The sequence below is a fragment of the Poeciliopsis prolifica genome, unplaced genomic scaffold (assembly GCF_027474105.1).
Source record: "Poeciliopsis prolifica strain line A6 unplaced genomic scaffold, Auburn_PproV2 SCAFFOLD039, whole genome shotgun sequence".
In the NCBI taxonomy this organism is placed as follows: Eukaryota; Metazoa; Chordata; class Actinopteri; order Cyprinodontiformes; family Poeciliidae; genus Poeciliopsis; species Poeciliopsis prolifica.
Window position 1 is genome coordinate 1,611,823 of NW_026562414.1, and position 144,179 is coordinate 1,756,001.

A 144,179-nucleotide genomic window follows, 5' to 3' on the forward strand; every position below is an offset into this window, starting at 1 on the left:
AGGCTAAAAAATAAGCACTTCTCTCAATATGGGATAAAAAAAAAGGCTTGGTAATGATTGAAACTCATGTTAAGAGCCACATCTTCTCATTGTAGACGATTTACTACATTTCCGACAGTAATCGGGTAACTCACGGTGAGTGTGACCCGGAATTCTTTTTGCCCTTGGACTATTTCTGGAAGCAGGAGATGCAAAAAGTGAAAATTTGCATATTAGTGGACTTTAATTCTGGTTTAGGAATGGCTACACAATAGTTTGTTTACAGCCAGGGAATAAAAGCAAGAACAGATGACATCAAAACCAGCAATTTAAAGAAATTGATCACAACTATGCTCATGTGTAAGCCAAAGCTCAAATCAAGAAATATTAGTTTAAAGGGGGAAGACATATTGAAGTTCCACCTGCCAAACCGAAAGTGCAGCTTTAACTCATATTCCCAGGTGGTTTCAAAATCATTTGCACTTTCGAAAAAAATGTGACTAAGACGCTTCATGAGCTCGTTAGGAAGCATCTTGTGACAACAGCCCAAACTTTTCACAGGATGGGTAACTTGCAAAAGCAAAGCATGTGTTGATTACTAGAATGATAAAAACCAGGAAAACCATCATTAGAACTGAGGAAGCCTTTTGAATGAGAAATGAAACTTAAAGACTCAAACTGCCTTGTTTTAAAGACACGCATAGCACTGAATAAAATTAATGGCAGCATTTGGCATATAAACATCACTTGTGCATATTTCAAATTAGAGTAAAATTGCATAAAATTGAATTGTCAAAAATGCTATGAATCAACCTGAAATACACTATACATGACAAAGCATCTCAAATATCTGTTTTGAACTATTGGTGTGAACTTGTGGTGTAACCTAAGCACATTTCAGCTTAAGATCACCCACTGATGGCCTAATGTACATGGAAACACACCCTCCAAATATGGTTTAAAATGTGAGACAGACCTTTGTGTTGTGTTAGATAACATTCCCCCCCAAATTCTTATCATTGAATTGTTAACACTGACCTTAAGTGATGGAAGTGAGGGCTGTAATCCTTCAGATGTTGTCCTGTTTCTCCTATGACCTCCAGGATGAGGCATTGCCACTCTTGGCTTGGATTGATTATGGTAGACCCTCCCCTCCTGTGAAAGTTCACCACTATTCTGTTTCCCCAATTTGTGGATAATGACTCTTAAAGTGATATGCTGGCTTTCAAGACTGAGAGACGTAATAGATTTTGCTTCCCCATCTGTTTTTGCATTTCCTTAGATTGGGGCTTGAGGTAACACTTTCTGAAAATCATTTAACCTACTTTGAGCTTTTCTATTTGAGGGATTCTTCATTGACAGAACTAGTAGTAATCACAAAACTGAACTCAGCTGTGGTTAATTGGTTAAGTTTATGTATTCAAGTTCAGACAAACTCTTAAAGAGTAAATTCCTCTACACTACTGTATAGTGTAAAAAAAAAATAAAATAAAAAAATTGAAGACCAAAAACTGAAGGAAACCTTCAGCCAGGCAGTTAAATGTGACTTTACTACTTTTGCTCTAAAATATTCTTAACTTGCAATTTTATTCTTTAACTTAACTGTAAGTGGAAGGAAAAAAAATCATAGTAAGAAGTGACTTTAGAAGAGGAACTACAGCATAAGTTGCACTGACTTCAAACATGACATTACAACAACTTTTAATGGCACAAACTGAAACCAGTTCTTGCCACTATAGCGTATTCTCCATAGAAATCTATTAGAATTGAGTAAACAATACTCTAGAGGAAATAAACTACATTTAAAGCACAGTCAGTGCTTCATGGTGAGCAAATTCTAAAAGATAGTAGACTGTCATTTCTGGGCATCTGTGACAATTATTGATTTTAAACAATTGAAAAACAGGTGGAAAAGAGGAACATTATGGCACATGTATGTAAGGAGCCACGACTCGGTGTGGGAGGCTCACAAATGGCCCCTGTGCTCTTAATAAGCAAGACTTTAATTAGACCAGAAACACAAAGAAAGAAATCTGCCTGTTGAAAACCTCAGTGTTATCTATCAGAAGCGCTGGCCAATTAACAGAATAATTAACTGAACTAACGTCTCTCTTAAATGACTGTAACAGGCCGCTGTGACAGCAACGAGTGTATTTTAATTAAAGTGCCCTCCAGTTACTGGATGCATTTATAAAGCCCGCGAGGGATGCTTTACCAGTGAAAAGATATGTTCGTTGCAGCGTGAGCATTGTGAACACTTTGTCAACGTGGGCTAAATTGGCCACATATTGTTCGTCAAAGCTAAGTGGGAACAAAAGAAAAAAAAGAGAGAAACACACACAAAAAACCCAACTATTATTCTTCCTTGCTTACACCAAAAAGCTAATCTTCTCTGCCAGCTCTGTGACTTTCCTTATGGGCATCCAATGAAGCATGCAGATCAGTTAAAATTAAAGAGGGATCTGTAATGAAACTCCCCACAAAGCCCTCAAGAGTAACAAAATAACAAGACAGCCCATAAATAAGACACACTGAACAAGATCACAAACGATCAAGACGTGCTGGAAGTAGGAAATGGGATAATAAACGAGAGCAAGAAGTCATCCTGGTACTTTATTGATGGGTCTACGTTCAGTCTCCATGGAGAGAAATGTTTCAGAGTGTAACACAGAAATGTCGTGTAGCTGTCACATGCTATATTTAAATTAAGGAATGAAAAGTCTCTATTAAAGCCACTCAGTTTGAAATGCAAATCAATGACATCTTTAAGAACCCTGGCTTTGAGATGATGGAAGACTGAGTTCACTTTCTTAACTGCATGATTTATAAGACAAACTAGAGGTAGGTTTTGAAGTTAGCAGGTAAAGCCTAATTCTTTGATGCTTAAATGACAGATGTTTTCGACGCCAGTGTCCCCTTTTCTTGGATGAAAATATCAAACGATTACCTTCAGAAAACATCTTTTTGCTCTTCAAAAATTTATGGACACCTATGAGAGAGTCTCCAAATATAAATAGCCAATTCTGGGTAAAAGCCAGTTACTCCTCAATCCAGTAGAAATGTCTTCTGTGAAATAGCCTGAGTACGAAGAAAGGTAAGTACATCGCAATGGCCGAGGTCACTGACGTAGCTTAAAAGCTCCACAATTTCATGTTCCTCCTGTGTATTAGACCCAGAGACGCTGAACGGTCCGGACATTGCTGGGCTGTGGTCAACATGCCTCTTCTGTGTTGTAAGGAGAACTCACATGACATCAGTGGAGTTGCAGACTGGGGGTTGTGGTCCTAGTATTTAACAAAGGAAGAATGTATTCCAATAATTGGTTGACCAGACTATTCTTCACTGACAAAGTTTATTCAGGGGTGTTGAAGAAGAGACTCCAACAGATCACTGAATTTCTAATTGAGGAGACTTGGTTTCCCTCTTGTCTATTCAAGTCATGGCTTTCAGTGCACACTAGACCAATTTATAGATTAGAATTTGTAGCATCCTTGCAACAAAGTGGCGAGGATTTCTTTGCCTCAAGCAAAAGAGTTCAAGTATCACCATTCAAGTATCGCCAGTAGCGATATTAGGCTAGAGAATCAGAGCCTTATTTGCAGTAATGCTTCTCTCTTTTGTCGTAGTGGAATAAGAGCTCTGCCAAAGAGGTGCAGCTCTTAATTTGCTTCACTCACTCACTCTGGCAGCTCTGCTTGGCTTGACCAATGCCTGTCTGCTGTTGAAAGAGTTATAATTTATGGCAGTTATAGGAAAACTTTTCCACCACCATCAGTGTGCTTCTCTTCCTCACTTAAATACTTATTACTCACTTGCATGCCCGAGGTAATCCTAAGAAGTATAGGAATAGAGGTTGGTATCAGGATACACCTGAGACGAGCTTCCAGGTTGCAGACTTCCTGACTGGAGTGGGTCTGTCCCTCGTTTTTGCCACAGATTTCTCTTCAAGGCTTGAGGATTCTGTTTATTACAGGCTTTTTTGTTCTTGCCGGTTGCACCACTAAACCAAAAATGTGTCACAGTCTTTGACCCTATTGTTATTTAAAACTAAAGTTTTTTGGAATCATTAAAAAACCCCATATGGATCCAACATTACATCTAAAAAAACAGGCCAATTTACAAACTTTGTTTTATATAAAAGCTTTTTGAGAAGGCATATGCTACTAATCTTACAGTGTAACAGCAAAAAAACAAACAAAAAAAAAACAAACAAAAAAAATACAATGTCCATCATGTTTCCAATCCAGACCAAGGTGTTCACCCTGGACTGGATTTCATTCAAGCGGCATCGACCAACAGATATGATATCGATAGATTGTGGAGACTACACATTTCTGGGTTTTTCTAGATATTTCATGTTCGCAGTTTTAAACAGCCAGTCATAATCTGATAGAGCAGGGGTGGGCACTCCTGGTCCTCGAGGGCCGGTGTCCTGCAACTCTTAGTTGTCTCCCTGATCCAACACACCTGAATCCAATAGCTGAATCACCTCCTAAATGCAATCAAGTTCTCCAGAGTCCTGCTAATGACCTCATTATTTGACTCAGGTGTGTTGAAGTAGAGATGCATCTAAAAGTTGCAGGAGACCGGCCCTCGAGGACCTGGAGTGCCCACCCCTGTGATAGAGGCTAATTGGGATACCTGGTTCTGTTCTAAAGGGGTTTTCATTTTACATTTCAAGTAGAAGTTGATGTAGAATATATCAGAAATCCAAATTCAGACAAATCAGAAGTTTATCTGAATCTTTGTAGTTATGTGGAGTTCTTCCAGGCTCCTTGCTGGGGCCTATGTCATTCTTAGTATGTATAATTCCTTCAGGCCATATAATTATTGATGATGCTTATCCTATCTTTGCCAGTGATATTCAGCTGTGCTGCTCATTTAAGCTACATGAGGTTCACAAATTGTCCTCTTTGTTTAACCACTTAAACATTAAGTAGTGGTTGAATAATCTACTTATAAAGCCAGATTTTGACACCAGCCACTGGCCTGTATGACAATAAACAGCAACTGAGTGACTCAGGGCTATTGCTAAAACATAACCTCAAAATTTTCAAATGAAAATGTATACTTGATTATACTCTTTCTTCAGAGACAAGATCCTTCCTGTTTACCCAATTTAGATGAATGGAATGTCTATAGAACAAGTCATGCTTACATTTATAGCAGTAGCCCAAACACAAGTGGGAAAGAATTGATAAATGTGTAGTTCTATCCAAGCCATCAATCTATTTCTGCACCTAGTTAATCTTTTCAGTGGTCAACATGCACAGGATGGGCTAAACTCTGGACAGGTCACCAGTCCATCACTGGGCAAGATGGATTGCACAGGGAAAAACATATCAGTCCAGAGGGAAAAATGTGTTTGTTTCTCAAGTTTATTTGATTTGTGGTTATCAAAGACAATGCCCAAGAACATAAGTTATGAAAAAAGCCTTCATGGTGGGGAGGTTTGATATGACATAGCTCTTAAAAAAACAACAACATATCTTTATTTTAAATCTTAAAACAGCAAAGTAAAAAAAAAAAAAAGGAAAACAAACGACAATGGTGGAGGCAGAAAAAATGCCTAAAGAGGACAAAATCGTCATTGGAGTGCTTCTTTTTGGTGAGCCTCGGGACGGCTCGTGTATCGGTGCACCATACACTCTTCATACAACCTAATCATTGTTTGTTATCACTAGCGGTGGAGTGACAGGTGTTCGTGGTTTGATCTAAGTGCTAAGGGCCGATCAGAGTCCCCACTATCGCCACCCGAACACTGTCCACTCAAATATACAAAAACCAATAACTAGGCACATGGTCATGACATGGCCCCTTAGACTTACACCTCATACACAAGCACACATGATCACACACATCCTTCTCTGCTTTTCACTCTCTCTCTCACACACACACACATACTGTACAGTATACAATGCACAAGCCCCAGACGCACAAAATTAAGACCGTTCAAAACACTCGATAAAAGCACAACATGGTTTCAGTAAAATTAATTGCACATGATGACATGAAATGGAGGAAGCACGGTGAGATGACGAGAAGCATGGCAAGAAGAGGATACAGTACATTCAGTAAACAAAAGAAAGAAAAATACATGAGGAAAAACAAGGCAAGATTAGAATCAAAACCACTGGAAAGAATTAAATAAAAATCAAAACACATAATTTGATTTTTTTTTGTTTTTGTTTCTTCAGTCATTGATTCGAAGCTCGTACTGGGGCGTGCCAGGCTTACATTAGTCCCAGTGTCATTTCAGGACGGACAGCTCGGCCCGCTTGCGTGGAGATCTTAATTGTTTATTTTTTTCTTCTTTTTTTCTTGATTTGTTTTAAAAATCAATGTTCACGTCTACGTATCTCTACAAACCCGACGTCGAAACGTCAGGTGGGGGCACCGGGGACAGGGAGCAGTGGTAGGGTGTAAGTCTTCCGTGACCTGACGTATGCACAGGCATTTACAAAAGTGCACACACTCACACACGCATTCGCAGATACACACACTCGCACGCATACATACAGAGTGCATTTTGTTCCTATCACCCCTGGGTGCAGGCTTTTTCTTTTCTTCTCAGCTTAGCGCAGCGTGTACGCCTCTTTCTTCTGTACAAAAAAGGCAGTCTCCTTCCCTGGAACCGGAGACTACATGTTTCTCCATAATCTTTTTTTTCCTACTATCTTCTTTTTTTACTGGTTTTGAGAGTTGAGCAGTTTGTCTGCCTCGGGGTACAGTGGGTATTTCACCGTCTCAATTTTTTCCTTGACCTTGTAGGAGGGGTAGAGGCCTGTGCGTCCCAGCTTGCGGTTGATGCCTTTGGAGTATCCGTCCCAGTGGTTGCCAGCCACGCCGATCACGTCGCCAGGCTCCAGGGGAATGTCCTCGCTGTTGCGTGGCTGGTGCGGGTAGATGGCGATCTGATTGTGGGCGTTCTGACCCCCGAAATAGTAGATGTCGTCGAGGGAGTAGAAATAAGAGGAGGCGTCCGGATGGAGCGTCTGCATGATCTCATAGGCTACACGGCAAACCTGACAGAAAAACACAAGCAAGGATTATTTTTACAGTCCAAAAAGGTGCTTTAAAAAACTGAGTGAAAGAGTGCCCTGCAAAATAATTCATACTTTTTAAACTTTTCCACATTTTGTCACAATGCAACAAAAAGCTTTTATAAATTAATTCTGAACACAGCACCACAATACATTAAGTTCTGCTGTTGTTGTATCAATCTTCCAGACCCCTCAGGTCTTCTGGTTCTGGTCATCCCCAGAACCAGAACCAAACGTGGAGAAGCAGCATTCAGCTTCTATGCACCACAAATCTGGAACAAACTTCCAGAAAACTTTAAAACAGCTGAAACACTGACTTCCTTTCAATCTCAACTAAAAACCCACCTGTTTAGAGTTGTACTTGAAACATAATCAATTACGAATTTAACAATGGCACTTGACTTAATGTCATGTTTTGATTGTTGATTCTATGTTGCGTGACTCTGTTTATGTGTTTGTTATAATGTAAAGTACTTTGAAATGCCTTTTGCTGAAATATACTATACAAATAAAATTTGATTGATAAGTTTTGTTGATTTATGACAAAAATATCTTACATTTTTTAACAAGATGGAAAATCTTGTCAAACACCCAGGGTGTTTGAAAATGCCCTATGGGTTTTTACTCAACCCCCTTCTCTTTGTTATCCTTCAATATAACCGAGAATAAATTGAGTCAAGTTTGTTTGAATAGCACATTTCAGCAACAATGCAACAATTTATTATTGTTATAAAACATAACAATAATAAATTATGAAACAAGCAACATGTGAAGACATAGTTGCAGTAATCATTTCGTCTGAAGATAAACACATGGTGGAAGTGCTCCAGAAATGTTCTTCAGGTGAAAAAAGGCCCGTTTATATGTTTCTGAAGGTTCAGATCTGTGTCCATCACTACACACAGATTTTGGGCCTAAACATTAGTAGTAGATGTGTCCAGCTGTAATAACTGAAGCTGTGTGCTAACTCTAGAGAATAACTTCAGTTTTGTTTCTTTTCAGCTGATGAAAATGTTATGACACAAATACATTAATTTGCTGCACACCGCTGTTTGTTGCTTGAATGGGTTCTTAGTCATCTGGTGACATCGTAATGCAGAGCTGATGCACAGTTAGTTCCATCACCTTTCAATCAAGGTGATGGAACTAACTTTTCTTTGTTACCATGACTAAGACAAGTTATGGTAACTTATCTCATTTGTCATAAAGGAGCATGCGAATATTAAATAGAAATGCCCCCAGGACTGAACCCCACGCTTCTACATTTTAGTTAATCGCAATAATTTCTGTGAACTGCTGTTGTGGTTGCAACATGACAAAGGGTGAAAAAGGTGAAGTGGTATGAATACTTTAGCAAAGGACTGCATAGTGCAGCCATGATGACGTGGAGTCTCCATTTATTTCAATAGAATAGAGGGATAACATAAAATGAGCTAAGCACCTTATTCTGTGAGATATTTGATGTAGGTTTATAAACCAGGATTATACGCTGGCATCAAGGAGCTCTCACTTTATTTTTAGGTCTGGAATAAGGCCTTTGCACTTCACATGAAAATGTGCAATAAACACAACTTAGGAAGCCAAAATAATCAAAGGAGTGATGCGACATCAAAGCTGTAGTAAATGGGGTAATTGTTTCTGCGCTTTGAAACGTGAGAGAAAATAGGACAATGGGGTTGTTGACAATCGCGAGTGTCTTTAATGAAGTCGCCCCGGTTTTGGCTTGTGACAAAGTAAAAAACATCAACTATTGCTATTTTTCACAGCAGTAAAATATTTTCTGTCAGCAGACTTTGTCAGAAAATGAAATGCACATCAGATTATTTTGTTAGTGTAAAAATGAATGTATATGATTTTCAAAATCATACAGTTCTGGGCAATTTGTTCTCTAAAGTTGTAAAGAAATTGCTACCTATCAATCAAATTTATTGTTTTCCATATTACACAACCTTCAGTCAATTTTTTTATAAACTCCATTAAGAAATCCTATATAATAGCAGGCACGGTTATTTTTCAAGCCAAGAATCAACTGCAGTGAGCAAACCTGTGAGGAGAACGTGCAGACCAGGAAGTCCGTCTGAGACAGGAAGTGGATGTCCAGAATGACGCCTCTCAGCGAGTTCTCGGTGTAACGGTTATGAAGGCCTGCTGACCACGAGATGGAGTTATCGCTGATGAACTCATAGTCTGGATACCTGAGAAAAGAAAGAAAGAAATGAAGATGATGAGTGTATTTTAAGATGGTTTAGCTTACTTCATATCACCAGACAGGTTGTATTTAAGTGATTTCTTGATTCAACAGGAATGGGAGTTACTATTTGACTGAAAACACTTGAAACTTGGTCACTTAAGCCACCCATAATTAAACAAGTAGGGCAAACATATTTTCACACAGTGGTTTGGGTAGTTTTTTCTCTAATAAAAAGAGATCATCCTAACCACCCCCCCAAATTTTTATATTCAGACAACCCATCTTTGAAAATTTTGAGTGTGACAAAAAAGCAAAAAAGTAAACACAGATAAGTAAGAGAGAATACTTTTTCACAGCACTTCAGCAACACAAACACTCACTTTGTCTTAGCTTCTTGCAGAAGGGAGGGATCATCTGTGGCCAAATAAACTCGCTTCTTGTCAAGATTGACGCGTCTGGCTAGAAGCTGGAATTGTTCCTCCACGTGCTGCATGTACTCCTCTATTGGGTGGAAGGCTGCCTCAGTGCCCACTTTATCCGTCCTCCTAACATGGACCCTGCAAAATCAAAAACACACATGACTGTACAGACGAGCACTGCAGGACACAGATAATGTCAATGAAGTCATTGTTACTTTGATGCGTTTTCAAAAGAAAAACAAAATGTCGAACATGTGAATTAATGTTTATTATTAGTCAGTTAAATAAAGTTGTTCGTTGTATAATGTGTCCACTCTGAAAAGAGCAATTCTTTCCAAAAAAGTATTAAAAGAAAAAAGTTAATGACTGATCAAAACTGCACTTCCACCATGGATTCCAACATAAGCGCAAAAACAGCAGTCTGCTTTTCATGCCAAAATACAATCAAATAATTAATTTTTGTCATTGATTCCTTCTTTTGATTTAATATAAGCTGCTGATTCCTGAAGCAGAATTAAAACTACAAAAAACTGTATTGTTTCTTTTGTCCTAGTCCATCACAGTTAAGTTGTTCAACACAAATATTTATTGTGGCACAATACAAAGAAGTTCTCACGCTATAAAGAGCAATGTTTTGGTGCAATTATTTTTAGGCATGAATCTATTTTAATTTTTAATACAAAAAGTGAGACAAAGTAAAAGAGATTTTGCTTGTATGAAATTTTTTTTGAAAATATTAGTCAAGGTGATGGAAGCTTTGTGTGACAGCAGACACATTATTTGTTGAATTGAAAATATAATTGATGATTTCATTAACAACTAAAATAAACAAATACAAAAAAGGACTGAGACACCATAACATTAAAGCTTTAACTTTCCTTTCCTGGAATCTTTAAAAAAAAAAAAAAATTCCAGCTGTTCTCATAAAATAAAAACCCACTGAAATTACCCACTTTATAAATTATTTTAATGTTGCAGTAGGAGAGCTATAGGAGAAAAACAAAGCTATGAGGAAACTGTGGCAAAGCAGGGAATTATAGTAGAAATCACAGGGAGATTCAAAGACAAAGGAAAGAAAAGAAATAATGAGCCCAGTTGTCATTCTTTTTAGCATCCTGTTCATTGCTTCCAGGGAAGAAGGAGAAAAACAGAGAAATCGTGGTCACAGATTTACATGTGAGGATAAGAGCGCAGCTTGAAAACATAAAAAGACAAGAACCCCCTCTCTGGCACAGAAACATCCCTCAAACTGATGGAGGATGAAACACAATTTCTTTCTATCCTGAATTATTCAATGACGAAACCAGCCGCCACTAACTCTGCATTGTGACATTTAGTTTCGGGGAGCAAATGAAATTTCCAAATCTGAGAGATCTCCCATTTAAGTTGGAAAACCGAGCGAGCATTTTCCCTATACGAGCTGCCCAACGTTTCCATGAGTTAAGAAACTCAAAAAAAACTTTTACCATCCAGCAGAGTGAATATGAAACGCATTCTAGAAGCTAACTGGTGCTAATTGAGGCCTGTTCTCTTAATTTTGAAATGGGTTGTGATTTTCTTGGCATCATTTTGCAGTTTGACCACCCAATAATGTCCTGGATTAGTCTGGCTAGAAGATTATTTGAAAGTGGAGATGAAGATTTGGAGGTAGTTGTCCTTCCTGATTAAAAACCACTTTGTGAAATGCAGCAGGGAAACGGCTCCACTACGTGATGCAGTAAGAGCCATGCTGAATAGATGGCTCTTCGGTTTGAAAGGCTCCTCATATCTTGGGGTTCTGATACATTTTCCATTTCAATATTTTTTTTTTTACTTTTCCAGAGCAGATTTTAAAATGTTTCGGACATTTAAGACCTTGACATTGCTTAAACTTTAGTAGTTTAAAGTAGTAGTATTGAATACGGTTTATTTTACATTTAGTGATCATTGATACTTTTTCTGCAAAAAAAAAAAAAAGTGGACTTTTAATGTTTTGTTTGCAGGCACCTAAGCCAGACCTAGTTTTAAAATAAAAAATGAATAAATAAAGAGCACTAAAATTGTTCTTGCTTGATTCTTCAGTGTGCTTTTAGCTTTGGGTTTACAGTCAGTAACTCAAGAAACAAAATAGTGATGGTTTAAATATTAAACTATGATGTCAATACAATAGCTGATATAAAATCCACAATGTTTGTAGACAATTACATTTTCAATTGTGTCAAGAAAGTCTGGAATTTCTTTCTTGACACAAAAAAATATTCTTGTCATTGGGGCCAAATAGTTTAGTTTTTGTCTTCTCTGGCTGAAAACAGTTTCTCCAGAAGCCAGTCACCTTTTACATGCAACCAGCTGCAAAGTTTTTTCTCTTTAAAGCATGGTCTACATTTTTGGCCAGCAGCTTCTTGGTCTATGGCAAAGTGAAAAATTCTTTACTGAAGACAATGACAATGGTATTCAATAGGTTTCCAGCAAGCAAACACTTTCACATTCCCCTTGGGGAACTGCAAGACCCATCCACTGGGTCGAGGATCCATTGGAACATCTTAGGTGAGGAAATCCTCAGAGGGGCAAAGAATTGTTGTCTTTTATTTGTTCAGTATCTTTCAACCAATTTATGGATCACAAAAACTTCTTTTAACCGCTGTGTTGGATCCACTACCTGTTTAAAAAAAAAAAAACTCAGGCAAAAGCACAAAAAAATGTCTCCAAGGTTCAAAGAAAAAGAATAAACAAGCTGTTCCTAATTTCTGCTTCTGGCAGGAGATCAATCAGTGCCTGTTCAAGGATGCTCTGAGTTATTTACGTGGCAAACACAAGCCAGAGAACGGAGGTGAGAACAGAAGGTTGAGTGGGTGACACGGATTTTGGAGTATTTCATTTGGTCTCTCTGTCTGTGATCGGACAGAGGTCCTGACATCAGGCTTTGTGAGGAGCCCTCCCTCCTGCTCACCTCCTTCTTTCATGTCTGCATTTCTTTGTTGCTGTGAAACCTCTTTTTTTTCAGCCCCGTTCTCTGTCTGTCAGAGCAACAGAGGCCGTAGTGACGCACCGCGCAGCTTTTGGCTACTCCACTCCCCCTCCGGTTTTTCTTTCGAACCTAACGGCACTCTCCCACTGCGCCACTACAGTGATTCAATTCATTCCCGTCTATTCATACAGTATTGGCAAGGCAGGGCGATGCTCATGGTGGGCGTAAAAGCATACATTAATGGCATCAAACACGCCCACACAAGGCACAGCAAGTGCTGATTCTGGCAGACTGTGACAATGGCACATAGACTGAATAAATTATTTGTTAGAGACTGACCTTGGGACTCTGGCTGTCGATCAGAAAACCGATCGAAAACAGAAACTCAGGGATATTCGGCTTTCTGAACCGTAGCCTCTATTAGAGCTTCCGTCTTTAGAAAAACAGCTCATAATTACATACACATGAGCAATAAACTCAATGCTTATGCAACATGTGCTTTGACATCAAAACATGCCAGAGCTGTTATTAAGACGCTTCCTCATTGCGTAAAATTATAGATAATGGGGAATTAAAAGAGCAGCCAAAGTAAAGTGTTTTAATAAGCTGTCAAAGTTGCAAGGAGTCAAAAGAGGAGCAGCAACGATTGCACAATTGTAGCACTTCCAACGCATATTCTCAGTTTGAGATGGCTCATGTCAATTCAAATCCCCCACTGCTTTCAATTGAACTGGCATATGGTAACTTGAACGAAGGGAAAACATGACTCAGAATATGCCAGCACAGGGAGCCATCAAGCCTGCAGTGATGCACCTGATTTTGTCATGTTTGTTCCATTCATGTATTTGATAATTTTATTTAATCTGTTCCCCCAGGAAGTTGAGCTCACAGTTTTTGCAAAATTGTTGTTATTTGTGTGTGTTTTGGGGAAGCTGCAGTCATGATGGCACTTAAGTAATTTATTCATTAAGGAGGCTTGCCTCCAGTTGTGTTTGGCTCTAGCCATTGGCTGGGTCTGTATGAGCTTCAGTTTAGGAACAAACATAGGAAATAAAAAGTCTGCTTCACTACCAAATAAGCCAGGTACATCAGGCTAGGAGGCAGGTTTGTATGTTAACGTTTTATGTCACACCCCATAATAAAGGTGGGATGAATCATGAACATCGACACCTAATGGGTCGTCTGAAAAGACAAAGTCATTGTGAGTTTTTTTCTTAAGCAACTAAATGAACTTTATGAAGTGAGAAATGTTTGTCTCACATGTTCTCTTAAGCAAATATACTTCTAACTGGAAACTTTTGGACCCATGTTTGATAGACCTCCTCAGTCCCTGCAAGCTGAAGTACAAATTTTGTACTGCTGGCCAAATGAATCTTACTTACTTATCCTGTTTTAATCAGATTTAATTGTGCAGATGATAGTATTTAAACGAGTTGAATGCAGAGGCTCCACTTTATTACCACAGAAAGTAATTTAATTGATTAGTTTTTTTTAAAGGTTTGTGCATAGATTAATGAATGAAAAAAAAAATCTGAGTACATCATGATTAGACAATTAGGTGGTTATAAGTGGAGGATTATGCATGGCTCCAAAAAAACAAACAAGATTGAAACAATTACTAACTGGAACCAGAACCTCAAACAAATATAGGGGCCATTTTATTTCTGACTGCCTGTGTTCCCATCTAGAGGCAGACAACATGATGTTTTATGCAAGTTAAATATTCAGACATAGAAGCTTCTTTTGCTCTCTTTTTACCCCAGCATACAAAATTAAAATCTAAATAATGGATTCAAACAAGAAAACTCAGAATGCAAGTTATTTTTATTTAAATTTGCAGCTTCAATCACAGTGAGCACACCAAACTGATGAGCACACACAGAAATCTGACCTGCTGGTAACCACACTGGACACAGGGAGAATGCAAGCATGTTTTTGACTGAAACAGCACTTTCTCTCTGGGTATTCTGGCTAACATTACACTGCACTAAATTGTTGCGAGTTGGATCTGCTCCTATTTTATGGCTGCAGCTCGGGTCTTAAGGGAGCAGCTCGGAGAGAGTGATGGTGATGTTTGGGACTTGTTTGAGTCGGCCGAAAGACTTTGGGGCCAAAATGTCGTCCTACATCTCTTGTCACCCTCTCCATCGACCCAAGCCTGTCCTTCTGTTCCCTGATCTTCACACTACTTCTGTGGTTTACTTTCAGTTCAACATTTACATCCTCCACATTGTTTTTAGATGCACACAGGCTTTTTCTTGCAGCGTGACTTCAGTGCGAAGTGGCACTTCTGAAAGCCAAATAACGAGATAAAAGCTTTATTCTATACCCAAATGATTCATTTTAATAACCCCTCTCTGGGTGACATGGATAGAAAAAAGGGCGGGCAATGTGTCGTGTGTTGGGAGTTCTACAAAGGAAAACACAAAGTGCAGTGATAGAAACGTGAAAAACTGCGAGAGTTGGAGGAATATAGGTGCAGCTGGATGCCTGGGGAACATAAGAAGGCTGTGGAAAATGTTTGAACAACCCTGAAGCAGAGTGAATAACTGAAGACAGAGGAACGATCAAAAACGAGGAGATCTGTGGGCCAGGGTTTGGTCGGAGAGGATTGGAGACCAAACCCCCTTTATGTCTTCATCTGAGGGCACAGATGAAGACATAAAGCAGCAACATAAAAGTAAAACAAGACAGTTAAGATAAGACACCGGGAAACCTTTATAAAAACATTCTACACTAAGACTAAGCATTTGTTTTAAACATCTTCCTCAAACAAACACAGTTTTATGGGATTCTGCAGAAACTTAAAACTACCTGAAAGGACCTGAAAGTCATTTCAAAGACTTCCCAGAATCTGACAGTTAACCAGTCATCATGGTTAACTGTTATTGCCTTCTCAAGGTAAATCCCGTACCATCTGCAACATGCTTCAATGTGGGCTAGAAAAACTGCCAACAATTATTTGCCAAGTCTTTTTTATTTCAGATTTAAAATGCTGCTAAAGAAGAAAATCACGACTGGAGAAAACGTTTGCCGACAGAACATAAGAGTCGGTTGCCGTAGCGCCTGATGGGGATTTGCTGAAACGTAAACAAGTAAACAGTTAAAAAATGTATAAGCTTTCAAGAGCGTGCTGCTCTCAAAATTGGTCTGAAGTATTTTGATCGGGTGCTCTTCATGTTCACAGTCCATCATATAATCTTTCATGGACTGTGAACAGCAGGTGAGCTGGACCAGGTAAGTTTAAAACAGTGGTGAACACCTGTAGACAGCCCAGTCCAAACAGAGCAGTAATAAGGTATATAAAATAATCCCTATTACATTGTATCATCTGAACTTTTTATCTGAACTTTATACCATCTGATATCCAGGCTTAGATGGGTGACAAGACAATTAGTCAACATAATTTGCAATATGGAAATGCATGTAAACTGTGCAAATCCAATTCATAGGTAAAATAGATTTGTAAAACTCTGATTATTATATATTATATATTATACATAATACCACTATCAACCAAACATATGTGATAGATTTTTTTAAAGATTCAATTAAAATGAAAATATAACATATGTAGATTATAGGATTTCCTATGAAATATTATATGAATAAAAAACTTTCAAAAAAGAATAATCTTCTAACCTAATTTTAAATACAATAAAATAGATATTTTCACATAGTCTGATATTTTTGGACTATTTTTTTGTGTTTTACGCTTTTCGTAAGAAATCAGACTAATGTACAGCGTTTTAAACTCAGTATTAATTTGAATAAAGAAAGAAAATAAAAGCCTTATTATATGAACGGTACACTTTAGGGAATAATTCCACTCTTGTTTTCTCTTGCTATAAACAGACTTATCTGTGGGTTGAATTTAGTACAAAGGAGCACGTACTGCATGTATTTGAAACTATGAAAAAAAAGATTTGATCAAACATAGTTGCACATGTGGGATCATTTCAAAATAAACAACAAATAAAGAGCTATAGATCTTTTTGTGTTTAATATTTTCTGGATTATACAGGTCACTGAAACAAAGCGAGATGACTTTGATTAGATAAATAATGCTTAATAATAGCACAAATTGATAAATTCACTGTGATGCTCTGGCTTTTTGAAACACTGGTTGACAGCGAAGGAAATGAAGCAAACAGTTCGCCTTAATTAACAGCTGCCATTGAAGATAAAAGAACAGATGCCAGGCCATTGCATCTAATAAAAAGTGTAGTTTCCTTGTCTCGTCCAATTTCATTTAATATAAAACAGCCTCTAGCATTGAATTCTGCAAGTTCTTAGCTAAACTGAAGGAGCTGATTTGATATGAGGTCACTGAGTGCGACAGCAAAAACAAGAAATGATCAAACAAACTGCTTTTGAAAGATAAATAAATAAAAACCTCTGAGTGATGAGTACAGAGTGATGAAATTTCTTTAAACTAGTGGATTTGCATGAGCATAAGCCGAGAATACGCCAGCAGTGCAGCAATACAAAGCAAAACCCTATAATGAGTAATATTTCAGTTTCTTTTCTCTAATAGTAAAGGAATTCTACTGTAGAGGAACAGCACAGTAACTGAGTCTTTTGTAACCATTAAAATGAAGCAATGCTGCAAACATATAAAAGAGAGAGAGTTCTTACCCGATGATAGGATGTTTGAAGCCCAGCTTGGCGGTGGTCTGCTGGATCTCCTTTTCCAGCCACGCCTGAGGGCGAACAAGATACTTGACGAACTGTGACACCCACCAGACAGACGGGTCGCCATGCAGACGCTGCAGACGCGGGGCCAGGTCCTCCGGGATTGCCAGAGGTAAGTATGGGGGCCGAGGGTGTAGACTGTCCACAATGGGCAACTCTACAACTTGAACATCCTTATCATGAGCCTCCCCTAGATCAGAGAACATACAAAATAATTGATACAGATAAAGAAAATTCCTGTTTTTGGACCCATAAAGGTGACCTATGACATCTGACACTAAGATATTAGCAGTGCCAACGATGATCAATCTAATCCATCAATCAGCCATTGTCCAGTCACACATTTTAAAGTTCTCATTGAACTGCTGTTCAAAGAAGAGGCACATCATCAACTCTGTGAAACCTTATAACTCAGCGGTTTCATTTTCATTACTTGGACTTATAATTTTAACATCCTTCCAGAAGGAAAAGGCTATACAATGGACTGTGAACTTGAAAAAGGAATCTGGATTTTTTAATGCACATAGAAGTTGCGTTACATGATCTATGACCATTGCATTTTCAGATAATTTGGGTATGAAATTTTATGTTTACATTTTGTTAAAAGGCAGCTGTCATCAAATCTAAAGAGATGAGCAAGTTTACCATTAGGGAAACTCCATAGGAAAAAAAAAAAAAAAACATTACACAAAAAGCAGCTAGAACACTTTTTATCACATTTCATAATGTTAGCAGCAACATTTGATCCTAATTTTGTCTGCAAACAGTTAACTAGAACAGCACTGTGTTACATTACATCCCGATTTATGGAGTCGCATTGATGAATTCACAATACTATGGAATAGTGGTGCATTACCTTACTTCACTTTAAAGCCACAAATTCATCAATTTTATTACCTTTAAAAAACAGACTGGGACTTGGTGGCTGCAAATGTCTAATTTTGGAGAACTAATTTGTGTCATGGACAAAAAAAGTTATTTTAAGTTTGAAACATCTAAATCTTTGGTAATCTTTCAAGTAGTTTTTATGATGAGGTTTTAGAGTTATAATTGTTTTTAATTTGTCATAATTAGCAGGAATGGTAAAAATAATTAACCATGTAACCATAATCAGGCTTCATGACTTTCACCTGCCCTTTCTCAAAGGCTACAAATACTTTTCAGTCAATTTAAATAGGAAAAGGAAGTGGTGGTTTGTGGACTAACTATGGGTGATCCAAGGGTTGAGTCCCACTTGGAAGCAGCCTCAAGAAGAAGGGTTGACAAGAGCTGATTATGAAGGTCAGTCCTTTGGACTGCACAGCAGCCTGAACTGCCAGACATCCCTGACCATCAAGGCCAAACGTTCACCCAAATACATAAATGTAGAAGCTGTGCACCTGCGTGTCAGAACAAAGGTTACAAGCGTGTACAAGCCTGCAAACTGCATGTATCTACACACACTAATTTATAAAAATGTGCACATGTGAAAAAAAGTCCTGTGAACTACAATGCATGTGGTCAGACATTGATAAGTTATGTCGGTCCAAGTAAAAATGGCAACAAACAGAAATTGCATTCACACTCTCAAACTCACACAAAGAGCTCCAGCTAATCACATCTCGCCAGAAGGGATGTGGCTGGCAGACACAACCTTCACTCCATTTCAGTCTTAAACCCCAAGCTAGGTTTGCTTGCGTGCGCGCGTGCGTATGTGTGCGTATGGGTACAAAACCCTTGAATTATGTAAAAAGACAAGTTTTGAGGCCTGTGCTCTGTCAGACGAAAGTGACTTTCGCAACTGTCATACACAGGCTCTTGCACAGCTGCAAACACAGCCTCCATAAGAAGCTTCCAAATAAATGGCATAATGACTCGTTAAAAATGGCCTTTCACAGAAAAAGAGTAGCTAAAAAAATATGCTAAAAACAACTAGAGAAAAAAAGGCTTGGATTTATGTGTGTGCACCAGAGTATGAACTGAATATAAATTAGAACAAGCATTAAATATTGAACAGAAAAAAATATTCCCAGGCTCGTCTTTGCTTATATAACAACATTGGCATGATTCATAGAAGGGGGAACGGGCATATTTTGAAGCCTGCTTTTTTGGCACAGATGTGGAGATATGAAGTATGTCTGCTTCTCACTGCTACTTAATTAGATCACAAAGCCTCTCTCAAGTATGTCTTAACTGCACAACCTCGGCATATGTTTTCTGTAACTCTTCCATGTATATGGATCTGAACTAAAAGAAAAGTTCCTGTATTGTATTTGGAGTCTAAGATGTGTACTGGCCCTAATAAATGTTTCATAAGAGACTATGAAACTGGAGAACCGAGAGTGACACCATCAAGACACAAAGTGCTGAGCTTCTCCATTCATAATACATTTGAGACAGAATTTATGATCTTTGAGTTCTCTTGTTTCAGCCTTTGCTTGTCAGGGAACATTATGTTTCGCCTTCTGCTCTCAGCATCACGCACAATGCAGAAATATTTTCACAAAGCAGTGCACTTCCTTCGGCATATTGTCTTTTTGGTCAGCCAGTCACAGTTTTAAAGGTAAACTGGGTTTCTGTATGTGAATTTGAATTTAGTCAGACGATCAGTTTTTCTAATCTGTGCTTCAAAGATGCAACAATATGCAGAGAAAAGGCATCAGGACTAGATCTGGTCATTAACACTTATTATTAATTCACCAAAATCCCAGCATTATGCTATTCGAATTTTTATATTTTTGTCTTGGCTTCTGACAAAAGGTAATAGAAAAAAAGAATGGAAGACACTTCATCAGCATTGACATCTATCACCTAGAAGAGTAAAGTTGTTTTTTGTAATTGTTGTGGAATATTTTAACTAAAACAAACACTATATTGCAGAAAACCTTTAAGAAATCCGTATTTCCTCTAAAAAAGCTTAATTTGCGTGAGATTTGTTTCTGATTCTCAGAAATAATTAAACATTCTATTAAAACAATCGAACAATAAAGTTTTTATTACAATTCCTCAAAGCAATGGAATGTATTAAGGTTTATACCCTTTTGAAGATTTAAAGGAAAATCATGACTGACATTATAATAATAGAAGTTTTGTATTTGGCAATTATGGTCAATTTAAATTATTATCTTAAAAACATGTGTACCAGGTTAATTTTTTTTTTTGGGTCTTTTTAAGCAACTATGATATCTTACAGGTTTAGCTGTTATTTTGCACCTTCTCCAATAAATTTAAATTTTATAGTTTAATTCATCACCCTCCCAAAAAACCCTGACAAGAAATGGAATTGTTTATTGGAAGAATTAATATTGAGCATATCAATTCATCAAGGGGACGTTTCTTAGTTGACAATTCAAAGCAATTTTTCCTTACATCTTAAAGTAATTTCAGTAGAGATTCAGTAGCACAACTCCAAAAAGTGATATCCATCTACAAAAAAAGTTACATTTTCTGAGTCAACTGAGCTAATAGGGTGAACCACAAAGTTCACAAGGTCTGCAAACAAAAATATACACAATAATTTATGACTATTTTTCTACAGTACTGTACATGGTTTAAGCAAATGGGTATGAAATGGTTTGTTTATAGGGTAGACATTATTGTCAGAGGGGATGAAATGGTAATGCTCAGGTGTGAAACGGAGGAGTAAACTGGGGAAAGGGCAAACTGCCTTGCAGCTTCAACCTGTTTTTCTTTTAAAAAGATTAAAGAATATAAAAGTGTAGTTATCTAAATGAAAAGGCCTGGAGGAAGAACCTTTTCACAGCATGAATGCAAAGTAATACTCCAAAAGTTGTCAAATGGGGTTAGCTGTGCTTTCCCCCTTGGAAATGTCCCAATATTTCAAATAGTGTTGCAAGAATCAATGAGCTGGTGAAAGAAAATCACCAGCCTTCCCTTTCATTGGCTGTGACTGGTGATGTGTGGGTCAAATACTTCTTCCTTGTAGTCATTAATTGTATCAAAACTAAAAACCATTTTTTTTGGTTTCCATCAGTCTATAGTCGATTCAATTCAACTTTAAGTCAGTTGCATTCATTCCAAAGAGGTATTAGCTAGAAAAGTTTAGCTTTTTGATCCAATTAGTAAATGTTTTCCATCGAAGGAAATCCCTGGGTCATTGAGTCACTGACTTGCAGCAATCTGGTGATTCTTCCATTTTCTGCTAGAAAATGGAAGAATCCTTAAGGTCAGTATGTGTTTAATTTAAATCTCAAATTAAAACTCGTTAGCCAAAGTAGAAATCGGAAATTTTACTCTATCAAAGTAAGATCAAATAAATTTATGTTAAAGCAGGGCTCATGGTTTTAAATATTGCATAAATATGTTTTTTTATATATGTTCATATTATACACTGTTCAGGCTTTTATGAACCACAATCATGATCCAACTGTCCTTGGATCAGAACTTAGCAGTTTATATACATCTCAAGAACATTTCCAGAAATATCCATAAACAGGCCTTCAGATTTCATTTTTCAAAAGCTTTGACTCGTATCCCCAAGCCGTCTTACAGAAATTCAATGACACATGCAGCCTAAACAACTTGCTTTGTTCATTGTGAGATAATGATTGGATGGTCAAGTGACAACCCAAACACTGAAATGAATGCAGGGCATCTCCAGTGACTCATCTGGCCTCAACATCCCCATTAGTGACCCAAGGAGGTCAGTTCAAGTTTGACTATTGACAATTTTATAGTATGATACTTCCAAATCATTTTAAAAACTGAAAAAAAGTATTTTGGCCTTGAGATGAAGACATCAAATAATATATGCAGTTCTATTTATAACATGTAGCACTCCAATATCCTGGATGGCTGAGGATCTGCACCAACCTTTTTAAAGACAATAAAATGAAGCAAACTCATTTTTGTATTTGACCAGTCCATCACTAATCTATATTTCCTTGTCTAACTGTAAGGTTTTCATTTGGAATTATATTATTTTCCTTTTTTTTTTTTTGGCCACAAACTATTTATCTCTGCAGTGGAACAAATCTGAGTTGAGGGTTGTGTTTGTGTGAATGTGCATTTCTTGCAATGTTTTGTTTTTTTTCCCCCTCCTCCATGTCGCATTTGCAAGAAGAAAATCAGCGGGTCCAATAATAGCTCCATTGCGATCTTTGTCTTTATCTCCTCCTCCCCTAAAGCAATATGTTTTCTTGACAGAAATACCATGTCACAGATACACATAGAATGCATTTTCTTTTGGTCTGTAAGCGTCTCAGATCCCAAGAGAAGCACTTAAAAGAGAGCAGGCTATCCATGTTATGATTTGTGGGGAAATTGGAATTTTGCTGGTTTGAGGCATTAGGCTCCAGAGAAGTTCACTCCCTATGTGAGCAAAAACATCATGAAAAACAACATTGAGGGCACATTTTCTATAAATACAAAGAGTAGGTTGTGTTTTGGTTTCAGTAATACAGCATAAAATCAATTCTATAACTTACGAGTCACAGAAACAAACCAATGACAGTTTTTACATTAAAAAGCTTCAAAGAAGTCAAGAACTTGTCTTATCCTATATATGCAAACACTAATCAATCAGCCGTATGGCACATATGGGTTCTTAAAATGTAGCTTTTAATATGCACACCAATCACACACATAAATGGGAGGAAGGGAAATACATTAAAAAGCGAAAAAGGACAAATGAAAGGCGAGAAAATATGAGAGAAAAGGCAATGGGAGAGCAGGAGATAAGAAGAGGGAGCCCAGGAGAGCACAAGTCAAATGAAGTAATATGATAAAAATATAGAGCTGGAAGAATTCAAAGATGAACGCAGAGAAGCTAAGAGAGAGAAAATAATTGAGGTAAAAGGCTGCATTAAATGCTTAAGATCATAAGTAGACTATGTTGATTAGTGCTTTAAATTTTTTTGGCATATTAAAATACATATACATGCAAAAATGTATAACAAGTGAAACTTGTAAAACATTATGTTACAAAAACAAACTTGTATTTTATCAGGATTCTATGTGATAATTCAGCACAACATAGAGTAGAACTGTGAGGAGAATAAGAATGATGTATAGTTTTTAACCTTTTTCTTGCTTGTAAATCTGAAAAGTCTAGCAGGCATTTGAATTAAATTCCCTTTACCGTGACAGTGCTAAATAAACCAACTGCCACCAATTGAGATGTCACAGAAGTAAAAAAAAACACCGAAACCTAAAATTCTACCAGAACTTATTTGGAAAATAGCCTGAGTTTAGTCAGAAGCCTTGGATTTACTTTCATCTAAATTATTTAATTGTAACTAGCACTATCAACTTGAACCTGCTTCAAGTTGAACCTTTGACAATGTTCTGAGTCTTTTGCAGTCAAAGTATGAAACCACTGAGGCCCTTTCAGAATAGCTGTATTTATATTAATATTAAATTCCACAAAGCTGAGCTTCATTTACCAGCTGGATTACTTATATTTGGAAAACAATTTTGAAATGACGTAACCTTTTCCTTCCACATAACTATAATTATGTGGTACCTTGTGATTATTTGTCACAAAATCTCAATAAAATGATATAAATACTTTTGTGAAGGACTGTATTATAATGAGGATTGAAATTGAGTGCAGAACTACAGGTAATTTATTATGTTTTTATTTCCATGTCGTCATTTCTTTTGGCATGGCTTATAAAGTGGGAAAATCCCAAAACAGGCAGTGAAGCAGAACAGAGAAACAAAATCTTATAAACCCATTTCTATCCTGGGGAACTCTGTTGGCACGCCCACTCCTGCTTGTAAAGATTTAAAGCCTTTACTGCTGCTGAAGCATTTCTCTGGAACATACACAGAGAGATCTGAGCGATATACACTAAACACATGAAGGTGTTGTAAGTGCTGGACAAAGGGCTTTAGCAATCAGGACAGGTTATGGATCATCTGTGTTTCATAAAAAAAAAAAAAAAAACTACCTATGGCTAGTTTAAGGTAATATATATATTTTTTCTTTTCCAAAATGAGAAAGTGAAGGTCATTGGATGCATAAAACCTACAGATACGCTGAAAATATAAAAACGACAAGACACCAGTGTGCAATATGGGCTGGGAGATATTTGCACAAAGTTGATGCAAAGCTGTGCCTTCCCTTCAATGTTCAAATTTGCTACTTTCTAAAAATGGGAATGAATAATAATAAATAGGATTCAAGTAAACCACCAGCATCTGTCTGAGTCACTAACCGCAACAGACAACCAAACAACCATCACGACTGAAACAGTAATGATATCTCTGCTTTTTACTCAGCGGGATGCAACCTCGCTGTTCAGCATGCATGCAAGTCCATATACAGTTTGTGCAACAGAGGCATGTTTTTCTGTCGTCTCGCTTCCCTGCAGCCCCTCGGTTGGTGCATAAACTACTTTTTTGCGTCAGACACTCTCATGAGACCTAATATGAAATGAATAAAAAGCAATTAAATAGAAAAGATAAAAGCATAAAGCTCGCCTTCTTTGCATAAAATAAAATAAAATTACAAGCATGTCAGTGATAGAGGGATGCAAACTTCTGGGATTAGCAGCTAATTTAAAAGGTGAAAATAAATTCAGAAGCTTTTTAAGTAACGGTGCAAACAAAGTTGAGCGAGCATCCTGGTTACAGATGTACAATATGCAACACAATCATTGATTCATGTAAGAGTTAATGTTGAATGTAATTTATGCTTGTGCTTAACAGAAAGGTTGCTTCCTGTTAGAAATTAGAAGCAGTCTAATTACTACTGAAACTTGATGACCCCAAGATGTCTCTCTTTTCTGCAGCTCTCCAACTCTGAGCTTTAGAGTTTTTACATCTACTGTATCTTTTCATTGTGAGCGGTGACAAGACAAGACTTGAGTCCTTGTCCAGTTTTGTTTTGCTCATTATAAAAACTGTTTACAGTAACTATTTTCTTTTGGCTATTGCATGACTCTCAGATCAAAACAGATCTACCTTCCTTGAAAAGGATGCATGGTTGTCCTCTCCAATTTGAAGAGTGGAACAATGCCCCTCCAGTAAAACACCAATCTTTAGCTGTTAATAATAGTGGAGAACACTGTACATCAACCATGAAATTGCAGAACCCCCAACATAACAAAACCTAATTTAACGCATATGACTTTATGCTTCTTGTGCTGTTTATTAAATGGATTTTTGTTGTTTATAGTAAAGACTTATTCAAATAAAAGACAAGATGTTTTAATGGTAGAGAACAAGGAAATTAAAAACTTTGATAAATTTTTAACCTTCACCAATAAAAGTCCTGCCAACAACACAAAGCTGTCCTGATATGACTGGGCTGCTGCATATGTGAGCAAGAGTGAGAAATGTAACAAGGAACCTCAGTTTAAAAATATAATGTGCTCGGAAGCTGCGATAATGGACATTTAATTTGACCAATGCTAAAAAAATTTTTGATGGAAACATGACAAATTTAAAGGTGCAAACCAGATACATATCACTGACTGCATGTTCATAATTTATTTGAAAAGAGATATGTGAAAAAGTAGTTGCAACTTAAAAAAAAAACATCTCAATACTCAGGATGATATTAAATATTGATGTCAAAATGGATTTTTGGCAGAAATATGTTTACATTACCCAGCAGCAGCTTTTAATGTGAAAATGTAAGGGCCATCAGTGAATTTGTGCTCCAGTCCAGGGACAGAATTAAAACTTCATAAGCCTGTTATGATTGGTGAAATTTATTTCAGCTGAACCTGTGCTGCAATGGATATGAATGTAAGGGAACGATTAATCGACTCAGTTGAAAACTGCAAGCATAAACAAGACAGAAGGGCAGCGGTTGTGTTTACAGGAAATATATCCCAAATTATTTGTTTTTTGGGTTTTTCTGCAATAAAGCCATCAAAGTAACCTCATCCTACATTGCATCAACAATCATCAAACTTTACTTTTACATGAGAACAATGGGTCAGGAACATTTTTAAGATGGGGTTATTACAAAAAAGATAATTAGGTAACTTATCATAATTACTGCTGGTAGAGACAATGGTAGAGCAGATTATTATTTAGCAGAGGTGGGACCAAGTCACTCTTTTATACGTCTCAAGTAAAGATCAAGTCATTCTCAAGTCAGGAACTTGGAATTTCAAGTCCTTTTTTTTTTTTTAAACAATGTTCAATCACTAAATATATATATTTGGTGAAATCTTTAGCAAAACTTTGGAGATGTTTAATGGACCAACCTGGAATGGAATCAGTGACAATTATTTGCTGAGATGAATTTGAACCTCAATCACAAAGATTAAACTCACAACATCAGACTGTAGCTATGGTAACCCAGCAATCAACCTATGAATATTATTTTTTTGTGCTTTAGGAAGCAAACTTGCTAATCCATTAAATCTGAATTTTAAATGTTAAACAAATGTCTAATTTTTCCACACTGAAACCAATAAATCAAATTCATAAATACTCCCATTCTCAGTAAACATGTTCAAATGACAGATCTATGAAGAACTTAGCAGCTGCTTAGTTCACTTGGCCACTTACGCTGCGCTATAGTGCTAACTGCAGCTCATAATGCGACTGTGTCACTGGGATGTACCCACCTGACCAGTGTCCAGTGGAAGCCCCGGACCGGTCAGTGCATGTGTTGCTGACTGGCAGAAAGACGGTCTCCCAGCCGCCGGGGGCGTAGCGCCAGTTGTGTGACTCCAGGATGAGCGTGCGCTGAGTGCCGTACGCAATCATGAAGCAGTAGACGACGTGGTGGAGCTGGCAGCCGTAACCGCAGCCCTTGTTGATGTTACACACCAGCTTTCTCGCCTTGCTGCAATCTGGGGGATTCTGGGAGAAAAAGGAGAGACTGTTTCAACGTTTTTTTATTGCTCAACTTTCACCTTCAGTTTCTTAGAAAACTGATCTCTGACACGTAATAACACACGGCTCATATTGTTTTATTAGTTTTCATTGCCAGTCTTGTACTGAACTCTGAATTTTATGTTGCCTACTCATGATTTTCCCCTAGTTTGTCTTTTAAAATTGCCTCTTCCATTTATCGCCAGCTGTCTCTTTATTAAATCATTCTGCTTTACTGCAAAAGGAGAAAGAGGACAAACTTTTTATTTTGTTGTAATCAAAAAGACCCTTTTACTTAAGGACGTGCAAATTGGTCAATGTTGTCTTTCTTCAACAACAAAGCAATCCTGGGAATAATTTTCCATTAAAGGGTGTTGAAGATCCCATCTGATCAGGTTTCCTGCACCTTTTTACTTTAAAACTTTCACTTTAAAATGTTTACTTTTGTAATCACAGATATCGCTGACGATTTAAAAAACAAGCAAGTACAAAAGTTCACTATTAATTTGCAGCAGATATTTACACAGTGGTCAGATTTTTTTATTTTTACCTCCAACGGATGGACGGATTGGAGTACAAAAAAACCCAAAAACAAAACAAGACAGATTAAAGCAAAAAAGAAAGAATGCAGGGGAGGAAAAATGATCAAAGGATGTCATGAATAAAGCATAAAAATAATTACGAAAGGAACGAACGAAGGACTAAAACAAGAAGGATTAGGGGAACGTAAGGGAAAAATGAAAGAAGGAAGTGGTCTGTATTTTTCTTCACCAAAAATGGAAAACTGAGTGTCAGAGGAGATCCGCATATTTCTTCCCACTCTGTTGTATTTTTTTGTCTTTGTTGATCCCAGTCTGGAGAATCAAATTCCAGACTTCAAATATGTGTAGGAACCCAGATATTCACTACAGAGTTATTCATTCCTGAAGAATATAGAGCTATTCAATCTGTATTTGGCTTTTGTTTGGGTGAAACTCAATAAAAGATAGAGTGCTCTTTTGCAGCTGTTTGGGAAAATTACTGACTGCTTTCAAAATAGGCAAAATGCCACTGACAGACACTGACTAATTTCCAGGTCTAGTACTTTCCGGTGATTTGTTAAGAAAAAAAAAAAAAAAAAAAAGAATAGTGCCAGTTCTATCCTTTAACCTTTTTATTGTTGCTTTTGTTTTCTCTTATTCGTGTTTTCATTTCTGCTTTTGCTTCACTGTCGTTCTCTTAAGCTAATTCTTAAGCCGTCTCTCTGCTCTCTTGGCTTCCTATCTTTTAATATCCTTTGTTTCATCCTCCTTATTTTTCGATGCCCTCTCTCTTTCTCTCAATTCATCAACTCAAAAATTAGCTGCAACGTTATGCAGTTTGAAGGGAGGAATACCGAATAAGAGGGGCTGGGAGAAGGAACAATAAACTGTCTATTTTACGTACAGAACAAGTGGAATGCAACAGATTGCTGCACGCTATGTCACTGACGAGTTGCAGTGTGGGTTGTGATCGGCTCTGCAGCCGATCTGAGCGACTGGAGCGACTGGAAGCCAACCGGCTTCCTGAACAGCAATTATTCGCTGATGGGAGTGTTTTCCTCATTAGTCTGCTGCAGCTGTGGGTAGTTCAGAGTAATCAGGCCACCCAACACCCACCAGCTAACGCTGCCTATCACATGCTAGCAGGAGAAATAAAGGGGAAAACAGGAGCGTAAAAAGAAAAACAGAAAAAATAAGGAGAGATTAAAGTTTTAAAAAAGGTGGTATTTATAAAGAAACAAATGAGCAAAAGAGGACAGGAAGCTGGCCAAAACTGATTAACGCTTCTCTTTCTCAATTACTCAAAGTACAATGGCCGCAAAAAGGGACATGCCAACCCACACAGGTATTTCCTTCTATTTCCAGAATCCCAGTTCACCAGCAACCCCAAGGGTGTAAGCTAACCCACTAAAATCTACAGTCAGTGGCATCTGATTACAAAGGACCTTCTCAAAGCTTCCTTTCTCTATAGACAGGCTCAGAGGCATGTCACTGTATCTGCGTGAGGTCATTTTATGGCACGAGTCGTGCCGAGACAAAGTCGCCGTCACTGGAACCCGGTGTTGCTAATGGTGGAGCTGGAACGGATCAGACCCGTGGAGAGGAACGGCTCAAGGATAATGACGCCAGCTGTGCGCACGGGCAGCGTACTGTAGGTTAAGTACCTCTTTAAATAATATTCTTCTCACATATTAACACCCAGGGTCAGCAGCAGAGCGCTTCGGATTCGGGCAGACCACAAAGTTATTGTTGGTTTAGGAGCAATGGCTGAAACCAGCTGAATATGACAGAATAATAACCTCAGGTAATTGTCCACAGCGCTCCCCCTATCCACTCACTTCAAGATGCTTAAAGTGAATGTAGGACGTTTTCTGTGCTCCAACTGGCAAAAGACCTCGAGTAATAAAAGAACATTTCATCACTGCTGGTATATTCATATCAGGCTTTGTAGTTTTATTGGTGTTATAGTTTTATTGGTGTTATTTTAGAAATAAAAAATAAAACCAGTAGGGCAACACTGACAAATTTCACCAAAGTTTTAATATATAGAATTCAAATACTCTGAATAATGGTCTGAAAAAAACAACAACTTAGTGACATTGAACCTATTTTGTTGACAATTTACGGTCAATTAATTTTTTTTCAGAAACAGAAAGTTGAATTACTTTTCGTTTGACGCTCATTCGAAAGTTCCTCATTTTTAAAGTCATTTTCAAAATACAAAGTAAAATGTTAAATATGCATGTTTCTACAGTGGCCACTGTGTGGATTGAATAGATAAAAAGATTAACTTATACATAAATGAGAACAATAATTAACAAATAGATGAACTGATCGCAATCATAACCATCATGAGACATTTACATTTTAGAAGAAAAGCACCATATTGCCTACTTTCCAGCTAACAAAGTTATATCCATTGATATGAACTGAACCAGAAATACTATAATCAAAGGGCTGGACAGAAAAGAGTCCAGTTAAAACCAAAAACTTCACTTGTTCTGGTTTACTAAATTGTTCCTGTTTTTTCCCCTCCATAATCTCTAACAAGAGCACCTTAAGAATTCGATCTGGATAAAATACGTCCAACTTGATTCTACGGAGAAATATTTTTGTTTTAACTTTTAATTTAATTAGAAATAGTACAAAACCAACAGGTCAAGTGCAACACCGTTTCTGTTTGTATGAGCAATTTATACTTAATCACATTGTTTTAAATAAGTTTAGAGACTGGTGTGGTTGTTTAAGTTGAACGCTGAGACAAGTTTCAGTTTTTGTCTCTGGTTTATGCATATACTCTCTCCCGAACCCACCTGGTTTATTTTGGAAGCTGTGCAAATCTGCTAAAGTAGACAGGATGTCAAATACACGAGAAAGGCAGAAAGAATCAGGTCAGTTTTCAAAATAGAACGTGGCACTATGTGCCATGTGCAGAAATGTAACAAAAACTGGTTGGTCAAGGGCTTTTATGCTATTATGTGTGTTAGAAGTCTGGCATTGGAAGATCCCACGGCGCGGCATGACACCACCAAAAGCTGCTTTAATAAAAGCCGAGGAGACAAGGTGTTACAATTAACAAAAAGGTGTTTGTGGCGTGAAAAGCAAGTTATCAAGTTATTAGATACCACAGTCATTTTACCCAAATGCCCTCAATTTGACAGAAAACAGACAATACATTGTTTCCTGTTATTTTGATGGTATCTGGTCTTTGGTTTAACAACCTCTAGCTCCTTTTTTAAACATTTTTCTGATCACATTTTTTATACTGAGAAAAAAGAAAGGAAACATGTCCATTGCATTTCACTGTAATCCCTTACAGTGTATTTACCCTTCTCTCTTTTTTGAGTAACATATACTCAGCCACATTCATTTACATTTTAACAGCATTTACAATGGCCAAATCACATTTTTACTTCAAATGTCTGTACCAAGTACAAATTCCAGACTTTTCCAGACTGAAATGTACAGTTTCTGCAGTCCTCTGTTTCCAGCTCAAAATAAATCTTTTTTTGTAAAAGTTAAACATAAGCTTATGGCAATGACTTCTACAGCCGATGGTGGAATGAAGGAAAACCCCTAGAGAGACTGAGAGGAAGACACCAGGAAGAAGGGCAGGTAGAAAACAATGAAGACAAGGATGAAGAAACATTAAAGCAGCAAGGGAGAAGGACAAGGAATGAGAGAAGAACATATGAAAAAGCTGATAAGACACAGGGGAAATAAACAGGAGGACAGGCAAAAGAGAGGGAATTAAGAACCAAATAAGAAATGACACAAGAAAGATAAGAGGGATTGTCATAAAGAAGGGAAGGAAGAACACAAGAAAGATGTGAAGAAGTAAGAAAGAATATCCACTAGGAAGAACTGAAACAAAAGAAGGCAGGAATAAAAGACAAGGATGAAAGAAAAGCTATATGAGAAAGGAGGGAAGGAAAAAGTACACAATGAAGGACATCATGGCTAAATGAGGAATAAGTGAATAAATAAAAGTACAGAGGAAGGACAGAAGAAAGTGAAAAAGGAAGGACGGAGGTTAAAGTCTTGAAATCCTAATATTTTTCCATCCTATGATAAACTGGGAAAGAGCAAAATTGAGTCCCACGATTTCCAGACAGCATTGAAACCATATACATAACCTGTTTTTTTTCCTCTTTTTAAATCAAAATAAATAATTTTTTCAAACAGTTCTGGCAATACTTTACTGGTTGTCATCATGTAATCATGTATTCTTCGAACTAAGCAATGACAAACCTCCGACTATGGCATGATGCCATGAGAACTGTGTCGCTGATGAGAAAGCACAACAAAGCTGGGATTTGACTCATTGTTACCAGGCGCATTTTGTCTGTGATAAATTATAGCTGGAAAAAAAAAAAACACAAAGGCAATGAAGATACAAAAAATAAACAAGACAGTAATAAGTATCAGAGTAAGAAAAAGAAGGGAAAAAAACAAACAAAAAAACCAACTAAGCTCCATCTGAAGGAGCCGTGGCTGCTGGATGATGCGAGTGGACAGATGGAGTTAGTTATGGCAGGAAAGAAGAGGAAAGCTGATGCAGGTGGCAGCGACAGCAGTACAAGAAGGAGGAGCCTGTCTGTCTCTGCACATATAGATGTATGGAACTGCATGAGAGAGCCAAACACACACACACGTGTGTGTGTACACAGGCTATCGCTTTGCATTTAAGCACGAGCATCAATCTTATGGCTCAACTTCAATAACAGTTGCTTGTAGGTGCAGGTGAATCCGACTGTGCGCGACCGCGTGCGCATGAGGGTGTGTGTGATGAATTAGTGATGGCAGCTGGTAGAGCAGTGTGATCCCTCAGCAGTGGTGACAGCATCTGTTAGTGGTGCCGTCTCCGCCCAGCCAGACTGACTGGGTCCTCTTCATCAAACACACCGGCTCATTAATGCTGCAGGACCCGCTGCCGCAACGCACCGCCCCGTTCGAAAAGCCTGCGGCGGCAGAGTTGGCAAAGAGGAGCGGGGCGACTCGGGCCAGGGAACGAGTCCTGAATATCATATATGTATACTGTATGCGTGTGCTTTTTTTGAACATGCAGCAACGTGACTGACTGGGTATGGGAGTATTTGTCTTTAAACTGCATAGACATTTCAGTGTGTGCATGTCTGCAGAAATGTCATTCCAACTGTCTTTTGGCTTGTGAGCGTGTGCGTGCGTTTGACTCGAAAACGCTGACAAATAACAAGAATCCTGCTTGTCAGATCCCACAGCTGAAACCGGCTGCTTTCATTCCTTTTACCTGCTACTTGTGGAAACCGACGCTGGCAGATAAAGATGGTGCAAATGAGACAAAAAAAAAAAAAAAGTGGAAAAGTGCGTATGCGGGCCCATCCATGTGAGGTCGACATTCCGATGAATGCTAACAATGTAGCTTTGTCTAAATGTATCTGCGAGGAAGAGAATACGGGCCAGCTGGCCTGAGCAGCAGGTGCGTCTGTAGGTACCTGTAGGTAGGTGATTCTGTTCTGGACCAGATCTGACAGGTCTTTAGCCTCCTTTACTCTCCATTCGCCAACTCCATCTGCCTGGCTGAGGTAGTATAAATCTGTCATGACGGATCTGTAGAAACAAGCACACAGTTTCAAACAATGAGATAACTTTTTAAACCACCATCCCAATATAAACACAGTCTGAATAAAGATGATTTTTTTTTCTGTAAAACATGTTATGCTTATTCTGCTTTCTAGGATAAACACACAACCCAAAATAAAAACAGAGGAAGTAGTTTAAATAAAACCAAAGCGCTTTTTGGATTTTATATTTTGTTAACTCTTTAATTGCACTTCTAATAACAATACTAACTCAAGTTAGGTTTAATTATTATTGTCATTTGTATTATTGCTGTTGCTATGAAATGTTATTCCAGGCTATAATATTAACTTTGCAAATTTAAAGAGCGCAGAAAAATTAAAGACAACAATGAAGAAGACAAAGAAAAAGACAAGGAAAATATTTTAACATCATGGCAGTTTGGATATGATTTAAATTTTTGTTGTAACTGTAGATAATCCAACTCATATGCATTTAAATCAATGTCTTTTTTAAACATCTGCATTTTCATCACTAAATTTTCAGCAATTTTCAGTATGACGTTAGTAAGTAAGTTAGTACAATCTAAGAAGATTAAAAAGCATATGGCCTTTAAATTCTGGATATGCAAACAGTATAGGTATTTGTTTTTATTAAGTAAAGTGTATTCTCAATGAGGACTATTGAACAAAAAAATGCCCTCATCTTTCTCTAGTGGTTTAACTCCTGATCTATAGCTCTAGCTACAGAAAATGCTAAGAAAAAGACAAAATACATTTCATGTGGAATTAGAAACAAAAACAAATGAAGAGAAAAGGAGGTGCTGGCTGCTTGCTACCAGTTGCTAGATGGTAAGTGTCACCAGAATATTCCTCAAGGGTAATAGCTTAGGTAGCAGTGAGGTTAAAGCTGAAAAGCTAAATGCAACTGTGTTGTGGATACAATCAAAAGTTACAAACAAACATGATGAGTTATGTAACCGCCAGGGCAGGAGAATGCTGCATCCACGTACAGGTCTGTTTACCAAGCTTGCTTACTTGAGCATCTGTTTATTTTGAGAGTAGTGTTTGTGCTGGTGTAGATTACCAAATGCAAATATGAACTGTGAAATTGCAGTTCAGAAACAGATAAACAGATGGCAATACCTGCCTCAGTAACCGGTGTACGTATCGGTATGAAAACAGCCATAGGCTCGGCTTTCATTATGATAAGCTGCCATGTGGAGCTGCTTTGTTCCTGGATTTTATTTCAAATCTAACTTTTTGCCAACAAAGCATGTTTAGTATGAATGAAGGTGATAGCCGATTACAGCCACAAGCTCTCATTCGCTGGTGTTTAATCAGCCAGTGCCCAAACACTGCACCCTGGTGATGCTGTGGGAAGTTATACAGAAAAAATAAATAAATAAATAAATAGAATTACAAGCAGAGGGCTAGCTGTCTGCAGGAAAACATTGCTACATTTAATTGGGTGTTATTATTAACTAATAAAAATTAGCACGCTGTTTCTACACAAACTGTGTAGAAACTGCACAATACGGCTGTACAACTGTGAACTTTATGGGGCGAAACCACCTTTTCCCCGGCAGCCGTTTTACTTTTCACTGTAACAGAACAATTTTATTAAGTCCAGAGCACCACTTTGCAGGATAGTCATGACCTTTGAGAAATAACTAGCCCTAAAAATAATCACTCTGTTGTAAAGTTGCAATGACTTCGAACTGTTTTCTCACAATAACTACAGTACAGCCTCAGTATGAATAAACCACAGGAACAATAGTCTGCCTGTGCAAGCAGCTTACTCGCATGCTCTGCTGCTTGCTGTTCTCTGAACCTGACAACAGCAGAGGCAAAATAAAAAAAGACTTGTACCTACTGCATGGGGGGGAAATACCTCGCTTTAGTCTTGTAGCTTTATGTAGAGCTTACCCAATAGGTCACAGTGCTGATTTTCACAAGCAGAGTTTCACATAAGACACCAAAGGTGAAAAGTTCCACTATTTGCAAGACTATATGAACTGAATGGAGACATTCAGTGCATTTAGTCAGAGGAATGTGAGACATGGAAAATTAGTTATGAAGTTTTTTTGTTTTGTTTTGTTTCTTTTTTTTTGTTATGAGAAGCAACTAGTCTGGAAACTCAAATAAAATATTTTATTGTCTTTTACTTTCAGAACAAAGTCATTTAAAATCATTTACTCAAGTCAACTGTAAAGAATGTGACTTATGATTCCAATAACTAGGGATGCGCAACATATTGCAAATGTATCCCAGTATCAGTGTACACAATATTAACATTGCCAAGAACTTCTTAGATTGCAATAAATATGAAATTATTATATAAATGTCAAGATATCTGGGGTTGTGGTTGCCATAAACCCATAGGCTTCTGTGATTAGCATAATAAATATAAGTATTTCTTTGTTTGTCATAAACTATATTGTTTATGCACAAACGTTAAGCATTGCATGTCTCTCCATTATGCATAATATCAACAACTAACATGTAACAGCATGGCATGGCTGAGAATTATATTGGTTTAGTCAGCGGTCCGTTCATAACATCCAAACGGAGATCAGAACCAAATAAATCAAAACAAAGTGTAATGCAAAGATTTCAGGAAAAAAAAAAAAAAAAAAAAACAATTTGTGAGCAACCAGACCTTAATATACATGACACAAAAATACATATAATCTATTGTCTTTTTTAATCTTACATTAAGTCGGGTTAAAGCTTTACTGTTAGCAGAGATTACTACTTTTCCTATTTGTTAAAAGCCAAGATCATGAGCAGAAGACATTTTTAGCAAATATGTGTACTGCTTTCTTCAAATTGAAAACAAAAAAAGAAAAAAATGAAAAAAAAAAAATCCTGTAATGAAGATTACAATATACTTTAAAAAATAAGGTGAGCTTCAGATATGTTGATATTTTAAATCATTCCGGTTTTGAACATTTCAAGACTCAATTCCTATATGATATTTATAGATTCCGAGACAACCTATGCATCTGTGATGCTGATTGACAACAGGAGTTTCTCTCTGGCTCCTGAGCTGTATTTTGGATTAAGTCTGCCATCTACATCCCACTGACAGCAAATCCGAGTGCATGTCACACACTGCCTAATGTCGTGGCCATCCACTCTCAGACATGCCCGAGACTTCTGATATATGCAGCTAAGGGCAAACACATCACACACTCAGACACACTTATGCAAGCTTAATTTATTACTCACTTCTCGACCCAAATCAGTCACATCCTGTGCGACGGAGAACTCTTATACATGTATTCAGCAGCCCATGTAAACACACACACACACACCCACGCACACACAAAGCAGAAGAAACACACTGTCTCATTTCAGCAGTGTGCCATTGTGAAGAGTGTCTTTCTAAGCTAACTTAGACAGTATCATCACTCACTGTAACATTCTGAAGCAGCAGGCATGGTGTGTGTGTGTGTGCACATGTGTGGTGTGTAAATGGATCTAAAAAATTTTCACACAGGGGAACCATCACAAGCCCAGTGTGGTAAGGAGCACACCTGGCTGGCCGCAAAACGGAGCAAGAAAGAATCAGCCAATGGGCCTTGTGGGATGTGGCTGTTAGACAGAGGACCGATACGCAGGATTGAAGCCCTGCAGATGAGCTTGTGTGTGCCAACATAAATATTTGTGGTCATTCATACGTGCAGCTTAGAGGCCACTCAAACACTTCGGTTGTGCATTTCTCTGCAAGGTTAGGACCAAACACGCAAATACAGAGATTCATGTTGATATTACAAGCAAGGATATAAACAGATCATGTGAGAGAAAACAGACATGAAAGGTGGGGGACAAAAGGCATTGTCTAAAGTTAGACGTATGACTTTCATATAGGGAGTGGGTATTTCTCATACTGCTTATTGTTTCTTTTATGATAAAATTTAGATTTAGCATTGCTTCAATAAATTTAAAAATAAACAGCATCATTTTTAGAATGTTCTCCATTGTTTGTTTTGCAAGAGCTCCATAAGTTAATTTTAGTTAATTTTAGTTGTATATATTATTATTATTGTGTATTTGTTTATTTAATATTGTATTTTTTGACTTTTTGCACGGGAGTTGCAATAGAAATTTCGTTGAATCCTGTTCAATGACAATAAATGCTATTCTATTCTATTCTATTCTATAAACATCAGCAAATTCGAAAGTATGACTTTGATGCGGTTCAGTTTGGACACACCTTTTCATTCAATGAGTTTTCTTTATTTTTATGACGATTGACATTATAAATTCACACTGAAGGCATCAAACTATTAATTAACACATGTGGAAATATGTACTAAACAAAATGACAACTGAAAATACACCTTATATTGTAGTTTCTTCAAAAAAACAATGTTTTGCTGTAATTACTGCTTTGCACACACTTTGCATCCTCATCCTCTTGATGAGCTTCAAGAGGTCGTCACCTGAAACGGTTTTCACTTCACAGGTGTGCCCTGTCAGGTTAATAAGTGAGCTTCCTTGCCTTATAAATAGTCATGAAAATAAAGGAAACCCATTGAATGAGAAGGTTGTGTCCAAACTTTTGGTCTGCACTGTAAGTCACACTTCTTTATGTAATTAAGTTTCAAATGTTGATTCACCAAAATCGAAGAAGTAATATATATATAAATATATATATATATTTTTTTACCATAATTTTTACTGGTATCACAATAGAACCACAAAATGTCGCACACATCTACTTTCACAAAGAGAAGCAAGTTCTTTAGCTGCTTAGCAAGTTTGAAATTCTACCCTGTTATTTTTGGGCCTCACAGTAATAAGAAATGAACTATTTAACAATACAATTTAAGGCACACTTTTTCAATAACTAAGTCAAGTGAGATAACACATTCTGTCATGTTCCAACCACAAATTCAAATTTATTTTAATGGGTTTTTAAGTGACAGGCCAACAGAAGGAAGTGCCTGATTACGGAGTGGATTGAACTTTTGCATAAGCAGCTCCAACTCTGTTGGGTGTGTCTAAACCAGTGTTACACTTCTTCAAAAGTCTTGGCAAAAACTCTATCGCTGTCAGATTGGATAAAAACAGAGTCAGAGAGCAGCAGCTTTCAAGTCAGCAGTCTATGTAGGCGTCCCAGTCTGGGCTGCTGGGTTTGATTTTATTTAGGAGCATCAGAATAAAAAGGGTTAAATAGTAATGAATAATAATCTTCATTCACACAGGGGAACAAGTTATGTAAAAATAAAATATATAACAATTTTTGGGTGCAACAAAGTAAATGTGAAACTCTTCAAAGTGTGAAAAGTGTTCAGGTTTCAGTATAAAATTGGTTTCTTGTAGACAATTTGAACTGCACTGGTTCAGGTGCAAACGTAAGTCTTAGTCTTATAATGGTATTACAGCTCTTAGCTCCTGAGGCTTGTTTTAATCAACCCTCATAATACTAAGTGTTAGTTAGCATACAGCCATGGAATCTCTACGAACACAGACATTACTTCTATCAGATTTACATATGTGAACATCTGTAAACATCGACATTATTTCCATATCCGAAAGGAAGAATGAGCCCAAAAAGCAGCTCGTAATGCAACAACTGACTCCTCTGGAAAAGCAGAAAAATCCCTTTGTACTTCAATTTAAGGACTCCATTTCTGTTTTACTCGGGAAAACACTCAAGACCAAGGCTGTACTCGGCACATAGCATGCCCTATCCTGAGCAGAATGTAAAAGAAAAAGTTGCACATTTGTTCTTTTTACCACTTTTCATTCTCCTTTTCTTGCTTTTCTTTCTATTGGTCATTACTTTTTTTTATCACACATAAATTAATTAAAAAAAAGAGAGAGAGACACATGTGTAAATAAATTTAAAAAACATTTATTTTGTCACACCAATTAGTCTGTGTGTATGTGGTGGTTAATCTCGTTTATGGAAAGCTACTTAGGCAGCGATGCCTGAGACAATAGGTCCTGTAAACTGCCTCAGGAAGGATTACATCTAGGAATGTGACCCCTACTTTTGCTTCTGCAGCTAATTCCAGGTGACTCAGAGGGCGTGTTCAGGATTTTTATCTGTTGTTATTCTGAAAGGAACGCCTGCTGGTTAGAGCTGCCAGGATCCAAATCAAGTCCTAACAGAAGAAGCAATCTTTTTTATTATTATTTTTATTATTATTATAAATGTGGGAGGTATTTTTTTTTTGCCTTTAAATAAAACAGAAACACAAACTGGTGTCTTGGAGGGTAGTGTTAAGAAAGATAACACTGTTGAAGACATTCTGATTTGGAAAATTTGAGTATTTTGATGCATTTGCTTAAAAATTTGAGTAAAACTGCAACCATCTGGTAACAGGTGACTTTCATGCAGGAGAAAAAAAATAGCTTCAGATAAAAAATATATATATTATTTCAATGTATTATTAAATATAAATAATTCATGTCTTTTCCTTCAAAAAAACATGATTATCCCCCAATGCTTTTCTTTCCACAGAGTACTGTAACAATATATTTTGTTCCATAGAGCTTTGGGATTAATGAGTGTCTCTGCTGGCATGTTTAAGCTATTTAATTTTTTATTTAGCTAAAGATAATTTATTAGGAAAGTAAATGATTCAGTTTTATGTTTATGAAGTAAAACACTGCAAACTTTCTTTCTGCATCCATCAAACTGGCTTTATTCACCTGTAGATTTATTCTATGATATACTTTTTGTGTTTTTCTACTGCTTATTTTGAGTCATGAATAACTGAACTATAGAGGGGGCTCTCTTCACATCATGCAAAGGACATTGTCAGAGTAACTACAAGAAAGATAGATATTTTGCTTTAACTAAATGTTATATTCTGCTTTTAACCATTTTCTTGTGATGTTTATTTTCAGACATTTTTAAGCCTTTTATTATCTAATAACCTGTTAATACAGGGACACAAGTCCATAGCAGGCTTAGTCCCACAAAGTCCTTTTTTTCTTGATGGCTGTAACAAGAAAAAGCCATCTTTTTTACACCGGCAAAACTCATATCATACATTAGATTGAAGCAGACATGTTTCTATTTTCAAGGACAACAAAATGGCGATTGTATATTCCTATATACTACTTGATACATCAGGATGTTGTTTGAGACAAAACATAACAGGGCAACACTTTCAACATTTATTGTTAATAAATACCGAAAAAATATGCCATCTTTTGATGCACTTACAGCAATGAGGATTATAGAGGAGTGTTTCTAAACGCTGCTCTCAGGGCTCACTGCCCTGCTTGTTTTAGGTGTTTTCTTGCTGCCACACACCTGGTGGGTTGATGGCTTCAAAGTGGTGTGTAGTGTTAGATTTACCAACAGCAATATAAAATAAAAAAAAATTGTGGAATGCCCTGCTACATGGAGAGACCTCCAGTGTGTCTCATTAATGGTTTCAATCTTTCAAATTAGAAATAAATAAAACAAACCAAACAATTTGAGAAACACACACCTAGAGCTTTGTATATTGCTTGAGGGAACTATGTGCAAACTGACCTTAAGAGGTAAAGAAGTTCCGACTTCCCTAACTCAGAGGATGCTGCACATGCTCACCTCTCCTGATGTCCCAGGTCCTGCAGGAGTGTGTCAGCATATTTCTGCCTCTCGCTGTTTTCCACATTGGATAGCCTTTTCACCTCGCTCCGCACAAAGTACCAGAACTCCTTGATGCCGTTCTCCACCTTCCTGCGCAGCTCCTCCTGCGTGGGGCCGGGCCCTGCGGGGAGAATAGGGAGGAGAGAACGGCTGGGTTTTATAACACTTTGAAGCGGCCGGTGCGATCAAAGAGAATGAACCAATAACACAGACTCAAATGCAGACTGAAAAAACGAAATATGTTCTCAAAAGATTCTGATTATAGTGTATAAATAGCCTCTCGCCAGTAAATGTGACAACAGGAACTCTGACCCCAGGTGTTACTTTGACCTCGTAAGGAAACACTCGATCACTGCTTTTGTGCATAAACTCTCTCATGTTTTTCACACACACGAAATTTATACCCCTTTTGAACCCAGACAATGTGGAGCAGCCAACAAGGGTACTGCATGTGCCTGCCCTGGTTTCTGTTGAGAGAAACAGAATGGAAAAGAACACAGCAAAGAGAAGAACAGCCTCAAGCAGGAGAAGTTGGAGGTGGTGTTGGAGATGGTAAAGCTCTTTTTTTTTTCCAACCTTCTATCTCAGACACTCTCCTCACTTTACCTGCTCTGCTTGTGGAAAAAGCTGGAGGGTATTTTTAGCTTTTTCTTCCCCTGCAGCATGATGGAAAATCTGACCCTCCACTGCCCTCTACGCTCACATGTCCTTTTTTATTTTCTCCCCGTCTCTTTTCTCCTGTCTCAGTCTCTTATTTTGCCGGTGGGGGGATTTACACTGCTCCCACTTCATTCACACGTTTCCCCGATTCACCTGACAGCTTTCCTGCCCCTTTGACCACTGCTTAGAGTAGCAAGTACACACATATAACCCGGCCCCATTGACGCTGTGGGTCCACCGTCATCATCGCCATCGTCAGGCTGCAGCGGGTTGAACACTGGCCTGAACTGACATCGTCCCTGCAGGCAAAAGCTCACACAAGCAGCTGAGAGGTTTCACACCATATCTAGATTTATATCGTGAGCCCACACACACTTACAATATGCTCAATATGCTTCAGCTTTGTGAGAAATGCCGTCTTGCAGCCGTTTTGGGTGGGTCTATTTTAAGTTTCATTATTCTGCACATTTCTGGAGTTTCTCTTTATACTTATCAACCCTTATCGAAGGTGTAAATGAAGGACTTCAGAATGAATTTAAGGTAGATATTACTGGAAATGAAACCAGCAAACTCTACAGATAAATGGATTAGCAGGCAGACCAACAGACAAATTAGTGGGTTGATGATATAGAGCAAGATGGGATGAATGGTGGAATACAGAGTGGAGAAAGAGACTGACAGACAGATAGGAATTTGAGACGACAAGAAAAGAATTGAAGTCTGTCCAGATTCAATTTTTTTTTCTCATCATATTAATCCAAACCTGGAAAATGCTGACACTTTCCAAGGTTTTCCAGACTTCCTACTTACCATCTCCAGTGAGTTTCTGGAAGCTGTGAATCTTCTGCTTGGCTCTGGTCAGCTGGTCCTCCAGGGAGCGGAGCCTTCCTGCCGCCAGTGACCCAGCTTCTGCTTGACCCTCTGGTATCCTGGAAGGCCCAAAAAGACATCAGGTGGATTAGGAAACTAATAGCAGGAGGAGGAGCCAGGAACATGTCAAAACCTCTGAACGTAATAGTCCAATGCATTGACGGAATAACAAAATAATATTTTTAGGAATGCTCAGTTATTCTCTGAATAACTCAAGATGGATTCCGCAAGGCATCCACTTGCAGACTATTTTAGTCAAAAAACTTTCTTCTAATTGTCAGTTGTGACTCAGGAGGTAGGCGAAGCGGTAAGAATATCCTGTGGTTCATCTGATTCGAGACGTCTCTTGCTTGGGTGACTCTGGTCTCATCTTTCAATTTAAAAGTTGCTGAGAAAACTGAGCTGCGGAGGCTTGCATCTCACAATGTTCACTGCCGAAACTTCCACAAATGTAATTTGTTAAAATGCCAGTGTAGACCCCCTGAAGTTGTGGCCCTGTGTTTTAATTTTGAGCTCAAGATTGTGCTCAGAATACGTTTGCTGGGTTCGACTTCTCATCTGCTTCCAAACTCATCCATGAACTACGTCCTGAGAATCTGCTGAATATCCTGTGACCTGAATGGCAATTTACAGAAAAAAAGCTATGATTATGTGTAATAATAGGAAAATAAAAAAAGCAATTATAAACCAAGAACGCTATTCAGTTGTGACACGACAAAGCACCTGATGAGCTTGTGAGGTTGAAGTTACAAAAAACAACTTTTTCAACTTTGTTACTTCAGAGGCTTATGACAAAATGTAACAAATCTAATGTACTGAGGGGGAAAATAAGTATTTGATCTGCCAATTTTTTTCATGTCTGCTCATGTACAAATTGACAGGTTCAGTTTTTTTATGATAAGTTACATTTTGATAAGTCTGTTTTTTATGATGGTTCAATTTCAATGTTTAATTTCATCTAACATCTTTGCAACACAGAGAAAAGATGCCCTGGAATAATCGGAAAAACTAAAAGTGATGCATTAAAATGTTCACATTCTAAGACTCAGTCGTTAACAAGAGTGCAACAGCATTCCAGCTGGTCTTTTATCATCACCATAGTGCTAAAACAAATAGGAAAACTACTTTTAACACAGATGTCGTATAAAATCACTGCTCCAAGCCCAGGAGTGTGATGAGTGGGATCATCTCAGACTCTTCCACATCATAGACATTTGTGATAAAAAGAAAAAAAAAGGAAGCGAGAAAAAAAAAAAAACAAAAACATACCGCAGTCATCAAATTCACAAGTGCAGAAAGCTGTTTTTCATTACCGCTGAAAGCTTGTTTGGACAGACGTTCAGTTCAATTAACCTAATGTACAGTAATAAACTATATTCATTTGCATATATCTAAATTTATCTGTGGAACTGCTGCATATTTTAAATGTTTAGTGAATTATCTCTGGTTGATAAATGCAAATTAGAATTTGCATTTTTCCAGCTCCCTCAGTTAACTGTGAATAACTACCACACACACATGCACCAAAAACACAACTGAACACTTTGACATCCTTAGAGCACCAAGTTTATGTCAGTCAAGGGGGAAGAAAAATGGCATTAACATGGTAGAAAATCCGCAGTTTTTTTTTCAGCATTGTATTTGCAAATACCCCAGAGCAATAGACATAATAAATCATCAAGGCATGCAAACTCAATTTGCTCCTTCAGTAAAGAACATCAGTCGCCTGCAGGCATAGAGATGAGACTTTTAAAGTTGCAACGGCCCCTCGCCACAAAGCTCTCCCTTCAATGTGCGAGTCTGGTCCCTCAGAAGCCCTTGCCTCCCACTTCACTGACTACTAACTGAGCAATCTACTTCAAGGTCATCCAAAGCTGTAGGAAAAAGAGCAGAATATTCTACTCCGACATTATGTAAACCAATGATAGACAATGATCAACCTTTCATACTTTCCAAGAACAGAGTTTGCCCTTATTTGATTCAGATTTCCTGTCATTATTAGATCTACGGTGTGTCCGTTACAAGACCCTGAAACGGATCATTGAAATAAAACCCTGTGACATTTCCTCTCCTCTATTATCTTTTGTACCAGATTCAGCTGCGTTTCCCCATAGGCCACACCTTAACATGCTGGTTACACCTTAGTACAAAAAGGAAGACTTGCTTCATCACTTCCCAGGGGTTTTAAGTGCTGCTAAAATGGTGGCATAAAACAACTTGATATCTTCTTGAACAAGGCAGAAAAAATAGGCCATACGAGCACAGGCTAATTAGTGCGAACATCATATATGAGGATTATCTAGAATACAAATTGCCGGTGTACTTGTCATAGCCCCAGTCATGGAAAACGCACCCAGAACAAGATCTGTCAATATAAAACATATCCAAACACTGAGCTGAATCAAAACTAACAGATATGCCAGAAAAGGCAAACAGAGAATAACAACCACAACAACAAAAAAAAAGACTACTGAACCTGAAGGAGAAATTAGACAAGGCAGCTGGATTCAACAACATCTAAATAAAACAACACAGGAAAGGTAAGAGATGAAAAGAAAACTCAGAGTTTGGAGAAGCTGCATGCAAATATGTGGAGGGATACAGGGGAATAAAAGACGAGCTCTGGAAGCAGGGGGAGGATGAGGCCTGCTGCCTCTAAGCACTGCGTCGGGAAGCATGTAAGGTTCAAATATTTTACTTGAGCTCAGGTGGTGAAACCACTGGCTCCCACTTTCTCACCCAGTGTTCACAGAGTTCACAAGGTGATCAGAGTCAAGGGACCGAGTTTGAACAGTGGGGGCCCACGTGGCAAAACTGCACCTATATTCCTGTAGAAAGACTTAATATAGTCAGGCTGACTTCAAAAGGAAACTTATGTGCTGACCTGAAAAGTCATACATATGGATGGAGATGTGAAGCATTCTCTGAGGTCTAGATGAAAGAAGGCTACATGGACACCCTTTGGCTTTTTACAAAGAACCAACTAGCCTGTGTTTAAACGGATATACCCATGCATGATTACATTGTGATTTATTTTGCATTTTAACTCCAGCTTAGAATTCTCACAGGTTCTTCTGATTTACCCACAAACCAATCTTTAGGTATCATTTGGTAGTGTGTGCTTCTGCACATCCTGCATAACGGGATATTTCAGATTCTCTTGATCTCCCTATAACCTTCTAATGTGCAATTACAAGGTCTACACTTCTGTATTCAAAGATGCATTTTCTTAAATCATTAAATTTTGATGCACTTTGTATTTAAACAGGTTTTAAAACAAATATTTTCTTAGGCTCTTTGCAACTGGTTTGTGAACAATTTGGATGAGTTTTTCTGAGACTCTCTTTTCAAGGGAAAAACATTGCATATCCAGCTCTATGTGCAAGGCGTGGAAATAATGGTGAACAAAAATTATGGATTGTTCATTTTTAGCTGCATGGAAGTATATAGCCCCTTTTGCACTGCAACACTGGACCCGGTTCGGGCCATTTTTGCATTAACACTTCCAGCCCGGTACCACCCCGCTCCCTGGAACCCCGAGAGCTGTGGTTCCAATCGGACCGGCCAGACTGGGCCAGTTTGGCTGCAGGGCGGGACATAGATCAGATCTCGGGATCAGAGGAGCACAAGACTTTCTCGATGGCTGTCATTTCAATATGCTGCTTCAATAAATTCCCGTCATAATGTATTCTTACCCTACACTGGCATTACAATCAGTTCTTCAACCAAAGATTTTAATGTAAATGTAAATAACATTTCTCAGATCGAACCAATCAGGAGTCGGCAAGGCTGTGAACGAGGGGATTTCTACACCTGGCATCGCTCCAGCCGGGAAATGAGATTTATGCATTTTTTTTGTTAAATATAAAGCTGAGGTAAATGTTTCCCTCATGAGCACATACAGAAATAAATGGGACGGGAGACCCAAGAAGAAAACTGTTCCGCAGTCGCTGGGGAGATAAATTCTATTTACGTGACGTAGCCAGAACAATGCAAAACGACCAGGGCCATAGCACCAATAGGACCGGGTCTAACGGAGCCGGGCTGGGCTGGGCCAGGCCAGACCCTGCAGTGCAAAAAGGGCTTGTAGTTGCCAGTGCAGTGTTGAGACACACTATGAAAACATGTGCATAGTGGTAGAAAATCTTGTTTCACTATGAAAACTTAAATTGGTTTTGAAGCCTTAAAGAATAGTTCAGACAGTGGCTTAGTTTTACTTCACGATGCTATCATATGTCAGATCAATAAATTTTTTTCTTTGCTTTCATGTCTACGAATTCAAACATTAAGATTCCAAGTAAACTGATTCTGTATACTGCATTCCTGCCTCACATGTCCACAACATCTTTAGCTCGCCAGCTCCGCTCTGAGCTCTACTTGACAGAGACGTCCCGACCACAGACAGTCCTAACAATGAGGCTTATGTGTGCCTGAGCCCTGCGGACTGACAGGAGTTGAGGTCCTGAAGTGGCACCAGTTTCTGCACAAGGTCAATCCTCGCTCCAACCTTTACTTGAGAAGACCTCATCACACTAAGCTATACAAATGAGTTTTTCATGCTTAAAATTTACATTCTTATTTGAATTGAAGGATAGAGACCCAGATGAGGCAGATGTATTTGGAAATGGTAGGTTTCACGAGGAACTACCCAGACAAAATGAAACTGAGAAACACACGGGGACACATAAGAAGGAGAGTAATTGAGGTCTAATGGTCAATAACCTATACCACTAAAAGACAATTCCACTGAAGCATGTAGAAACAATTTGTTAGAGATGCACTTTTCTCTCTTTCAGTGTACATAAATCTGAGTCACATGGCCCCGTGTGTGCAAATAATTCCTTGCATCCATTTTAACTCGCAGAACACATTACACAGGGTTTAGAGATCTGCGTCAACTGTAACAGTGCTACGCCACGCATAAATCTCCTTTACTGGCTTGTTTCTGACATTATTGCACAACAGCAAACATTCTGCTGGCCTCGAGGTAAGCTGAAATAACAAATAAAACCGATTAGGGCAATGACTGTGGTCTCTGCAACTCCTCTCATCCCTTCAGATGTCATTTTTCATTTTCTCCTTGCTGCTCTTTACTTAGTGAGGTCCTAACGTCATCCATCATTCTCTCGATTCTGCTTTCCTCCTAAACATCACCCACACTCTCCTCCATTCCATCCTTGCATCCCCTCTGTTGGATTGCCAGAGGAGGGTGGAAAAGGTGGACATCGATCAGGTCCTCATCACTCACCCCAGCTGTCACTCTTACCCCCTTACTCCCTCTGGTGTCGCACCATCAGGCTGGCGCGTGTCATCGTCTCTGCGGGAGCAGTGGCTCTGTGCCCGGGGTGACTGACAGCTGCAGAGAGGGCGGAGCCAGACGGGCTGAGCAACTCGACCTCATGCTCACCTCTCATTAATGCTGCCGGGTGATTGGTGGGTTGGCAAACCGCCTGTCACTAACATCATTCAAAAGTGGCCTGATTCATTGGACTGCATCTGTAGGTCAGCCAGGTGAATTTAATTTGAATCCAAGCGTTGACAAAATCTGATTAACCAGACATGACTGTCCTAAGAATTGTACTTGAGGACTAAAGATAGGATAAAACAAAACAGATTTAATCCGTTTCTGCCTATCGGTCACACATGTTTCAGATCGTGAAATAAATTGTATAATCAGAACCACCCCATCCCCCAAAAAACGGCATAAACCCAAAAACTTTTCAAATTATTATCATATCATTAAGCTATCCAAAGCCAAGTTGGACTTATCTAAGAAACTATTTACCCTCATTGTTAAATCACAGGCTTCAATTACTGATACAGTTAACCTCATATTTTGGTAAGCTGAGTGCAATATCAGTAGCCTCACTCTTCTGCCAAATCTCTAAAATATCTCCTTAGGAAAACATATCTGACAGCATGAAGTAAGCTAAACATCTCCAAAAGCAAATCACCATGTTCTGGTATAAAGAAAGAGGAAAAGCTACCAGGACATCACTGTTGACCAATAAAGATAAAAAAAATCCATTCCCAGATTATTCAAAGCAGATGTTGATGAGTCTGAAAACCTTCAGAAGAATATCCAGAGAAAGTGTTTTAAAACTTTGGTGTACATTTAAAAAAATATCGACAGTAATAAATAATATTGGCAGTTTGATGATCTGAGGCTGATTTGCTGCTTGGAACCTGAACCATTTATCCTAACTGAGTGCGGGCTAAGAGCCATTAGTTTTTAACCTTAAGCTCAAGCCCACTTTGGTGATGTGAAAGAATAATGACATGAAGCACACCAGCAGGTGTTACCCTGAATGGATTCTAAAACAAAAGAAGGTTTTGGGGTAAAGTCTGTAGATTTGATTTTAATGCCGTTGTTTAAGACCTTAAGAAAACCATTTATGCTCGAAAACCATCCGGCGTGCCAGAACTCTGTCAGAATTCTGCAAAGACCAGTTGCCAACGTTTTAATGGCAGCTGTGGCCACCAAGGTTGGAACAGTTTTCTCATTTAAGGCGTAATTACATTTTGATAAATGACATTGTTTTTCTTCACTTAAAAAAAAATTGAAAAGAGCATTTTTCAGGTCAATAAAATGTATTTATTGAACAGAAGAAATCTGTCAGGGGGGTCACATAATTCTTGTCCTGTCAGTGATTTATCAAATTATCTAACTGAAAAACCAACTTGGTGGTAAAAAGAAAATAAAACTAATAAAACATAGGCATTCTGTCAGATATATAATGACTGCACCATGCAGCCTGATAATGGCTAACTCATCTATCTCTTGCTGCTGTGGAGTAACGACACTAAACAAGTTGAATTGTACTCTGATCTATAAATCAGTTTGAATGCAATGAGTTTTTCACAGTGCAAGAACTCAACATGATATGTAATAATGTCACTTTTATGGGCTTAAATTTCTCTGAGGCCACTCGTAAAAAATGAGCACACTTGTTGCGACAGTTAGGCGCTTTGGACGAATTTGTCTTTTTTCATCAGATGTCAAAGGGATACTCGCCGAGAATCAACTCTGCTCCTTGTACGAGGCACAGAGATTCGTGTTCTCGTTCCAAATTAGCGGAACAAGTGAGCTGCCGAATTAGGTGATCATTGAACTGGCGAGTTGTTACACAGTCGGCCGTTCTGTGACATTCAACTGTCAGCAGTTTGTAGGTGGAGGTGGAGGACGGAGGTGAAGGAGGTTTGAAAAGATGGAAAATAAGAAGGAGCCAGCGGCAGGGATGATGGACAGCTCACCAGCAACTCATTTATTTTTTAAACGAATAATGTAAGAATGACAGACACTAATGGAGTTTATGCAATATTTTGCAAAAGTATTCAAACCCCTTTTTTAGTGGGAAAATAGTAGTGCAAAAACCCCAAAAAAATTAACTAAATTGAACTTTGATTTTTTTTAACAGTCCACTGTCACTACATGCTTATCAGGGATGAGTGGATTCAATCAAATTTGCTGGATATTCATAGATAAATCAATTGAATTAATAATCTGTACTTTACCGTATTGTTTGATAGTTGGGATCGCATAATTAGGCATTCCGTCATATAAATGATTAAATTAAATATCTTTCTGCAATGTGCCCTAAAGTGATATTTGTCACCAACTGTTGTTTCATTAAAAAATATATTTTTTTTCTACATAAGTCTGAAAAGTGTCCACATTTGAAAACATCAAGAGTACAGATCAACTACACAAAGAAAACATCTGTCTTCATAAACTGACAGGCAAAGCAAGAAAACCATTAATTACCCCATGTTAACATCCAGACTGATGTAGATGAATCTGTTGACAGGGTAGATATTAGATGTTCCATTCAAAAATCTATCCTTTATTAAAGACAGTCTATGCAGACTATAACATTGAACTCCACTATCTAGATGCACAAAATGCTATTTAATAAATGCTGGTTGGAATGTCACACTGCAGAGATCCTTTTCTAAGGCAGAAATGGAGATGTTGTTCAGAGTTGATGGGAAGACGGACGGAGATAAACGCAATCCTGGACGACAAACAATTAGAGGCTTCAAATAGCTGGAGCTAGAGCTGGAACTAGAAATGCAAGCAGTTATGAAAGGGCTCCAAGCCTGACCCCGCTAGTGCCCTCCTGACCCCGCCTCTTCCCATGCACTCTCCTCTCTCCCTCCTGTCAGCCTGCCAGCGCCGAGGCTTTTTGCGCATCAACCGAGTTGGGAACTTGCAGGATAGCTTTGACTCTCGAAAGGTTTGGGCAAAACAACATATTTTTCCTGTGGGGGTATTAAAGTCCCAACCGCATCAATTCCACTCCTGCTAAGCCCCTCCCAGTCCTCCTCCAGCAGAGCAAACATCATCTGGGTAGATGACTTTACAATTGGGATTTATTAAAGCACTTTCATATGCTACAGTGGCTCAGTCGGTGTGTTTGAGGATGATTTTATCTAAATCCAGTTGAGAATGGCAGGACTTTAAATTTATGCTCACAGATGCACTCTTTTCAATCTGACAGAGCCTGAGGTTTGCATAAGGAGTAATGGAGAAAACATTGCAGTTTCTAGATTTTCAAAGTTGGCCAGGCCTTGCACCAAAGACTTGCAGCTGTATTTGCACAAAAATAGTTCTAACAAGTATATTGACTCAGGCAGGCTGAAAACAAATACGCACAACAATTTTCAGATTTTTAATTTTAAAATGGCCGTACAATTTTCCTCTTTCACAAACATTTACTGCTTTCTGTTGCTCTACCACATAAAATCTAAATTACATACATTGAGTTCTGTGGTTCTGAAGTTAAACAATGTGAAAAAGTTCAAGGATTATGAACAGCCTAACCCCAAGCTTAAAAATATAGAAGTGAATAGAGACCAGAATAAGCCTTTTGCTGTAGATAGCTCATAAAGCTTAACCTCAGCAAACCAGCAGTTTCCTTTTGGCTTTTCTTCTGTGATACTTAGCTGAAGCTTAGTGGGACTTGACAAGGCAACGCTGTACTGCCCCAGTAAACAACTGCCGAGTCCTCAGTCCCAGATCAACATCCTGAACTCAATAACAAGCTGCGAGCACGCAGTGTGTCAGGGACCCATCTGGACATCGACTGAAAGCTGCACTTGGCTTTTTTTTTTCTTTTTTTTGATGCTGTGAATTTCACCTTTGTTTGTGAGCCAATTCTGAATAATTACAAAAGCAGGGGATTTAATCAAGGACCAGCTGTCTGAAGTAATGCATGTGTTTGTTTTTTTTATGTTTGTGTGCACCGATGAGGTCCTCGCATCAAAGTGAATCAGAATATCACAGAGGAACAGCTATGGCAACATCTGAAGCTTTCCCTTAAAACTACAAACACATACAGACACACACACAAGAACGCACTAACCGCATCTTTCGCGGAAGGCGGCAAGCTCACACACATCCACGTCTAGATCTGGGGTTTGAGTGTTTTGAAAAACGCTGTCAGCATGCGGTGATAAGAGCAGAACCATCTGCCTCACTGTTAAAATTGCTTGAATGTGTGAAAGATGCTGTGCGGTTAATGGACTTGCACAATGTGCTATTGTCTTTTAAAATAACAAAATCTGGTGAGACGTGTGACACGCTATCCATCTGTCACACTCAGCATCTATCTCACCACTGATTAGCGGCTACAATCGTGGACGTCTGATGAAGCTTCACCACAAGCCATCGACTGCTCCGGGTTTTGAAAAAAATTATTGTGATTGGACTGAAACGAGGCGACCGCATGTGGTGGTTGCAGGACTTTAACAGGTGCATTATGTCCACTGTTGAGTATTTTTTTTACTCTAAATTTTACCTCATCAGCTTTAGTACAAACACAATCCCAGGGAATTATGTGGTTTTGGAAAAGCATTTCTAATATTTACAGAGCAGCCAGTGGTAAGATAACGTCCTGCAAATATCCTCCACTGGATGATTTGCACAGATGCTGTGAAAGTCTCAACTAACGAGACATTTATAAATACAGTGCGTTTACAGTTTTTTACCATAGTTTTTCCAACAATGTTTCTATTCTAATGTTTCACATACTAGGGCTGAAAAAAGGAGCCAATGTCGAACAACTAAGTGTACAGAACTAAATAGACCCAATGATTCCTAACTTTAACAAATTTCAATCTTCAGTCTCGACAGCTATGCGTCAAGTAATTTTTAGCCATTTGTTTCTGCACAGTTCTCTTATGGACCCCACCATCCTCTTTTAATCAGGTTGAGGCCTGACAGTGTGAATGGAACATCTTGATTTTTTCCTGTTTCAGTCACTCAATTGTAGTTTTGTTGCTGAGTTTGTCATCAGTCAATACATTTAAACAGAAATCCATCAGTAGGATAGATGAACTTGCATTTAACTCTTGACTAATTTGGTAAAAACAGGAACCCAGGTTCCAAAGACGCAAACCAAGCCAAACTAACAGTTGTCTATTGCACAATAGCTCCATTTTTATTTTCAAATATAATTTACGAGATATGTTTATATTTAAATATGAAAAAGAGAAGAGCCAGATAAATATGTGTTTCAGTTATTGGTGTGAAACTGTGGAATGAACTGAATGATGAATTTATGTTCTTTTTTGGTGAACTTTAAAAGAGCTTTAAAATGTAAAATGATAAAATCTTAAGCTATTATTTAGATTTATATATGTATTGTGAAAATATCCTGGCAGGTTATAGGGTAAAAAAATAGGTTAGGCAAGAATAAGCTTTGCTTCAGCCTACTCCTTTTTTGGTAAATTGTTGGTTATTTATTGTTATTTCTTTGTTGTTTCTGGTGATGTGGACAGTTTACTAAAATAAAATAAATGAATGTGTCCAAAAATACTTTGTTGTAAAAGTCTTGTGATTCACTGATAAAATGCTTTGTTAACTAATCCATTGCTACCACATACTTTCAGTGAGAATAGTCATATCTGAGCAGCCAATCTAACCAAGTTGTAATTTATAAGTCCACGTCTAATGGTACTGGCATAAACTTTGAACATTAGACAGACTTATGTTTCCATCTGCTGTTCAGTTATTATGCACATAGAGCAGCTTTCTCTACCAATTGTCTAGTTATGTTTGTTAGTATGAATGCTGCCCACTACACAAGTAGCTAAGCCATTAATTTAATAGCAGTAGCCTATGTAAAACACAGACATCTAAAAAAAATTATTTAGTACAGAAAGCATTTATAAAAACTAGTTTGACTAGGTAGCTAGTTCAGTTGTAACATTTTTTTTTTAATTTATTATGTAAAGCATCTCACCAAAAAGCAGGCAATTAATTTGTAGATTACATTATAAAGAGGACCTTGGATAATAAAGTATATCACTAAAAGCAAACAACAGCAACAATTAGAAAATAAAAAGTACTTTGTGTTTGGTGTTGCAGATAAATCTGTCAATTTGAGCCTTTCGTTACCTGAGAGATTCTGCCATGCGTCGCAGGTCTTCATTCTGCTGCTTAAGCCGCTCAAGCTTGGCCAAAATCTTGGAGAGTTCCCTGCTGGACCGCTCCGGATGCTCGCTGTCCCTCACCAAGTGGCCACCGATGTAGAAGAGGAGAGTGCCCCAGGCTAGCAGCACCAGGGTAATCCACCGCCAAGAGCCTGCCCAGGGCCTCATGCTTCCACCACGCCCACCGAAAATGTCTTGTGGTGTGCCCGTCCGCCTGTTGATCCAGAGACGTGGAAGCGCACGCAAGCTGTGTGCTCCGTCACCAGAAATGCCACCGTGCTAATCTTGGCACTGGCATCTTTGCAAGGATGACAAATGGCAGATGAGTGGGAGATGTGCGCCTCTGTGGCTCAGGATTATCTATGAAAAGGCAAACGGTGCTTCTCCAGTGATCAGCCAGTCTTTCCTGTGTGCTAAAGCATGACGGCCCGATTAGTGGCTTCACCTCTCCCCCGGCTCCGCACTGACCAGCTTATCCAAGAATACTGTGCTGTGTCTGTCCAGTCCCACTGGATTCTTTTATTCAAGTTGCATTCTGCAGAAAAACAGAAAGGAAAAAGGAGTTAGCTGAGTCACGTGTGGTTAACTCTGATATGCAAACAAGCTCATTAATAATTTTTTATTTGCAAATATGTCCTGAGGCAAATAGAAGCACTTTTAGGACCGGCGAAAAGCAACAATACAACTGAAGTGGAAACAGACAGTGCTGTGCAGAAGATAGAGCAGTCCTGGATGCTGCTGACTGGTCCCGACAGAAACCTGTTTCAGCAGCCCACAGGATTGATCAGCATGACACTGCAATTTGCATTAACACAGTGATGTGCAGTCCCTAAGCTGAACTGCACTTCTGTAGAGACAGGACACGGATGTTCCACTTTCTGCGTCTAGCCTGTTCGCGCATCATGTACACGCTTGTACACATCCACAATGAACTCAGCATGCACACATACACAAGCAAGCGAGGACACTAAAAGATTCATTTTTAAATTTATTTTTTTTATTCAGTCCAGTCACCACATATTCACCCATCTTCTCCCTCAAGGGTTGTGCTTTAACAGTCAGTCAAAGCACAACCTTTGCTAAATTATTCAGAAAAAGGATTAAAGATGATTTTCCTGGACAATCTCTGGTTTTCTGATCTGTAAATTCACACTGTAACAACAAATTAAAAAGGGAATGTATTTCAGGGTCCTTGATGGATATGGGAGTTATAAGTCCTCAAGCATTAAATATAAGATCAACGCCTCTATTTTTCTAGAATTGCATCACATAATGGGAGTAGCTTTGTTACATTAGTTCTGATTTGTTCTCTTTGTAGACTTTTGTGCATAATTATTTTGGTTGAGGCAATGAATGTTTCACCAATTATTCCCTCTGGTTTTGGATGCTGTGCAAGGGGAAGGATTTTTGCTGTTACTTTTTTTACTTTCAGACAGTTGTTATAACGAGTAATTGTGGCAACAAGATGCTGTTTTCAAAACTAGAACCAGATTAGCTTCACAAAAACTCAAATAAAACTCAAATAACTATGACTCAAAATCGTATGTCCCTGCTCTTGGATGTAGAGCAGGACCAAAGAGCAGAGAGAAAAGGAGGAAGGTCACGCCATCTCTTTCATCCATCATAATGGGCGAGGATCATAACCACAACTCAAACGTCTTCCTGTACATATGGCCAGATAGAGATTTAAAGAGAAGCGGCAAAACCAAATGAGGTGGAATAGCAGTACTTTCCAACAACTAATGATGAAGGCATCATTAGTTGTTACTGTGAAATATCATCTTTGCTGCAAGTAAAAGCATGTCATAAAACATAGCTAGTCTTCAGCTATGAGCTTCTCCAGATTTATTTTATACCAAGGATAAAATGAATTGAATCTTTACACATTTCCCTAAGTTTTTGCTTATTGTTAAACCACCAATTGGTTAATACATTAAGAGAAAGAAAACAGTGCTAGTTTAGAATTCTGGTACATTTAATGATTTTTTATTTTTTTTTGGATTTTGCCAATGATCGTTAATTTGAGACTTATCAAGTAAAAACTGTCCAATTCTGGTCACTGTTCCACATCTGGAGTAAAAACCCAACAAAAAGTTTTCCTAATAAGCTCTGTGACAGATTGAACCTGTCTCAAGGTGATTCAGTGCACTACCAGAGAAGAACGAACTAGGAAAAAAAAAAAAAAAACCCTGGATCACCTCTCCTTCATCCCCAAGCAGCAGAGAATATGGGGATGGATGCGTGCTGAGTTTATGAAGCAGCCTTCGCTGTCAACTCACAAACAAAGCCCTGCCATGTCACAGAGACCAGACCTATGACAGGATGAAGATTGGCAGATATGTGCATGCGTGTGCGAGTCATCTACATGTGTGCTAGCATAACAGCAAGCTGGAATGATGCCAAACATCCTAGATGTTCCATGAGTGGCACTGGTTGGGATGAGCTTGATTGGCATGCTGCAGCCTCTGTAGAAACTGAGTAAAAATGTTCCTGCTGGGTTCTTGTGGCAGCGAGGAAACGAGTTAGCAGTGGCTCATGTTTACAGCAGTGGTAAAGTTGATGTGTAGGACATAAACGGTGGCATGCTGTAATATTTTAGGGCGTGTTCAGGCAACAGGGACAGAAACTTCCCAGTAAAACACAAAGGTGCAGATAAATCCTCTTCATTTCTGACTGAACAACGTAGGAATACTGAAATCTGTGAAGTCGTTAGCAACAGTTACGGTTCTGTCAAACCTGGGCTGGCATGCGAGAAGCTCCTTTTTATGCATGAAGCACAACAAAGTGCTGAGCTGTGTTTTATTATGGAAAATAAGAGGTGCATGAGGATAGCACTCTGCTAGATAATGCATGATTGGGACTTCACTAAAAGCCAGGCTGAATGAACCCTCGTCTCTGTGTTTGAGGAACCATAAATGGGGTTTGAGTACATCAGAATACAACAGATACATGTGAAACTTAATGCGTAAATCGGATTTGACAAGATTTAGAGATTAATTTTAACCTACGTGTGTAGCTCATACTAGTAAGTGAAAACAGACACTACATGGTTCAATGGAGGGGTATTGATGTCACAGAATGTATTGTGCACAAAGGTATTTACTTTCAAGGCAAGTTGAAAGTATAGTCACTGCATTAGGAGACAAAAAAGGATCTTTTTTTCATACACAACTGTTTTTGCACCAGAGGCAAAAACAGGATCTAATTATTCAACCACTTCACTGGAGAGCTTTTTGTTGCTAGGTAACAAATAACTTCTTCAGTGGCCTCTAATATCAGCTTCTTTTTCTTTCCATGGTTTTATAGTCTTGGCAGGTTCAAACTTCTCGATTCTTTTTGATTGTTCATGGAAATGGAGCCGTTAATGACAAGGTCAGTGTTCCAAGAACTTTTCAACTGAAAGATCTGGGACTGCAAGGGGTCCGCTGTATCCCACGAGCCTCTACATGACGATGACATTGAATGCTGTCAACCTTAAATGTCATAAAAGTCATAAGCAAAGAGACTTGGGCAGCACCAAAAAAAAAAAATAGCACTACTTTGTAAAGTTTTGCTCTTTTCCTATACAACTGTCTTTCATCTTGAGCTTTTGCTTCAGAAATTAAAGCATTTTTGCTTTTACTTCAGCTCTAGTTTCTAAGAGATGACACATTTTCTGTTGCTATGGCATTGTGGCTTAAAAATAAGTAAATGAGGGCTTGAATAAAAAATTTTCAAAAAGTTACTTAACATCTTGTGACATGACAACCTGCTTGTTGTGATGCAGTGGGAAAGCTGGTGTTCTTGAATGTTCCTTAATTGCAGCTCTGCTTGTGTGCATATTTACATTGTGTGATGTTGTAAACAGTTGTGAAAAAAAAAAAAAATGACTAAGAAGAAATTAGGTTAACAGAGTAAAAAACAAAACAAACAAACAAAAAAAACAACGTAATATTTTGTGGCGACTTAAGTTATGGGAAACAAGCAATTTGTCTCCTTGAGGCAGAAAGCTTGCATTTTTTTATTTTTAGTCATATCTCAGCTGTTCCATTGACAAATACCCTGTGAAAGTGATCAAACATTGCTTGTGACTTTCACCAAAGTCTGTGAATTTACATTCACAAGTAACATTTTTTTCATTCCTTAAAAAGTTTAAATTCTTGGAGATAGAGTTTCTGTATGACTGCAACAATTTGCAAATTACTGTTTAACTTTAGTTTTTTCAGTGAGCATTTGCTTGGAGAGGCATTAAGGCTAAACAGTAATCATAGCATTACAAGAACTTGTGCATACGCATGACCATTGTTGGGCTAGTTAGAAAGTCTAAATCTATTATCAGAAAACATTAGCTACTATAACTATGTAAATGACTCTATATGACAATGTCACCAGGCGATTCTAAACCCATCCAAGCATTAAACAGATGCTTAGAACAAATCAATATGTGGATGCGCCGTAACTTTCTCCAGCTACCAATAAACTTGATTGATTGGTATTTTATCTTTCAAAATCTTTAAACTGAGCATTTAATGACACCATGTGGCACACATTAATATATTACCACTAGAACGATAATTTATTTGATAAGCCTTGTTGTTTAAGGCCGAATAAAACATCCTAGTGTTTAGAGCTGGCAAGGTGGCCAGGTCATGAAGGAACTACTACTACAAAACAGCAGACCTCAAGCAATTTCTTATGAAATCCTTTTAGCTGAGACAGAAGTAATGATTTTTCCCCCAGTAGCTGGATAAACTGCTCATTATCTGAGTCCTCTGTTTGCTGTGAACCCAAAGGAGAAAGACATAAACACTTTTTAATTATTTGTTTACTGTCGGAAATCATATAGTTATCGCAGCATTCATCAGTGTTATCGAATAATGTTCGTTTCTAAAATATAGTGCAGCTCTAATTCCTGCCGAACAGTAAAATGAAAATTGTAACAGACATTCCTGACACAGCATATCTTGCCAGTCTATATTGCCAATTCAAGTCAAAAACCGTCTAAGTAGATTGAATTATGTAATCACTTTGCTTGAGTTTACAAAGACAGCAGCAAAATATGACCATGACCACGTTCAATAAGATTCTGGTAAATAAACCTTCTCTGCTCAGAATGTGTGAAACCTGCAGGTTTGCATGTTGATTCAGCGTCTAAATGAAAGCTATTCGTACCAACTGCACATTAGGACTATTATCAAATCCAGTCAGTGGCTTCAGAAAATGAGCAGAAAGGGTTCTATAGTTCCTTTTCATCATGCCTTTCAGCTCAGCTTTGGCTTTGATGTAGTGGCACAGGAGAGGAGAAACACATTATAAAGTTTCAGATAGCTTGGTTTTTATAATTAAAAGAATGAAGCGTTGTCTATTGAGTCCTCTGTCCGCAGAAAGTAACCCGATTAAAGAGAAAATGTTGCTCCGCTATGATACTCCGCTAGAATTTGTTCCACTGATGAAAATCTGCCAGAGTAATATTCCACTGAAGATTTGAGCAATTTCAGAACCCTCTCATATCTGCCCTTCAGTCAAACGAACAGAAGGGTATACATTATTAATGGAAATGATAATAATGCCATTTAAATAAATAAGAGTTTCCCCACTGTGGGACAATTATGTAAGTTTGATAGTGTGACAGACTTGCTGACCGAGGGATTTTAGAAAAGTTTTCTCCTTTATTCCCTTAAATCCTCAGCTTCAAAGTAAAGTGGAGACATGAATGAAGCTCTTAGCGGTAATGGGCAGGATGAGCTATGTGTCCCTTTAGACATATGGCCTTCCTACTTTGTAAATGGATATGATAAGTGGACCTGTGCTGTTCATAAACACAACCTTTGTCTGCACCTGCTACACCTGAGCTTACCAAAGCTGTCTCTTCACCTTGAGTTTTCGATAACATTATGTTCCCTTTATGGTCTGAGCTGCTGAGGTGTGAGTGACCCTTAGGACGGACTGTTGGCACCATCACAAAATGCAGCTGAGCAGGAGCAACTTGAAGAGGCCTGGGGGTCAGTAAGAGTGACCTGCTTTTGGGTATGTTGGTTATTTTTTTTTGTGTGTGACTAAGGGCATGGTACGGGTCATTTATCTGCAGCACCTGGTCTCCAGACAATAAGAGCGGCGATGAGGTTCACGACTGAATTATGCATGCAGCTCAGCTTACAGTGGCTTCTTTTACACCAACACAGCAACTCAGATATGAGGACAATATGGAGTTTGTCACCCATATTGGACATTTTATAAAGAAGTGTCTAAACGATGTAGAAATATCTCTGAATCGTGTATACACAGTATGTATTCACTTCTCATTTCTGCTTGTTCAGAGGATTATATATAAATTGTATGGGCGTTGCTACTGGCAACCCCAAGGGGTTATGTCGCTGATGTGATACATGTCATAGCATATAAAATGGTGGAGGAGAGGTATGATGTGCTTGAAAAACAGGTGCGAAATCTGAAAATGAAGGCGGAACAATCTTGGGGAAGAAAGATTTTAAAAAAAGCGGAAAAGCCTTTTCAAACAAACTTACACACATAAGCGATACTTAAATATTTATATGGAATATAAAACCCAATGTGAGCCCCGAATGAGGAGCAGATGGGTTTTTGCTGATAACATCAAAGTATTCCGGACAATTTAGATTTTTCTAGTGCAGCACATCACCGGTCTGAGACATTTGATGGTCCTTATCAGTGCAGGGGAATTTCTGTTTGGACTACAGAGAAAAAACATTAACAACAAAAATGCCAACTCTGGCGGCAGTTTTTTATCTATAATATATCCTGTAATGGTCTTTGCTGAGCAGGCGGGTTTTTTTTGACAGACATCTCTGTTGCCATTAAACTACAGTGATGACTGACAGTCTCATAACTGGCAGTAAAATCTCTACAGTCCCTCCTGACATAAATCTTCAGTACAGCAACCTTCTGTTCTTGGAATATTTATTCTAATTAAGTAGTTTTACATGCACAATGGCGACAACTTTTCAACTGAGTTCAGGACAGTTTGAGTTACATTATATAAAATACAAAAGTCAAAAAGAGATCTGAATTAATAAATGGAGGGGAAAAGAGTCACCATGTTAATGCAGGACAGGTGTGAGCCTTGCTTTCCTGATTTAATATATTAACACATATCTAATATATTTTAGCAAAGTATGCTATGTTATGTTTGTCTACTGGTTACACCAATGGTAAGGCTCCACTTGGACTAAACTGTGGTGTTCAGTCGTTGTTCTACAATGGAAGGTGTGGTGGAGAAAGCTGAACTTAAATCATATATATCAAACATTTTCTGAATTAAAAACTTTAATTCTCTCACATGTTTATTTCATAACATTTTTTAATGTCCTTCTATTAGCTGTTTGAATATGTGTGAATTTTGCTTATTTATTCACTGTTGAACAGACTATATTGTTTAGTTTATTGTCTCTTGTTGATCCGACTACCAAGATGAACCTCTGAGTTGACTGCGAACAATTCTTAGCCTAAAAAAATACAGATATTGCAAATATAAAAATAAACATTTCCACCTACGTTATGCTTTTTAGTAGAATATGAACCTGATTGGTTTATAAACATTATAAATTTAACAAAGCATACAATTCTTAACTAATCAATGTTTGTTTTTTCACATTTTTGCTTCCATCGGAGACCAAAATGTTATCCAAGTGCAACTTTTTAGTAAATACGAATGCAAGAAAATATGTGACTCATTCAGCAACCAAACGTTACCCCTGCCAGCGTTGCCTTTCAGTACTGGTCCTGTGCCAAGATGCAGAGGCACCCATAGCTTTTTGGGGTGCCCCCGGTGTTTTAAATGCAAGTGTGTGCCACACAGGGAGAAAGTGTGTGTGTGGTAGTGGGAGAAGCAAAACGCTGGCTACAGCTGACTGCATCCGCAGACATTCAGGCATCCACCCTCACACATCAGAGAACAGTAAATATTTCATGAGCTGCTGTTTACTTCACAACATTTCTAAGCCGAATGTGCAGTAGTCCATTAACTTAAGCTAAAAGACGGAGAGAAAGCTGGGCATGAGGACAAGCATGAGGGAAATTGGAGAAAATAGATTGATGGAAAGCCGGGGGACTAAAGGGCACGGCGGCCAAATAAATGCAATGAATTTTAATATACACATATGGAAGGAGAAACCCACAGCAAATGTATTATAAATCGTGATCATGTCCTCAGTGGGAGTTTATTATGCAGCTATTTTGTAATTGCGCACAAATTACAGTACACGTAGCTTACATTTACAGACTGATTAAAATATTGCATTATTTTATTTCTTTCCATGTCACAATTTAGGATGTGATGAATTGAGTCATTTGTGGTGTAGTAAATGGTTTGCTGGGAAATCTGGAGGACAAAAGTATCCCAATAATTCAAACCTCAAAATGTTATTCTACACATTTTTCAGTTCTATTTAATTTAGTAAAATCAGCAACAACTGCCCATTTTCAATCTTAAAGCTCTCTGTCAAGAAAGTTTACATCCCTCTGCTATGTACAATCAAGTTCATAAATCAATATATGTTTTAAATAGGACCTTAATCTGATAAGGTTTTAGATAAAGCTCCTGATTATTTTTAACTTATTTTTAAACGCTTAACCTCAAGATTTGACATTTTGTTTGAGTATTGCCTAGAATGTTTTATCAGCTAAAATCCTGGCAAACTAATTTGAGTTTTTTACCCTCTCAGCCTCAAATTACTTGCAAAGACTGGCTAAGTTGTTGCAAATCTGCAACACCTGCCTGGAGAGGGTAAAAAGCCACAGTCTGTATTTGTGTGGAAGTTTGCAAAACTTATAAGTCGTGGAGTTGGGAGAGGGTCACACCTGCCAACCCAATCTGTCTCCTGACAAGTTCTTTGCAAAACTTATAAGTTTTGCAAAGAAATAAATGTTGTTGATCAAAGAAATAAAGCTATTCTCTAACAGTGTTTTCCAGACGCTTTGTCGCCATATAATAACTGAAACTGCATTTTTAGAACCCCGAATACCAACAAGTCATATAAAAATGGAGGGGAAACATGACAGCAGAATAAAAACATCTGCTGAAGAATGACAGTTCTAGAAAGACATTCCTTTTCATTATTGGCTTAGACTTTCTTATTCTTCAATTGGAAGAGACAGAACAATGAATGACTGTTCAGAGCATCCATAGTTTTTTTTATGCAGTGGCAAAAAGACACCACGTTAAGTATGTAGGGCAATGTTCAATAACATGGACCCAAGAGCTCCACTGCTTGGCCAGCCAGCAAATTCTTCAAACAGACCCAAATGATTTAGTGGCCCACTTAAACAACTGACCCAAAATGTATCTGCAGAAAAAAGAAAAAGCAACAAATGGGCTCAAAAGGAGATGGATCACTTTACACTCCAGTGGAAAAAAGGGGGTTAAATGATATGAACAAACAAAACGCTCAGTCAACTGTGCTACTGTGATGTTTATCTGCGATTTGGAAAAAAAAAAAAACAAATCTTTAATTTATTTATATTTCTTAAAAGTATACATGAGTGACTGCAATCTAATTATATATATTAAAGAGTACTTTATTTAAAATAAAAAAAAAGTCATCTTGAGAAAAAAACAATCATCAAAATAAAAGGTAATTTGGCAAGTTTCCTGTGAAGTATATTGGCTGATAAACCAGAGTAATGTAAGCCTGGGAGATCATTTAAATGTTACCATTTAACTTCTAATCGAATGAGGATGAGCAAAAGTCAATTATTTCCCCCTCTCTTTTCAAGAGGTATCCACAGAGACGGTCTTTCATTTTCATGAACGAACTGTGTGTGCTTTTGCTTTCACTAAAGCACTTAAGCTGCCCCACTTCATTGCAACTTTGGGATTAAGTCTCCTCAAAGTGGCTAAAGGTCTCGGAGAAGTTCTACCGGTGCCATCGCTTGGCCCGCTCCAGCTTGGCGCTCAGAGTCCCAGCCAAGCGCCAGGCCTCTTCTTCAAGGTTATCTCTGTGGAAAATTCGCTGACAGCAGGATACACATGGACTCACGTCCCCAGGGTGACACTAAGATTGGTACTCATGCATACATGCACCCACACACACCTCACTGGCCAAGTGGTGGGGGTGTGATGTGGCTCATTTGTGCCAACAGTGTATGCAAACAGGTTTTAATTGCCACAGAGGGACATAATTAGCAATGAAAAGCACCTATCACTCCTCTGCTTTATTACTTTTTATGTCCACATAAAATCGTGGAGTTGGGAGAGGGTCACACCTGCCAACCCAATCTGTCTCCTGACAAGAGAAGGTGGATCTCAGGGCCGAGCCACGGTCAAGGGCGGCGTTATAAATCCTCCGTGTCAGGGACGGTGATGAACTGGCTCTGCAATGGAGCGTGCGTTTGTATTTGAGAGAGACAAACTTACAGAGCAGGAGTCAAAGACATTCAAGAGGGTGCATGTATGAGGCCTCCAGCGAGAGCCAAGGACCTTGGGTGTCGGTGTTTATATGGTGATGGGCAGTTTGTAGAGAAATTCCAAATCGATCATTTACTCCACGCTCAGTACTGTAAAGAAATCCTGTGTGTGAGCCCAACTGCAGGCTGTAAAGAACCTTGACCATCGTGACGTGAGAGCGAAAAGAATAAACTCGAGGTCAGAGTTACCCCTCTACCTCAAGCAGTATTGCTGCTGGGACTCACATGCATTTACTGTCTGTTCCAGTTTCTGTTCCACATAATGAGTCCCAAAGATGACTGACCTTTCGCAGCCCGGGGTGCCAGGGACCGGCTAAAGAGAGGGGAGGGTGAACGGGTTTTCAGTGACCCCATGCAGAGAGGATGCCAGTCTTCATTTGATCATTTTAAACAGGATTCCTAGGTCTTTTTCGTAAGACTCCAGATTAAAAATTTCTAGAGTTCTCAGTTGTTTTTATATGCTTTTTAAATTACATGGCAAAATATTTCATGGAAATGAATATTATATTGACCAAGCTTTAAATATAGAACCAGCAAGGAGAGAGGAAGGAATACAATGCTTGCACAAACAGATGGAAATAATGTATGGATGGAAAAGATGGATGAATGTGGAGACATATTATCAAATATATTTTAGTCACTAAAAAAAAAGGAAAATAAATATTTTGCAAACAAAATTAAATCCAAGCTGGAAACATGAATATGCAATAAACTGAATACAAAATAAAAAAATCCCCCATAAAAACAAAGGAATACCAAATCAAAAAGTCAGCATAGAGAGTAGTAAGAGAGAGCGGTAGGTGATCTCTGATTTTATACCCCGAATATGCACGAATGTGTTATACAACTCAGTGGATCCTCTGAACATTCACATTGTTCATATTACAATCAGAATAAAGCTGCAAAAGTGGCGAGACCAAATACCAATGATTGTCATTTCTATAATTTGTCTGCAGTCTGCAGTGACTGCAACATAACAGTAAAGGCTGAAGAGTCCAAAAATATTCATAATTACTAGTTGCTTAGTTTATAGCTACGATTGTAATGACGCAAACATACGTTATTTTCCCCTCACCGTGCACTGCAGCAGCAATCCTCCTTTGCGGTATTTTTTTATTTTTGTCTCTTTACGACCCTCGCTGAAGGTTTAGCTGGCCCTGATGGATTTAAAATGGCAGAATGGGAGAAAGATAGATGCTGTCAGTTTGAGGTGTGCCAAAGTTGACACAAGGCTGGCATAATGCAAGGTGGTTTCATGGTAATGTCATCAATTCCAAGAAGAAAGGACAAGACTACAAATGAGGTGCTTCTGGCTCAGACGCAGTGACGTCTTTGGGAGGAAATAACGCAGAGATGTTACACAGCCTCCAGACGATTTCACAAGCAGGGTAGAGTCTGAGTACACATCTATGTAAACCAAAGCAGGGACTTCACGTTCACCCTTTAAAACAATGCAACATTTAAAGCTCCGGATCAGTATTCATAGCATCTTACATGCAAAATGCAATACATATAACATACATTATTAAATGTGTGATATTATATCCATAACATCAACATTGATTTCACTATCGGTATATTTCTACTTGTACAATGAAAATAAAAAATTGATTAAAACCTATACTTTTTACTAGATAAAAACTGTCACATTTATATTCAGCTCCCATGAGTGAACATCAGCCAAAGCTACATTTGCTGCTGCTAGTCTCCAGGGGTTGGCCTCTGCTAAATTTGGACACCTCAATCCTGAAGTATTCTGTTGAATCTCTGATTTTTAAGACAATGCTCTCTTTGCTCAGCTGGCTACATTTAATATTGTTTTGGTAGGCATGTTTTTGTGCAGTACTATTTTCATGAATAGAGTTTGAAGTGAAAAGTGCTCTTTGAGATGTTTTGTACATTAAATCTCCTCTTCTCTTTGTTCACTGGTGTTCTCTGAAGTCAGCTCTTTACTGAGATTAGGTGACTTCTGAATTATTTTTGGTTTTGCTTGATTTAATTTAGGGCTATCCAAATAATCCCACGAGAAAAGAAATACAATAAAACACAAAGTTTGTGGTAGCACTGTGACAAGATGTGGAAACGTTTTAAGGTGTGTGAATAGTTTAGCAAGTAAAAGATAATAGTGAAAGGGGAAAAAAATAGGGAAACAAGGAAAAGCACTGCAGTGAGAACGAACTGAGAATAAATGTGTCTAGGGTCGAAACAGGCGGTTAGGGAACACCAGCCACAGAGGGAGACGGTGAGGAAAAATTGCTGTGATCTTCTCTTGCAATCTCCCAATAAAAGTGAGGATTGACGAGAACAGGGGAGCCCGGCAGTCTCATGTGCAATAAGTTACATTTCCAGCACAATAAGCAGCACGCCCCACCGCTGAACATTTCATACCCCTCGCATCTTCTGCGGCCGAATTTACAGCCGGCAGTTAACTCCCATTATGCCCTGGCTCAGGGCAAACGTAACACCACCCTGCAACAATTCAAAGCTCTCTCTCTGAGGCTTGAGTCATAAAGCAACAGCGACCGGGGCTGGAAAAAGAAAAGATGAAGAGGAGAGAGCTTTGGCAGGCGAGACGCAAGCAGCTGTGGAAGAGGAAGACTAAAAACAGGGAAGAGGGCAAAGGACACAGCTCAAGCGTGTAGAGGCAGACAAAAGAAGAGAAATAGCTCTAGAGACATACAGAGGTGGAAAATAATAAAGAGGCAAGGAAGGAAGAGACGAGGCATGTGGCAGTGAAAAGAAACACTAAATGCAAAATAGATTCATCACTGCGCTACATAAACTCCCATCATTTTCCCCTTAATGGATGGCTAATACACTGACCTTAAGTCTAATCAGTGAAGAACTCCTGTGCTCTGTTCAGCCTTAAAGCTTTCACCTTGACAGGAAAAACAAAAATTAGCTGGCACCTTTCCCAGGCAGCTGATTGCAAGGTAACTTTCCTGGCATGTGTATAAACAAAATCTTTCTGCAATGAAAAAACAAAGCAGTTTTATGCATTTTGAAATGTTACCGGATTAGAAGAACGTTTGACCGAAAAAAGACAAGATTGTTGAAGTTTAATCTATTTTGGGACGCGGAGTTGAACAGAAGTCGGGACGTCACCGGCAAGCAAAACGTTGCAGGGGCTCTGCATTTTCTGTCAGCTTCATTCTTTCTTTCTCTTTTCTTAAGATATCCAAGTGAGATGGAACAAAAATAGAGCATTGGCTCAACCTTCAACCACTGGTCTGTCTGCATTGTGCTTCTGACATGCTGCCAACCTCCATAAATAACAAGCAGACTGTGAAATTAATAATTGACAAGTGTAGATGAGAGATTTTGTTCCCTTGCCCTTATATGAACACCTCTGCGGGTGTTCTTCCATCTTCCACTTTATTTTGCTCCCTTGCTTCCTCCTAAGTCCATTTCCTCTTTTTCATCCTTACTGAATTTGGTTAGAGCTTGGCATTTAAACCCCAACCCAGTGGGACCTCAAGGGAACAGCGTTGGGTAAGCCTGTAATAAATTTTCTAATTTAATCAGTTTGGGTCTGGGTCACTTGGAAATATTTAAACAGTCTTACTTTAATTTAACAATGAGAAATTATGAACTTCATGAGCACAGTAGCCTTGGATGTACATAGTCTTGTACTCCTTGAACTCTTTCATATTTGATCACAGTATAGCCGTAAATTTTATTAGCACTCATGTAATAGACAGGTAGTGCATATTTTTGAAATGAAAGGAAACAGATGATTTAGAATTTTTTTTTATGCACAAAAATAATCTGAAAAGTGTCATTTGTATTCAGAAAGGGTGACCAAGCGACTTCTTTTGCCCAGACATGTCCACTTGTGCTTCAATCAACTGGTGCGCTGCACAAAATACAAAAAAAACTTTACTTTTTTGACATCTACTGGGTGCTACTGAATGGTGGGTGGTTCAGAATGAACGGCGACTAAGTGCGTGGCGGATGGAGGAGAGAGGCAAGCAGATATGAAAAACAGCGGGCTGCGCTCAAGCTCCGCAGCTGATGTTTACAAAGTGTAAATATAGCTTTACGTACAAGACAGAAAATACATTTCCTTCATATCCCAGTTGAAACAAAGGGGGCGACGCAATGAACCACGGCAGTAGATAGCTGATGTGTTTCTGCTCTCATCCCATAGGTCACATGGACACAATAACTATAAAAAGGTTGAGCAAAAAGAGGATCAATCTGTTAAATTGACTGAGGATGAAAGCAGAAACTAAAGAATGGAGTGTCTTTGTGAGACTGATGCTTTTTAGTTTAATTATTATATCAAATGTAATTTCAGATATTTGTGTAATTTTGGTCCAGATGGACTTAAAAAGTGAGTTATTATTGTTACAAGTTAATTTTCTACTTATGAATTCAGGAATAATTATCAGAGATGCATCAAAATGAAGATTTGGGCCAATATAGATAGCCTGTAATAATACTACTGTTATTAAAATATTTACCAATAAGATATATATTGATACACATATGAGCTGTGAATCTCTGCAGGTCCTCCAGAGGTACCATTCTCCAGAGGTACTGGTGATTTTCTCTGAAGAAGGTTATGCTGTTAGTTCTTTACCAAACCTCTGAAGCTTCCAGAAAGCTTGGTGGTTTCACTTAATTCAAAAAAGTGAATTACAAAAAACTGTAGTAACATCTGGTGGACTGAACCAAAAAGGAGTTAAATTCTTGATTATTTCAGAACATTCCCAAAGTATACAGTTCTTCACTTCAGAAGCAAATGTTTACCAGTACTGTTTTGAATTTTTTTTCGTCTTTGTTAAAGAGTTCCGCCTTTTTTATGCCCTCCCTGCATCAGTCTGAATGCATCATAAGCCGTATTGACAGACCGCCACGTCCCCGTCAGATTGTGTTTTCTGCTTCAGGTCCGTACTCGTGCGTATGCATGACTTCACCTCCGTCTCTTCCACTCCGCCTCTACGTCTGGAATTGTTGTGGGTCTGCTCAGCCCATCAGCTTCCACTTGGATGATTCTTTCCACTCGATGTGACCTGTTTGTAAGTTGTTAGTAGTTAATGCATATATTATGTAACCGATTCCTTCTTGTGCCAATCCTTTTTTCTTTTTTTTTTTGTGAATGTAGGGATGATTTGCTTTGACTGGTTCAAGAAGAGTTTATTCTGGTGTTGTAGCAAAACAATCCTGTCATCAAACTAAAGCATTTCTGCTTGACTGGAGACACTAATCAGATTCACTATGTTCAGCCATGACTTTCATGAACTGCTTATATCATTGGCTGTTAGTGTAATGAAACTGACAATTACAGGCCGTGGTAGACATTCCCTCTGCGGCTTTTCAAAACCAGCTCCTGTTTTTTCCAGCATATTCACTCGTGCTTGGCCCCAAATAGCTCAACTCTGCATTCCGCTGCTGGACACGAACAAAAAGAAGAGTCAATAAGGGGAAGAAAAACCTTGGCTCACCTGAAGAAGATGAAACTGTTTACTAGTGGATGAAAGGAAGCAATTCCCTGTTGTCTGCACTGGCCACCAGAGAAACCTGCCACCATCCTTCTACCTTCCATCACGGATCTGTCGCTAAAAATCAAAGTTTGCAAACCGCAAACGAGAAAACTGGATTGGCGAATGAGACAGATGCAATCACAGTTAAAAACAAAATTCCTTGCGTACGGACAAGAACAAAAATACATTTATGCGTTAGTGCAAACAGATGGATGTTTCTAGTCCTGCCCTCCATCTGGAGCAGGCACCACAGAGGCCTTATTAGTACACAGGAAAGCCAGAGCAGAAGTTTACACAACGTGACTTGGTAAAAGCTGAAAGTCAGGAGAGAAAGACCAAACATTTCTTCCACTGCTGGCGGAACACAGCAATCCAGCTGGGAGCAGCTGCATCCTTGCTTCAACATGCTGGCGCCCTTACAGTTGGGAGGATCAGTCGAGGGACATCCTGCAGGGGACAGATGGACTCCTTCACTATGCTTTGGGATGCTAACGGTCAACTCGTTTTGCATCAGATGCCATGTCATTTTCACATAGACTTTATAAAAAGACATGTAAACTTATTTTTTTATCCTTATATCCTGATATTAAATCATACGGAATTCTTTCTGTTTTTGCTCACTGAATTTATTCTTTGACTTTAACTTTACAGACCATTTTATCGCCACTTTATAGTTTGAATTGTATTCTGAGGATTAAAGGCTTCTCCCTTTTTTACTCTGAAAACAATCAGAAACGATAAGGGTAATTTAATCAACTTGTGAGTAATATTTCAACAAAATTTTAATGCAACAAAATCTCGAGACTACATGACTTCTACTTTGAAGTATTACTTAAAATATATCCAGATAAATGTATGGAAACTTTTAAACAGACTTTTATTTGAAAAAAATATATAGTGTGTCAAATAAGAACATTCTTGAGGACTTGTATTTGTTAGAAGCACTTTTATATATGTTATCCAAAATTCAGCTAGTTTTCAAGTTTGAGTTGTTGCGATAAATACACCCAAAGTGGTGCGTCAATTATGCTTTAAAACCTTTTAAGCCAAGACATCATCATCATTCCCAAACTAGTAAAGGCATAAGATTCTTAATGTATACAAACTTCTAAGTTTAAAGAAAGGAACATAAAATTTCTCTAAAAAGTTCTTTCAGCGAATAGAAAAATCTGTTCATCCTAACTGGCTGAAACAGAAAAAAAAAATAAAAAAAAACATCTTATTTGATGTCAGACAAAAGAAAAGTATGATGTGTGTTTTCATATGACGCTCATTAGAATCTGGTTCAAACTTTTACACCTGCATCATGTCCAGTGTGAACTGTCCATCAATCATGTTCCAGATTCGTCGGCAACACACTGATTCCGTTTCCCCTCCCTCCAACTTCCTTGCAGCAACTATTCTCTGACTGTGTAAGCAGCCGCTGTGCACAGCTGTCATGTGTTGGATGAAAGCAGAGTGACTGACACTCATTGTTCAAGATTGAATATGCATTTTTCCCTCCAGGACTGACGCATGCCAAATGAAGGACATTTTCTCAGATTGATGACATCTATTTACAACAAGAGCTATCCCATTTCGCTCTTGTGGAGAGCCAGTCACCATTTCTTTTCTGTTTTAGAGTCTGCTGTACTGACTTTCTGATGGCGTCACAGGAGGAATTCAACAGTCAATCAAGAAAGATGAAATCAAAATAACCACAACCCTTTCTGCACAAATTATACAAAACTATAAATATAGGCTTTTATGTGGAGGTCAATCTCGAGAGACCAAGGTTACATCCCGATTTGATCAATATTGGTCAGGCAATTGCACTGCAGTCAGCAAGGGTCTGGAGAAGGCTGAGCTAAGCTAATATTGTTTTCTGCATAAGAGACTGGTCTTTCTGAAAAGCCCTGACAAATTTGTGAGGAAGAGGGAAAGAATGGATGATGGCCGTGGCCGATGAGTGGACGCCTGAGCCAAAAGCATGCTTCACCAGGAGGAATTGAGGAGTTCACTATCTTCAGAACCACTAAATAAGTCTGCACCGTCTGTGCTCCTGTCTACCAAGTGCTGGGCCCTGGCTCGGGACAACCGCCCCGCCGCAGCTTATCAATGCCAGCCGAGCCGAGAAACAAAATCCTTCCTCAAAAGCTGATCCTCCCCTAAAGCAGTATCAGCAGCTTCTTGTTCAGCTCAACAAACCAAAGCAGCGACTTCCGACTGCATTTGGTCCCATCTTCCTCAAATGAAGCATGATTTATGTTAAATACACTAAATATACTTAGTGCATTCAAATTTTAAGCAACATGGGAATTATTTTCATTGCTCCCCATGCATTATTTTGGTACACGGTATAGGGTATGTAGCAAAAATACTGCAGCTTCAAACAATTGTGCTTTGAATTTTATTATTGTACTGCTCCTACGTATAAAATTGTTTTATTGAGACATTGACCTAGATATGAGAGTGTGTGCATGTGTATGTTGCCCTGTGATGGACTGGGCAGATAATAGATATGAGAAGCAAATTATTATTTAATATGTAATAACCAATGTGGTATATTTTAAGAGAAACTGAGCCAATTGTTTTGACTTGGTTTTAAATTAAAGCAATTAAATGCAGTTCTACATTTTTCCCTCAAGTATCTAGGCCATTGAATGACTGATCTGGCTTGCTGTGACATAAATATAAGCAATACACAAAACAAAAATTAACTGGTTAACAGAATCAGTCCTTAAACTGCATTATCTATGCCCGGTTGAGATAGGTCTGCAGTTCATTAAGGCTCTAGAAAAGCGAAAGAGAGCAAGACACAGAGCATGTTTGCTTCTGTTCCTTCTATTGGCACTTTTAACATTTATCTGTCAGGAAAATTTTGGGATTTTTGATGATGATCTACATTTTCAGAGACTGCTGTTGTGTTAATGCTCACAACATTTCTAAATGTGAGCATCTGATGTTAGAGATGGTTTAAAAAGTCAAATCCTCAATTATTTCTTTCTTTGAAAATGACTTAAATCCTTTTTAAACCTTTCATGCCAGTGGTCACTATAGTGGACAGCTATCTAAAAGCCATTTTCTGTTTCTTGAGGATTTTTATGTTATTAATGCACAGAGAACTGAGGTGTTCACTAGTTTATCATACAATGTATTATCAACTACTGGCTATTCACTGCAAGTGCAAAGAAATACTTGTTGAATCCAATATGCCAGACAGTTGAAAAAGCATACCGACCAACTCAGTCCCTCTTTCTACAGTAAGGACTCTTGCAGATAAAGAAATGTTGTGACATCAAATAACCCCTGAAGAACAATATTACTAATGTGTTTTCCATTAGTTACTTTGTATTTGGAAAAAAATTACAACTGATCGCCCAGAAAAAAAAAATCCTAAAAATATATATATATATATATATTTTTTTTTCACATTTTCTTTTTTTCTTAAGAAAATCAGAAACAGCATTTGAAAATAAATCTTGACAAAAAGGATCATAATTTATGCATGAAAAAGTTAAAGAGAAACTTCTCTTACAAATATTTCTGTGGTTCTATTAGAAGTATCATATTACAAGAACCAACTTCCAATATTTTTTTCACATGGAATTTCACAACATACTGTAGAGAGGTGTTAGCATGACCTGGGAGCACTTATTATGGCATGGTCACATTTTGGAAAAAAAATTTTCTTGTATTTTTTATCAGCTGAAAAGGGCCTATTACAATCACCGAGAAATTTTTCTGAGCGACTCCATCGCTGATAAATTCAGAAAAGCACGTGGCATGCAAGATAAGCTGGTTCAGCTATAATGAACACGCACGTCAAGTCATAACATGCCAGAGGCAGAGTTTGTGTTTACAGTATCGCATTGTATCATGAGATAAATGTGAGACCCTTACGACTGGTTAGGGAAATTCTTCCCTGCAGAGATTTCTATTGCAACATTCCCCTGATGCAAACTGTTCCTTGACTCAGATATTCAAATCACGTCCTTTTAAATTCAGGATCCCTGAGAAACACAAACCCCAAGAGGCAATTTCTGTACAAATTATGCATTGATCCCGGTGCTGCTGAGCAAGCCAGCTATTATGCCAGGTTTGAACAAGAGAGGTTCTTCCTTGACCCCGTCTGTTTGCCTGTTGATAATGGCCCAGTGTGGTCTCAGTCTGTGCAAAGGTAAAAAATAATTATATATATATATATATATATATATATATATATATATATATATATATATATATATATATATATATATATTCTGCTCTACAATCTTTCCTTTCCTCCCCAGCCTGTTGGATCTGATCCTCCCAGTGTGTCCTCCATGCTGTCTGCTTCTGTTCCCCTTCCTGTCGGTAAGCTGAGGGCCAGCAGAGGGGAACGTGCTGCCAGCATCTTGGCCAGGTTGCCTGGCTCCCCACAGCCTTGTCATTACTGCTGGCTAACAAGCAGAGAGCGAGGGACGTCTGCGGCTGCTCTTCCCCTTAACTAACAAAGAGAAAGACCTCATGGGTAACTGTGGGAGATGCTGCAGCGCAAAGGCACAAGCTCCTGCTGGACACATAATGGGGCTTTCTCATTACAGGCTGTCTCCTACGGAAAAAAAAAAGAAAAAAAGTTGTTCACGCTGGGTTACAGGTCCTTTCAACTAAGCTCTGTGGGACTGCAGGGGTAGAAAGGAACGAACATTATCTGCACGACCTGTCACATGCCACTGCTTTGAGTTATCTGATGCTGTGGTTTGTGTGCGGCCTGTTTTTCTGTCAGATGCTAAAAATGTTTATGCGCTTCCTTAATGTCATTTTTGCCGGTAATGGGGACGGCGAGGCAGAAACGGGGCAGGACTCGCACAACCCAGGAATTCTTCCATAAATATAGATATAACTAAGCACAGACACGCGCTGAGTTTTCTTTGAAGCGCACAAACCTGCAGCAAATGCAGGCTCTCCCCTGAAGTTGGCAGGCAGTTACAGTGAGGAGGAGTTGGGGGGAGGGGTATTAATGATTTGTATACAGATAAATCCTCCTCCAACCACTTGTTTGACGCTCGCCCTCACCAGATTTCGGCTGAGAGTCCAGACTGCAGTGGGGTGTATTTTGGCAGGACTTCTGTTGACATTTCATTGAGTCGGCTCAATATCACATCTTTGCTCAGGCGCAAAAAGTCTCCCGCCCTTTTACAGACTAATGAGTCGGGCGTCATTTAACCTGATCGTGCAAATTTACAGAAGTATTATGAGACGCGGCGAAAAACTTACTGCGTTTGAAAGCATTCATAACGTCTGGTAAGTTTTGTTTGTTTAAACTGCTTCAGCAGTTCAGTCGAAAGCAGCGCCTAAGCTTGTAGCTGTCTCCCAACAGTGGGCAAAATACGTAACCAAGGATTGTAAACCTTAATGCAATCCTGTGCAACAGTCCTGCGGTACGTGCTGCTTTTGTCAGGAATACAATGCCTTTTTGTTGGCTGTGTAAGAGAGGACTGTTATGATCATTTCTCGGACTGAAAATGGTGGTGGGTTTGTGCAGAGTTGTGTTTTTGCTCAGCATAATAGAAACACTGCTGCACTGTATTACAATAATAAGCTTTTAGATGTCATTTTGTAGACAAAAATAACAGAAGCTTTGCGAATGTATTCAGCTTATGAGGGTTGGCTTTATTAAGGTTGCTGACTGCACCAGTGCAAATCATTATGATCACTGCTACTGCTGCTTTGCTGCTTTCAATCCTCAGAATTGTTTCTCACAAAAAAAAAATTGCTCCATCTAAAGCATTCATTATATCTTCACTCTGCAGGAGCCCAGGGTTGCATGCGTCATAAAGCAGCAGTGTGTTACCAGATGCCATGACAACCCCTGTAGGACCTAATATTCAGATTTTCAGCAAACTAATACAACTAAGACATTATCACTTTGAAAGAAATATTTTCATTTTGGTACACTGACAGATAGCTTTATTCAGGTTAAAGACATTCCTTGTGAATACTGTGCAGAAAGTTTAAGTTATGCTGTATTTAAAGAAACCCTTCATGTTAGAAGTAGATGAGGTCACATTGTACCAAGCTCCAGATGCCCATGAATGCTTCTCTATGTGTGGATAGTAACGGGGGAGTTCCCTCTTCGAAATTAATTTCAATACGATACAAAGAATTTCAGTGCATGTTGTCTAAGAAACTCTAATGGGAGCTAATGATTTCATCTTCAGATTTTATATTTTCAAACAATATTCCAAGTTTTATAATAACATGGGATCTGCCAATTCCTTAATTGATTAATGGATTGATGGAAGGAAAAGAGAAGTCTGGAAACAAATACTTTTTCATCCTCTCTTGTGTTTCTCTTGCGTAATTTAATCAAATTCAGTAAATTCTGAAAATCTAGGAACAGTCCAGCGCTAAATATACATATCTCTTTCTACATATACATGAAGGGCTTGAACTGTTTCTAGAAGCAGTAGAGACCCAAATGAAAGTACAAAAACATCCAAAAATTGACATTTGCTTAATAGGTTCAATTAAAAATCAACTGCCTGTGAAAATTCATACCACGGTTTCATTTCTAGCTTAATATTCAAGCCATGTTTATTTTAAATAATTAAATCTATTATTAACTTTAACGCATGAATCAATAGCAGCCATAGTGACAACACAGAGGTACTCTGATTAACAAAAACTGTTGATCATAAACCTAAAGAAATCCCTTTTCTCCCCTGACACAAAGGCAATCATTAAGTATCAAAGGAAATAGCTCCATCACTTTTCACCAGTATAGCAATCATGGCAAAGCAAACATTTGAAACATCAATTAAAATGCTTCCCCAAAAGCATAAATCCCAAAGCCACCATATGACACACACACACGCACGCACGCACGCACGCACGCACACACACACACACACACACACACACACACACACAAAATAAGAGCTACACACACATTACTTGAGTTTTTAATTTCTACAGAAGGGATGCTAGGACCCCCCTTGATCTTTCAGTGGCTCACAGATGATCCACAGCAGACCTGTTACCACCTAACTATCCGTACAAGCCCCATCTGCACTCAGGTCACACAGCTGATCTCTGAAGGGTCACACAGAGAGGCCCCAGCAGGGCCACTCTGAGACTACTTCTCTGACTTCTGGTAATCAGTCTCCGAGGGCTGAGGGGCCATAGGGAGGTTCATGGCAGGACCATGCTGTTGGGTTGTCTTGTAAATGGGCCTGCGCTCCCCTGGGACCGACTCATGCACGCTGCAACCTCGCAGCACCTTCTCTTCCTCCTCCACACTCCGTCACAATGAAGTGAGGTGATGCTGTTGCCAAGGTAACTTGGGAAAGAAAGAGAGTGGGGATGAGGCAAAGTGGTACAGATGTGATGGTTTGTTATCGGTCCACGCAGTTGAAAAAGTATGATGAAGGGTTCTGGGAAGTACAGGGGTTTTGTTCAGAGGGGAGCAGAGAGCAGTAGTAAAGTTATATTTTCAGACAAATTGCAAATACATCAGAGTGTGCATGCACTTGTGTGTGTAGGTGTGTGTATCTGTAAGCATGTCAAAGCAGAGTAGTACTTGGTGAAGCTTAACCGACTCCGTGGAATGTAAACTAACCACTGCAGCACCCGGCTCTTGTCCGCCCTCAGTCACACTCCCCACTGGGAACCAGCATGCTGCTGGTTGCCACCCCTTTAAATCCCCTCCACGCTTCCACCTCTCCGCATCCAGCAGCCAGCATGCAGGGCCAAAACCACCTTTAAAACCTTCAGCTTTCAAGCAGTCTACCTTGTGTCTATAAGTTCAAGCAAAAAAAGTAAGCAATCACTTACCGCACAGGATAACTTCCCATCAATGTTATAGTCCCAGAGCAGCAGCTATCTCCCTGCGACCGCCCCAGGAAAGGTTCAGTGCTTTAATCTAATCTGATGACAAATGATTCAATTATCTTGGTTACTGATTAACCCTTTCCGCCTACGTTTTGCTCACCTATAGCTGAGCAGGGCTCATTACTTCCACCATCCTCCCTGGATGTGCCTTGACAAATGCCAGAATTGGCTGCATGTGTCACAGGCTTGATGCATCGTGTGACTGAATGTGTGTGTAACAATGGCTTCCCTGCACCCGTGGCTCACCGACCATCTGCAGCCCACTGTGGGTCACACGATGAAGCCGCCTGAGTCACCCATTACCCAAAATTAGACCCATCCTTCCTCTTTTCAAGACATGGGGCTGCAGGCAATGTCACGCACTTGAAGCTATTATATAAAAAAAACAGGTTTTAAACAGATTTTGCTCAGCAAATACTATTATGCCCTGAGATTAGAAATATGACAGATATTTTTTTTTTTTAATTTGAGGAAGAAAATGAGCATGGATGAAGAATTATATTAGGAACGTTTTGCATCAATGTCATGGAGTTCTTCTCTGGTAGAGTGCAGTAAGTCGCAGCTACAACCCTGAAGATAATGAGTGAATAATGCTAAAATATCTAAAGATGCATAAACATCATGCAGTTAACTAATCAAGGTACCAGATATTAATAAAACTATTACAAGAGATCATTGTTTTCTCTTAGTAAAGGAATAAGCCATTAATTTAAAATGAACATAAAGACAGATTTGCAAATAGACTCAATTTCTGGAGACATGTCTTGGGATTTCCCAAAACAAAAACTGAACTCTTTGGTCAGAAAGACCAATATTCCCATTGTCGGAACAAGAGGGACCTGGCAAGCCTGACAACACCATTCCAAACTCTAAAGCATGCAGTCGGCTGCGTCACATAATGGAAGTATTTTGCTGCAGGAGAGACTGGTGCACTTTACATAATAGATGGCCTCATCAGGTGACAATACGCAGAACATTAAGTTAAAACAGGACAAAACGGGTTTTCCTAATGTTCAACAAACCTTATCATGTTGCCACATAGTTGCAAAGTAACTTAACAACAGAGTCAGTGATTTGGATTGGCTAAGACAAAGCTCTTATCTCAGTGCCACAGAAAATCTGTGGGAAGAACTGAAAAAAAAAGAGTGTGGGAGAAAGTCTGGAATACTGAATGAGTTATGCATTGCCATGAAGAGGAATGGGTCAAAATTCCAAACTACATGAGAAGATCCATGTAAAAGGCAATGTTACCACATATTAATAAAATGCATAATAAAATATACTAAATATTTAAATATATTAAATGTAATGATAAAATATATATAACCTAAAAGTAAGAAAAAGTTAAATATAAATACTTTGGACAATCCTATCTTATATGTAGCAGGAATGTTTAGCATATTTAAACATCAGACAGGGTAAAAAATGAAAAATATTTTCCAAAATATCTTCTGTAAACATCTGCTTTAAACTGTAAATCCACAGCAGCTCTGTCTTACTTTGAAATTTTCAGGTTAGTTTCTAAATATTAGAAAAACTAGACATTTCAGAGCTTTGAATAAAATCCTTCCTTAGGAGGCTGCAATAATGTCGAGCTGTGTTGATTAAAGGCCTTATTTTGGTAATCAGCTGTCCAGCATGCAGGCCAATTTATCCAAACAACATACTCGATTCAAACCGCATGAAATTGCCACTTTGTTCATAAAACAGAATCTAATCTATTATTGTTGTTTTGCCACACCTTTCACTATTTTCTTTAGTTATAACAATTGCAATCGGATGTCAAAAAACTGCTGCCTAGCAACTAAATATTCACCCTGCAGAAATCACGTCAAATTTTCAAGTAGCTCTTTCCAAGTTTCCCATTTCTGAAAGGGAAAAAAAAGCAATCTTTGTAATGTGAAGTTTCCAAATCTCAGTTGTGCACCTGCAGTGGCGCGCATATGAAAGAGGAGCAAACCCTCAGTCAAAATTACAAAGCTAAACACCTGCAGAGACGCCGCACGTTTTTCAAGGCAGCTGTTTTGATACAACCGTTGTTAAAAACCAGAAAAATAGATTGTTTTTTTGTTGAAGTTAGCGTTGATTTGTCAAAGCCATTATTGTTATATTAAATCACAGTACTTTGCAAAACTATTTACTCCTCATTTTTTATTTGTGTTACTCCAAAACGTGTTTTTTTTTGGTAAACACAATGTAGTGCATGAATGTAAGGTAGAAGGAACAGGTCTTCAAAACTTTCTAAACTGTGGTGTGGATGTGTATTCAGGCTTTCCCGGTTAATATTGTGCAAGCTTGCTGAGCTTTGCACTTTTGGATAAAGTTTTATAACTTAAAACTGCTTTGAAGTTCTGCACAGCATCCCTGACTCTCAATGTTGTAGCGTGTTCTTTGGTCTTCATTGTGCAACTTTTTCATGAATGTTCTTCAACAAATGAGGCCTTCACGGAACAGCTGAATTCATCATGGAACAAAATGGCACGCAACGCATCTGAAAAATCTGAACGCCTTCAATCATATTCTTTCTGCTTCCCAATTATCCACATTGCATTGATTTATCATCTAAAATCCCAATAAAGACATTGAAGTTTGTGGTTGTTGTGAAAGAAAATATGAAATGTCGAAGGAATATTAATAGTTTTACAAAACGCTGTGGCTGATATAAATTTGTGGGACGCAAGAACCATAATGAAGAATCAAATGAGTGTTGCCAAACTTCTCACTGATCGACCGAAATCCCTAATGGGCCTACTGAATGTCTCTTTTTTTTCCCCGCTGAAAGCTTTTGCAACCTCTTAAGAGGGATGAACATTAAAATGAAAGTTAGAGTCATACATTTCCCCTGACTTGTGATATTCCAGCTCAAATTGATCCAGCAGTGAACATATTTCTTACCCAGAAGACTGAGCGTGTGCCTGTGGCTAGCTGACAGTGAGGGCTGAACTGTGTGCTTGCAGTAATATCTCTGTTTATTCAGAACAACAAAGGCTCTCTGTCATAAATACCAATGGGTGGAGGCTTTGCAACGAGCACAGCCAGCAATGTGACCGTGCATCATTTCTAGTTAGAAATCCGTCTGATCATAGATTTAATGTGCTTCTAGCTACAGATGCAATTTAGCAAATTTATTTGGGAATACATTTTGTGTCTTTTTGTGCCTTAGATCTTATACTTTTGTGATATATTTTTTTTTGCTTCCCTATGTGCCTGTTGATAATAATAACAACAACATGGGAGGCATGATTTACTTTAATTATGAGTCCAAAGAAGATGAGCTACACCCTAACTGTAAAACATAATGAAGTTTAATCACTTCTCTCATGTGCTTGTATGATTTATTCAGTAACCACTCTAATGAAAGATGTTTTAAGTAATACATGTGCAAGACAACAAAGAAGAAGCAAACAACAAGGATTCCTAATTTGAGGCTATGAATCATTCAGTTGAGGGATTTAATTACCAGTTAAAAGCAAACAAATGAGAAAATCAGGGAATTGCAATTGAGCGATCATATGCTAAAAATTTAATACAATAATTATGGTCTTTGAAAAAAGATGAATAAATTTTTTTTTTAGTAAAATGAACCTTTTAAAATCTTGAGTAAGACTAAATCCAGAGCAATTTTAGGTCTAAGCTGCCAATGTCACACATTCGCCAACGTACAGAATCAATCTCTCTCTCCACGTCTGTCGGGATCTTCTTAAAATCCGTCTTTTCAGGAACATTGATTGAGCAACCTCTGCAAAGAGATTTAATGAAGCATCAGAGAGTTCTGAGGCTTACAGGGGATGCTCTCGCACATCCTCCTCTGTGGCTGTATATTCTGGCAAGTAAGGGAATAAGAGTAGCAACACAGACAACTACAAGGGCTTGTTCTTTTTTTATAATTAATGATGTTCTTCTGAGACCTAAAAAAAAGACGGACTTATCTGACGTGGGCTACATGGCTGCTTATCAGGAACGTGCCATTTCCAATCTCATGCTAGAAAAGGAAACAGAGCGAAAGGTTCAGCGTTAAGCAGGTTAACGCTGAACAATAAGACACAAATAAGTGCAGCTCAGTAAGCTACAGCACTAAAGACGTACTTTATTTCACTTGACTAAAATAAGTAACTTTTTGTTATACATCTGTTGCATATAAAGCGACATATTTCAAACTTTTACAGCTGATAAAGAAAAGAAAATTGGCTTTTCTGAAAATTAAAATATTGCGTGAATCTTGCCATACACAAAACTATGACCATCCACAATACAGTAAATACTCGGGACAGTGGGGATCATTTTTTCATTAATTTTTGCATTAATGCAGTTTGGCAGCCTAAGTTACTTTTATAGCAGCGTTCAGCTCATCTCCAGGTTAGGTCAGTTTGCTGGCTAGTCAACAGTGATTGTATGGCCAGTAACTAAGGAATTGGTACTTTTAGCAGTGTAGGCACTTGTTAAGTCTTAGCCATTTAAATAAGCAATTTAAAATAGAATCATCCTTTGCATTCTGATTATTAATATGTTGTTGTTCACAGAGACATTATAATCCATTGTATTCCAGGTCTCAATTTGTCAATATTCAGAAACAATATTGTTTTTAGTTGTGTTTTATTTTGGGTATTTAAAATATCTTCCAGTTCCTGTGTCAAAGGTTCTTTATAAAATTAATATTTATTGAGAGAGAAAATTCTAATTATTCTGCCACTTGAAAATGGTCTCAAAATAGCAATATTATCATTTTTCAGAATAATTATTGGGGCAATTTATCATCCAGCAAAATGTGTTTTTGTGACAGACCTTGAAAGGCCTGTGGAAGCATCACATTGAATCTGAAACAACTTGAATTATTTGCCTCTCTGAGCCTTCTCCCAACTGTAGGACTTCAATTTGAAAATGAAATAAAAATGTACTTTTATCTAAAAAGTGCACTTTAGACCACAGGGTTCCAATAGTCTTTTTTTCCCCTTAATTAGTTTAGAACGCATAAAGTGTCACTTTCTAAAACTCTCATATGTGCGATGGCAGCATTCTGTATTGAAAATATATTTTTTTTTATTGGTGTTGAAATTACATGGTTTGAGAAACAGTTTAGGTTTTAGTTAGCTGTAAGCTATGATAATCAAAATGACTTATTTCACAAATGCATGTTGCAGGAGATGCTATTAAATTCTCAATTCAGTTTAATGCGCCAAAGGTTATTTGAGTATGTCAGCAAACTAAAGCCACTGACAGCCGGGTAAATAAATTCACATAGTGCATTCTCATGCTTATGCAAATACTTTTTTATGAGTTCACACTTGTCTTAATTTGACAAGCGCAACTCAGTCTTGACTTGCTTTGGATGCAAAATGGTAATTACTCCTAAACCGTGCAGCAATAATGAACGTTAGCATGCTCAGCCCCCTAGAATTCATTATCCCGACTCCTGATGGAGCAAAACCTGTTTTCATTCCCCTAACCGCTCAAAGGGATGCACTTTGAAGAGACACCGAGTCACGCGGTCCATTTGTCGCCGCATGTCCAGCAGCCAATACTCATGCAGTTTCCTCAGATGTATCAGCTCATCTAATGAGATTGATCAGTCTTGTCCCTGACTGCAACTGTCTCATGTGATTAGTGGAGCGAGGATGGTGAGGGGAAAGAAAATCTGGTACAACTTAATTAGGCAGGAGACCGTGAGGGAAGGAGAGTTTCAAACCAATAAGCAGGGCCCAGTGTTGAACGTTTACGTGAACATAAGCTATCAGAATAATTAGATTCATTGAACATCTTTTTTATGCAAAAAAAGTTAGGAGGCAGCTATTTGACTTGTGTGGGAACTACTGAAAAAAAGAGGCAGTCTCGAGGAAAAATAGCACATGCTTCAAAGGACAAGCCCACCGTAATTTATGGCTTTGCTATTAGTTTGGATTTACTGTCATAATATATTTTTCTAAATCCCCGACATGCCATTTCTGTGTTTTACTCCAGTTAATTCATGTCAATTACGCCATTTCAATCACACACTCCAGAATTTTTCATTTTATGTTTGCAAATTTGTGTTCGACTAAAACTTAAAAATGAGACTTTGAAAGGAACACTTGGGTGTTTCCACATACTCATATTTGAAATAATTGTGTTTTTCTTCATTGCTTTGCTATATTTTAAGCATAGCCATTTGAGGATCTACACACGTAATTGGTTCACATTAAACAAGTGGTAGAGGCCTTAAATTACTTCTTGTAAAAAAAACGTCTAATTTTATAGAAGCTCTTTAGTGTTTCTTCTGTAATTATACAGAGCAATAAGAAGAGACTACAGGGTAGATTACCAAAAAAATTGAACCCATTTTTATGGGGATTTTTTTCTTTTCCTTTTCCGTTTCCTCTGAAACACAGGTTTTGCATCTTAGTTTGTCTTGTCCCACGTGAGCAGTTTCAGACAGTGCTGCTTGAACTTTTTAACATTTGTTATGATGAGTGTGATGCCAACCGGAGAGGTGTTATTATACAGGGGTAGCAAACTGAGATTTTTCTAATCCCTGAAATACAAGCCTGAAATCTCCTACAAGCTGAAGAGGAGATGTTGCTGATGCAGGAAAGAGGCGAGACAGAGAGCTTACAGGAAGCAGCAACCCAGTTATTATGGGCAATCTGAGATTTTCAGCAAACAAAGTAGGTAAGACAGACGAGGAGTGTAAAGATTTATTTGGCACATGAGAACTATGCAAAATGAGATTTTTGCAACATTTTTTATTTTTTTTTGGTGAATAATCTTCTCGGTTTTATAAATTCCACACGGGGTTTTAGCAATCTGTAATCAATGCAGAAAGATTCAGTCTAGTCTTTGTTTTGTGGTCTTCTATCTGAAAAGTGGTCTTTTTATTCAAGTAGTATATAATAATTTAAAATTCTATCTGGAAAAAAAATCTCTATTTGACTGGGTTTAAATTTGATCTGACAAATTGTTAGAAGTTAACCCTTCTACTTTAACACCAAATAATTTTTCTGTTGTTTGCTGCTACATGTAAAGATATTCTCAAACATGCTCACTATTTTTCCTACTTCAAAGTAAGAGTCTAAGACACAAATACACAATATCTAGAGCTTTTCATTAGATCTTCTTGTGTAACACGACTTTTTTCATATGACAAAGACGTGCTCTCTGCAGTATCTCTGTATGGCAAAGTCTTGTAGTAAAGTAGCGCTGCTTTAAAACTATAGTTGGCAAGCTGTGAAAGGCATGGCTGTTAAGTAGCAGACCGCAGACTGGCTAATGGCGTAGATAGCCTGACTAATTAACCAGTTAATAATGGCTTACTATGGTCTTCTTACTCTATAAAGAACAGAATGGTAAAAACATACAATGTTCTGCGCAATAAGCACTGTAGAAAGTGGTGTAGTGGGTGTTTAATACTCTTTGCAGCAGTAAATAAATGTTTTAGTTAGTGCAACATGTATTGAGAGATAGCATCAAGCTAATCTGGACTTTAATCTCTTCCTTCTTGACAATACAACTATAAAAAGAACAAAAACAAAAGCGTTGCATGCAGCTCGTCTTCAAACTATACCTTCAATAACCCCACTGATACACCAGGTTACTTCTTCTGAAGAAGTAACCTTTTCTTTAACATACCTAATTCTCTACACTTCCTGTTCAGCAACCACTGTATGCAACAATTAGACATTGAGAATTACTAACAGCTTTTAATTTTGTTAATATAGAAGCCAACAATTGTCCCAGTAAGCTTAAAAAACGCATGCAAAATAGAAAATACTTTACAAAACTATGTTAAAGAAAAAACGTCTTAGTATGTATGCAAGAAAATAAGTTGTATAATTGGGCCATCGTTGAACAAGATTGCAAACAATAAAAAAGTGAAATTGGATTATTTTTTTTTCCCCCTTAGATTAAGCCAGCTGTTTACAAAGCACCACTTGTATACTCTTGACTTTGCACTCTGCCGCACTCAACGTCTTTACTGCCAGTTAGGTCAAGGACGGATCAGGGAGAAGCAGCTTCAGTCAGCGATTGTCCTCTTTATCTAAGAAAAATGTTTGCAGCGGCTCTGCCTGTTTGTCCACCGTTTGACTCAATCACACCACTAAATGGGCTTGGAGTCAATGCACATATGGCTGATTATACTTCAGATGGCCGTCAGGAAGTAAACATTTGAATGACAGCACAAACAAACACTGTGACAGACACTGCACTAAGCTTTGCCAAGTCTCGCAGTAAATTGTGAGGATCACATATTGAAACACGTGGCACCTGCCAGCTCTTAGTAGAGGCGAATATTTAAATTAAATCGGTTACACCTAGCGTAGGCAATTTATGACAATACACCAATTCTAACATTGCACTTGCTTTGACTCTGCATACAAGCGTTGGGTAAATAGCCAATCAGTGAAACAGAATGCAGCTTGTTTGTAGCATAATTTCACACCTGGGAGTGAGAGGGCTTTTTTTTTTGTTTTGCGGTTTCAGTGTATCTGCTGACAGCATGACCGATTTTTCACGATTGAAGCGTTTAATGGAAACAGCTGGGTTGCAAGTGAGTCAATGTAATGGGCTTTGCATGTTGAGCAGAAGTGGCGCTAAGCTCTTGCTATCACATAGTCCTCAACGGGTCATACCAGCCATTCCATCACTCTCAGTGGCCTGCCATCTACTTTTTTCCCTTCCTTTCTAAGCGCCCATCAATTGAGACGGTGAAGCCATCAGTGCCCACGCTTAGCCTGCCTGTATCATTGCTTGGATGGATGCATGCATGTAAAAGCACTTCAGTTTTTAAGGGTGCTCGTGTGTGGAGCACCTTGATTGGACTCTGCAGGAGAGAGTGGAGCATTCATGAAGACTGTCAGAGCCCAAATCCTCTTTGCACATATGTGACCCATCAGTTTGAGCAAAGACTCAAAGATCAGTGCAGCCTGATTTAAATGGGTTCTCCTTTCCACTCTGCTGACTTAGGGCTCTTAAAACTAGTATATAAACCTTCTTCCAAGCGATTCTTTTACTGACCTGCCCATGGTTTTGACAGTTGTGTTGGTCATTTTCAAGTACAAATGTGAATTAGAAGACCAAAAATACGTCCAGAAATTTGGGTCAAGAACTATTTTTAAGGCATTTAGGATGTTAGTACAGATGTATGGCTGGTGCTGAGAGAATCTGAGTCAAACATTTTCATAGAGAAAAAAACAATTAACTAACAAAGTAAGCAAAAAAGTTGTATGAAGAACAATAGAAAGCTGTATTTTCTACACGCAGCATGGCGACACAGGACTGCTGCCTTCCATTATATAATACTTTGACTCAAATCCTGACAAAGGAGTTTGTGTGTTCTTTCCATGCATTCATATCTTCTCTATGGGTAATACAGTTTCCTCCCACATTATAAAAATGTAGTCCCATTCACAATTAATGTACTTTTTTTTTTTCTCCAAGTATTTTCCCATTATGTTCTGGTGACCTGTTGAGAGTTTCATGTGCTGCTAATAAAATGACCACTGGAGATAGCTTGAATGCACTAAAATGTGGAATTTGCAATGATTTCATAGGTCTGTAACTGCAGAGCTGTGTTATGCCGACTGCTCTGCCCTCACCAACAGCATCACAGAAATGGTGTGATGCTGTTTCTCCTCCTAATAAATCATAACAACAAAAAGGCAGCTTAAAACACTTATATAGACATAAATTGCCTTAACAGTCTCTCAAATATTAAATTGGATGGCTACAATTTATATTGAATTTTATACAAAACAGTTGAAAAAAGGTGCATTTAATATTTTAGTATTTACATAATTTATATATAATGAAATACAGATATATATAAAAACATTTGCACAATACCAGCATTTGTCCTTCTCTGTTTGTCCTATTCTCTACCCACAGCTGGTTTCTGCAGGCCACCAATAAAACCAAGGATGTTCAGGAAATATGGTGTTTGCAATTGTTGTAGGGTGTAGCCCACATGCTTTAAGTGCATGCAACTTCTGTGGGCTTCTACAGATAAGATAATGCCAATGAGCAACTTCTGTCTCATTTTTACGACCAATGTAGCACTAAAAGTAGTTATGAAATGCACATGCAGGTTGTGGTGCATTACTGCCTTTTTAGCACTATATAAAGGGCTCATTTGGGGACAGTGCAGCAAAGTTTGAAAACTTGGAACACCGGTTTTACTTTAAAAGTATGCCACTCTTTGAGGATTTTTTTTTTTTTTTTTTTTGCCGTCATTATATATCTTTTAATACTCCAGGAGGGAGTAAGAGCTAATGTAGTAAAATGTAGCAACCACTCCCCTCTGGAATAAGGTAAGGCAAGGCAGTTTATTTGTATGAAACGTTTTAAGCAACATGGCACTTTAAAGAGCTTATGTGATTAGAAAAACAAGAAAAAACATTATATTGTAGAGGGGGAAGGATGGGAAAAATTATGGCAGTTTGAAAGAGATTATCATTTATGATCCTTCAGTTGTTATTAATCACAAGAATCTAACTTGATTTAAAGGAAATTAATGTTTCAAAATCAGTGCAGTTTCCTGGACCTTTGTTCAACATTTAAAGTTTATTTCTTGAGCTTCAAGGAGTAAGTGTAAAGACTTTAGAACGAGTCCAACGAGTCACTTTCTGTTTCCAAAGAAACATGATTCTTTGGAAATCATGTTTCCAAAGAATCAGGTGTGGACAAACTTCAGGTGTGGTTGAGTTGTGACTTCAATATAAATTATTTAAGCTAGACTGATGTCAGTCTTGAATGAAAATCCTAGAATTCCAGAGAATTTCTGATAATTTCAGAAAATGAAAACATATATAAAGGAACATCACTGCATTCAGAGAGACCAAACATTTTCAGGATCAGTAATGGTAGTGAACTTTAAACACAAATCACTTGACAACTGAATAAAGCATTAACTAGACAAAATTCAACAAAACTAAAAGCTACAAATAGTAGATAGCCTTCACAAGATTTAAGAGTAAAAAAATAAATAAAAAAAATCACAATTTCTATTCTCGTTACTAAAAAATATTATATTGCTCTTGTAAGGAAAGAGACAGGCAAGAAATGAGGAAGGACACTTTAAGCGGCTGATATATTCCAATCAGACATAAGTTTAAAATGGTTTGACTCACGCAACGCTAAAAATAAATATGGATAAGTGGAAACATTTCTTAAAATAAAAAAAAAAAAACATTTAAGACTTTAGAGAGGTGTTACGCGTTATATCATGTTGTGTCAATGTTTAAAGAAAATTTGTTTTTTTTTTTTTTGTTTTTTTTTTTTTTTTAACCAATCAATAATAAGTGAACAAGTCCGTTCAGGTCAATTTGAATACATAATTAACTTACAGTCCTTTGTAATCAGAATCTACAGTAATAGCTCAGACTCAATAAGCAGCCAGCCACATAATGTCAACCTGCGTTACATCCTTCCACTCCACCATAGCAAAGAGCACTTATTATGGACATGCAAGGTTACAGCAGATTCCAGCTTTTGTCCTCACTGACATTTTTTTTTTATTATTTAATGAGCCTGGGGGATTGGATTGACTTGATTTGCATGTGCTTGTTACAGAGCTGCACACTGTCAGTGCTCAAACCCACACACTCCCGAGTATAGGGACATTTTTGATTCCATTTTTCGCTTGGCTTGTCTGTCAGTTTACGCAAGCAGAAGGGGCCATGACTCAATTTTCCACCGAGGAGGATTCTGGGGACTTTTCATTTGTGAGCACTTTTTACATCAAGGCTGGGCTTTCTGCCGGTCAAACGCGGCTGTGTGCATGAGCGCGAGGTGCGCTGTTTGAAGCAAGAGTTTGCAGGAGAAGTGCTAACTCTCTTGTGAGGGGTGGAGGAGAATGGCTCTGAAGAGAATAGTGCTGATGTGGTCTATTACGTGGACAACAACCAAAGAATACCAAGTAGACTGCAAGATATGGATGAAAAGCCCTGAAAGACTCTGAATTCAGGTAAAGTTTGACTGCGATCACATCAGAGAGACAAAACATATCAAACCCCTTCCGTCTTCTGGTGGCTGATCTGAAAAAGGCTTGGATAAAAGCAACTCATACTGTACTCTACGATTAAAATCACCTGCGGCAGAGATGTATCTCATTTTGATTATATCGGCGCTATTTTTGAGCGAGAGATAGGTCAGCAGTGGAGTCACGGACTTTAATGCCTTTAGCTCTCTGCGAAAGGCCTGGATGAATGAGAATAGTGGGGCCAGTGTGATAGGGAGAGCAGAAACAGGGGTGGGAGGGGACTGATAACCCTACAGTGAGGATGGAAGCAAACAGGGAGAGAGGAAGGTTATGGAGAAGAGAGGAGGTGAGGAGTATGCAGGGAGAGATTGAAAGGGAGGGGAGGACAGCAGGAGAGATGATCATGATAGGAACAACAAATGGGAGCTTATTTATACACACCACAGAGGAATTCACCAGGGGAAGTAAGGAGGAATGTATTAACAGCGAGAGGAGCGCAGTGAGAATGAGGCATGTTAATGAATAGGAGCGCCGCTGAGACACAGAGCGAATGGGAATATGTCTTTGAATAGCTGAACCTTGTTTCAATAATGACTGAAAGGGGAGATGATGGGAACAGAATTAAAACCAAGAACAAGGGGGCTCAAATCAAAGTTAAAAAATGACAACCACATCAGAGAGGCACAGTGAGACGGACAACCCTCATTTCCTCAACAACAAGCCGGGGTTAGCTGCTTCGCACTGTGGCCAAAGAAGGAAGCAAGTGGCTAGTCAGAAACCTGACGGTGAATCCACAGTGCTGAATGGATGGGAAGCATGCATGACTGCATTTCAAAACAAAAGCGGAACAGCCATCTGTAGAATTTTGCTGAATAATTTAAGGAGCACAGATTTAAAAAAAACTTTTCTGTTGGAGAAGCCTCCTGCACATATGAATCTAAAGAGTTTCGTTTTGTTCTTTTCTGGCCTTATTAGAAAAATACAGTGCGAGAAGTTGGTATTTCCAAGGGAAAAATGGTTTCTTTCAGCCCTGTTTTTCTAAACGTTCCCAAGGAATCCCTAAAATCTCTGGTTTGACAATTCGTATCTTCAATCAGAACAATAATTCAAAGGAAAAACACGACTGCAATTGTTGGCTTAGTACCCAATTTTCTTTAACCACCATACAAAAGGAGATAAAACATTCTTCAAACTCACTGTAAGAGAACTACAGCAAGGGTGAAATCTTTGCCAACTAAATGGCGATCATTTACTTGGCAGGTCTGCCAGTATTTATATTTTGTCTTAAAATTACAAATGTAAGTATGTGCAGTTTGTTAAAACAGCCCAACTTTAATCTAGCACCAAACATGCCCATCAGTAATTCCAATGAAGATCCTGTAATGTTGCAGGTCTAATGATGTTTTGCTGCTGTTGTTTCTCTTGAAATAAAGAATTAAAATTATTTTGAGATGCCGAAGGGTGTCAAGACCACCAAAAAGTTATTTGATGCAAATCAAATGTGAAGTACATTGTTAAAAAAATAAAATAAATAAAATAAACCTCATTGAGTCTTCTGGAACATTGGCAACAAAATAAACCTTCTAAACAAAGCCTGATCTTTTTCCTTTTTTTCTGCTTTATCATTTGTTTTAGGTCCAAAACAACAATCTAATTAGGAATTGTTTGTTTGATATTCTACACATACACAATAATTTCCATCTGCGTGCTTTTTGGAGGAGAAAGGGGCTTAGAAATAGGGTTGATGAAGGATGCTGGGATTGTTGTGTGAGCCAAAAGGTACGGTCGTGACAACAAGGCCATCTGGAAGGCCAGTGGGAGCCGAGGACTTGACAGAGAGAGCAGGCTGCCACCTCATTCTCACACCTGAGCTAAAGCAAGTGTTGAGCTTACAAAGGAGACGCAGCGGAGTTGACGGAACATTAGAACTAACCCAAGAGTCCTGGTTTTTAACATTACTGCATATCTGCGAGCTATTTTTGTTTGTAAATCAGATCATATGAAAGAAATGGGAAGCGAAGGTGAAGTAGTACAAGAGACAGTGACAGATGGAGAGAAAATGAGGTTCTGAGAGTGTGACAGATCGTACCGAAGGAGGTGCATTTTACCAGAACGAATTCACGTGAAATAACTGTTTTGCATTCTTAGGCCAACACAAAGTCAAGGGTAAATATGACGGGAGGAAAATATCAAAGTGTAGCGGAGGGAAAGTCTAGTAAAGGAAAATCTTCCCAAATGTTTTTTTTTTTTTTTTCCATCTGCACTCAAAGATTAACATGAATCAATGCAGGTTCAAATATATCACAGATTTTAATAATTTGCCGTTTTAGAATTACCACTCTGAACTCACCTTCAGCGTGAGGGGCTGCTGTTATGGCTGGCTTAAATGGCAACAATATCATATCAAGACTTACTTTTATAAGACTTACAACAAAATATAGCCAGACAAAGAGTTAACAGAGCCAAAGTACATTTGTTTACATTTCTAAACAAATTTTAAGAACAACTTGCATTCCATAAATGGGCTAACATATTTATTAGGTCTTGAATGTGGTCTCCAATTTTTTTTACCAACTACAAAAAGTAGAGATGTGCCTCTACTCTTTCCTATCAGCCACAGATAGAGATGAGCCGCTTTCCCCTTGATTCACACTGTAGTTCCAATGAAGAAACATAACATCAGATTTTCAGCTAAGAACTCAAAGCATTTTCTGTCAGTAAAAGCACCAACAAACTCAGTGTACTTCAAAGTCCTTTTTTCAAGTTTTTCAAGAGGAGATTTATAATTATTATTCATAATCTATGGAAAAGAAAGAAGAGCTTAAAGAAAATTGTACATTTTTTTAGGCCTTTGAAAACCTTATCAGTTTTCTTTTTATGGCAACACTACGACAAAGTGAACCATTGCTACTAAAAAAACAGTTAATGAACGGAAAAGGAGGAAAAGAAGCTAGGACTGTGTCCTAAAAATTAAAGTACGAAGACATTGAGAATCCTTTCATTCTTGAACAGGTATAATCTTGTAATTCCTTCATTTTCAGCTGGATTCAAAACCACTACCTCTATGAAGAAAGCTGCATTTTCAACAACATTTTTTTATTTTACATCAAATTTTGAATTAAAACAAAGTTCGTAGAAGTTAGTTTGTGTGAGTTTCAGTAAGAAATCCCTTTTTTGCTGATAAATGTCCATTTCATCCACCTTTAGACTTTTCTGTGATTTGCTGTAGCCTAAGCAACATGATTATTGTATGAAGGTTCAGCTTTGATTATGTTTCCAGAGCTGGTAGAATTAAACCAAAATCATTGTGAATTCAGACACCTCAATAAATATCAAATATTATTAATATTATAGTACAATATTAATAACAACCAGTTAATTTCCGCTCAGGTCAATAGAGTAAAATAGGAGCAATTGGAAACATTTTCTAGGGTCTAACACCGCCATGGAGGATGACATATCATTCTTGTACTGTGAATATCGTCTTCAGGGAATGCAGGCCATATTAGAACTTAAAATAAGGATAACAAACCAATAGCTATCTTGTTTGGTTCATTTACATAAATTACCATAAAAAGATAAAACCAACTAGTGCTTGTTTAAAATGTTCAGATTTGTATTCCTTTTTTTATACCCTGAAGTGGAGCTTTTTAGTAATTATCCCTTTTTGTTTTACTTAAAAAAAAAAAAAAAAAAACAATTTCACCTCCAAGGTCAACAATCAACCAATGAAGTAATTCAAAAGGCTGTTGTTCTTCCCCAGGCTTTTTTTGTGTTTTGTACTGCCAGGAAAGGGAACTCATACTCAAACTGATTATCTTGCGCAGAAGGAAATGAAGTTGAAATACATTCCTGAAGGCTTCAGGTGACATCTAAATAGCCTATTTTCTCTGATTCCCAAGCTCATCAATGTTTAATTGGAAGGTGAAGCCAATTCATGATAATTTTCTCATAAATACTGTATGTTCCCTGAATTTTGAGAGGTGGTTCATGCAAGCAAAATGCATTCTGAATTCTCAGCCAAGAATCCAACAAAAATAAAAAAAGGTGTTTACATTAGAATAAACTGAGGGACTTTCTATTTAAGTTTAAGGAAAATGTAATCTGATTAATTTTTCAACCAACAAGTGACTTCTCATTTCCAGCTTCCAGTAAAATAATGCTGACCACATACCTCACTAAGCAGGAATTGCACACAAAATTGTTTGCTATACTGCAATCTGTTTAAAGGTTTCTTCTTCTGCCAAGTACAACTTGATGTTATTACACCACAGCCCCAAGCCTGGTTAGAGCCGATCTGAAAGAGTTTCCTCTTGAAATGCAGCGTGCATACTAGGTCAGCGTGGATGCTTACACAATCATGTCGAAAAATGCAACCATACACACACATGTATGTGCACACTCTGTGCGTGGCCTTTTGGCTGTATAACCATTCTCAGTAATAGATGTTTGTTTGCTGGATCCGTGCTAGCCAGCAGCATTAACCTGATGCATCCAAGCATAGCCTGCACTGGACACACCCTCTGCAGGCAAGGAGAGTTTTGTGTTGCCAGAGATATAGTGCAACAAATCTATACAGCACAAAGAAAGCAAGGGTTCGGAGGGGGTTATCTAGCTACAGTACATAGACTCTGATAAACACTAGGGGTCGGGATGCGGGTCAACATACAATTTGGTTACTCTGACAAGTCTGATTCATTGCGTACCAGTACGTGGCCCTAGCAGTCACCTCAGAGAAGTAGTGGTTTGGAGAGAGGGGTGAGGGGGCAAAAGAGAAAAAAAAACTGTCAGGGAGCTTAGAACAAACAGAAGAGGACTTTACAGCACAAGATGCAAGCAGATAAAAAAACATCAGAGGGAGAGTCTGGTTTATCAGGATGCAAAAAAAGTTAGAGAATCATTCTATTCCCTGCAGGGAGAAGAGAAGGCAAGTGATGAGCTGTACAGAGGGGGAGAGGTGCAAGCAAAGAAAATAAAAACATAAAAATATACTTCCTGACTTCTGGCAGGAATCTAGTGCCTTTTATGACAGTCCTAGATGTGGATAATTTTGAGTTTTTGGGAACTACTCGAAGTGAACTGGTGGGGTTGGTAGAGGAGCAGAAGCAATAAGAGGCAGAGTGCTTGTATTATGTATTAACTATAATTGCAGTTCTTAGGGTTTTCAGAAGGAGATGGAAACACTGTAACATCAACAGTAACTTTCCATGTTAATTTATCAAAAAAAGTTTCGTTCTGAATGAAAATGAGGCAGCTAGCTCACAGAAAATAGAAAAACAAAGTAAAAACTCAATTAATTAAAAAAACAACACCTTCCATCTTATTAAACTTTCCTTTTAATGGCACATCAAAAACTAATTATTATTAAAACATCTTTATCAGTAGGACAGAAATCAAACCCTTCCTTAATTTGTTGGAAGGGTTGACCAGCTTTTTGCATGTCTTCACTGATATTTTGACGATAGATCTCCAAGTTTCTTTGCCCCAAGCCAAGTTCTGTCTGGATCACTCCAAAAAAATATTACATTTTAGTTCTAACATTGATATACTCTGCAACTTATCGCTACAATGTCCTATGTTGGCCACTATAGTCAAAGACAACATTAGCAATACAAACAAGCCAAAGAAGTTGTCTCCCAGAAAATTGCTAGATTATGGAAGAAAAATGCAAACCCTTTGTATGAGGATCCCAGAACTCCTGAGAGATATTTCTTCAAGACAATCATTTACTAGTCAATTTTCTTCACTTACTGTAGACATATCTGATTAGGACAACTAATGACATATGAAACCTTTATTGCCACCCTGTGGAAATGCTATGTAGAGTAGTTTATTACTTTTAATCAAGTTAATCAAAAGCTGGCTGCTTTTTTTTTTTTGTTAGAAATGTTCCAATATTTCTGATTTCCTTTTCCGTTGAGCGCAAAATCGACTACTGAGGGGAGTTTGGGACTTAATAAAGGAAAAATATGGTCTCTGTTTTAATTAACAGTTCAATTATAACACGGCTAATGGCTTACTAAATATAATAGGTTTATAATTCAGAAACTATGATTAATCACCTGATCACTTTGTAAAACTGGAAAAAGTTTCAGTTCAGGCACTTAGCCAAGCATTGCAAAGGAGTAACAGTCCTTCAACTTTTCCCCCATTTTGTTTCATGACATTTAATTGTGATTTTCTTTGTGTGATGGACAAACACAAATGAGTTTGTGAAAAGAAAGGAAAATGATACATGGTTTTCAAGTTTGTTCATGTAAAAAAATGGAAAGAAAATTGGCCATAAAAAAATGGAAAGAAAGTTGGCCATATCTAGCCAGCCCCAATTAGTGAGTACTTTAATATTTCTGTACTATTATTACTATGGCTATCTTTTTAGGGTCATATTCATTTTGAAAAGTGAACTAAACCATAATCTAAAGCTTTTTGCAGCTTCTAGCATTTCATCTTTATCCATCTTCCCGTCTACTTTAACCAGCTCCTTATCATGCTTAAAGACATTCTTTCTATATGTTGGAGCTTCCATCATATTTAAAAGTGATCATTTGTCTTTACGGTGTTAAATTTCAAAAGAATACTGTAAGCATTCTTTCTGTCTTGTCCTCTTCTTTTAAACATTAAAAGCATTTTTTGATAAACTTCTTAGCACGTTATTTATGCTACAGTTTTATTAGTTTTATTTTATCTGTAGGTAAAATGCTCACCAATCAGATTTGATAAAAATTTACATTTCAGGGATTTGTGATTTGTAAGCGCATGATCCTGACACTCGGCAGGGCTTCATGTTTGTGAAACAATTGCTTGAAAATGCAAAACTAGCTAAACTCAACTAATTAGACAGCATTGTGTTAAGCAGCTCTTGAACTGAAGAAAATATATGTGTGCGTTTGGGGACGCGTTTGTGTGGGCATGGGCCCAGTGAGGCAGAAACAGTGCCAGCAGCTTTTGAGGAGGGAGCATGTGTCCAGCATCCGCCGATGTTGTGCTAGGTCACATATGTCACCTGGTCCCTGCCTCACACCACTCGGCCTCCCCCAATCCCTCCACTCCAACTGTTCATGCGCAGCTCCACAAGAAAGCATGGACACAAAAAACAAGATGTTTTGATTGTTTAGATCTTCTATTATTGAAAAACAAACCACAAAACGAGAACATTCAAGAGAATTCACAAAGAAATCACTACAGAAAACCAAAATACTACAGAAATGCTATCCAGAGCTTCAGGCAATTTCAGGTTGCTATGATTTTGCCAAGCACTTACAGTGCATGCTACACTAAATTAAACATTTGCCTTAAACACATCTTATCAGCTTGGATAAAAAGCCTACCATTGGATAATGTACTTAGATAATGTCAGCTGCAGGAAGACGCGTGAAACCACAATCACTATCCAAGACCCATTATGTTGTGTGTACAGGTTTGTGTCTGTGTGGTGAGAGCATAAAGGCTCTGCTAATCGCTCAAAGGAGCTCCCCAGCTATCATGCGGTCATCGTTTTGAGGGGGCCTGAAATTCCTTTTGCATGCTTCGCCACTTGTTTGCTCGAGAAGCCAGAGTTGGTTCGCCGCAAGAAACCACCATGCAGATTGTTGATGCATCATTTTCCTTCTCTCTCTGTCTCTCTGAAATGTGCCCACCCACACATCCCTGACATTTCTTTCTGTAGAGTCTTTAAATTACCACGCGTATTAGTAAAGCTCTGGGAAGACTGCTTTTTATTCTTCTTCTTAATATTGTGTGCTTTCGAGGTCAGTGACTGCCCCTGCTCCCCACTTTGTCTTTACTTTCTCCTTCACTCCCCCGCCTCACTCCCCAACCCCCATGCAGCTTAGAGGACACAAGTGGTTACACCCAGTGTCCCAGCGGAGCACCGCTTTGCTCTGACAAGATCAGCATAGGACGGCACAGCACACTCCTGTTCCACGCCTGCCTCCATTCCTTCAGCTGCCACCAGCCACCCACTTGCTGCCAATTGTGACTCATTTCTAAAGACACCAACCAGGGCACTTATATGTGCTAGTTCAGTACCATTAGGTAAAAATCATATTGTCACAATTTCTGTTACTTATTCAGACTACTTCCATGTAAACTCAGGTTTGATGTTACACTTGAACCGCAATTAATATAACATTTTCAGCTTTAAAGAATCAGTTGCCTTTGCACAAACAACATGACAGAAATAATTAAAAGTGCATTCACAGCAGCCCGGTGTGGCCTGCTATATAAAGACATTTGCCTGGAAAGGAACCAATGTGTTTCTGGTGTAAAGTGTCTTAAGTGGTCATTATGACACAAAAAGTGCTATTTAAATTCAGTCGATTTACTTTAGAAAGAATGCTTTCAATGTGTCACTTTTTTAAAAGGAAGAATATAAGCAGATCAATTTTAGACTAACATTAAAACATTTTTTTCAGCATCATAAGCAATTTGAACTCAGCTGGTTGGCACTTCTGCCTCTTTCCTAAAAAAAAGTTTAGTTTTATTTAGTTAAATGGCAGTAAACAAGGGGCAGAGTGAGACTTTCACAATCTGACAACCTGGAGTAAAATTATCACAGTTTTTACAATATCACATTTAAAAAATAAACTAATTAAAAACTAAGAATTTTATTTGATGATCAACAAATTTTTCAACTGCTGCACAATGTTTGTAGGAGCAACCAAAGATGCTCAATTCGTTTTCAGACCATTCACTGACTGTCCAAAAATTGTCTGTCCTCTAAAAATTAAGGACGTGCCATGGCTAGTTTCAGCTTTCGGACCAGCAATGCGAAACAGCAGTTGGGGAAGGGTAGTGCTGATTACTGCGGAGCTTTCTCTGGACTCTCAATAGTAAGACCTCAGTCTATAGGAATGGCATTCTACTTTTTGACCCTGATCGTTTGAAACCTTTTCATTCATCGACATTGGTAAATAGTCCATGACTAAATGCTAGACCAAAGCTTGATTGTATATGTCTATTACAACTTAAAAGGTAATCTTCTTATCAAGTTTTGATTTCCCCAGGCATGTTTACTATTCATAATAATCAGAACCATCCAAGGGCACAATGGAAAGTTAGGCCAAGTTCTTTAGGAGAGGGCATGAGCACAACATGAGGGCCCGAGCTTCTAATCCCAGTTAAGACAAGCCCGGCAGGCAGGCCGACACAAAGGAGCTTGGTCCAGTGTTGGTGGAATTAAAGCAAAGCCTCGTCTCTGTTGTTATGTTAATCCACAAGACAATGATTATCTGTGGGGTAACGTTGCCACAGTGATAGACGTAGCTCAAGAGTGCCTCAATTAGGACGAACAGAGCGAGTGAGGCGGGTGATGCTGCTATAATTGAGAAAGGCGTTTTGTTATTTCACTTGAGTAGATGATCGGCTTTTAAATGGAGAGCTGAGTTTACACATGAAGCCTGACTACTCCCAAGATCTAGGTTCAATAATGCCTATAAAATTAGCTCTCAGAAGAGCAGATCTATCGGTATCTAAATGACTCCATAACATGGTATTAATATAAAATGACATTTAGTAAGTATGCCATAAGGGGTTGCATTGTGCCTCATTGATCTTGCAATGTGATGGCAAAGCAGTCCAGATAGCTTTCCAGCTTTATGTTCTTTGTTTCAAAATGGAAAGTTTCAATGCAGTCATAAAAGTGAATCCATCAACAATAATCCTTTATTGTCTTCCCATATCAGAGTTGAGAAAGAGTTCTTGGAAGGTATTTAAAGCTCCACATTAACTTGATATGCCGACTTTAATTCGTAGCGTTGTCAGATCAAAAAACAGCCCCACAAAGACATGTTTCTGTTTTCTCATGCAGCGTGTCACGTAGCTGTTCTACAGATGCATATTACCAATGTGTTAGCATGTCTGGCATCACGAGTGTCTTCTCATCCTCGTCAAAACTGGCTCAGGGGCGACTGACGCAGACAGGATCCGTCCCGCTGGCTCGGCCTAACTCCATGCTGTTTTCTCGGCCCTCTGTCATGCTTTCCCTGCTGCTTGAGTGAATGATGTTGCATCATTTTTTGGACTGCGATCAGGCAGTTGCTGTGGCTTTCCTTCCTCCCCTCCTCCAATCTGTCTTACAGCTCCAACAACATAATGGGTCTTGGACAGCTGTGTCATCACACTGAGGCCTATTAGGGGCCTTATATCTGACTTGCATGATGTTATTGCTCTTCAAGACAAAAGCTAAAACTAAGGACAGGGTCTGCCAAACTGGCCTTTCAAAGTCCTTCATGCACTGATGGCACTGGCAATAAGACAATTTCAACTTGTGCAATGAAAGTATGAAAAGAACAATAGGATATGGCAAAATCTCTGAGGCTACATTGCAGAAGTGTATGGCCTTGTGTTTTTACTGAGGTTCTTGAATACCACTCATAAATACTGAGAGGCGTTTACAAAGCCCGCAAAGGCAGCAAAATGCACTATTTTAGAGAGTGCTGACATGGGAAAGCAAGTTGGTGACAGGAAACTTAACCAAAAAAAAAAAAAAACGTGTAAGAATTTTTTTTTTCTTATTTGTTCTTTCTAGGTATTCTTGCAATGAAACTGGGAGTGTGGTTAAACATCGCGTTTACAACAATAGATAAACTAAGAATGCCCTAATACAATAAAGGTGTCATGCAAATATACACTAATGAATCAGCCAAAGATCAGAATGGGCTATACGTTACAGCTATCAAAATATATGAAAAATGCACATCGTTTTTATAAGAGTTGCAAAACTGAACAGGAATCGATATTGATCAGGAAAAGCCTGTTTGTTTGTTTTTTGTTGTTGTTGTTTTTTACATTTAGCTTATTAACAAATCACAAACTGTCAGGGTACAATGATCTACTCAGCAGTCTAATTTGTCCACATATTTCAGTTTTTTTTATATAGTTTTCAAATTCTACGATCCCAATGCTCACGTTTTCAAACATATAAGGAAAACAATCTGAAACATAAAACCCCAATATAAAATGTAAACAGGGAAATAATTGACCAAAATGGAAAATAACAACTAGATTGTTTTCCATTCTACAAAGTATCAAACTGTGCCAATGCTAATCTACCAATGCTAGTAAAATATGTGCTCCATAACTGACTGAAGTTTCAGAGACACCAGAGAGCATATAATCTTGTATTATAACAAATAAGAAGCTTAATGTAGAAGGAGATTTATATTGTAGATGAATGATCAACATTGAAGCATTGATATGAAGAGCAGATTTACAGACAACACCACAAACAATTTAAATTCTTAGTCATCAACTGGGAAGCTGCAGCTATGCAAAATATTAAAAACAGAGGGATTACATATGAAAAGAAGAATCAGATATCAACACAAAGTGACAACACTAATTGTACATCTCAATTTACTTTCAACATAGCATCTGATGGTGGAAGCAGCCCATTTTTTGACTTCTGCAAATATTTATTTTGTGGGTGATGTGGAACAGAAAATGCAATTGTTTCTTGTACATGAAAAACCACTGTCATTCCCGTTGCCTGCTTTGTCTCGAGAGTAATGCATGTTGCTTTTCATAAAGCTCGCGCATTGCTTAGACTGACTGTCCCTGCAACCAATAAATAACTTCCATCTGCACTGGCACAAGGAGAGGATTTTTATTGACAATGCAGCATAAAATAAAAGAAGAGCATCTATATTGCACTGGCTGCAACATAAGCATTATAAATTCATTTTATAATTCAATCAATAACCAAAGCATTGGAATTGAGACTTTCCTGGCCAACAGAGCTTCCTAATACCCAGGAATACCATTAAGTGATCATAAATTGAACATCACAGTGAGGTCTAATAAGAGATATTACAATCGTATTCTAGGAGGGAAACGTTCCTGGAAATGTTTCAAGATACATCTATTAGGTTAATAACAATAAATCCTTTCTTTAAATGCACTGCAATTACAATAACTGTCAAAACATGCTGATGTGATGCTTTCTCCCTGCTTTGTAGATCTAGTTGCTCCGCGCTTTAGTATTTTGCTGAGCCGACTGCATGAAAGCCTGAAGTAAAGCTTGCTCACTGTGGGAATCGCAGCTGCTCCTTGACATGTCGGTTGTCCTTGGGTTGCAGAATGATTGTAAAAATAGCATGCAGCGGCCAAGGGTAATGAACTCAAACTGATAGAAACTGATAAAATAAGTGAATATATTACCTGCGCTGAGTCACATTAACACTGACAAAATGTTCGTTTTTTTTCTTTTTTTACTGTCGGATCATCAAGAAAGTCTCTTCGTGTTGCTCCCGACTACCAGAAAATAAACTGCGGAAGTTGAGGAAAGTTTCTGAATTTTAAATTAGCTGTAAAGAAACTTAGCAGAGAAAGATTTGTATAAAATCTGAACATAAAATCCACTTTTCCTAATTTTTCTCCAATAAGAAGGCCATCCCGCTCACTATGCTAAAAGAAAAAAAAAACATTTCAAGGTTAACTGAAATCATTTCTGGTCTATTTGAATTTATAACAAAAGGCCTGAGATGTTAGGATCAAGGATTACATTAAGTCTCTTATAGCTAGAACGAATCCATGTACCTTTAACAGGCGACTACTTTAAATTCCACTCCTCTTCCTTCTCTGCATTATCAGCTGAATCTTTTGCTGATGACCTCAATTAAATCCCCCTCACTCCATTGTGCAGCAATATAAGAAAAAACGACTAAAGGATGCTGTGTCCTGAGATACATTTGCAATGTTTTGAAAAGCACTATATGTACCAAACAATGCATTTCAGTTTTCATTGGTGTATTTACAATTTTGTTGTTCCTGTATTTTATCATATTTGGCTTGAGTTAGTGATTTCCTATATTTCCTGGAGTGCTTTTTAACAAGCACTATAAAAAGAAAAGCAAACAGAAGAGGTTGTTTCATGCAGCATTAGCATCTTAGTTCGACCTGAAAAGGAAAAGACAGTAAGCATGGCAGATGTTCCTGGAATCCAGACAAAAAAGGCTGCATTTGAGTTTTTGAAGGCAACAACATAGTTTAATACTTCTATGTACGTCTTTGTCAAAATCAGTTTCTATGGTGATCAGCTTTTAAGTATGGCACCTGCAAAAACTCCGGGCTGGCTGGTAGTACAGGCAAATGCATGGATGGACAGACAGGAAGAAATGATGGATGGACTTCTCAGCAGGCAGAAGGATGGATGTATATCTTTTATTAAAAAAGCAACCCATTTTCAAAGCTCATTTATTCAGCAAGTAAAAAACAGAACAAGTAAATCACTCCAACAATATTTCCAACATTTTTCCACCTTCTACTTTCTCTTATGATTCAAGTCCTTGAAAATAGAAAACTTTCCTTTCTTCAGATAGTGAAACGTTTACTGTTCATCTTACAAACAACCGCCTTGCGTAATACCAGGTATTTGTTGGCATTTTTTCCCCATTGTGAGTAAGTGTGCCATCAGTGCCTGACTGCCGATTTTTCTGTTTCTTCACAGTTTGACTGCTGTCTGATTACCGCCCCGTCGACTTCCAGAGCACCACGCTGTGCCAGGTGACAGGACTCCTGCGGCTGAAATCCAATCAGGCCAATCCTCTCCGATCCCTCGCAAACCGTTTCAGACGCCGCCTGCACGCCGCCACACCATCAGCAACACACACTGAAAATGCCACATGCACTTATAATGAACTTATTGAGAGATATAGAGCAGCAAACCATCCACATTAATCACCTTACCTCTTGTGAACTTGGAAAAGACATATGGGAGGGAGGAAGGGTTAGGTGTTAAGTAATTCTGGATCGCTTCCAGCTTTACAAAGCAAGTAACATTGCTTTATGACCTCTCAGTGCAGGTCACAAAGATTAATTGACCCCTTCAAGATCAATAGTTCAACAGTAATCACAATGTTGCCTAACTAATGCAAACAAGCCCTCCAGGAAGGAGGACTAGCAAGAGTGAAACTTCTAGCTCCCCATCTGTGAGCAAGATAATGCCCACCTTTCATCACATTCCAGTACCCACTTTCCAGGGCCTGGGGATGAACCCTGTTTGGACACGTGAAGAGGTCATGCACAAGGCACTCAATACTGGTTAGCACTAAATCAGATATTCCTGGCTAAATGGAGGACATTCTGTGTGTGTGCGTGTGTGTGTGTGGCGATAAAGCGGCTGCTGGGAAATTCCGACTAGGTGTTGAAAGCAGAATAATCCCAAATTTTACCCCATGCAGTGGCAGGCCTGTCACACAACCTTTTCTACCCAAGTGTGGGAACTGCACCAGTTCTGTCACATGAGCTCATAGTCGTGCTCTTTTCTGCCTTTTTGCATGTCGCTGTGGGCCTGAGCACTCTGAGTTCCAGTTGGGGCTATTGTCACTATGATCCTAATGTCCAGCGTCTGGTTCTTCAGCTATTCTGTTGTGTTCTAGAAATGATCTGAGTGTTTGTGCCTGAAGCGAGGCAGCCATCTCAACCTCCTCCTCTTTCTGCTTTTTCCAAACTCCAAAACCTTTGTCTTGCGTATCCTTTGATGCTGTGACAGTGGATTGTGCGTTCAACACACTCTAGTTCAGAGGAAGAGCTCTTGAAGACCAAAGCAAACTCAGATCCAGTTAAAACTCAGGCGCTGTGTGGTGCCACTTCCTAAAACCCAGAAAACACAGTATCTTCTCGGGCAGCTGAGAATTTTTCACAGTGTCTCTGAATCCCTCCAGCCCTCCGTGCTCGCTCTGATCCCGTCCTCAGCCGTGGACTCACAGCGGCTAAAAGGCACTTTGATGGGCCCAGGGTACTGAGCACCAGGGGAATCTGCGAGGATGTGGGAGGTTTTGAGGGAAGATGGGGGTGAGGGCGATGGGGGCTGTTTGTGTCCCACTGTGAATCCCTGAGCAACATCTGATGAGCTAAAAGTTCCCACTGTGTGTCATACCCATTTGAATTCAGCTGTTAAGGAAGAAAAAGAGCTGGAAACCTTCATTTGTTCTGATGTAGTTGATCACACTCGCAGAACTACACAAAAAAAGTTTTAATGTAGCAAGAAGCTTTTATGAAATGAGAGATTAACACAATAATGAGTGATTGTTGTGTGAGTTTTTTTTTCTTTTTTATAATAATCTGAATAGTACATAATCTGTCTGTATTCAGCCTCTCTGTATCAACAGTTTTTCATTGCTATTGTAGCTAACAGCATTTGGCTATGTAGAAATTTATGAATTTTTCTTTTTGCAAAAAAGCTCTCGCTCAGTCAAATTGAATCAGAGCATTTGGGAATATAGGTTTTCAAATCTTCACAATGATTCTCAACCTTAGTTCTAAAAACTGAGTCATATCTATTTTCTTAGATATGAAAATATGTAATTCTAAATTATTCAATTGTAGCTTTTGCTGTATATTTAAGGTAGGGGAATCAAACTCCAGTCCAGTGTCCTGCAACTTTTAGATTTGCCTCTGGTGCACCACACCTGAATAGAATAATTAGGTCATTAGCAAGGCTGTGGAGAACTGATCTACACAGGAGGTAATTATGCCTTTTCATTCCAGTGTTTTGTACCTGTGGTACATCTAAAAAATCCAGGACACTGAACCTTGAGGACTGAAGTTTAACACCTGTGGTTTAGGGTCATTGATATGCCAGAAGGTCAATCTTTCTGTAGTTTAAAATACTTCCAGAGCCTCTTGAAGGGTTTCTACCAGGTCTGGCCAGTATGTAGCTCAATCAATCTCCCTGTGAACTCTGAGAAGTGTCCCTGCCCCTGCTGAAGAAAGGCATCCACACAGCATGATGTAGCCACCACAGTGTTTCACAGCAGGGATCTTTCTATTTCCGGACCATGTCGGATTGAAGTGTGCTTTGGAGAAGTCCAGAGCTTGGGATATTATTTAATAGCTTAACCACAGTCGGTTTTCAAACTGGGCTTTTTATTCCCTAATGTGCTCAAACAAAACTCTAAAGCCATAATGGAACAGCTGTATTTTTAGTGGGACTCCAATGTGGGACTCTAGTGGGACAGATGCCAATTAGTTGCACTGGATTTTATAGTGGGAGTGAAGAGAGCTGAATACTGGCCAAAAGCTCACCACTGTCCTGCAACATTTGGATGCATATCTACTCTGACACACCTAACTCAAAAGGCTAAATTACCTTCTTGGCATGACAGAATGATTTTAAAGACTTTGCCGTTATAATTTGTGTAATTCAGGTAGCAAACAGCATCCAAAGATAAAAGGACTATCTCACCGGACTGGAGTTGCTAATCCTTGCTCAATCCCATAAAATCTCCATGAAGTTAATGGTTGTAGCATGACACAATGTGAAAACAAATTGAAGGGGTATGGATACTTGCAAGGATTAATTCAGGAGGAGAGAGAGAAATTTATGAAAAACCACAGGAGGTCAAGGAACTACAGCGTTATGTGCTTCTTACCTATACCTAGAAAAAGAGGGGGAATGGAAGTACAGGATGCCCATTTCTCGACAGCCTCACTGACCCAAGAAGACTCACTTCCCAGGCATGGCTGCTGTAACTAACTGCCCAAGATATAGCAAAACTAAACACATGTAAGTCAGCTTAATATGAGGACAGAACTACACATCTTTTTCTAATCTTATCTTGGGCTTTTTTTTGTGTCTCTCTCCTGCTGAGCAACCACCCCGCAGGGCCAAACAGAGCCAGGGCAGCAGACCATCTGAGGTAGGTCAAGGGGTCAAGCCCTTGCACTGGTAACGACTGAAACAAAGGCAGGCCACATTCTAAGCTAAACTATGACCCAAATCTAACGTCATAACATCTTTGATACCCAACAAAAGATAGATTTATGTTATATAAATCCACTGTCTCGAAACAAAATCCAACCTAATGCCACAAAGCTGTTGAGTAGCGCTACTATTGTTCTTTTCAAACTGAACTATTCCAAACTCCTCAGTGAGACAGGAAGATAAACAGCAAGAGGCTTCTGGGGCCTTACTCTTTCACCTGCTGGAGAATGCTATCAGCCCGGATCAGTCTAGCTTGTTCAACCTGAGCTTCAGCAGCCTCTCGGGCCGGTCCTCGCCGCCATTCTCCATGGAAACCTGCCTCACACTCACCCTGTGATTGGCTCACACAATCACCAGACAGACACTCTGTCTCACAATACAGATAATAATGGCCCTCCGCAAAGGATGACAGCGGGAGAAGACTGATGGAGGAACAGCTTTCTCCTACAGACTTTGCCCTTTAGCTACATTCTAAAAATGTATAAAAGAAATTCAGTGCCTACATACACACCATATAGATGAAGTTCGCTTAAAAATCTTCACCACAGAACAGGGAGAAAAACAAGTACTGATCATGTCAAAATTTTCTGTATGATATATTTTCAATAGGTTTATTGACATGAAATTAACACGAAGAGTGGTTAAAAGCCCAAGTAATTGATTCATACATAGAAACCTCTAATGACAGTAGCAATAGATTGCACCAATATGATCAATTTTTAAAAAGCCTCACCTGCCGATTCCAATTTTGGCCAATACAAATTTTTATTTGCTATTTACAAAGTGGCTAAGTTGGGAACCGTAGGGTGACTTTATTAACTGTGCACATTCAGACCTAAGCGATGGGCACTTTGAAGCTTGTTTAAAGTTTCCTGCAGAACATTTGAACAAACCAATATAACACTGGGAGAGTATCGGCTTATGAAATAGGAGCAAAACTGAACTCTTTAAATGAAATTGCACACAAGAGAAACATGACAACCAGCATATCAACTGTGAAGTTAGGAACTGGGAATATTTTGGTGTAGGGTTGCTTTCTAGCATATAGTACTAAAGTGGTTTCATATAGTGAAAAGATAAACATAGAGGACATTCTTAACCAGCTTAACAATATAAACTGTCAATACCAACAAAGGCTTTTCTCCTTAAAACCAAAAACATTTCACAAAGCATTTTTAGTATTCATTTTCTTTGCCATTCCACCTTATTACACAAAACCTAATTTATTGACTGTTTTGTTTTTGATTCTTTGTATGTATGTCGGATAGTAAATTTTATTTCAATAGCCCCATTAAAAATAAATTTATTGTGGAAAATACATGCTCAAAATACTTACATGCTAATAATGTGTAAAATTGTCATTTTACACATTATTAGATTAGTAATTGGTTTCAAAAGATGGCAGAGAAAAAAAAAAGCCAATATTGCATAAAATATCAACGAATTGCAAACAAATGTTTTCTTCACATACCACATCCAAAATCCCATAGATATTTATGACCCCACATTTAACAAAGGTATCTTTTCAATAGTTTGTGCTTTGTTCAGATATAGTATAGCCTAAAACTGAGGTTCCCTGCACTGAGATGAACAATTCCAACAAAACAATGCTTCGCTATGAACATGTTTCCTTTGGTAACACTGTCAACACAATTTGCAACAAAGATTTTAAGGTCTTGCACAGAGTTTTTACTTCCCTGTTGTTTATCCTCAAAGTATAAGCAACTCCACCTCAAAATATTTCTTGAAAATAAATCCTGCTTCATTCAGGCTCCCCCCAAAACCCCATCCCCATCAACCTACTGATGTTTTTTGGAGGGGAAAAACCCAGGATATATCTGGAGCAACAAAAGCAGGGAAGATGATGTATACACAGCACACTGAAGCCAATATCAAGCATTATACACACACTGTACACTGAGCCAAACCACTGTGATGCTTGAAATTAGAATGGCTTTTCATGCAAACATGGGCGCTAGCTGTGCAGGTGACGGGGCTGCTGCTGCAGACAGAACTGAAATGAAAAACAAATCCGGGCGCTATTTTAAATAAAACTCCACTTGGCAGTGAGTTGCTGCACAAAAAGAAAAAGCCAAACAAACATAGAAAGGCTCCTCACTATGTGACAAATGCCAACGTTTTATATACAGGTTAAATTATCACAGGAGTCACCGCCAATTTTTGCTCAGTGCAGCGCGCCTAACGGCTTTGGCAGAGCAACACTAATGTGTTTAATGAAGTCATTAGTCAAAAAATGAAGACAGACAGTGGTTTGAGGTATTAGATGTGGGGCCATAAAGGGCAGAAAGAGATAGAATGAAATACAGAAAACAGGGTCTACTTCTCAAAATGCTTTACATATGCATGTGACGAGGTGTAAAAATGACAGGAAAGGAGCCAGCATGCTGAAGTCATTTGTTTGAAAAGTCAAAGCTGGTTTCTGCTGAAAAAAAAGAAAAAAAACAAAGCTTCAAAGTCTTTCTTGAAAATATTAAGAATCATACTGAATGCCCTTGCTATTTTTTGATTTAATCAACAAAAATTGCACAACCTTGAATTAACTACTCCAACATAATTATTTGCACTTGGCAGAGATGAATACCTAAATTCAGTGCAAAAATATATATATATATATAAAAAAATGGCACGACAGCCCTGATCAAAGCAAATTGTCGCCGAACAGTGAGTCACTTTTGCTTTACGTAAAATAATTGGCCACTGACAGTTGAAAGCAGTTTAAATTTAGGCAGACATCTATCTGAGGCAGGCCTGGTCGCTGCCGCCGGAGTACGAGACTCACATCCCCTCGCCTTCACCGCCTCCAACTATGGCACAAAGTGCTGTCGCCGCAATATATACGGCTGTTTACTTATTCATGAATGGATTAGGGCAACTAACTCAATCAATCTGCTCTGCCAGTAACCAAGGCAGCCTTTATAAGATATCATTAATGATGAATTAGTTGTCCATTGGAGTTGAGTTTCCTTCCGCCTTATCAGCAGCTGCAATTCAAGTAGGAATGCTGGTGCAAATGGATTGGGAGTCTGGAATTATTACGCCACTTATTGTCAAAACTGTTTGCTGTCTATTAAGGAAGATGAAAAGAGTCTTACAAAATAAACAGCAGAGATGACAAGTAATACTGGAATTTTTCTACATCTTGTTGGCAGAACTACTAGTGGTGCACTCCACAAATATGGGCTGTCAAAATGAAGTCACAAGCCAGAAATGACAACAAATATGTGCTGTCAACTCTAAAGACGCCATGTCTGTGGTGAAACTTGGTAGTGGCAGTATCATGTGGTGGATTCCCCCCCCAAAGTGAGCCGGGAATATGGTCAGAGTATGATCAACAGGACAAAAACCAGAAAAATTAAGTAAAAATAGGTTTAAATCAGGGGTGAGCAACTCCAGGCCTCGAGGTCCGGTCTACGGCAACTTTAAGATGTGTCTACTTCAACACACCCGAGTCAAATAATGAGGTCATTAGCAGGACTCTGGGGAACTTGACCACACTTAGGAGGTGATTCAGCAATTTGATTCAGCTGTGTTGGACCAAGGAGACATCCAAGAGTTGCAGGACACCGGCCCTTGAAGACCAGGATTGCCCATCCCTGGTTTAGATTATATAATGTGTTAAAATGGCATAGTCAAAGTCCAGATTTTCATATAATTGAGAATCTCCGGCAAGACTTGACAATTAGTTCACAGATTGTTTACATCCAATTTCCTCTGGAGCTGCAAGGTTGGGGAAGACCCTATAACTTGCTTGATCTATTACATAAAAACCCAATAAAACGCAGTGCAGTTTGTGGCTGTAACAACAAATCATGTAAAAGTGAACAGGTCACAAATATTTACATGCAATGTATTGTACATGTGCAGCTTCCAAAGAGCTGCACACTTACAACAAGTCATTTCACGTTTAGCAAATCATTGTTTCTGCATGACGTCTTCCGGCCTCTATAATCATACAGCTCTGTAAAGTTGTGTGAAACAGAAGTCCCCCTGTCACTGTCCTGGTGTAATGCCAGACCGTTTCGTTTAATCACCGTATCAGAGGTCTTATTAAACCACACCTCAAGATACTGAGAGCAAACTCCTGCCTGGCTGTGGTGATTATTACCCTGCACATTCCTCATCCTGGCCGCAGCAGCCATGCGATGATGCTGACCAAACTGGCAGCTGCACTCACAACAAAACAAGAGGATGCACAACTAATTGTGTCATGCGGGTTTCTTTCCAGGTTGTGGGTCACATGTGTTTCACTCTTCTCTCTCTCTTTTTTTTTTTTTAACGGTATTATCTCATGCAGACGCCACGCCGTCACAAACATACTTATACTTAAGCTAAGTGGCTTCTAGCTCTGACTGTACCTGAAAGAAAAGCTGTCAAATAAATGATTAATTCATCCACTACACTGAAGACACGGTCTCACAACTGAAACCAAGGTAACAACACGGGTCCTACTTGCTTTGCTCACTAATAAACAAAGCATGGCACGGAGGACCGACTGGCATCCTCACATCCCCGACAGAAGACGCACAAACACATCCGAGCAGCGGCGCTCAGATAACGGTAACAGGGACTGCTCTCTGCCGTGACCGCTATTTGGCTACCCTGATCTCATCAGCCGCGACGCAGTCAACAGGCCGGGAAATGTAAGCTGAAGCGCTGCCTCCTTTTACAGCGTTCGCGTTCAAAATGAAAGCGATAGTTCGCTTCTTACCTTTATCTGACGCGCCAGCTTCCAGAGGCATCCGACCGGAGGGACGGCGGGGAGGCTGCCGGAGGCTGGGTCTGATACGAGTCTTGTTGCTCCAGAAAACTGAGCAGAAAGGCTGCAGCGGAAACAGGAACTGGAGGAGCTTGGGTCTCTGAATACGGCAGTCCAGTCTGCTCGGTGGGGATCTACTGAATGGCCGGTGTCAACACAGAGCGGGGAGGAGGGAAAACACAACATCCGGTGAAGAATTTCACAAATAAAAGCCTTTGTAATTTAATCTTTGAGTAACATTACTTGTGAAGTCATCGAGTCAGTTTATTTACATCGCGCCAACTTAAAGACATGTAATCTTTACAAAAAAAAGCGTCAATTTATCTCCAGAAATATGGAACACAATTCTGTTCAAATTGAAGATCATTTCATAATTTTTAGTACTGGATGCTGTATTCTGAAATTCGGGTCCAGAAAGGCAAAGTGCGGTTCAATCCAAATTACAACACAGGGCAATCAGAATGAGACTCAGTCTGAGGAAAAGAAACAAGCCTGCAGCAGTGAGCGAACTTCTCACCCACACAAGATCTAAATCTAAACTTCACATTTGCAATCAGATGACTTTTTGAGGTGAACCATGTACGGATAGCAACTTTGAAATTAAGGAAGTATAGCCTAGGGATAGGTCTAAATTTATTGCAAAGTAGTCACTAAATGCAGAGTGCAGAAAAGAAAAGCAATTGAATAAATTTCCCTGATTCATGAATTTTATCATTTCTGCAGCAGATCAGGAGTTTGAAATTTACAAAGTTTCTGTCTGGTTAATCACCACAGAATTTCAAATACAGATGAATAATGCAAAATCGCAACTGAAAGTCATTCTCACCACTAAATGGGAACAAAGGGCCTGAAATGTGATGTTTAGTGTTGGAGAAGATGCACACACAGGCACCTTGGCTACATTAATAAATCCAGAAACAGCTTGAGGCAATTTCACAACTACATAGTGTAACAGAGGTTGCATAGAAAGTAACCAACAAACACAGTAGTTATCCTCATACAATAGAGAATCTTCATAAATGCATAGTTAAATGCATTGTTAAAGGGATAATGACATACTTTCCTAGCACATAGTGTAATTTCATGATGTCAAGCTAAAAAAAAGTTAGTTTTACATAATACCCCTCCACCTCCACCTTCACCTTCTCTTTAAGATGTGCTCGATACAATATTTTTTAACATAAGTTAAGATAGTTATTTGCTGTGCTTTAAAATGCACGAGAAATGGATAATACTGCCCCTTACAAGAAACATTTCACTTCATAATTTGATATCACCCCTCTCTGATAGCAGCATATTTTGATCCTGTTAATTTCACAATTTCTTGAAATTTTATTTTATGCGCACTCTATTTGCAACTAAATTCTAGAACTAGAAATATTCTGATAGTTCAGAAGTTTCACAGTAGACATGGATGTCAACCTGAATAACCCAAAGAAGCAAACTGACCTCCAAAACATGTTTCCTGCTTTAGTAAATATTGTGAAATGACTGTGATCAATATAACAATCAATCAGCTTAATGTTTGACTTTTGAGTAAATATGTGGCTGTGAGATCAAACAGGTTGCATCAAGTCTCTGACTTTGCTCCTCCTATGCAAGCATGTGGCAACAGGGGAAAGGAACCTCCACTTTTCAAATGGATTAGGCCTTCCACAGTAAAGGAATAGTGAGTTGCCAAGCACCATGACCAACTGTGGGTTAAAAGGACACAGGAGTGACTTTTCTTTGTTAAAGAAAAATACAAATAGGTAGCTACAGTTGTTAGTGGTTAGTGGACAATGTTTTGAGAAACACTTAAAGAGACTAATGCTAATCCAGTAGATCTATCTATAGATTAGAAAACACATAAATTAGAGTAAAGGGTTGTTTAGAAAACATATATCTAATTAAAAAAAACAATTCCCTTTTCTGAAAAGCTCAATAATCCTGCTACTTTCTGGCTCTGCCCTCTATGATTTTACTGATTGTTTTGACTGTGAGGTAAAATCCGACGTTTGCAGATTTGCAGGGAAAAACGCAAGCATAAATAAAAATGAAGCACAAGTTTCACCCATCAGTTCCTCAGTTCCCATATGCACAGCTCCCCCTCATTCTTGTTCTCAAAGAGCCTCCGCCTCCCACCAGAGGTTTGGGTGATTTATTTTGAAGGCGTAGCAAATTAATTTCCTGCATGCGTGTGGCTGATGCAGGTTGGCTTGATTTTGGCTGCTGCGGATCCTGGTGTGAGTGGGTTGGAATGGAAGCTGCAGTGCGCGCACCAGTGTCAGGTTGTTGTACTGCATTCACTCGGGCTCATAGTGAAGGAGATGATGCCAGCTGGAGTCACTCCCTTCTCCTCTGGAGCCATGCAGTGTAATGCAAAGTGATCATTCCCCATTTATATCGATATTGCCTATTACTTCCCAAGAGGTGTGCTCGGTATCAGCCTCATCTTTTTAGATTACAGTTTGCAGTTTAGGAATCTAAGACAAACTTGAAATCCACTTTTATATCACGCATGGAAAATCCAAGTTTGGAATATGAGAAGAATTTACACTAAACAAAGAAGTGTTGCATTATGCACAGTATTGAATAGTATGTCTAAATTTAATAAAAAATAAAATAAAACATGTTTGAAATACTGGTGAATACATTAAAATTAATTTACATATAAATAAATATATATATATATGTATGTTTTAAATGGCTAATTTGAGGATTGTTAGTGAATTTACAATGATTTTTCAAACTGAACTGTTGTCTTGATTTGATTTAAGGTTTGAAAATACTAAATTTTCCTAAAATTAAATGTAAAATTTGAAACCGCTTTGAATAAACTAATACACAAACATTTACTTCACAATTCTGAGGAACAACTTGTTAGATTGAGTTCATCGATTGATTGACTCCTGAGCTCTGGTTTAGACACTGTTCAGGAAATAATTGGCATTCCTTGTTGGCAACTCTATTAAATTTCCACATAGCTTCACGGAGCAACTCTAAAGAGATGCAAAACAATTACAGAGCCACAAAATGGCACAATGAGGCACACAACCACAAGAAAAATTTAAATAGCAGAAAATGTGCAAAGCAATTAAAATGAGATAGTGAACAAACTCAAATGGACTGCAAACTCTTGCACACAAAATAAATATGCAAATCAAGACAGAACTGACTAAAGGGAAATGCTAAATGAATACAAATAGATACAAACCCCAGTGCAAATGCGGAGGGAAGTACTCTTAAACACAAAAGGACAGCAGGGAGATGGCGCATGATGCAAAACTGCAGCAAATACATGCAAAACGACTGCAAACATCAAAACAAATAAAAAACTGAAACAGACACTCAGAAAAGGAACTGAAATGTTGACAAAATGATCAAGTGAACATGCAAAAATGACAGCTCAAAGGTAAATGAATCAAGAACAGATGAAAATATTTTCTAAAGAAGTATTAAGCTGGTTAACAAGGCATGAAGCAAACACTTCATAGAACAATTAAAACAGAGTAAAAAGAGCAGTATTAATTTGTTTAGCATTTATATTTATTTCTCTTTAAAAGGTCAACTGGGTCAAGTGCTTGACCCAGTTGGGGTCAAGCACTTCATAAAACAATTAGAACAATTAAAACAGAGTAAAAACATGTAACCATGCAAATGTTAAAATAAGGATCATTTCAGTTAAAAGACAGTAAATCAGAAATTTGTGTAGCTAACAAGTTGATAAATCTCCCTGAATGAAAGATTCAAGGACCAAGTGTGAAAAAATGAAGAATACAGATTTTTTTCTTGGACAAGGTCCATGTTTAAAGTCAAACTTGAAGGATGAGCTCGCCTGCTGGAAATCTGCTTATCTGTATTTTTCCTTGATTCAATTTCCACCTCTGCACTCTCAGCTTTTGGGAGAAAGTTTTGTCTTTTTTCTACCTGATGCTGATGCAAAACCTACCCATTTACATTTATTAAAAGCAAACCTGGGCGGACAGGTTTCTGGATCAGTCATCAGTTACACGGCCGGTGCCTTAAAGGTTACACTTCATCAAATTCTGCTCTGTGCAAAGACCTGCTTATCCAGTGATTCGTTCTAATCATTCAGATTAAATGACATTCATTTTTTATTGCGGTGGGTCAGCTTTGTACAGCAGAGGTTCATTAACTTGAAACATACTCAATAGAGACATTCTTTCACACACACACATTTCATGTTGCTAAATGATGCCTTCCTGAAGCACAGAGGAATGTGAGCACAGTCGCTAATGTTTTATAGGCATTACTATTCCTTTTTAAACTCATGAATTTACCCCAGTTGGGGTCAAGTTGATTTGCAAAGGAAAGACAAACCACATGCATACAACGTCTTTTTGTACTGGATGCTGTGAAACAGTAAACAAGCTTTCAGGTTGCAATTTGTTGCCTCTAAATGTGTAATTTACCACAACACTCCATGAACCACTGCATGCTGTTTTCCTACCCCCATTTTCTGTCTCCCATGAGAATTAAGCCACTAAATCAAATTCATAATACCCACAGGCTTTTTATTTGTTGCCTCTATTTCATGAATTTTTGAAAAATATGCAGTGCGCCTCTGAGAGGTCTCTCTCTCCTGTGGCAAGGAGCTGAATCACAATAACAACCCTCGCCTACATTTGTTATACGCATATTTTCCGTCTTACTTAGCTGTTTCGACAACTAATGTTGGCAAAACACCGCCATCATGTGGTATAACAAGAACTGCACATTTCTACACAGACATCTAGGCTTGATTCACAAGCCTAATCATTTGGTCCAAATAACAATAGAATAGAATAGAATAGAATAAATACAAAAAATTTACTGTTTGTGTGTATTTGTAGCTAAAAAGAAACACCAGATTATCTAAAAGAAATTAGAAAAATGTGCTGACAACAGCAGAGATGTACACATTTATTGTTTTTGTCAAGAGCAGTGATGGTTACGAAGCGATAACGCTCCCTTGTGCATGCAGTTGCTGAGTTTGCTAACTTGTAACTGTTTTTGGTGGCTTGACAAGCCAAAAACTGTTGCTACAAATACAACATTCGGTCTGTTTATTGGTCAGATGTGTCTGGGGCAGGAGTACCAAAAATAAATGTAAATACAGGAAGCAGATGCTTTGTTCTGAGTTAGTAGAACCAGGAAGACCCAGCACTGCCTTTGAGCGGCAGTTCCTCCTTTATGCTGCGATTTTCAAGCTCCTGAGGTTCTGCCTCAAATAGCAGCCTATACCTGCTACTCCCTTACTCAGCTACTCCTTCAGACTAGCCAGAAGCAATTAGCAAACACCTGGTGCAACTGTGCATTAGCTGACATAATATGCTACTAACTATAGGCCAGAGTGCTGCAAGACAACAGAGTAGCACCGCTTCCCTGCAGTGTAGCCCAGTTGAGATTCTAGTTTAAAGAAAAAACTTGTGTCAAATAGAAATGTATGCATTTCCTGGAAGATCTTGACAGAATGGTGAACCATTCATCCACATTATTTGCCAAATTAAAGCAACAAATAGAGGTGACAATCACAGCTGCAAGTCTTTCAGGAGCTTTTAGTAGCTAGCCTTTTAAAAAAACAAACTTATGATTGATTAAACATAATGTGGTGCGGGAGCACTGGCTTTCAAGTTTGCCACATATTCTTAATTGAATTTAGGTGGACTTTGAGAAACTGAATCATTCCACTGAAGCTCTGGCTTTATTCTGAAGGTTTTATTGGCATCTCTCCCACAGTTGATTCTTTTGTCCCGAACAGGTTTTCTTCCAAGATTGCCCTGGATTTAGCCCCGTCCATTTTCATTTACCATGTTCCTCCTGGCTTTTGAAGAACAGCATCCCAATCATCATGTTTCACCCAGAATTGGGTTTATTTTCCAATTCTGTTTTTATCTTACCACAACTTTTACCCTGACCATTCTGGTATGTTTATTGATCTTCATGATGCTGTTTGTTCACTAACAAAGTCTCTGAGACTTTCATAGATGAGCTAAATTCAAACTGTAATAAAATTAAATTCCAGTACATGACACGCTTTGCCTTTTCATTTATTGTAAATCTAGATTAATTGGTCTTGGAGTCTGAGACTAGATCTTTGCTGTTTTAAAATAATCTCAAAAGCGTATATTATTTTTGAAGTATTATTTTTATTGTTTTTTTATACTGTTATTTTTCCTTAGATTGGTTGATTATCGTCACAGGAAAATGCAGGATGTGGTGCACCACCAGATCTTCCTGAGTGAAACACAAATGAACATGAATAGCATTTCCGATATGAGTAATCATGAAACTTAAGCAGTTCAAAAAGTAATTTAAGTCATAATCATTTTAGAGATTTTTTACACTGCCACACTTTTCTGTTAGCTAGGTGCTCTGACAGAGAATATTTTCTGTTTTATGTTCTGTGTATGCTTCTCACAGGAAGATAATTAGTGGTGCACTGCATTCTAACTCTGTCCCCGGTGCAAATAATCAACAACTTATGTCAACCATCCGCTGCAAACTAGTCGTGAAAGTGTTCCTTTTCTTGCTCAGCTCCCACATGGCTTTTCTTTTAGTGTCACTCATTACCTTCTTTTTTACCTAAATTGTCAATCAATGACAGTTTATTAGCTGGTAGTCAAATTTTACATGGCGATAGATGACTCGCTGTGACGACTCCTTAAGAGAAGAACCCAAAAGGAAAAGAAGAAGTTGGTAATCAATGTTTATTCGTTGTTCTCATATATTTCTATGATTTTTTCCATGACAAGAAAAATACAGTTTGCTATTTTTCAAAGAGATTCTATTATGAAAGATTCCCTTTTTGCATATTTTTGTACATCCATTTGGGCCTTAACGGAATTCTAGAAATAGTCCAAGTGCTAACCAAAACCAGCCAGAAATTTTCTTGCAATAACTTAATGCTTTTAGGTTCTGGAAAAGAACCATTTCAAGTTTGCCACATATTCTTCATTGAATTTAGGTGTTGATATTGATATCACAAACAGCGGAGACTGTCTCTCACCTATTAACTCCAGATTACCCCAGGTCCTCATCTAGCACAGTTCAATCCACTTTACTGTTAGAAGATGAGCATGTTCGGTCAGCTGACTGTATCAATTTATACAACGGCTGCTGAAAAAGACAAGTATTGTTGAGTATACCATCCAGAAACCTCTTGGTGTGTTTTGTTAGTTGTGTAGGAGGAGTCAGTTCTTCAAGGTCTGACTCACGGTCAGATGTATATTTACAACTGCGTTCTGTTTGGAGCCATTTTCATATAAAGTGCAAGGGGAAACACTGAGTTAGAGGGCAAAAGCTTATTTGCGTGAAGTAAGCTGAGTCTTAAAACAGCTCATTCTGAAATAAGATCAAAATAGGCAGAACTGAGCAAAAAAAATCTGACCAGAGAATGATGTCATAAAAATGCAATAAACATGTTTTGTAGGAAGAATCTAAAATTGTCTCATATTGATGTAGCCAGATGGATTAGGAAAGGGCTGTTGCTATTTATACCTCGCTCTATCCCTTGAACTTTTTCACTTTTCCAATATAAATTCTTGAAGTGGTTTTCATATTGTACCTGCCAAATGCAGGCACAACGCAGAAATTAAATTGCTTGTACAGAAAATTCAGACAGTTTTCTTTACCTCAAACACTAGATGGCAGTGTAAGATCACACTAGTAATACTATCCTGATGACTCTGTGCAGCTTGGCAAATATAATCCACAGCAGAATCCACTAATGGTGCTTTTTGTTAAGGATTTGTGTGAAACTCTCTTTGTGCGTCAGTCGATATGAAATCAGTATTATGTGCACTCTGCGTTCCCTCGTTGATATTTCTGTTTAATGCCACCCACATCTCTTTGCCACCAGGCTAACTGCTGGGATATGTAAATCTGCCAGGTGATTGAACTCAAAGAGAAACAAATGTGACAGTATCCCATTGGTTAAATTTGGATAAAAATTGTGATTACAGGAGGTCCCTTCAAGTCTGTCGATGCAAAACCAGGTGTGATGGTTCTTTGCAGCAAAGGGAGCTCAGCCCCTACACAACAGCTTTCCCTGCATCATCGCCATCATTTTCATCCTCCTTTCATCCTTTTCCAAATCAGCTAGAAATTTCATGATGGCATCAACTGCATCTAAAACAAAGATGAAAGGATATCTGGGGTACAGAGGTAAAAAGGGTACTCAACATGGAAAAACAAAACTAAAACCTCAGATAAAAGACAGTCATCTCGCATCTCGTCTACCTACTTACACTTACACACTTAATGACTCATCGGGATCAACAGTATTGACCTTTTTCAACACCCAGTCCATGGTGTGTGCTGGATTAGCAGCAGGATTTTGACTTGCTGTGATGACCAGGTCTCCAGTCCTCGGTGTCGCCTGATGCCGTTGGCTGCTAAATGTCATCGAGAATGGAAGAAGAGAGCAGTGATCTGCACTCAGGCTGTAAACAAATCCCTTTTTCCCAACCACGCTGCTCACCAGGGGTCACTTGCCAAGAGCTTGAGCAATTGCAGTGTTTACTTTTTCCTTCAGACTCTTCTTTTATAATGACTGGCAAGAGAAATAAAAATATAGATGTTGTACAGAAAAGAAAAATGCTTTGAGGACAGAGTTACTCCTGAGGGGCGACTCGATATGAACAATGTCTTAAGTCTGGATATGAAGTAGCAATTGCTAACATGCTAGCAATATGTCAATACATACAGTGTCTCTCAAAAGTACACACAGTCCTGAGAAAACAATGAGACTTTGATCAATAATCTCAAAACCTTTTCCAGATATGGCTTATATCCTGTACAGTTGACAAAAAGTTTTTAAAAATACTAGAGGAAGAAATATAACATGCATCCTTTATCTGAAGCCATAGTTTTCAGCAACACTGGGGGTACTGCATGAGTTTTCAAAAGACTGACCGTCTTCTACATGTGACTATATACTGTGTTCTCTAGTAGGACTGCAAGACTGAATGCTTTGTTCCCAAGAAAATATCCAGAGATGTGTAATATTTTCTAAAACCATGTGGGTTAAAGGGTTGTGATCTGACATAGGTCCTCAACCCTGGTCTTCAAGTCCACTGTTCTGCATGTTTTAAGTGTTTCCGTGTTGCTGCACACCTGGGTTACATGAAAAGGTGATTAACAGGCTTCTGCAGCAATTGCAGCCATGCAAAGGAGGTAATGGAATCATAATTATTTGAATCAGCTGTGCTGGAGTGAGAAAACATCAAAAATATGTAGTACAACTGCACTCTAGGGATCGGGTTGAGGTCTACTGGTTTAGGGTGTACAAAAGAAATCATCCTCTATTTCTTTTGTGTGTTTTGTACTTTTTGCTTCTCAACACATAAACAAGTTTATGGTTTGCAGAGCAAGGAACCTGCACAGGCATTCTAGAAAGCGATGAGGGTTTCTAGTGTTTATGACAGGATATTTTATGAACCCTGTACTGTGAAGCTGACATCTGCTTCCATATTGTTGTACTCGTGTCACCTCATGATTGATGGCAGGACCTGTTTACTGTCAGAAGCAGGTTTAAATGGCTCCAAGTCTTCCATTTGTAGCAGTGCCTGGCATTTACAGATAATGAAGGGCATAATCGGTGCAACCATGAAACTCATCAGTAGTTTACACTCAGCTTGAAAAGGCTTGTCCTTTGAATGGAAAGTAAAACAAAGACTCAAGGTCAAGATCTACAGGTAAGAGGGTGATTTCTTTTCAATTCAGACGCTGTACTCAGCAGCCGGGCTTGCCTCTGCAGAAAAAAAAAATCTTTGTCATCTTTGCCACATTACCTCTCTAAGGCCAGTCTTGTACATGGCAAGTCAAGAAGGAATTTAAATTGAGTTGTGGTAGTTGAGATTATTACAGATCTGCTACAGTTAGAGGCCTGGCTAAGTCGCTGTTCTAACTTGTGAGATTGTTAGTTTTCTAGGAAATTTCTTGCTGCATTTAGCAGATGCAGTGGTGATACATGGATAGTAAATAGTAGATATTTTTTATGTTGCTTGCACAGCATGTAGGTAGCTTTGTCAGTACTCCCTACTTCTGCTTAGACTGAATATATTCAAAATCACACAAAGAGGGGTTTTTCTTTTTATGCTCTAATAAAAAAAGGAAATTATTGTAAAAAAAAAAAAAGGGAAAAATATTTGGTCAGAAACGAGTTTCAAAATGTCAGTTTTTGACTGGAGTAATCTTTTCCAGAAAAAAATGGACCTTTGGAGGCTGTGTTTCATTATTTTCCTGTTTCAGAACTGCTTTTTCTGAGCCATATCTTCCCAAAATTGACAATGATTGAGAAATGAAAACTAAACTGTGGCAAAAATAGAATCAAGCAAATAAAATAAGTTATTCACTTACCTAAAGGCACAATTGAAAACACAGACTCTTTCATAGACATTAGTAACATCAATAGATTTTGGGGTCAAGTTGGGAGTGTTGTTTATTACTTTGCACATTGCTCACAGCCCTGTTGTTTAAATGAACACAAAAAAGTCAAAGTCAAACTTTAGATCTCAGATCATCATATAGACTTCAACAAAAAACTCGGGAGTCTTTCAAATCACAACACTTTTGACAACAATGTGCCGAGTTATCAACCCAAGCTTTTAATTTGATCATGATTTAATTAATTTATTAACTAATTTCAAACTGTTTTCAATGCAGTTTGATGTTAAATTTGAAGATTATGTCCTTTGAAAAAATGGAGCTGATGTATCGATAATATGTCATCTGTCCATGATTTATTCCCTTTGTATAAACACAATTTTCACATCTTTACAAACTCACATTTTATTTGTCTGGCTCATTTTTGAAGTATGAATAAAACTTCACAGGGATTCAATTAAGACGTTTCAACAGAAAACTACAGACCAAGGAAGTGGGTGGATGGATACCCACTTACAACAAGGACAGTTCAAAGATTTTTTCATATCCATTATCCTTTTTATGACAGAAATATATTTAAATCATGTCCCATTCTCTTCCATACTTCACAGGAACCATGAGTCTTGTGAAAGATGTTCAATAGGACAACAGACTCTATCCAGACTCCTTGGTCAGACAATACTACTTCTTAACAATGTGAGAAATGGCAGCTTCTCAAATGTGTATCGTTTGAAAGCTTTGTGCAAAGATATGCTTACAAGAAGCATATCTTTGCTTGAAATAAGCATATCTTTGAGGTTGTGTTTAAAAACACAAGATTCATATTGTGCATTAGAGATTTCTTTATGCTACATTTCTTAGTTTTTGCTGAAGCTACAAGTGGAGAAAATAAGAGCTGGCTTGAAAGAGTATTTATAAACCTGAAGAAATACTAGAAGCTTACACATCTTTTAAAGGAATCTACAGACTAATGGCAAAGGAAACAGAAACTGATTTCTGCATGGTAATTATTGAACTTCTTCAATTTACCTGAACTTGGAAGGAATCCTTTGTGAAAAGAAACATGTTTGAAGGATTTTTAAATTTTAATTTTTGCACCAAAACATTTGTGGTTGCATCACTTAAACTGAAAACCTTTGCATGAAACACTGTAATAGAATGTGCATACTAATATTTTGGAGACTCACAATTACCATATTTAAATTCTAATATTAAAAAAGGCTAAAACATTTTATAATAATCTTTGTTTCTTGTTGGTCCACTGTTCCAGTAGCAGCTGGTGGGTGTTTACACCATTTAATTACACACTGAAAAAGCACAGACTGCACAATATGTTTAGAAATGTTTTCTATTAAAAAGCTGACCTCAGGATACATTTAAAGTCACCAGTCTGCTCCCACAGTGTGAAAAACCTAATTATTATTACGTGTTTTTACATCCTTCGGTGCTGTAAAATTGAAAATAAAAAAAAATATATTTTAAACCTGCGGGTTTCATATTCTTTTCCTCCCAGATCTAAACAAGAATCCAACAGTCCTGCAACCCCCCACCCCCAAACTTTAGGGAAAAAAACAAGATTTTTCTCTTGTAGAGTATGCAAAGTACAGAGATTAACCCACTCTCCAAAAAATCCTCCCCATGGCTTATCACACAGTCCATTCAGCCATCATTGAACGCACCAAACTTAACGACGTTGAGGAAAAACAAACCTATCAGTTTCAGACAGGAAGAAGGAGTAACCACGTGCTTCATTTCTCCCTGCTATCAGGCTTCTTTTAATGATAAGAAACCAACAGTGACAAGCGCGGATGCAGTGATGGCCGCGCAGGCTTCAGTCTGCTAACCAGCAGGATGGGACAAAGGGATCCTCCTCCTGCTGATAGCTACGCTAAAGACGATGTAAGAACAGAAAAATGACAGGCAAATCACGGCAGTGCACCTTTTCAAAGAAAGTATCCATACTCATTAAATTTTTCAATAGTTTGTCAAGTTAAAGCCAAACCCTTTTAAATATTTTATAGACGTTTTATATGATAGTCCAAATGACAAAAATGTAATTCCCCTCATTAGATTCAGAGAAGACACACAATACACAGTCACACTTCAGTAAAATGCTTGGAAAGATGTGTGTGGTTAAAGAAGATGCACACATACAATGTGTATTATTAATGTTATATTGTAAAAATGTTAATGATTTTTGCAATAACATAATAATATACTATGCAAACATAGGAAAGAGATTTTTAGAACAATAAAGTTTTTACAACACAATATGGTTTTACTTTCTTCTTTTTTCCTTGGATGGCAGCTCTGTAATTTTAAATAAATTAGGAGTTGTTTTTTTTTTGGGAAGTAACATTTTTTTCTGTTTCCATGTTTTAGTGTATAGTAAAATGTTTTTACAAAAAAATAATAGGTTTCATTCTGGTATGAAAATTCAAAACAAAAACTGCATTAATTATATACACATGTGCCAATTCATGGTGTTGTGAATTGGTGCTACATAAATAAACTGAATTGAAAACACCTTAAATATAAAAATATAGAAGTTTTTTTATTATTATTTTTGTCCAAAGTTATTAAGAGCCTTTGTGAAAGTTGTAGATCCCTCAACCCTCAACTCAAGGGAAAAGAATACAAATTTTCAGTTAAATAAAAATATAAAGTACATTGACATGTGCTGGTAATAACAGCTTATAAAACTTTTAGAAGGTTCCTTTAGAAAGACACTCAGTGTGGGTTTTCACTACAGGACTTAATTCTTGGCTGTCATTGGTCCAGAACAAATGAATGGCCCAAACAAAGTCCTGGTGAAGAAAATGTGGCGACTCAACATACTATGGGAAGATGTTGAGTCACCACATTGTAAAGTCATCAAGAAAGACTGTCTTACATTTGACAAGGGCATCTCTTCTCTTTGATGAGGACAAAGGCCGCACTGTCAAGATAGATGGGAAGTGTGAGCCTAAATCCAGTCATGCCTGGGCATCTGACAAGATTAATTTACTTCATAATGAGGGCAGCGGGGATTTATGTGTAATGGGGAGGTGAGTCCAATATCTCAGCGGGCACCAGTTCTTAATTTCAGGCAAATCCACTCACTCATGTCACCGCTCTCTGTGAACGTTGCACCTTTTCACTCTTGTCTGCTCTGCACCGACAGAGGTGGCAGTTTCCCTGATGAGCTCTGTTCTGCTCGATATTTTCAGATCACGGTGAACTGCTGCTGTTGCCAAGAAGACAAGACCGTGGAAGAAATATTTGGACAGCCAAGTAGGAGAAACTTCCATCCTGTACTTAATAACAAGTCACAGAGAAGTGCAGTAAGGCTAAGCTAAACCGATGCACCAAGTTGCTAAATATATTCAGAGTTTGTTTATGCTCTACGGAAATGCCTTTTCCCTGAAGCGTGTTTTTATGCCTTTAAAATAAACAACTTTGCATACTGCGAGAACTCTTTCACATGTTTGGAAAGCTTTTCAGGAGCAGATTCAAAGACAGCTGGGGCACAGAGCAGTTTCTGTATTTCTAAAGGATACAAGGTTACAAAAGAATTATAATTGAGAAATGGCAATTTGGTCACATTAGACAACATGCATCTCTGAACAAGGACAAACTTTTTCAGAGATGCAATAATAATAATAATAATAATAATAATAATAATAATAATAATAAATAACAACACAGTTTCAAAACTGAGACAGGAGATAATCCAACACTTCCTCAGAATACCATGGGAGAATTAGAGTTCATACCTTCCAGCAAGCATATAAATCCTTTCAGAACCAAGACCTTTTCAATTAAAACCTGTAAGATTATGCCCAACAGAATTTGTGAATATTACATCTTAAAGTAGAGTTTGAGGATGATTAAGCAACCAGAATATGTTAGCTCCATGGACGCAGTAGTTTTCCATTTTATTTGAATGTCTTTCACGTGTTCTTTGAAGACTTGCAGCGTTTTTTCCTCATTTCCAGATATGTCCTTAAATCAGACTATGACTATCTTCCTAAAATAATTGCGCAAGTCTTTTTTTTTTTTCCAAGAGTAATTTTATTTTGCCTAAAATATTTTTGGAAAGAAAGAGGTGGAAAAACATGACTTGGGCTCTTGTTTTCTGAAGTTGACGATATCTTGTTTCATGTTGTTCAGGACATTTTTTCCTTAACATAAAAACTAAAAGAGCATCCTTCTTAACTCTTATTAAGGTAAAACAGAGATACAACTGGCAGAATGCAAAATATATGTTCACTCCAGATGGTCTAAACCTAATTTTATTCTATTTGGGTAACATTGGAATTCAAAACCCACTAACAAATGAATCCTATGTCTAAGTTAAGTTGCTAGAGAAGTATTTTTGGTTTTGAATTTTAATCTTGCATAAAAGTTGGCCAGTTTTGTACTATTTGAAAGTTAGATTTTTACTTTCATGTGGAAAATGCACACCAAAATAAATTTTGTGACTTTGCCAGGCTTTGCGAAGCAGTGGCTAAACCTAGAGGTGTAAAAGGAACAAGCGGGGAGAGCACAGCAGGTATCTTTAGTCATTACTGGAACCCCAGCAGAAAGGATTTGTGTTTACTGTGAGCAAAGCAGCATCCCAGTTCTTTTTGTCGGCCAAAGCAGAATCATTTTCTCCACGATTTCATTCCATGGCGTTTGTTTTCAGGCAAGGTTTTGTGCTGTTTGCATTAGTCATGCAACCGAAGCAGGAGTCACGACACAAAGAGGGCCATTCATTATGTCATCAGAATGAGATGTGTTTTATTGTGCTGGATTGTAGCAAGTGACAGATTTGAAGACAGAGGAGTTAAATTTTTTCTGGCTAAGCCAAAGAACCACTGATTGTAAATGATGTCTCGCCCCTAAAGAAAGGCCTGGCCAAGCTGTTCATGTTCACCAGGCCTTGTCTTGCTCCACTGACCCCTGGACTCAACACTCAGCGCCTCCTTTTTCCATTTTCCAAGGCAGCCAGAAGCCAGTTGGTTTTATTAGAAGTTTTTTTTTTCTTTTTTAAACTATAGCCTCAAACATTCATCCTCTGTCCTAACACATCCTAGACAGTTTTCTGTCTGTTCTGCCTGCCTCACTTCATCTTCATTTCTCACTCATCTCCCTCTCTCTGTGCTGTAGACATTTTCTTTTTTGTCTTCTTTCTTTCTTTCTTTCTTTCTTTTTTTTTTAACTTTCTCACATTTTCACTTAATCCTCCGACTTATCCCCCAGAGCTCATTCCAGTGGATCAGTTTGGCCTGGCTTCTTTTAAACCCCTCTTCCACAGAAAATCAACACAGCAAACACCAACACTAGTTGAAGTTTTATTAAAAATTTCCTCTTTTTTTCCCTCTTACCACACAGTCTTCAGGGAACACGGGTGGCTCTCATCTACTTTGCTTTAATTGAACTCCCACGGGCAGACTGACACAAACACATTCTGCCGTCGACCTAAAACTGAAGAGATGGGCCTCATTTTTTTTTTTTTACTTTATTGATATTCTGCTGGCTGAACTTCCCAGGGGGGAGGTCGTGGTCAGCAGCTCTAAAATAATTACAACAAAAAACACGAGCTGAGAGTCTTCGATCAGCGGTGTGATGAATTAATAAAAAATCTTTTCATTTGAATAAATCTTTTCTCTTTTGTTTTTTTGTTTTTGTTTTTTTTAACACCCTTGAGACTTTAGCTTACGGATCATATATAACAGCGGCAAGTTTTCTTTGATCACAGCTTAATTAGCGCTTTTTGCTTGAACTGTCATAAGGGCACACTGTTTGACATAAAGTAAACCCATTCTGTACCATGAGGCAGAATCTGTCCCCAGATGAATTATTTAGCAGTTTATTTCTGCATAATTTCCAGATGATGTGTCCAAATCCTGCACAGAGGGGTGGCGTTTCATCTTTGCTTCCAGAAATGAGCACATCTGCAGAGGGATCTTGAGGCTCTCTGTGAAGCCAGCTATGCAGCATCTGTGTTCTCTGAGATACATATCCGCTGGTTATGGGAACTGCTTCAAAAACCCCAATGAATCCTTCGAAAACGACAGACAAATCGAGAAACTGTTTGGGAAGATAAATTGGCAAGATAGTTTAGTAGAAATTAGCTGAACGCAAACACAAAGTGAAGCTTTGTAACTAATTTGGACCCTTCTGCGCATGGGATATTATGCTGAGACCACCCGTTGCCATAGTTGCCTTCCTGCTATACATGATGTTTGTGTCATGATGCTTCCTTGTCAGAGAAATTAACTGTTTCTCACTTGCACTATTACCTAGACACAAAATACCCCCCATTAGGCACAAAACTGCCTCAGCGTTTAGCTTCATTACTGCCACTATCTTCACTCGAGCTCTTTTTCATTCTCATGCCATTGTAGTTATTAGTGTGCTCATTAACACATTATTATTACATCATTTACAAGTACACAAATGCATCCTCCTATTCATCAACTACAACCAGTTTATCATTATCACCGAGCAAGTAAAGATGGGTAATGATACTAGAAATAATTTTTGGCCAACAGTGCCTTGCATGTATTGTAAACAGAATTACACACAGGTGAATTCTGTTTACTAGTTAAGCAACTTGTGCACAAGATTTTATTTATCTGCATCCGGGTAAAGGGGTCTGAATACATTTTGTGCAGCTTTTTGTTGGTGTATCACAAGAAAATCCAACTAAAAATGCTGGAGAATTTGGCATTGACTTGACAAAATGTAAAAATGTAGCATAAATATTCATCAATATGGATTTAACAAAACAAATAGGATAAAAATGTGACTTTGTGACAATTGTCTTGTAACAAAGACTCAATTTAAAACTGATTCCTTACTAAGTTGCCTGTTATGTGCAGCGAGATTACATTGTGTCCCTGAAGCTTGGCAGCAATTTCAATGTCTACATTAATCATAGATCAACCCTAAGTGGCTCAGGAAGCAAAAACAAAAACAGAGAAAGAACCATCCATCTGAAATGCACAGGAAGTGGACAGAAAATTATCAAGAAAAAAACTAATAAAAGAAGAATCCTTAAAAAAAACATTCAGAAATACTGAAAAGATTTAAATTTAAGCATTAGAAAATTATTTGCTACTAATAGAGTTGAATGCTCAATGATTCAAGGTTTAACCACACAATGGTGGTTTCAAATGAGGATACTTTAAAATCCTCATATGATAGGATTTCACTTTTTCTTTTTAAGAAAATACTCAAAGTGCAATTTTAGAGAGACCCATTTCTCTGAAATATAATATAAATATAACCCCTTTTATAAAAGGGGTTTTATAAAAAAAAGATCTACTTCTTCAGCTTTACTTCATATTTGATTGTTATTCTCTCATCAAAAAGTGTTGCTTTGATTCTTGCGCCCTTTCTTTTTCCCTCTATATATGTGCTTAAATATGACAGACTTTGTACCTCAAAAATAGCTGCAGAAGCACACAGAAAAAAAGAAACAAAAACAAAAAAGTCATCAATCTAAATTTTTCAGAAAAGAAATACCAACTGAAGCCAAAATGACATTGGCTTAATTATAGCAGAAAAAAATGGATCTAATCTTCTTGATGCAAGGAACATAATTACATCACCATTTTAGATTATCTATTTAAATTATGTTTTCTTAAATGGGTTTCATTTCATTACTCTGAAAGAAATTCTTGATTGCAAGTTAATTCAAAATGCAAAAAGGCTCTGTAATGTTGGCTGAACATGGACACAAAGGTCCCAGACAGACAAGTCTATTTTTTTTGTCCTGCAGTGCACCTAAATATGTGTTGCATAAAATGTCAAGCGACTTAAGTAACACCTATGCATTTCAGCAAAGTCTTGCATGCCCTGGCATCCTCAACTTGTCAGATGTGACAATCTGAAAATTCTACTTTGACTAAAAGCCCTAAAAATACCCCCAAAGGAACGTACAAACCAGCGCAGCCACGCATGAGTCAAATCCTGGAAATACGAAGGTGAGAAATGAATCTCCATGAGCCAGACTCATATCTGACTCCTGAAAATAACTCCTATCTGGATGCTATTATTAAAAACCTTATTACCTTCTTCATCTGCAGCCCCTTTGTCATTATTATTACAGTCACACAGCATATCATCAACTTCATCAGAGCCACAACGATAACCGTCGTCATTATCATCATCATCATCATCATCATCATCATCATAATAATGCTATTGCGCCTGCTGTAACATCGGTGTTATTACCCCGTCATCAAATATTCACTTATTATCACCAAGTATATGTGATAAAAATGGTTGTGATGAATTTGGTAATTCAGCTCAGCAAAGTAGAGCAATTTATAATCTTTGGAAGTAATTATGTGTAAAGCTTTGATTGAAGAGACTCCACAGCTCAAGCAAGTTCAAAGCAAATCTCTGCTTACGTTTAGATTACATCCTGTAAATTAAACACACAAATGAACATTCTTTTTTTTCTTCTTTTTTCTAATGACAAATAATAGAGACATTGCTAGTTCTCCAGCTAGTTCATTGCAGCAGAAACCACTGCTGCAATGAACTAGATGGAGGTGATATTTTGAGAAAGTTCCCACACCTTCATTTGACCCAATAGATTAGCTGGTGAATCAAAAACTGATAAATGATTCCTGATGACACACAGATTAGGTCAGAAAATATGAAGCTTGAAGTGGAGGCAGTTTTATCATGATCTTTTCCCCTGGAAGGCTTTTGCTGGACATTTTTTTTTTTGACATGACAGATGCTAAGACACTGAAGAGAAGTGCTGTCCCCGGCAGATAAAATGAATAACACTGTTTATCTTGTTCAGATGGTCCCAGTCAAGGAGTGAGATATATTAAAAAGGAGACCGCTGTTTTTGAAGTCAGGCTTTTTGAAATACTCATGAGTAGTTAGTCTATTTTTGAGTTGCAGGCAGTCAGAGTGCTGTCTATTTTCAGATAAAAAGGGGTTTTATAAAAAATAAATCAAAATTATGTTGCTTTTGAATGGGGACAAAAGAAAAACAGCTTTTCACCATCTACTATCCCCTTAGACCACAAGAAATATTTGGTGATTCAATGTGAATACCACACTGTGGATTTTTTTTACTGCTATTTGAACTGCATGGACTCTGTTTGCGTGACACGTCTTGGTATTTGGAATATCACTGGGAAGGTGTTATATCAAACTGTGAACTCTGCTGTAAATTTCTGTAGATAACGAAATTAGTCTAAAGCTAGTCTATATTACAATATTGGTTAAAATACAACAACCTGGTTGACCCACATGATACATTATAGAGAAAAATTATCCTTTGCATGGCAGCATTTCAGATCTTCACAATTTATAAATAACAATGTGTGTAATATTAAAATTGCGAAGACAATTTCATGATGGATGGTTTATGGGATCTAATGGGCTGTGAAGACTGTTCTATCTGCACCACCGATTGCAGAAAATGGCCTGCAGCTTGCTCTGCTAACCTCTGAGACTGTCCATGCTGATGCAAGTAACCAGCTAAAAGTGTCAGTTGAAAGCAAATGGATTCACTACAGTGTTTGTCTTGTGTAACTTTGTGTATTAAATCAGATTTCTTTTGTTCAACACAACAGTAACTTTGGTAGTCGAGTCTAATTTATCCAACAAACCAGTGGTGGATGTTTAATGTTGACAAATGGCAAAGGCTGAATCTTCTGTGAAATACTGACATTTATGTCAGTGCTTTGAAGATGTTTATAACCTAAAACACTGGCACAGAAATTTTGTCTGGGCACAAGCTTTCCATAATGAAAGCTCAGGAAATGTGCAGAAAAATGTATATAAGACTGATTAATCAACAGTTAAATTCAAATTGGAAACTAAATCTGAAAAGATCAGGGTACATTTCATTTACTTACAGAGGAGATATATATTCTGTTTCAAAAGGAAAATATTAAATGATCTCTGCTCACATGCATTCACACCTTACACCCAGCAAGATTCTATCATGTAGGTCTTACAGTCCTATTTTCACAAGTGTCAGAGTTTCACCTGAGTATTTCAGTTGTATTACACTTCAATGCTGTTTTTAGGAAGACACATGGCGGTTAAACCTCTGTTAAGTCTGCTTTTTCAATTTCGTCTGAACCACATAAAATCCATTTTCCCAACAGGCAAAAAAATAAAACCCTCGAACACTGATGTGTGAAAACATCTAGCTGAACAGCACCTTGAAAAGTTATTGGTAATCTTTAAAGTGTTCATTTTTTGTTCAATGCATTTTATTAAGATCTCATGTGATAGACTAACACAAAATAGTTCAGAATCGTGAAGTGGATGACAAAACAAGAACATACACTCCAGAAAAAATAAACTGAAAAATGTGTGATAAAATAAAAAACTGAAAAAATGTGTGCTACTGTATTCCCCAGGCTGAATCAACATTTTTCAGAACCATCTTACACCTGTTTTTGCCCATTGTTCTCTACAAACTTTCCCAACGTCAGTACGATTGGACAATCAAAGTGACATTTTCAAGTCTTATCACATATTACTATTGGATTTGGTCTGACTGGATATTTGATTGAGTGTTTCAAACACTGGAAAAAAAAATATTTTTCCAAGTCCTTTCATTGAAGCTCTGTCTGTATATTTACTGTATTTGTCCTTGTTGAAGGTCAACACCCACTGAGGTCCTTTGCTGGGTTCAACAGGCTTTCTGCCAGTATTATTTTGTATTTTGCTCATTCCTATCACCTTGCACAAGGTACCTTGTTCCTGTTAAAGAAAATAATTCAGATGCTGCCACTTCCAAGTTCCATGTCTGTAAGAATGTGAGGTTTTAGTTATTTTCTGATGCAAGCCTTGGATCTCAGGAAGGCAAGGCAGATTGACTGAACATAAAAGAGTATTGGTGACATAAGTCCATGGAGGGAGTCATGTTTTCTGTTGTGCTCAATAACAACAAAAGCAACAACAAAATACAGACACATGTTTGATGCACCAGTCCCTTTAACTAAATGTTAAAATTTCTCTACATTAATACTGCACATATTCTTTTTGTTTTCTGTTTTTGCAAACTTGTACACTGACAGTCGTAATGGGCTCATCAAAAGCTTTTCATCCGTGATATTTCATTTGCATCAGGCTCTTTATCATCACCGCTGCTGTTTTACTCTGCAAGAGTCTGCAGAGATGCTGAAAAAAAGGAAAAAAAAGAAAAATGATTTTTCCTGCACCATGTAACAAGGATGGTGGAGGAAATGTCAGAATAAATAGCCCGCAGGAGGAAGAGAACAAAAACAAACAGGGGCGAGTTTGATCTGCTATTTATGAGAAAGCGGAAAAACAAAGAAAGACTATGAAATCAATAGCTTCCTAAATCACCTGAGAGACGGTTCATGGAGGCTCCTGGGCAGGCCTACTGCTCACAGTTGGGCAGTCCGTGCACCCACACACTTAGGCACACACGAGGAATGAAAGCACACGCTCAACCCTGCAATTTCTGAAAATATGTTCATGTAACTCAAAGACTACGTGCAATTGCTTCTCTGACAATAACTCATGCAGACAGTTTACTTGCTACCTCACACACCAACAATAATTCCCACTACATTCTCGTAGGCACATGACATCCTCGGTGAAAGCCCCATACAATCTGCGGCACACATGGAGAAGCCCAGATGCATTTCCCCTCGTTCCCAACACACTCAACGCTGCATTCACAAAGAAAATCAGAAATAAGCTTCCCCATTTCCAATTTCTGTTTTTTCTACTGTCACACACAAAAATGCGTGCACAATATGACATATGTGGCTCCAATCCCTGCTTCTCAGATACAACAAGAACTCCATGCACAGAAATCCTCCTGGGATTCTATTAAAACATTAAATATATCCGCTTTCACCTGGAAATTAGATTACACCTATATTTTTAGCTAAAAGCTGCGGGTTGATATACAGCATGTGGGGAGGTGTTATTAATACACAGTAAAATGAAGCATGGAAATAAACGGAGCAAATAAAAATGATGTAGTTCAGTTTTGATTGTAACTTAAGGTTGTGGGCTTTTTATTCCCATTTCAGCTATAAATAGCTAAACTGTGATTTTGGCCTCCTAAATTACATTTACTGCCATTTAGCTTGACTCTGCCTTAATGTGTGAGGAAGGGGGTTTCTGGGCAGAACAAGCACCAAATCATTTTTTGTTTCCATTGAAAAAAAAAAAGTCAAAGTCAAACTGACCTGTTCCCAGTGTTTTCTGTGTTGATGTTCTGCTCCTTTTTATATGCTTCTATAGTTCACTCAGTGACATGCAGTAATGGAATAACGGAAACCATGACAAGTAAAACACTAACCATCATAAGAGGAAATCAATGTGTCCACCTGGCATTCTATAAATGTAAACACTTTTGTGGTCAAAATTGAATGTACAATCTGTCTAATATACTGAATATATTTAATGTCTTTCGGATCGTTCATAAATGCTGAGTGAAAATGCACATGGTGAAGGAGATTGCAATGCACCTCACTGAAACTGACAGGGGGCAGTACTGAGCACCTATGTACAAAAAGCAACAGTTACTCTTCTTCTATGCATTGAAAATACAGTTAGAAAAGAATTGACACAGGTCGACTCTTCTCTTTGGGGATCATCTACATGGGAGCAGGCAGACCTTTATGTAAAAATTAAGGTAAACTGGGACTATTTTCATGACAGCATTGGAGAATGATGTGCATGTGGAATTAATATACAAATGAAGATTTTACATAATTTTCTTCTTCTTTTTTTTTTTTTCAAGAGATCAGCCAAAAAAATCATCTTTAGTAAACCATGACTTTCTGTGAAATTCTTATTTTTCTTGCTGTCATGTTATTGAATCAAGTATGAACTTGATTGAAGCATGACCTTAAACCTTGTTGTCATGGAAATAAGGATACCACTATGTCCGTGCAAAAGCTTTTGGTTGATTATCTTGACTTTCCTATCATTTCAAACAAGGTGTGACACAAGTGTGCTTCTAGCTAAAAGAAATGTGTATTTCTCTATCAGAAATTTCCAAAGTGCTGACATAACCATAGCATGCATTATGTGTTGATCAGCATGGAGTTGATTAAATGAAGCATAATTAAAAGCTTTGAAACTAAATAGACATTTCAATCATGGTCAAAATGTAGATATAAATTTGCATTTTGAGTTTTATATGTTCCAATCCAACTCCAGAGACGTCAGTGCCAGCCATGAACCTCACAGCACATCACTAGTGTTACGGCAGATACTTTCCAAATCCAGAAAGATTCATGTGCTTTCTATGTTAAGAGTGCAACTCTCTCAATTTTGTTTACAGCACACGACAATAATAGTGCAATTGAATGCCTGGTCAGCTAGGTTTTGTCCTTTTCTGAAGACGGGTAGAAGAGAAAGGGAAAATGTCTTTGAGGGGTTTAATTCATTCACAAAGACTCTTCTGCATGTATTAAAATGATCAGGAATGACACACAGCATGCTTCCACGCCTTCCCAGTAGGGGGCAATTATGTCCAGAGTGCTTGTTATGTCCTACATAGAAGGTACAGGCGTGACAGCTTAATGTGAAAGAGTGGGACTAAATGATGCAGCAACAAAGAGAAAATGACAAGAAGACTGGGAGTTAAAGTCACAGGGACCATGTTTACATTTTCTGTGATACTTTGACATTAACCTCATGAAGACTATTATCAGAATTTGTTGCATCTATTGTTGACCACAATTCATCTTTTCTTTCTTTTTTTACTAAATAATGACAAAAAAATAATGCAAGCAGGGATTACTGCAATGCTAAAAGTGACTCATAAAAGTATTAAAACCCATTCTTTTTTTTTTCAAATTTTGCCAAATTAAAATCTCTAACCTTAATGTATTTTATTAGTTTTCTGTGAGAGACCAACACAAAGCAATACATAAATGTTAAGTAGAAGGGAAATGATGCATTTCCAATGTTTGTACAAAGTGCGTTATAAAGATCAAAGCTTTCATAGAAGCATCCAAGAAGTGCAGAATAACTCTGATGGAGTTGAACTGAAAACAACAGCTCAAGTGTAAAAAATGTGTTTAATGCATAAGTATTGGCCATGATTTCTATAAATGTGGCTTTTATGAAAGAGCGGCCAGAAGAAAACCACTGACAGAAGAAAGATAAAAATAAATCCCCTTCAAAGTTTGTGCAAGCCAGGTTGGTGACACAAACAAGTTGAAGAGGTTGCTCTGGCCAGATAGAACCAAAATGAAAATTCCTCCTCTCAGTCCAAGTTCTCTATGGTGACAGAGTGGAGGCACCATCATGAAATATGAATGTTTTCCTTCAGAGACAGGGAACCAGTCAGAATTGATGGAATGATGGATTGCCATGTTAGAGCCTGCAAAAGACTAAATACTCGGGCGACGTCTCTCCTTCCAGCATGATGACAACTCAAACCATATCACTTTATCTACAATGAACTTGATGAAATAGTTTTCATTTGTTTTGGCTTAGTTAAAGGCCAAACCTAAAGTATTTGTGGTAAAACCTGACAACTGATATTTACAGAAGTTACTCATCTAAGTTGCATGAACTGTTTTGCAATGGAAAAAAAGGCAAAAATGTCAGTATCTAGCTGTAAAAAGCTAGTTGATATGTATATCAAAGACTTGCAGCTGAAACTGAAGTAAAACAATCTTCTATAACATTGATTGAGAAGACTCAATCCCTCCTCGGCATTGTGTTGAGTATTTGCATTATACAACATAACGCAAATCTTTACCAGTCAAAATTCAAACTGATGTACGTTTTCCTTCTAAGCAATTTTGAAAAATGTGAGCAAGTTCAAAGTTTGGGAATAATTTGAAAAGCCACTGAATGAATATGCAAACAACCTAATTTTTAAAAATATCAGGTCGGATATAAAAACTGTAGGACTTCAGTTCCCAAAGCATCCAGTTGTATCTTTTTAAAACTTAAATGACCTACTTGTTTCAGTAACACCAGTTCCAGCAGTGAGTTGAAGGAAGAACTTGCAGGCAATAAGTTGCACTTTGGGGTCTTGGGGAAAATAAGGCAGTGCTTTGTATTTTTATAGATATAGGCACTATTTTGTGTCAGTCTGAGCAGTAATCTGAATGTGCATCCATGGAGATGACTCACTCAGACTATGTTCTGCAATATGTAAACAAAGGTATAAACAGAATTTTCTATATGCTACCAAATATAACACTTCTCTAGAAGGATTAATTTTGCCTTTTTTGAATATAGTCTATAATCGAAATATTGCCATACAAGTAAACACAGCTGCATCAGGCTGAGAGAGGAAAATAACAGTGTGATAAATATATTAAAAAAGTGCAAAAACAAGAAGCTTAATTCACTGAGAAGAGGCTAAAAAGAAGCAAGAATTCTGGTTGTATTTTGCAAAGCAAACGGCACACTGCTATATCCATGTACGGTCCAATTTGCAGAAGCACCACCATGAACAGAAGTAAAAGGGATTAAAAGTGAGAGAGTCGAGGTCAGAGCTATTTTCTCCTGGGTGGGAGGTGGTATGTGAATATCTAATCAATAGCCATCAGACACAGGAGGATTTACAGTCCTATGTTGCACGACTCAGACACCCCAAGGCAAGCTGAGCACTCAGACCAGAGCAATGGAGCATGAATGCTCTCTCACGCTGAACCACTGTGTTACAAGCAGAGGAGAAGGCTCTGCAGAGAACAGCTGACCCTGTCTTCTGCAATTCTGCTCCCTGAACACCGCCAGTTTTGACAAGCTGCATGTGCATCTTTGGACTGCGACCGTGCGAGCTTAACTGAGGACAAACAACTGAGAACAGCGACCCGGTCAGTCAATCAAGAGCTTCAGTGATACTTCTTACAGAAAAAAAAAAGTTTGAAAGGTAAAATTGGTACAAATGCAATTACTACAAGATAGAATGACTATTACTCAGTCTATCCTCTGTATATTCATCACTGTGTGGTTTGGGTCAGTCACAAAACATGACAGGTTAAAACTGTAATAAACAACACCAATCAGTCAGAATGAAGACAAGTGTTGTGTTCAACAATAACATTTTCTAATTGTCTGAATTGTGAACTATTTTCTGATATAAAGCAGTTTCAAAGAACCATCATCACGCTACAGAACAGAGCAGTCATCTGTGTATTCAGTCATAACACAACTATTTAAAAAAAAAACTAGAAAAAGAGGTGGGTTGCAAATCAGCTGGCTGAGGAGGCAGTAAAAGTAGGCATTGTAACGCAGTTTTAACAAGGGCAGTTTCAGATATGCTGATTGAATACATGCAAAGAAAATGTCCTGTCTGAGAAATACTGGGTTAGTAAAAAGTGTTATGAAGAGATAGGGTTCTATTTTCTGCTTAGGGTTACACAGTCCACTACAAATGATTACATTCCAAACACAAGACATCCACTGAAATATTTTTATGGCTAATTAGGGTGTAATACAACAGCAATTTACAAGTACAGGGTTGTAAAAAGGCTGAAATAGTAATGTCTGTGTACACAGTGAAGGTACAAATTGTGGGCAATTTGGCCCAGAAATTCCAAATTCAGAATATGCCAACGTCATCTGTGTAGCAGAGTATATTTGGATATAATCTGTAAGCACAAACAAACCTTAAGGGAAACAATGCCAAAGGACCACTCCATTGCTACATCCTGCATGATTTACTGTTGACACAAATGCAGAGTCAGGTAGGTGTAACTCAGTGTCTATTTTGTGACTTATTTCTATAAGCAACTTTAAAAACTTTTTAGGTTGTTTTGCCTATTTTTTTCCCCAACAAAATAAGCTTTTAATTTTCTTTTGCTTTAGCACCATCTCTATCTTGGATTCCCTATGAATTTATCTCAGCTACTACCACGAAAAACAAATCAGGCCATAAGTAAATGGATTGGGTTAATTAAAATTTCAAGCCTGATTTATGTTGCCATTTAGCTTCGCCACACAGACAAATATGTATGACACTACAAACACTTGCACATATCGACACAACCTTAGACAACAATACACACACATCCAGGCCTGGAGCCCCTCCAGGAGACTCCTCAGGCCACAGGAGGCCAGCCTTGACGTTTATGCTGATCTAGCACGCCAACAGCAAATATTGCTCTGCACTCCCTCTTCATATTGTCTGTGCTCGGTCCGGCACGGTTCGCTTACTCACCGCTCCACACCCTGGCGGCAAATAGACTGTGAACATCCAGACTGTCCATCATGGAGTGGAGTTTGACAATCCTCTGACAGCCACACAGAATTGATTCTTCAGGTCTGCTGTTTATTTTCCACAGCCATCCCATCCCATTGCTTGGCTGAAAAGGCACCCTCGCTTGCTTGAATTCAAGGACCAATAGCCCACCCCACTCCACTACCCTCCCTCAAGTCTTCCTAACTTTTCTCTGTCGCTGCATCAAACAACTGACACTGACAAAATAACAGAGGTTTGTGCTTCCCTACTGTGTTTCTAAAGCTGTTTTCAACTTGACAATGTGTTATGAGTGGCAGCAGCTGGTAAAAAGTAAATGTAACACAGACTGGGGTGTATTTGGACACACATTAAATGTCTCAAGTGTGAGTCCAACACTTTCACTATGTTTTGCTGTCACAAACTTTCTTACCCCCAGCAAGATTTCAGCTGAACTTAAATTGACTCATTTGATTTGCATTGGGAAAATCACTTTGGCAGAAATCATGCTTGGTATATTACTTCTTTTATAAAACCTATATGCAGTTAGAGCACGATTGTAGCAAGTAGGACTACAAACTGTTCATGCCCCCCATTTTTTTGGGTTAACAAGCAGCGACTCAAAATACCAGCTGCTTGCATTTTCACTTCCTCCACCTCAAACCTAGAGGTGTTATTAAGCTGTGTCTTCTGACATCTTTCTTGGTCTCTTCAGGTTGAGTGTTGACTTTTGTTGGCACGGGAAGAGAGAATGTGAGGCTCACTTAGATGTGCTCCAGACCCTGACGAGCAAAGAGTTGCTCTCAAATTGTCTTCTAAAGTGGGAATTTAGACTGAGCCGTTTACAGTTACTGTGAACTAATTATCAAATAAAGACAACACCAGGCTGAGCTTTGGCTTTCAGCTGTTTCTGTAAGGTGTTCCATCCAAGCAATTATGAAAAAAATTATTTGTGCAGAACTTTGAGGCGATTCTTAACAAGATGAAAAGGTATTTTTATGTCTTCCAGGTATTAAATAACTTTCTTCTCAAAAAAACTCCAAGGCTTAAATTCCAATTCAGCTATTTGTGAACAAAATGTTGCCCCCCCCAGGTTAAAAGGGGACAATTATATTTGGATAAATTAAGAAGCATTTTTTTTTGTCAATTTTACTGGACAATCCCAGGTCTCCATACTGCCTAAAGCAATAAATCCAGGAGACTCTGGAAGCAACATGAAGTAGGCTGAAAGATGGAGTTATGCAGCAGGACAATGATCCAAAGCAACAATCAGTAAGACCACCTCAAAACTGTTTAACCTTCCTGTGTTCTTCAGATGCTTAAGAACAGAGGAAATACATTTATAAATATATAATTTTTTTTGCACAGGTTGTTTGTCTCCAGGTATTATTTATTTGATAATCGGAAACATTGAACTGTGACTAAAATAAGTGATCAAGTGGTCTTATATGTCAGGAAATCCCTAATGTCTCAAATAAATAATACTCTGCCTGCTACTGCAGATAATGCAAGAACTAATCATATGTATGTAAAAAAAATACCTGATATTAGAAAATGGTGATGTATCCCTTTAATATATCTTACTCCTTGTCTGGGTCCATCTGAACAAGATACACAGTGTAATTCATTTTATCTGCCAAGGACAGCACTTCTGTTCTGTCTTTTCAAACAAACATAAAAAAGTCCAGCAAAGACTTCTGGTGGGAAAAACAAGATAAGACTGCCTCCAAACTTCACATTTTCTGTTCTAATCTGAGCTTCATCAGGAATCATTTATCAGCTTCTCATCTGCCAGCTGGTCATTTGTGTCAAATGCAGGTGAGGAAAGTGAAGATTTTAGTCCAGTTCTGCTCAGAATGTCATGTCCAGCAAATTCTTATCAGCATTATTTGCTGTTTCCTGCTCCTTCAAGCACTATTTATCTTAATACAGAATTGAATATGCATTTATGTGTTCAATTTACAAGATCTAATCTAAAACTCCAGCTGATTTGTTTGGAACCCACTTGTGCTGCAGAGTCTCTTCAACGAAACAGTCATTCATAATCATTTGCAAAGGATTACAGATCGCAGGCATATTTTGCTAGACTTACACAGTGTAGGTTGAGAATCTTCTCCATAAAATTTTAATGACCAAAATAATTTGCTGCTATTGTTACATAATTTGGACTGAGTTTGACTGTGTGTAACTGAATCTGTCATGTGTTTAGAGCTTTGTTCAGCTGAAATGCACTAAGGTGATGACTTCTTGTCAGTAAGGTTAAACACAAGATTTATTATACATTGAATAATGCTAATTTGCCTCGCCAATGCCAGCAGAAGAATAAGTGGATCAGGAAGTGGTTTGATAAGCAAAAGATTGGGTTTAATTTGGCTGTAAGGAAATAGAAAGTTTTTAAGTGATGTTTTACTTATCATGAGAAGGTCATTCAGTGCTGTTGGGAAGAGCTGAAAATCCAGATATATGAAGTTAGGTTTGCTGATTTCTAACGAGGATGGAGGACCAACAAACTAAAGTACTTAGAAAACCGATCAGAGAGATGCTATTGGTGGATTATTGTAGACTGAGCTAAATTGCCCTGCAAGTATTGTGAGAATGGGGTTTTTGATCTTGCTTTACACACACGATCTTTAGAGACTCGTCCTCATATTCAGATAATCCGCCAATAGAATATATATTTATGGAAGTTTGTATGTTCCCAATTTTATGCCACCAAATGAATGTAAAAATTACATCCATACAAACATATTATTAAAATTTGTGTTAAAAAAATAAGTCATAATAAATACATCAAAGCATTACACTTTAGTAAAAGATTAATATGCCGGGTTCCTGAACTGCAACTGAACTCATTCCTCATTGTGTTTCCGAATAAAATAACCCAAGAGAACATTACGAGATGATCAGCTTCCTTGCACGGTCTGTCCAGTGCTCTCAAATGAACACTGTTGAAAAGAAGAATAAAGGAAATCAGTAGATGCAAGAAGTTATAATGCTACAACCTTCATTCATCTTCATTAGCATTTATTCAGATAGCTTTATGATTCTAAATCAGCATAGTTGGCAATAAATCTTAATTTTCTGTTGAAAGCCTTATTGACTTTTTTCTGCTCCATTTCCTCTCTGTTTGGAGTCTATAAAAAAAAAAAAAATAAGGAATGATGGTTATGGTTCTGTATGCAGAGACTCCAAACTGGTGATTTATGCTTGGGGGAAAATACAAAAAAATACATTGATTAAATAGTGATTACTAAAAGAAAATATTTGATGTGAAACTGTACTGACTGGCAGACAAAACACAGTATGCTTGAGGTAAATTTATTTCTAATTTAGTATACCTAACAGCTATTGCACAATAATGGCTTTTACCAGAATGCAGGAAAAAAAAACAGACCGACCTCTGACATCTAAAAAGAAGTAAACTCCCACACACACAGCCATTTCCTGGAAAGACGCAGAAGTTGTAATGCAGACATTTCTGCTGAAAGACATACATTAAAGATTAGATCACATTTTAAGTATCACTTATTTTTCTATATTCCCACCAGCATTAGAAATATGGGAGTAAAGAGAACTCATAAATATATAAGACCACTTGTTCACATTCTCAGTTATTACACTTTTCAGTAAGGCAAAAACTCCATGCTGCGGCAAAGTCAGTCTGACCTCAGACCCATATGGGCTTTATTGAGCCAACGTTTTTATTTGCCGTGTTCAGACGTGAGATATTGCCTGTCGGCTCAAAGGGAGAAAGAAATATACTTCAGAGTTTTATGTTATCGTCTCTGGTAACGAGAAGAGAAAGGAATTTCTGCTGGGAATCTTTTATCTTGTTAGTCTGGTTTTATGGTCATTTGGCAAAAAAAAAAAAAAACCCAGAAAAACATAAAGTTGCACATTAGACATTTGGATGTCAATTATTGTTTTATATTTTTGCATTCTAATTTGTTTAATGAAAGTTTAGCTATTTTTCAGAAATTAGCAATCAGACTCAAGATTTTAGGTAATTTAGCTGAATTATTTCTTGTCATAATCTTGCAGTTTTCTGTCATTGAGCATGACCTGAAAATATTGAAAAAAAAATAGATATTTCAAACAAAAACTGAAAGCAAAAAATCTTTAGAATTTACTATAAAAAAACAATATCACATATCATCTAAAAATAAAATTGTAAAAATGTTTGGTATTACTGATTTTGGTTTGTTTAGTCGTCCATTCATTTTACCTTGCTAAAAATAGGTAAGTAAATTTGTTGAGACTTTTCAGAGATAAAATGCACAGCAACGCATGGTATAAAAAAGCCCAATGAAACATTGAAAAACAATGTAGGGAAAGACATTGCCAAGAATGAATGGGTTAAAAAAAATATGAAAGAAACTGAAGTAAAATGACTGGGCCAGCTGTGGATTCTTTACTACATTAACATAGAGGGCATTGTGGTATTTGAGTAAATGAGTAAAGGAAGCAGCAATGTATCAGAAATAGCAGGTGTTATATTGACTATTAGTAGGAAGTGGATAAAATTTGAGCTGGACTCAAAAATATACAGAGCTGATTAGATCATTTATTTGTAACTGTTCTAAGAAGAGTTCTTTCAACATTTTGTCAACATATTTTTCCTGTGGTGCGTCTGAAGGATTAAGACTTCAAACATACAACCACTTTTTATTTTTGAAGTGTTTCATAATTGTCGTTTACCTCTGGCACCCTTTCAGAAATTTTAATAATCAAGTTAAAAGTAAAAAAAGAAAAACTTGACAATACTTACTGAGAAAACTGAAGAGTAAAAACATATTTGCTTTTTGGCTGTGTACACAAATGAAAGTGCAGGATGTGTTTCTGGCAATACTGCCTTGATGCACAGAAGTCGGATAATGCAAATTGAAAGCTCCAGCTGAGCGCTGCACACACACAAATCTGACAAGTTGTAGAGGTTGGCAAAGACGTCTCTTGAAGCCACCTGAAATGTCAAACAAAATATCACAGAATTGTATGTTTCCCATGAATGAGTTCACAAACAAACCCACGCAAACAAACCAGCAAATCTAAAACTTATTTTTTCTATTTGTTTCATTTGATTTTGGTTTTACAAGACATCTTCTTTAGTGTATGATCAAGGTGAATACATTTTTGTGTGATTCAATTCACACTGGATGTAGGGACTGAATCATGCACTGCAGTTTAACAAAGAATGTACCAAATGCAAACTTTCCAACATTTTGGTGTAATGGATGCAGATAGAAATTTATTCTTTATCTTGCCATGCAAAGTGCTATAAAAACAAACAAACAAAACAAAACTTCTAAAGCATATTTTCTGAAACATGAAGTCCTGTCAAATCCATAAAGTAAGCTTTTGTTAAGTTAAACTCTTTCAGTATTATCATTTTTCTGAAAGATCACCTGCATTGTGTAAGACCTCCTTCCTTTGTATTCTGAAAATACTTTAACACTAACAGAAACACAACACGGGCAAACTTGAGTAGCAAAGTTGAAACAAGAAGCAGCCCTGGCAGCAGGAGCCAATGTGGACAATTGGCTCCTGCTGAACCCGTGAGCTTGATTAAACTGTTCCTAAATCAAGTCCTGATAACTGCAGTATTTTTTTTTCTGAAGGTGTCCCTGATAAAAAGTCAGCAAAATGGACATTCATTATGTAGATGTGAAACTATTTAAGGGGCAAGGTGAGCCTGTGATTCTAAAGGAACAGCTGCAAGATTTATCCACCAGACAGTGCAGATGTAAAGTTATGAAGGGAAAG

General features: G+C 38.1%; 1 protein-coding gene across 2 annotated transcripts; it reads right to left on the reverse strand.

Moving 5' to 3' along the window:
• Positions 1 to 5,339: 5,339 nt before the first annotated feature.
• fut8b (fucosyltransferase 8b (alpha (1,6) fucosyltransferase)) lies at positions 5,340 to 111,038 on the reverse strand. 2 transcript variants are annotated; one of them, XM_055054278.1, is made up of 10 exons: positions 110,849 to 111,038; positions 53,671 to 54,240; positions 42,210 to 42,328; positions 40,698 to 40,860; positions 33,050 to 33,164; positions 26,805 to 27,042; positions 17,218 to 17,464; positions 9,594 to 9,770; positions 9,067 to 9,217; positions 5,340 to 7,004 (listed from the first exon to the last, which is right to left on the reverse strand). In XM_055054278.1, exons 2-10 carry the CDS (start codon positions 53,871 to 53,873, stop codon positions 6,666 to 6,668), a joined length of 1,752 nt encoding a protein of 583 aa, XP_054910253.1. In that variant the 5' UTR covers positions 53,874 to 54,240; positions 110,849 to 111,038; the 3' UTR covers positions 5,340 to 6,665. The 2 variants fall into 2 exon arrangements, with proteins under 2 accessions (XP_054910253.1, XP_054910254.1); XM_055054279.1 differs by lacking the exon at positions 110,849 to 111,038 and adding an exon at positions 77,411 to 77,428.
• Positions 111,039 to 144,179: the final 33,141 nt, after the last annotated feature.

Coding starts and splice junctions, on each gene's coding strand:
- fut8b (XM_055054278.1), bottom strand. CDS start 53,873: ATGAGGCCCTGGGCAGGCTCTTGGCGGTGGATTACCCTGGTGCTGCTA. Junction 27,043..33,049: donor ACAGAATCACCTACCTACAG/GTACCTACAGAC, acceptor TTTTTCTCCCAG/AATCCCCCAGATTGCAGCAA. Junction 7,005..9,066: donor TCTGCACGTTCTCCTCACAG/GTTTGCTCACTG, acceptor TTTTTCTGTCAG/GTTTGCCGTGTAGCCTATGA.